This window comes from Sus scrofa, chromosome 17 (genome assembly GCF_000003025.6).
Source record: "Sus scrofa isolate TJ Tabasco breed Duroc chromosome 17, Sscrofa11.1, whole genome shotgun sequence".
NCBI classification, from domain to species: domain Eukaryota; kingdom Metazoa; phylum Chordata; class Mammalia; order Artiodactyla; family Suidae; genus Sus; species Sus scrofa.
Genome location: NC_010459.5, coordinates 54,919,802 through 55,063,980, shown reverse-complemented (window position 1 = coordinate 55,063,980; position 144,179 = coordinate 54,919,802). Strand labels below are relative to the sequence as shown.

The window sequence follows — 144,179 nt, the reverse complement described above, 5'->3', positions numbered from 1 at the left end:
TTCAGAGTTGCCCGCTCTAAATCTCCATGCTACGCTCACACACACACACACACACACACACAGAGCTGGAGAAAATGCCCACTAATTACGTTTTAGGTTAATTCACCCACACCTCCTAGAAATTCAGCACTAGAATATGCTCCAGATCCAAACTTTCCCATCCCTTTCGTTTTATAAACAGAAAACAACAACCTGGGGCACAGAGAGGTGACGTGATTTGCCTAAGGCCACACAGCAACCTGACGTCAGATCAGCGAGGACACCAGGTTCCTTCGGCCATAGCACCCTTATGGCAACACTTTCTGAGGGTCAACTGCCAGATTTCCAGCACTGAGTAGTGTCCCATGGAGAAATCAGAATTGCGAATAGGCCCCTGTTCCTGGACAATTAGGGCTTCTGATTTTACTTGGGGATGATGATTCTAGAAATAATAACTCACTAAAAACATGTATATATTTATGAAATCAAGAGTCCACCATATTCTCTCATTCTACCATTTAAAAAACTGTTTTCGAGCCATTCAAATAAGCTATTAAAATTGCTGAAGCTAGGAGTTCCCGCTGTGGTGTAACAGGATCAGTGGTGTCCTGGGGGCACTGGGACACAAGTTTGATCCCTGGCCCCGTACAGTGGGGTTAAGGATCCAGTGCTGCACCTGCAGTTTAGGTCACGATTGCAGCTCGGATCTGATCCCTGGCCCGGGAACTCCATATGCCTTGGAGCGGCCAAAAATGGAAGAAAAAAAAAATTTGCTTAAGCTACTAAAACAATTGACTTACACGACCTGAATGATTATTGACTCAATGTTTTTCTTGTAACCCATCTATGTGGTTTTCCTTTGTCCTTGTCCAAAGTAATATCTGCCAAAGATATAATGTATATGCTATTACTTGATAAATGTGCTCTTTCAGTCATTGAAAGTACACAGAATTCATTTGTGTAAAGCCTGAACGTGTCTTCCTCTCCCCCAGTGACACGCCGCCGTATCTTGGGGAGAAGTGACTGCGAATGGGTCCTGACTTCTTTTTTTGGCAACGATACCTCTAGGCAGGTTAGTAACCTCATGGTTTGTCATCTGAAAAGTTGTATTAATATCATTTCCCATCCAGTATAGTGATTGTTGGAGTTAAACGAAATAATCTAAATTTGACAAGATGCCTCACCTCAGCAAGGATCCAATCACTGCCTGCTATTACAGTCCGCTATAACTGTGGCTCTAATGAGGCATTACACTGGATCTTTTTTAAAATAAGGAACTATGAAGCTCAAGGCTACAGGTACATGTGGCACTTCATCATTCCATTTAAGAATACAGATCTTTCTTTGGAAGGGGGATTTGTTACCCGTTTAACAGCTGGACACATTGAGGCTTATGAAAATGTCATTGTCATGAAGTCCCTAAAGTCTTTCCATGACTCAGTTGGCATATAGGCATTTTCAAGTCTTGAAACTAGTAGGAGGTTGTTTGCTTGTTTGTTGTTGTTGTCTTTTTAGGGCTGTACTCATGGCTATGGAGGTTCCCAGGGTAGGGGGCAAATTGGAGCTGTAGCCACTGGCCTACACCACAGCCACAGCAATGCTGGATCCTCAACCCACTGAGCAAGGCCAGGGATCAAACCTGCGTCCTCATGGATAATAGAGTCATTTCCGCTGAGCCACACTGGGAACTCCAGTTGGAGGTTTTCATTCTTGTTTCGTTTCTAAATACGTGGCTTGGGAGTTTATGTTGTTGAAAAGGTGCATCCTTTTTTGCATATCAGGAAACAAACAAGCCGTGAATTCTTAGTGCTGCTTCCTGAGAAGGAAATGAACCCTTCTAACCGAGGAGGCCTCCTCCATGATTCATGAAGGACAGTTCTCTTGCTTTAAGAATAAATTGTTCATACGGAGAAACCACTTAGAATTCATAAATTCTTCAGTCTATTCAGGAGGAGGAAATTCCACTTGACTGTATTCTTTGGGCTTATTATGCCATAGCTATAAAAATAAAGTAGCTTTTCAATTTAGACAAGAACCTTAGGACTTGGAGCCTTTAAGTAATTAGAGACAAACAGAAAAGCCGGAATTATTAAAGCAGATTCAGATCAGGCTACAAATCCCTTTCAATGGGGTCATTGTTCTTTTCTCCTCGAGGGACGGTTGCGTGAACGTGGATGGTTTCAGTCAAAGTCAGGAAAACACACTCCATGTTTTTCTCCCCCCAGCGGGTTATGCCATGGAAGTGCCTACTTGGCAGCCAGCTGGGGCAAAAAGGGAAACGATATTTCAATGGCAAGAACACTGCATTGCACACAGGCTTGCTTTAATAATATGCTTTGTGTTTCTGCTTGTACATATTATTGGATCTTCTCCGGTTATAAATGGCCCAGCCAATTAACGGAGCTGTAACCTCAGCCCCCACCAAAGTAGGAAACAGTAAGAGCCCTTCAGGGCTCCCCTGTAAGGTGATTCTCACCCTGGACGTACGTTGAAATTACCCGAGTAGCCTTAAGATAACACAAAGAACCCCCGCCCAGGCCCGCCAAGGATCGGTGGAAACTTAACCCCTGGGAGGGGAGCTTGGATCATCCAATGCACAGCCAGGGCTGAGAACCCCCCCAATGCGTGGACCAGTGGGCGGGGCCAGACGGCACCCATCGCCAAGCACGCTGGGCTTTTCCGCCGTCGTCAAGGAGATGCGCTGTGGGAGGCATCAGGGCCTCTGGGTGGATGCTGCTCACGGTGATACCTATCAGAGGAGTCACTGGTCTAATTCCAGTCTGACTTTGATTGGCCGGGGCTTCGTCAGGCTTTTTCCGCAACCCGCCCGAACCTCCCTGAACGTCTGTGAACCGAGGAAAAGACCTCTTTCTACTAATGCTTCGTAAAATCACTACCGTGGCTCTCCAGAACTACTTTGTAAGCGGCCCGGGATAGAATGCAGTAGAATATACTTGAAATAGAGTGTACCACATAGCGTAAGGATGAGCAGTTGTTGTCAGATGTGTGTGTGTTTCTGTGAAGAGGATCCTAGTGAAAAAATGGGTGTCTTCCTTGCTGGTGACTGTCAGAGAAGTTCGAAAGCTGGTGTTTCTTGCCTACAGGGTTTTGGGGGGAGGATAAAATGAGATAATGCGGTAGTGTGTGTCGCATATGAAGTAGAGAGAGATTAAGGAGGCGGATAGATGAATAGATTAATAGGTAGACAGGCAATCTCCAGCCCAACATGCCTGGTTTGGTGCACAGATGACAGAATCAGCAGGATGACAGTGGAACCACTTCAGTATTGTTAGAATCGGAAGGTCTATGGCTCAGAGAGCGGGATTTGCGAAGGGACTCAAACCCTCGACTGCATCCCAAAGGTGATGAATGGGAATTTTCTCCATCACACTCAGATTCAAGACATGCCGAATCTTTTCCTCATCTTCAAATGAATCCAGCTGAAAACCTTCACTCCCTTGATGGCTGAGAAATTCAATCTTAGTCCTGACTATGGGGTCTTTGCTCTTTTTTGTGATCATACACAATTAGAAAATAATAATAATAACGGAATAGCTATTATTTGTGAACTTTATGATGTGCCAGCCACTGTGCTAAGCAGTGAGACACACTGTACGGTTTAATCCCACCTATGAGATGCTTACTTTCTAATCACGATTCTTCCAATGGGAAACCAGGGGTTCAGCACCTCCAGGGATTCGCTTGGAGGTTTCACTTGCTGTTTCTGCGAATTACCTCCCTTCCTGACCTGTTCTTCCATGTGCAGAACCCAGATGCTTTAAGTGCACCCTGAGATGCTTTTCTTGGCAGATCTTTCCCCCGAGCACAAGCTCAGGGTCTAATCCTCATTGCTACTGTTAGAACCTCAGCTCTGAGCAGCTGAATCCCACTGGCATCCCACGACCGCTCCCCATGAGACACGAGAGCAAGGGTAGTGCGGGTCTCAGGCCCTAATGAAAACACCAACCTCCCAAGGAGAAGCGTTGTCCCTTCCGTGGAATTGAGCATCACCCTCTGTCTACTGGTGGCTCAGTGGCTTAAGGATCTGGCGTTGTCACTGCTGTAGTGCAGGGTGGAATCACTTCCCTTTTCACCCACCAGCCCCGGCTTCCCTCCTCTGACCCTCTCTGCATCTCCATCTCCCAAGAAAAACCTAAATCTTGTCCTCTGAATGTTTAGAAACCTCTCAACCACTCTCTTTGAGCTTGAGGCATAAAAGTCATGTCTCAGCGAAGCACAAACACTAAACTCAGTTTGGCCAATTTCTTCCTCTTTTTTATTTAAATGGCTGCACCTGCAGCATATGGAATTTCCTAGGCCAGGGACTGAATCAGAGCCGCAGCTATGACCTGCACCTACACCACAGCTGCAGCAACACAAGATCCTTTAACTCACTGCGCCAAGCCAGGGATCATACCCGCACCTATGCAACAACTCCAAACTGCTGCAGTTGGATTCTTAACCCACTGTGCCACAGTGGGAACTCCCAGTGTGGCTCATGTCTTAAGGAACCTCTCATGATTTCAAAATACTTGCATTGAGTATCTCAAGGAGTTCCCGTTGTGGCGCAGTGGTTAACGAATCCGACTAGGAAACATGAGGTTGCGGGTTCGGTACCTGCCCTTGCTCAGTGGGTTAACGATCTGGCATTGCCATGAGCTGTGGTGTAGGTCACAGACGCGGCTCGGATCCTGCATTGCTGTGGCTCTGGCATAGGCTGGTGGCTACAGCTCCGATTCGACCCCTAGCCTGGGAACCTCCATATGCCGCGGGATCGGCCCAAGAAATGGCAAAAAGACAAAAAAAAAAAAAAAAAAAAAAAAAGAGTATCTCAATATTTGGAGTTCCCGTCATGGCTCAGTGGTTAATGGATCTGACTAGGAACCATGAGGTTGCAGGTTTGATCCCTGGCCTCGCTCAGTGGGTTAAGGATCTGGCCTTGCCATGAGCGGTAGTGTAGGTCAAAGACGCAGCTCAGATCCCCAGTTGCTGTGGCTCTGGCGTAAGCCTGCGGCTACAGCTCCGATTAGACTGCTAGCTGGGAATCTCCATATGCCACAGGTGGGGCCCTAAAAAGACCAAAAAAAAAAAAAGTATCTCAATATTTGAGGTGTGCCATGGTAACACATAATTTCAGCAGACACTGTTGGTTCCCAACTTCTGTGCAAACAGAACCCTGTTTATTTTTCTAGATAGCGATGCATCCAGACCTAGAGAGAGAGCCATGCTTGTTTCAAGCCAGTCGACACACATGGTAATGCATTGCAATTTGCCGGTGATTTGTCTGTGGGTGAGGGGTTTTTGGAAAATATCTTTCTCTCTCATGCCAGAGAGCCACAGAAAGAAGATGCCCCACCGTGTTTTGGAAGCCTTCGTGCCAGAGTGTGGTATTTAGATCAATACAACCATGAGATCATAGCCCAAGGACAAAAGTCAGTGTTCCAAGAACAGTTTGGAAGGTGAAAAGTTGTGCTTTTCTCAATGACATTAGTAGACCATGTATCAGCTGTGGGGCTGTAAAATCTGTGTACTTTTTTTTTCCCCCTGGTCATGTCTGCAGCATGGGAACATTCCTGGGCCAGGGACCAAACCTGTGCCGCAGCAGTGACAATGCCAGGTCCTTAACCCGCTGAGCCACCAGGGAACTCCTTCTGTGTATTTCTTAATAAATATGTATCTTACAGTTAAACCACTGTTTGCTGGACATTCTGCTACTTGTGGCTAAGATTCTTTCCTACAGCGGCATGAACCCTTCAGGGGAAGAAAACACATAAATCATTAGAAACACCTGAGCAAACTTTAAGGCACTGACTTCTTTGACGTAAAACTGTTTCCTTAGCTTAGCTTTCCAAGCTTCGCTCCCAAAGCCCCTTCCAGTTTGAAGAGTTGGGGTGATCTGTTATTACCTACAAAGGCAAAATCTTTGGATCCCTTTGTGTCTCTGATGATACTCTTCAAAACCTTTTCAGAGAATTCCACAAACGTTATATTCCGGAGGATGCTGGGGAAGGCAGCGGAGTGGGGCAGAGAGATGCCTGAGACATGAGCCCCCGATCCTCCTGGGCTCACCCTTTAGTGGAGAAATAGGCATGGGAAGGAAAAGTCCCAAGCAGAGCAGGTAAAGGTTCAAGGTTAGCCGAGAGGGGGATGCTCAAAATGTTTTCAGTGCCCTCAAGAATTTTGGTATCAAGGAGAAATGGTCAGACGTGAAGGGCATGTCCCATCCCTGGTAAGCTTAAGAGACAAATGAAGAAATTGTTCCAGGTGACTTTGAGGTTCGAGAGGGGGAGGGGAAGGAGAGACGTCCTTTCGATGAAAGGAAAGGGATGTTGGAGATTCCAGGCAATTAGCAAGGCTTTAGCAAGTGACTTCAGAGCAGAAGCGTCTGCCCTTGCAAAAATCTCTCAAGGCGATTATTAAAAGCCTGGCCATTAGCTTGAAACGAGGACCAGGCGGAAATATAAGATTGACAACCATAAATTACAAGTAGATCCTTCCGGATTCTTATTTTCCCCCGTCATTCACTGTTGCCTTATTTGAAACTAACGAGACAGCAATCTTTTCTCTTTTTTTTAAGTTCTCCTTGCCTGAGTTTATTTCCCCCAAAGGAATTTAACAAAAATTTCAAGGAAGTTAACCACTCTCTTTATTTCGATCCTAATGGTTTGCTGAATTAATGGTTATTTCAGCCATCCCTGACAGGCAGTACCGGTTGGAAGCGGGTATAGAGACATGACGGGAGACATGTGTCTACAATCTTTTCCTAGCCTCTTTGCTTCTATTTTCTATGCTGAAAACTCCATCTTGACCTGCTTTACTTGACCCCATCTTCCTGCTTGAAAAGCAGTCGCAGTGCTGGTCAATGACTTCCGCTTAAGAACAAAGACCTAAAGGCATAAGCTATTCATAGGGTCAGCTGAATGAGGACGTAATGCGTTGGTCCAGGCACGCCGGACCTGTGCACCTGTGCAGATAGGCATGCCGTTTGCACAGCATCATCTGTCCTGGTAAAATACGAGAAAGAGGAACCTCATGGCCCCAGGGGCTTTGTGAGTGGCATTAGCAGAATATGCATCAGCAAGGAGAGGAGGTGCAGGCAGCCAGGCATGCCTTTTGCGGAAGCATAGCGGTGATACATACTCTAGATGCTATGTGCAGACAGCTAACGCCAAGCTTCCTCAATGCTAATGATTGCTAAATGCCTAAAGGTCAGAATAAAAGCTTAACCATCGGAGTTCCCGTTGTGGTGCAGTGGTCAACAAATCTGACTAAGAACTATGAGGTCGAGGGTTCGATCCCTGACCTCGCTCAGTGGGTTGAGGATCTGGCGTTGCTGTGGCTGTGGTGTAGGCCGGTGGCTACAGCTCCGATTCGAACCCTCACCTGGGAACCTCCATATGCCGTGGGAGCGGCCCTAGAAAAAAGCAAAAAGCAAAAAAAAAAAAAGCTTAACCATCAACCAGCTATGTGACTTTTAAAATAATAAAAGAACTCTTAAAATACTAAAAGAACTATATCCTGCACCTACAACCCCCTCCTCACTTGCCATAATCCTAAAGAGCACAATCAAAGCAGTGTGGCTTCTTGAGGTGGCGCTCTTGGCCCCTGAGACCTTGAGTCCCCCAGTTCCCACCTTTAATTAAGATAAATGTCTCTGTGTCTGGTTTTATGTTAACTTTTTCTTACGTTTCACCGCACCGGTTCTTGAGCCCTCACCTGCTGAGCTGGTCTCACCAGGGACAAACGGAACTGACTCCTGGTCAACGTAAAATTCGACAGGTGGGAAGGAAGGGACCCAGATCATGGATTAACCAACTCCCCGCAGCCGTCAAATGCTGGGGGCATCCTCACTGTGCTTTCCAGGCTGTGTGTGTGCAAATAAAGCACCTGTTTACAGGGAGAATGGAGGAGAAGTTAACCCAGAAGTGAATAATAAGATCTATGTTCCTTTAGTCAATCATTCTGTTATCTGGGCTTTCAAATATACTCCCCTGAGGTAGAGATGGTGGTTCTTGAATTGGAATGCAGCGTGATAATCTGGTTTTAAAAGATTTACTCCTGGCGGCTCCGCAGGTTGAAAATCCCGACTAGTATCCATGAAGATGTGGGTTCGCTCCCTGGCCTGCCTCAGTGGGTTAAGGATCCCGTGTTGCCGTGAGCTGTGGTGTAGGTAGCAGATGCGACTCAGATCCTGTGTTGCTACGGCTGTGGTGTGTGCTGGCAGCTGCAGCTCTGGTTTGAGCCCTGGCCTGGGAACCTCCGTATGACGTAGGTACAGTCCTAAAAAGACAAAAAATAAAAATAAAAAAAATTTAAAAACCCACTAAACAAAACATAACAAAAACTTACCCAACTTTAACGGGAACATCAAGTTGCTAGTCCAGCAGTTGACCAGTGATACAACTGGTCTTGTAGGATCAGCTTCTCCAGTACCTTCCAGTCCAGGAAGCTGGTCACCCTCACTCTCCTGGGGTGTTTCTTCTGTTTGCTTCTTCTGTTTCCACCTCTCTCCACCCGCACTCTGCCTCCCAAGGCCAGCCTGTGTAGACAATGTCAACAAGCAATTGACATGAGGCTGTGTCCTTGGCTTCTGAGTGGGTTTGGCCAGTGGGGACACTGGACAGGAAATTCGAGTAAAGCAGAGGAGTGAGGTGACCTCAGGCTGGCCACGTCCTTCGACAGAAGGTCACTGTTCGGCTTAAAATAACCAGCTTTCTCCCACTCGCTTTCTTTCTGGGCCCTTGGCGGCCACCCCTTGGGTTTCCTCGCTGCCCTCCTCCTTTGGCAAAGCCCCACCCACACCCTGGGAATGAATCTCTCGGGAGATAAATCTCCTGTGAATGGTCCTTCTCTGAGCACACACTCTGTTTCCCCCCCGACCCTCACTGAGACACCGCTGGGGGCCTCTCTCGGATTCTAACCTTGAACTTTGGATTCCAAAGTCACAGGAGGAGAAAATCAATGGGGGAAGAGACCGTGGTGGACATAGTTGCCCTTTAGAAGGAGAAATTGTCCAGCATCAAAAGCAGCTCCTCCCAACACCAGCTTGGTGACAAGGGTGTGGGATTGTTTGAGAAGCTCCCGATATCACATGTCCTCCGAACAGCTGCTCTCGGCTTTCAAACAAGGCGGTGTCCTTTTATGAGCGTTTACACATTGTAACAGGAAAAACATGATTCTCGGAAAATCGGCAGCAGTAAATGATGACATGAGAGGGTGAGGAAATTCTTCTCTTCTTTGGAAATCCTCTTCTCTGCGTCTGGAAACTTCGAGCAGTGCGGCAAGTGTGCTGGCTCAGAGGAGCAGTAAAAATGACAGGAAATGAATTGGTGCAAACGGGGACGAAGTGCTTCCCGGGCACCAGGCGCGAGTGGCACGCTGACCGGCCCCGGCTAGTGCCCTGAGAGGAGCTGCTATTGTTCATGCATTGTTTTACAGATGAGGAATACGAGGCGGGTGGGAGTGAAATGGCACACCCTCGTCACACAGCCGGTAAACAGCAAAGACAAGATTCAAAGCCAGGCCATGGCTGCCCTGGGACAGGCCAAGTGTTGGTCCAGAGGCAAGATCTGAGTTCAAATGCTGTCTTGGCCCCTTAGTGCTTGGGTTGCCCTGGGCGTGCCACCAAGACTCAGATTCCATGTTTATACAATAAGGCTAATATCACCTGCACCCCGGGACCGTTAAGATGAATCCAGGTACCCTCTGCCCCCTGCAGAGACCCTTGTCACAGAGTGGACACTCAAGACCGTGCAGGGGAAGGGCAGGTGGTTGGAATTGCAGGGGCCTGGAGATCGATGGTGTCCCTTTGCAAATCTGCTTCCGCCATTCATGTAGCCAACTCGGTGGGGCCTTAAGTTGAGAATAATAATAAGGCTGAACAAAACAACCACCAATCATTTGTGGCCAGCCCTGTGCCAGGAGTGCTGTGTGCACCGTCTCATTTCAACCCCATACAATCCTAAGAGGGAGGAAGAGTTATCCCATGTGGGCAGTGAATAAACTGAGTACCAGAGAGATTAAGCAACTTGCCCAAGGCCACACAGCTAGGAGCTACAACTCACATGAGCACCTCCATCTGCCTAGCTCCTGCACCTTTGCTCTAACTCCCTACCCCATACTGCGCACCATTCTTTATTGCGTTTAACAAACATTTCTATGCTTACTCTAGGCCAGGAACTGTTCTGAACCCTTCAAATATTAACTTGTGTCATCCCCATAAAAACCTCACGAGGTAGGCCCTATTATCATCTCATCTTTACAGTGGAGAAAACTGAAGCCCAGAGAAGTTAAGTATTTGCCCCAGATCACAGAGTCTTTCCAATTCTAAACCCAGCTCTTCTTAAGTTTACCAATAAAACCAACGTCAAGCACTGTCTCCTTTTGCGAGTGACAAGGTCGAATTGCCTACAGACTCAGTGAGGTGTATTCCCATGCCATAAAGTGGTGTTCTTTGCAAAAGCGTGAAGGAAACCGATTTTGGTTTTCAACCCTCATTCACACCATAAAACAGCTTGGGGTGAGTCATGACCTCAGTGGAGACGCCAAGAAGACGTGAAAAAGCAAACCCTGTGCTGGTTGAAGCTCAGAGATTCAAGAGAACCTCCATCCCGTTTGCCTGCAGACCAAAATAACTCTGCATGAAATGCTACCCAGAGGCAGCCCTGGGCCAGGAGAAATGAGCTAGGGAAATGCCCATTTTTATTCAGCAGGGATAAAGTGGATACACAGGGCTGGACACTGAAGGTCAATTGCTCTGAGTAATATTGCAGCATTTAATCCTGATGCCAAACGAACTGAGACAATATTGACCATGATTCAGCCAATATCAGAAAGCAAACGCAAACGAAAATCCAAGTCCTTGGGTAGAGAGTGCAAGCAGACATCTGAATGGCCAGGAAGAGCAACTAAGGCTCGGAACCTAAAATCGGGGAGGGAGCCTATATGCCTGCACTTCACTGCTAGAAGCGCTGTGTGTGCCGGGCCTTTGCACGTGAGACTCTCTGTGCTAGAAGCGACTTTCTCCACCCCACCAGATCCCTGGCTTTCACCTGGGCAATGCCGCTTTTTGATTCAATGCTCATGTGTAAGATGCTTCCTTTAGGAAAGTTTTCTCCCCACTCAAGGCTGAAAGAGGGCATCTCCTCCTCAGTCTCTTTTATCCGTTTACTGGCTGCTGTTTGAACGCTTTTTTTTTTTTTTTTTTTTCCCCAGTTTATGCACATGTGTTTCTCCCTATGGCCCAGACAAAACTAGACTTTTTTTTTTTTCTTTTTAGGGCTGCACCCGCGGCGCATGGAAGTTCCCAGGCTAGGGGTCGAATCGGAGCTGTAGCAGCCAGCCTACACCACAGCCACAGGAACTCCAGATTCAAGCCGTGTCTGCAACCTACACCACAGCCCACAGCAATGCCGGATCCTTAACCCACTGAGCAGGGCCAGGGATCGAACCTGCAACTTCATGGTTCCTAGTCGGATTCGTTAACCACTGCGCCATGACGGGAACTCCAAAACTAGACTTTTTGTATCTTTATATCCTCCTCTAATCTTAGCACTTAGTACAAAGCCTGGCACATGATAAATGCTTAATAAATGGTGAAAGGAGAAAAGAATGGTGGATGGATGGATGGATGGATGGATGGATGATGGCTGGATGGAGGGGTGGACAACTGGGTGCATGGACAGTTGGGTATTTGGATGGATGGGTGGGTAGGTAGGTGAATGAGCATTCAAGGGGATGGTTGAATGGATGCATGAGTGGACCAATGGATAGATGCCTCTAGGAGGCAGCTGATGAAGGAATGACAAAAGCTTCTGTCTTCTAGATTTCAAAGAAATCAAGTCTTCTCCACCTATAATTGATCCATGGAATTCTGTAAATTTATTCCTATGGAAGAAGGCACAGCCCACACTTCCCCTTTCTCAGAATAAAAATTATCTTATTTTTGGACACTTAGTCTCCTTCAAGATAGCCTGGTTGCTCATTTTAAGCAGATTTCCCTTGGGTAAAAGTGTAGTTCATTGCAAATCACATCTATGATTGAACTTGAGGTCTGAAACCACACCCACCGTTGTCCCTAAGTGGGTGGAAAAACACTTCTAGGGATGTTTTCTTTTTTTTTTTTTTTTTTGTCTTTTTGCCATTTCTTGTGCGCTCCCGCGGCACATGGAGGTTCCCAAGCTAGGGGTCGAATCAGAGCTGTAGCCACTGGCCTACGCCAGAGCCACAGCAACGCGGGATCCGAGCCACGTCTGCAACCTACACCACAGCTCACAACAACGCCGGATCCTTAACCCACTGGGCAAGGGCAGGGACCAAACCCGCAACCTCATGGTTCCTAGTCAGATTCGTTAACCACTGCGCCACGACCAGAACTCCTAGGGATGTTTTCTATCCCATCTTCTGGCAGGGGAAAACCCCTGGAACATCACTGGTTTCTTAGGTTGTGGGGGCAAATCTGTAGTGACATTGGTAGTTGATCTGACAAGTAAATCATCCCAAGCTATAGTCCAAGTACAGTCAGATCTGAGTCTGAATTTCAATTCCATCACTTCCGCTTGTGAGAACACTTGGCTCAGTTTAACTTCTCTAAGTCTCCGTTTCCTCATCTGTAAAATGAGTAGCAGAGGTGATTGAATAATTATACGAAAGAATACCTCATAGAGTTATGTCGGGACTTGAAAAAAACAGTACCGTGTAGTAATTGTTTCGTCAATATATAGGTTGACATAGTAACTGATAAGTGCAAGTAATCCAAGGGGGAATGCAAATATTTTCAATTCAATTAATAAATGATTAACCATACCCTGGGATAGTGTTTCACAAGTTATGGAATACTCACAGGTGGTGATAGAGAAAAAAATTTACATTGGAGATAAAACGAGCTTTGACCAGCTTTAACTCACCAAGTCAGCAAATAGAAAAGCTATTCCCGGTGCAGCTTCCTGTCAGTTATGAATGACTGCTCCTAATTGTGTCAAGGAGCCCATCTTAGGTCGATGCTGGACTGTAACATCTTTTAACAGAGTGAGATGGACTCAGGCCTGGGTCTTAGGCAGGCAACAGCATCTAGCTAGAAGACAAGTCCTTTCTCGATACGTGTTGCAGGTTTATTTTTTTAAGGTTCCCTTTTAATCGTGGGAAATAACACTGTTTCCCTTTTATGGTCGTCATAGCCAATTTTTAACAAAATTCATTAAATCAAACAGTGAGTCAATTTAAAGGAAAAAAGTAAGTGGTAGGTGAGGTGGCCCAGGAGTTACAGCAAAACCAAAAGTGAATAAAGTTCAGAAAACCCTGCAGGAAGAGGGAGAAAACACAAATATGGCCCCTGGGGTTAAGTTTAAATCCATCTCTGACAAACTTGCCATCTTTTCCCCTAAGGGTCTGTTTTAATCTGTCAGAGCAGTGTATGTTAGGGCTCCTAAGAGATGGCTTTTCTCATTTTCTCGGCTCTAGCCTCCTTAGAGAGGCTAAGATAACCCGATGTCTAAACACTGCATGGGGGGAGCTGGGACGTCTCCTCCAGAGAGAAGGGAAAACAGTCCCTGAGCTCAACTTAAATCTTCTACCTGAACGCAACAGGAAGATGGATGGACCCCGACAGCCTTGCTGGGACTCACAGACTCAAGTGTCTACAGGTTCAGAGAGGCTCAGAGCACACAGAACACATGCTGGTGAAAGCTCTCCATCTAAAAAGAGCTTGATGCCTAGGCATGCTTTCAGAGTTCACCTCTCCCATAATAGTTATGTATTGGATGAAAAATCATACCTGCTGCTTTAAACACATGCACGTTGCATATTAAGTATATGCCACTATATTTACATATGTATATAATATATTACAGGGCTTGCATTGCATTAAATATGTAAAAGCTTAAATCACATTAAATATGGATCATATACAAAATAGATGTCATCTCCTTTTCATGGAGACTTACACATTTTCATGGAGACAGTGAGGTCTCTTGTTTTTCTTTTTGGTACCTTTTGATAGAAATTTGTGCATAAGAAATAGCTCGTGGTTCTTTTAAATTTTCCTTAAGAAAAATGGCAGCACAAGGGTGAGGATAAATGATGCACGGACTGGGGGCCAGAGAAAGAGAGAGGAGTGAGAGAGTGAGATTGGGGATGGGACTGAGCAGTGAGGGAGCTGCTAGGAAGAGGTGGGGACCCAGGTCAATCAAGGTGAATGGGAACTTGAGCAAGGAGCAAGTCTCTTTAAAAGAAACAGCCACAGATACCCAAGAATAAACCTGACCAAGGAGGTGAAAGACTCATCTGCTGAGAACTATAAAACATTAATCATGGAAATTAAAGAGGATTCAAAGAAATGGAAAGATGTTCCATGTGCCTGGGTTGGAAAAATTAATATTGCAAAAATGGCCATACTACCCAAAGCAATCTACATATTCAATACAACCCCTATCAAATTACAAATGATGTTTTTCACAGAACTAGAACAAGCAACCCAAAAATTTCAATGGAACCCTAAAAAACCCAGAATTGCCAAAGCAATCCTGAGGAACAAAAACCAAGCAGGAAGCATAGCTCTCCCAGACTTCAGGAAATATTACAAAGCCACAGTCATTAAGACAGTGTGGTACTGATACTAAAACAGACAGACAAACCAATAGAACAGAAGAGAGAACCCAGAAATAAACCCAGACACCTATGGTCAATTAACCTTCAACAAAGGAGGCAAGAATATAAAATGGGAAAAAGACAGTCTTTTCAGCAAGTGGTGCTGGGAAAACTGGACACCCACATGTAAATCAATGAAACTGGAACACCCTCTCACACCATGCCCAAAATAAACTCAAAATGGCTTCAAGACTTAAATGTAAGACACCATCAAACACCTAGAAGAGAACATAGGCAAAACATTCTCTGACATCAACCTTATAAATGTTTTCTCAGGTCAGACTTCCAAGGCAACAGAAATAAAAGCAAAAATAAACTAATGGGACCTAATCAAACTGACAAGCTTTTGCACAGGAAAGAAAACAATAAAAAAAAAAAACAAAACCCAAAAGACAACTTACAGAATGGGAGAAAATAGTTTCAAAAGATGCAACTGACAAGGGCTTGATCTCTAAAATATACAAACAGCTTAAACAACTCAACAGCAAAAAAGCCAACAACCCCATTGAAAAATGGGCAGAAGACCTGAATAGACATTTCTCCAAAGAAGATCTACAGATGGCCAACAAGCACATGAAAAAATACTCAACATCCCTGATTATTAGAGAAATGCAAATCAAAACTTACCATGAGGTACCATCTCGCACCAGTCAGAATGGGCATCATTAATGAGTCCACAAATAACAAATGCTAGAGAGGGTGTGGAGAAAAGGGAACCCTCCTGCACTGTTGGTGGGAATGTACATTGGTACAACCACGATGGAAGATAATATGGAAGCACCTCAGAAAACTAAATATAGAACTACCATATGACCCAGCAATCCCACTCTTGGGCATATATCCAGACCAAACTTTCCCTGAAAAAGACACAGTCACCTGTATGTTCATTGCAGCACTATTCACAATAGCCAAGACATGGAAACAACCTCCATGTCCATCGACAGATGGCTGGATTAAGAAGATGTGGTATATATACACAATGAAATACTACTCAGCCACAAAAAAAGAACAAAATAATGCAATTTGTAGCAACATGGACGGAACGAGAGACTCTCATACCGAGTGAAGTAAGTCAGAAAGAGAAAGACAAATACCATGTAATATCACTTATATCTGGAATCTAATGTACGGCACAAATAAACTCTTCCACAGAAAAGAAACTCATGGACTTGAAGAACAGACTTGTGGTTGCCAAGGGGGAGGGAGGGAGTGGGATGGACTGGACATCTCCAATTAATAGATGTAAACTATTGCCTTTGGAATGGATAAGCAATGAGACCCTGCTGTTTAGCACAGGGAACTATATCTAGTCAGTTATGATGGAGCAGGATGGAGGATAATGTGAGAAAAACAATGTATATATATGTGTGTGTGACTGGGTCCCCATGCTGTACAGTAGAACATTGCCAGGACACTGTAAACCAGCTATAATGGAAAAAATAAAAATGTTTAAAAAAAAAAAAAAAAAGGAACATCCAGTATCCAGGCGCAGGCAGCAGTGATGAGAAGCTGTTTCCAAGCCCTTTCAGTTAGAACCGTGTATATGCTGTGCATGCTCGTAGGAGGCTCCCTGATTTTTAAATGAATTCCTGCTTTTAAAAAATGCTCCTCCCTCTCATAAGATCAGGGGCGATTAAGCACTAAGATCATGACCCTTGTGCTACCTATTTCCAGCTCTCCTTGGCCGAGTAATGAAAGGGGATGAGGAAGGAGGCAGGTCCTGGAAGATAAACGTTGCTGGGCGTCTGTGGAGAGTCAGTTGTTTTGGCAGCCGGCAAAGAATACAGACACATGTCCAATGTGACAACATTTTCCGCCTCATGGTCGCCAAGGGGGAGAAAGACAAGATGCAATAGTGGTGAGGGATCCCTTTTTTTCATAAGCAAGTACGAAATACTTTTTTACCGGCTAATGCCCAGTTTTAATCTGGATACAACAAATCTGTCCTTCTCACACACGCACTCGCTCATTCCTCTGTGCCAACACAGACTAGCATCCCCAGTGATGGAGACCCCGCCCCTGGCCTCACAGAAGGCCATTTCGTGGAGAGGAAATTTGGCCACGTGTGTCCGATGCCTTTAAAACATGACTACCGTTTTTTTTTTGTTTTTTGTTTTTTGTTTTTTTTGTCTTTTTGCCTTTTCTAGGGCCTCTCCCGCAGCATATGGAGGTTCCCAGGCTAGGGGTCTGATCAGAGCTGTAGCCACCAGCCTCCGCTACAGCCACAGCAACACAGGATCCGAGCCGTGTCTGTGACCTACACCACAGCTCACGGCCATGCCAGATCCTTAACCCACGGAGCAAGGCCAGGGATCGAACCTGCAACCTCATGGTTCCTAGTCGGATTCGTTAACCCCTGAGCCATGACAGGAACTCTTAAACATGACTAGCCTTTGATCCCACATGAAACATCTGGGAAAGGCTTCCAAGAGAAAGATCTCTGAAATGACTTCAATAACATTGCTAGAAGGAGGACCAACTCTGTGCTTAGAACAGCAGATGTCAAACACTAAAATGTACAACAAGACCATTTACCTGGGGCACAGCCACTCAAAGAAACCCCAACCCCCTGGTACATGACATATTGACAGCATATACATGATTTAAAAAAAAATGTCAGCTTCAAAAGAGTATTTCAGAACCAGTAATGCATGATATTGATATGGAAAGAGAAAAAGACCAAAAGAGAGACTTTCTCAGTGATGGGATTATGGATTATTATTCCTTATATCTATACTTGCTTCCTGTATATTTTATAATGAGCATCTATTCTTTCTGTAATGAGAGGAAAAGCGGGGAGTTTTTGAAGTTTTGTTCTCAAGAACACTTTTAAGTCACTAAAAAGTATTGAGGCCCACAATTGCTTTTCTTTATGTGGATTAGAGCTACAGAAATTTGCCATATTAGAAATGACAACTAAGACTTTTTAAAACATTTATAAATGCATTTAAAATAATAAACCCATTCCATGTTAACAAAAATTACATTTTTATGAAAAATAACTCTTTTCAATAGCTTCCAACAAAACTATTTGGTTTATTCCAAATAGAAAACAAAAGGCAGTAATAATAGCATAGTTTTTCATTTTTGCCAATCTTTTAAATTTCTGCCTTCAGAGGAGACGGCTAGATTCCCATATCTTCTCTCTATATAATGTGTTTCCGTGTGTTGTTTTGGTTCAAATATAGGAAGAAAATTCAGCCCCACACAGTTAAGTAGTTGGAAAAGGAAGTTTTTATTTTTTTGGCTTTTTGTCTTTTTTTTAGGGCCACACCCACGGCATCTGGAGGTTCCCAGGCTAGGGGTCTAATCTGGAGCCTACACCAGAGCCACAGCAACGTGGGATCCAAGCCACGTCTTCGACCTGCACCACAGTTCACGGCAACGCCAGATCCTTAACCCACTGAGCGAGACCAAGGATCGAACCTGAAACTTCATGGTTCCTAGTCGGCTTTGTTTCCACTGCACTGAGACGGGAACTCCAGAAAGGGGAAGTATTTGAATAGCCTTTTCTAATAATTGGGGGTAGTGTGCTTTGATACCACACCAAAACTTGACAGGGGATAGTTTCTAAGGTTAGTTGTAGTGTAGAATCTGAAGCCATGCCATGAATTTCTTATTCTCTTTGTGCCTGTGAGGAGATGAGCAAGAGAAATGCAACTAGCATCTTAGTGATGTTATGAAGACAGTGTAACCTCGTGGACTGCTTGAAAGGCTCAGAGACATCCACGGCTTCCTGGACCATACTTTGAGAAGCCCTGCCTTCAATGATCCACTAGAAGGTGTGTAGCTTTAGGGCGTCAGCCTAGGAGGGTTGGAGTGACAGCTCCACATTTTTGTTTGCTTGCCTTTGTTTGAATAACCTTTTGAACTATTTATTTCACTTTTCCCCATGTGCATTTTCATGTTCAAAAGCTGACTTTCCTAAGATCCTTCTCATAGATTGGTTCTGGTTCCATGGGAAGCAGACCTTCAAATGGAGACTTGTCTGATGGGGAGTTAGTTAAAGAGGGTGTGATCTCCTAAACCCCTGGGTTGGGGGTGTGGGGTGAAGGGGGGCAGGACTGGGCAGAGAGAGAAGGTGGCCACTGCCACATGGTTTCACCAAGGGCTCAGTCCATCCGGGCAGCGACCTCTGGAGCTGAGTCCATCTTTCAAGGCTGTCCACAGGTCTTATTTATATCAGTCAGTCGTAGGATGCTGACTGCCCAGACCAGAAGGGGCTGGTCTGCAGCAGGGCAAGTTCTAGAGAGAGAGAAAGAGAGGGCCACCCACGGCCAACCCTTCCAGAAGCTGGGAGGGTCCCGAGACGGGGTCTGGGTAGACACCTGCTGCAGCCACATGGCTAGTTCAGTGCCCAAGTTGGGATTAGAAACAGTGGCCCCAGAGTCCATTGGACTCTGGAACCTCTGTAAAGAGACCCTCTGAACACTTTCTTCACCTAATGCAAATCCTATCCACCCATCCACTCGTATGACGACCATGCCAGGTCAATCTTGAGTTGATCGCATGAGAAGAAGGGGCGGGTTCTGCACACCGCCACGTCCTGCGTGAGTACAGCTGGCCCTGGGCGCTCTGCTCCTTTTGCGGGGAGGATATGCTCTCTCTTGTCTGCAAACAGGATAGGCAGGTCCATGTGCAATGTGCTCTGGGCTCTCACAGGAGGTCTTCTGGGAAAGTGGAAGACTTTCTCTGAAGAGTCCTGCCCTTTTCCCATGATGATGGGAATAAATGAGTTAATTGACCAGGAAGGGCAAGGAAACTGCCGACAGCAAACCTTGAAAACATCATCTTGAATCTGAAGTGCTCATGTTAATAAAGTGAAATCATTGGTGGCATGTAGAAGTTTCCAGGCCAGGAATTGAACCGGAGTCACAGCGCTGACCTGAGCCACAGCAGTGACAACACAAGATCCTTAACTGCCTGGCTACCAGGGAACTCCTGAAATGAAAAAAAATATTGGCATGGAAATACCCCTGTCCATCAGTTAAGACTGGAGATGGAGGTACCCAGGTATGGGAGCGACAAATGCTTCTATCCCCACACAGCCGTAATGAGCACAGTAACCGCCTGAACCTCTCTACACAGTAACCTCTTCTCTGCTCTCCAAGCCCCGACGGAAAGAAATTTCTAGTCGGCATCTGTCGCAGAGCTCATGTTTGCTCTAACAGAGAGGGAGAACGGAGGCTGTTCCCTGACACCACTGCTCAGGAAACCCCATCCACTTTCCCGAAAACAAAGAAAGAAAAGAAAACAAACCCCTGCCTGCCCGAGTCCATATTTTCTTTCTCTCATTTCATTCACTGAGAGCAGGAAGACCCCAGAAGAATTCACACGAAGAGGAGAAATTATTAGCACCTCATAAGACCCTATGGCCAACGCCATTTGCAGAAGTATTTGCAGATGCTTCTCATTTAAAACAGCTTTCTGACTCAAGTTTCTGAAGCAGAGAACACTGACAGGCAGGTGCTACCTAGTTTTATTTTACTCTCTGCTCGTGGGAGGAAATCTTGGAACAAGCTAGAAAGATGGCAGAAAACAGAGCCCCCATCTTGCCACCCCCAAGAACAGGGGTTAGCGGGGAAGCCATTCATTCCAACGATTAGAAGAAAGAACCAAAGGCTAAAATTGTGGGGATCTAACATGGTATTTGACTTCCATGCCAGTCTGTGTAGATTAGTGTACATTCTCTGTGCAGCTCCTCCTGTGGCCTTTATTTCCATATAAATTCAGAACAAGGCTAAGGGTGCGGAGACCACCGCAGAGCTGGGGTTGGAGCCTGGTCTGCAAAATCAGGTGGGCTAGACTGAGTGAGCTCCCTTACCTGTCCCCTCTCTACATCTAGTCCCCAGACCTCGCCTAGGATCCATGCGGTCAAGATCCCTCTCTCATCAGTGCTATCCTGTAGAAGCTAACGTTGTCCCTTTCTTTCCAAACCCAGAGCCATACTTTGTGCCCAGCGCCGTGTTAAGTATTTCCTGTGAATTAACTCATTTGATACCCATGACAAGTCTATGACTTGGGTGCTGCCCCAACTCCCATTTTACAGATGATAAAAGCCCAGAAAGGGCAAGCCACTTGCTCAACGTCACACAGCTAATCAGCTGCCGAAGCCAGGATTCTTTTTCTGCATGGCTCTAGAGCCGGGGTTTCTAATCAAGGCTGGGCCCAGGGTTTAGCCTTTTATTGACTCCAGTTCCTGTCCGTGGTTTGATTTGGAGGGAGACATTTGTCTTCTCTGAACCTCTGTTTCCTTCTTACCCAAGTGGCTACTTCTGATGCCATAGGATTCTACCAAGGAGCACATTGGATAATGTACAAGAAAGTGATCTGAAAAATGCCAAGTGAGGGGTGGACACAAAAAGACGGTGTGTGGAGTTCCCACTGTGACTCAGCGGTAATGAACCCAAGGATGCAGGTTCGATCCCTGGCTTCACTCAGGGGGTTAAGGATCTGGCGTTGCCGTTAGCTACGGTGTAGGTCGCAGACATGGCTCAGATCTGGTGTGGCTGTGGCTGTGGGGTAGGTCAGCAGCTGCAGCTCCTATTCGACCCCTAGCCTGGGAACTTCCATTTGTCACAGGAGCAGCCCTAAAAAGACAAAAAATAACAAGACAATGTGCATATCAGATTTACCATCTCATTCGAAGCAGGGCGAGCATGCATGACCACACTGTGATGTCTGGGTCGTGCCCCTCTCTGGCTCAGTGATCAAAAACATGGCTGAAATTGGCTCAGATTGCATGAGAGGCTTGTGTGTAGGAGGAAGGATTGTCTGCAAGGCTGGCAGGGGAGGCCTGGAAATGGTGCAGAGAGACCTCAGATTTCAGGTTCCCAGGGATTCTTCAGCACAAGGACCAGCTCCAGTCCAGATTCCAGGAAAGCGACTTGATAGCAGGAGATGAAAACTTCATGAGCTTGTCAATATTTGAAGAGGGGAGGAGATCGTAAAGCAAGAAGATTAAGAGAGAACCAGATCAGCAGGTGCAATGATGAATACCACCTCAGGTATGCATGGCCGGAGCAACGCCATTCCCACTCAGCTCCTGCCCTGGGGACAGTCGGAAATAAATTCTCCCACCAAGAGATTTCTGCTTCTGAGCTCCCTCCAGCCAGCACCCCGGGCTTGATGTAATACTCTGTGGACACCGTCTTGAAATTCTTCACAATTTTTCTCTTTGAACTTGTGTTGCAGAAGTAAAATAGGCTAATGGGACAACCTATTAGGATGGTCAGATCAGAACCCTGACACTGTCAAATGCTGGCACGAATGTGGAGCAACAGGAACTCTCATACATTGCTGGTGGGAATGCAAAATGTTTGGCAATTTCTTTTTCTTTTTTTCTTTTTGGTCTTTTTGCCTTTTCCAGGGCTGCACCCATGGCATATGGAGGTTCCCAGGCTAGGGGTCTAATCGGAACTGTAGCCACCAGCCTACGCCAGGGCCACAGCAACACGGGATCCGAGCCGCGTCTGCTACCTACACCACAGCTCACAGCAATGCTGGATCCTTAACCCATTGAGCAAGAGCAGGGATCGAACCCAAAACCTCATGGTTCCTAGTCAGATTCGTTAACCACTGAGCAACGATGGGAACTCCAAGGCAATGTCTTATAAAACTAAATCTACTTTTAACATATGATCCAGCATTCATACTCCTTGGTAATTTACCCAAAGGAATTGAAAACCTGCTCATGGATATTTAAAGCATCTTTATCCATAATTAACAAAACTTGGAAATAATCAAAATATCCTTCAGTAGGTGAACGGATAACTATACTAGTATTTCTAGGCAATGAACTATTACTCAGTGTGAAAAAGAAATGAGCTGGCAAGGGATGGAAAGAAACTGAGGAGACTTAAATACTTGTTACTGAGTGAAAGAAGCCAAGCTGAAAAGGCTACAAACTATCTAATTCCAACTATCTGACGTTCTGGAAAAAGCAAAACTAAAAAGACATTAAGCAGGAGTTCCTGTTGTCCTGGCTCAGCAGTTAACAAAACTGACTGGCATCCGTGAGAATGCAGGTTCGATCCCTGGCCTCGCTCAGTGCGTTTAGGATCCGAAGTTGCCGTGAGCTGTGGTGTAGGTTGTAGATGTGGCTCAGATCCTGTGTTGCTGTGGCCCTGACATAGGCTGGCAGCTGCAGGTCTGATTTGACCCCTAGCCTAGGAACTTCCATACGCCACAGGGGCAGCCCTAAAAAATAATAATAATAATAATAATAATAAATTAAGAAAAGATTGATGGTTCCTAGGGACGAGGGGGGAAGGAAGGGTGACTAGGCAGAGGACAAAAGATCTTTAGGACAGTGATGTTATTCTAGAAACTACAGTGGCAGGTACATGTCATTGTACATTTGTCCAAACCCACAGAATGTATAACATCACGAGTGAGCTGTAATCGCATTTTCCTCTTGCACTGGTCCTACAAATCACAGCCAGCCCTGCCTACGCTGCCACTATTCAGGTGACACTTGAGAAGAGTCTGTGATACCCCGGGCATGCTACCAAGTGCCTTGGCTGAATGATGTTCCCTTATGTCCCTCCCGGAGCCCTAAACCTAATACACCACTTCTGTAAAATGGGTGCAAAACTCCTCATTGCAGTGTGGACCTCACTGAGATGAATGGATGCCAAACGCTCTACAGAGAGTAAAACGCCCTCCATGGGGCACTTACTGTCACAGATATTGACGAGTGAACTGGTCCCATCCGGCAGTGCCTGCCGAGGACCTACTGGACGGCAGGGAGATGGCCACCCCTTCTGCAGGATGCTAGGACCCCGGGATACACAGGTGAGCGCAAAGTAAACGCAAAGGCACTCACGACCAAGAGGGGCGTCAGGGACGGAGGGAAGGAAAGCTGGACAGCTGGTCAGAGTCACGATCTGAACACAGAGTCAGGGACCCTAAGCCCTTGACCCTCCAGGCCAGCCTGCCTCTGTGTGCTTGTGTTGGCCTGCTGTGTGTGCCTGACAGCTGCTTGGCAATTGAGTTTATTGCATTCCAGATTTTAAGGTACAGCCCTGAGCTGGACTGGAGGTTATAGACCTAATTATGATGCATCCAATTGTGACTTCAATATTTATTGAAATAGTATTTTTGTCCCTTAAGCGTGGCTTTCTGAAAGGGCCCTTTTCCAGCTCTCCCTGTTCCTCTCTCTTCGCAGCCTCAGCTTTTGTTTCATGCGGACCATACTCTGACTCTATTTATTTGTAGGACTCTGTGTTTAATTATAAGGAGCCCAGGCAGGGTTTGCCTCCCTCTAAACGCAGGCCTACCGACAGCCTGGCACTCAGCAAGTATTCATCAGGGGTGCTTGGATGCACATATTCACACATAAAGCCACAGTAATGACTGGTTTGTCTTTCTCCTGAATGTTTTCTCAAGAACACTGAATAATATAACTTATCATGTTTCCCTTTTTGCACTGGCTGTTAGGAAGCTCAAAGCCACATCTATGAAGGCTTCATAGCAAGCCTGTAAATCAACCTGCACATTTATTTGGGGTCCTGGTCCCATTTGCTGTACTTACTCTTATTTTAATATCTTTTAACCTTAGTAAACATCCTTGCTGGGATTAAATAAATTAAATAGCCTGCCTTGAGGTTCTAGCCTGCAGAGAAAAGCACGCCATTTCCATTGCTATGTTGTCTCCAGAGCAATAAGCCACCCTCAGGTTACCTGCTTTCCAGCATCCAAAGCCCTTTGGGAGTGATGGTTACGTGACTGGGGGCGGTGCTGTGGCTGAGACGCTTTTTCCTCCCACTTGGGTGGTGGAGGAGGTGGTGTTGCAGAAAAAAATGAAGGTGAAAGGCAGACAGAACTGCAAAAACCTCACGGAACGTGTTTGCCCTGCTCTGCCCATGACCTGTGATTACTGGGGAAGGGAATTAGCGAGCTGGGTGAACCCCAGCAGCTATGGTGGGTGAGGGCCACCAAACAGGATACTGGTGGTGCCAGGGAGGCGTTGGGCACAGGAGAAATCGGGTCCCTGGTTTTTATTGGTGAGGGAAGGACAGCCTCGAATCCAGGAAGAGAACCTGCTTCTAGAGGGCGGTCAGGGGAGAGGAAAGCCCCACCCAGACTTGTGTTTGCCCGGCTCTGTGTATTCAGCCAGTAGGCTCCGGGTGAGGAAGCACAGGGCAGCCTGCCCGGCTCAGTTGGCAGCTGGGCACTGGGCAGCACCAGCTGGAGACACGGCACTCCGAGCAGAAGCAGCTCCAGGTGACACCAGGGGACTGAAGACACTCCCACCAGGGGCTCAGAGGTAACTGCTTGCAGATCCTTGAAGCGTGGCTGGAGGGTTTGTTGTCTGTGGTGAGCAATGACGTGCAGGAGCTGAGCTGGCGATCAGAGGGGGTTGAGTGAAACCCCAGGTGTCGGACCCCCGGCTCTGTGATTCCCCGAAGGGTGTTGGGTATGTGAAAGCCTCAGTTTCGCCATTGGTGAAGTGGATCCAAAGATAGCCTTACATAAAAGAGTTGTGCAAGGATTCTGTGGCAATGTGGGCTGTGTCCAGTACAGAGCAACAGAAAGAGCTCCTGTTTGCACGGAACCACTCAGGTGTCAAATACAGGGGAGCCGGCGGATGGAGAGGTGGCTCCCACAGTGAAGCCAACTTTGAGTCTCCACTGAGGGGCACGGGCTAGGGAAGTGAGGCAGAGAAGGAGAAAGCTTCCTCCAGCGCCCTTCGAGAATCTGGCTCTTTCCATAAATTGTCCTATTTCACCTCCAAGAGCACACCCCTTGAGGTAGTCCACCTGCAGGACTCCAGAAATTTGCACAGTCCTTGGAAACTCTGTCTTCTGCCTTGAAGAGTCGTGGTGATGGGAGGGTGAGTGGTTTGAAGCCCCACGGACTCCTAGATGCCAGTCTGGACCCCACCCCCGGCTGGCTGGCTGTCCTGGAGCAGGTGACCTCACCCTCTGGGCTTTAGTTTCCTTATCTGTACAATGGGCACAATCATGGTAGCAAGAGCCAAGTGACATCCACAAGGGCTAAGCAGACTAATGCATGAGAACACCCATGCACTTAATAAATATTAGCTGTTATTTTTGTTGTGGTCCCCATCTCCAAGTGATAATTGGGAACAGGAGGCCGGGGGAAGAGGAGGAGGTGGGAACTCATTCTAGATCTCAGAAGGGAAGCTGCGAAGCTGGGATCCAGTCAGGGCCAGGACTCCAGTGAGAAGAGTGAGGCCTCACCCCGGGCGCAGAATTTAAGAGACACCAAAGATCCCAGTCACTGAGATAAATGATAATTTGAAGCAATATTTTAAAATTCTAAAATGAATGCCAAAACACCCACGATGAACAAAATAACATGTTCATTAAAAACAGGATGAGACGCAGCATTAATTTTGGGTTTCGTAAATATTGTGTTAAAAAATACTATTAATCTTGCTGGCTGAGTGCTTGGACGCCCCCTTAAATTTTGCACCATTGGGGGGGCACCTAGCCCCCCCCTCATCGTGCACCCACTATGACCTGGGGTTATAGATCCGTGCTCTCTTCATAAATAAAAGCCCAGAGCGGGGCGTGCTATTAGAATTTTCAATTTAAGGAATCCCAAATCATGGTGGATTTTTTCCCCCCAAAGGGTTTTGAGACTTGGGAAGGATTATCTTGTTGGGGAAAGGCATGTGTTTCCGGAGAGAAACGGGTCTGGAAGAGCCCGTCCTGGCTGGTTTCGGATGACAGAGGATGCACGGGCAGAGGGTGGGAAAAGGCCTCGCAGGGTCGCTGCCACCGCTCCACGCAGGCTCACCCGTGCTGCAGGCTCACCCCTGCTGGAGGGTGGCACCGTCAGCTCTTGCTGCCCAGAGCTGGGTTGGGACACGGTTAAGAATTTGAGAGCCCGAGTCAGATGGAACCAGGTTCATCCTTGGCTCTGCCTCTCCAGAGCTTTCTTTCCGGTCGGAGTTTCTTTACACTCCTTTACCCCCTCAATCACCAAATGGGAACTGAGGGCTCCCTCTGTGCAACAGGATGAGCCAGGGTGCCTGAACCTCAGGGAGCTGACATTCTAAGGGTGAGGGGTTTGCATCTCCGAGCCTCAGTTTCTTTATCGGTGTAGTGGGGGAATAATGGGCTGCTCTAAGAGAAAGTGGAGACAGTGCATGTAAAGCTCTGGTCCCAGGGCCAGGACTAGGGTGAAGCGAGTCAGGCACCTTGGGGTCATGCAGGGAGACGCTCACTCCGAGGTGCCCATTTGCACCTGCCCAACCTTGAGAGGGGGCCCCTTTGACTTTTGCATGGACGCCTCTCCTGCCAGGCCGGCTCCGAGTCAGGCTGCAGTTAAGGTCACCTGCTATCCTGATTAGCTTAAAGGTTCGGTGCAACACTCAGAATAGGGTACTGAGCGCTGACCTTCTAGGAACAGCGGCGCGTAAGTGGACGCAAACACAATCGAGCAATCCACCAGCCACTACGCGTTCCTGAAACACTCAACTCGACTTTGATAAAGAAGCCCCTCCGCCCTTGGGCCAAGCAGGCCCATATCAGGGCGCAGGGCCCAGGGCTTGGGGAGCTCAGAGAGGGATGGATCTCAGTCCTCGCCTGCCCCTTGTGCAGGAGGCAGCCTGTACCCCTGCACATGGCAGCCCCAATGCCAGCACGGTGCTGGGGGCCACGGGGAGATGCAGGACCCTAGCACCTTGCCCGGCAGGTCTGTTCTCTTTACTCATTGACCTTAGCTTTGGAGCTGGGCAGCAGAGGGCCTGTTCTGCTGGGCGTGGCAGCCCGGCCATGTCGGCACCACCCTCATCAGGTGGTGAGAGGGGCCACGGTGTGCCCACATTCCACTGCATTGATCAAAGGTGTTTCTGTGTACTTGGTGACTAATTCTGTCACCATTCCACCCTTCGAGGACCTCCTCCTCCCATTTGACAGGCATTTAACTGCCGGCTGGCAAAGCAGCTGCTGAAATGCTCTTTCTCCAGGGCAGCTCCTACCGTATTTGGTGTTTGATCTCTTCCTAGGAGGAGAGCATACTGTTAAACTGTAACTGACGTTGGTGGCAGTAGGAGGGGCGGAAGGGGACGAGCGTGAAGGTGTGTAAGGATCTAGACTTGTAATGAGTAGTAAATAAGCCATCGAGATCTAGTGCACACTATAATGAAAATGACAATAATATCGCACTGTAATTGCATAATGTGATAAATATAATTATACTGACAATCATATTACAACATATACTTGTGTCCAAGTAACATATGCTACACCTTAAATTGACACATGACACCTCAAATTTATTCAATAAAAATCTTGAATTAATGGATTAATTAAATGAGGCCCTATGAACACCCATCACTGGGATAAATGAGGAGGGTTTTGAGGGAAACTTCCAGAATGACCAGTTGTCTCATAGATCAGAACACAGAGCTCATGAATCACATTAACAAGAGAAGTAAAAAGTATTAGTAAGAACTAGCATTTTCTCCTTTGATTAACTGCTAAGCCCTTGGGCTGAATCTTTCCAAAGATTATTGATGAGTTTTCAAGTCTTTATTCCTCACTTAGCTCTGGCTGCGTTCCTTGACTAGTTAGGATTTTCATTTCTGTTTTTTAATTGTAAAAACAAACATCCAAAAAATGTTTCATATTTTAGGTTTTACTATATGACATAAAATATAGCATAACTTGTTGGGCAGAGGCTACAATAAAAGTTAGAAAGTAAGAAGTGAAGAATTTGAACTCTGGAACAAGGTTGCTGAGGGTTAAGTCTCCCACTTACTAGCAGATGATCTGTATTAGTCAGCTCAGGCTGCATAACAAAAATACCATCGACTGGGTGGCTTAAACAACAGATATTTGTTTTCTCACAATTCTGGAGGCCAGGGGGTCCAAGATCAAGATCTTAGCCAGTTCCATTTGTGGTGAAAGTTCTCCTTCTGGCTGGCAGTCCTCATGCCTCAGCCCTCTTACTATGTCCTCACCTGGTAGAGAGAGAGAGAGAGAAAGCTCTTGGGTGTCTCCTCTTATAAGGGCGTTAATCCTACAGGATTAGGGCCCCACCCTTATAACTTCCTCTCTTCTATCTCCAAATAGAGTCACATTGGGTTAGAGTTTTGACATATGAACTTGGAGGGAGACAACATAATTCAGTCCATAGCATGATCTTAGGCAAGGAACGTAGAGTCCCTGGGCTCAGGTTCTGCATCTGTACAGTGGGGATCCTAAGAACACCTGCCCCATGAGGGTCTCAGGAGGATGCAATGAGTTCAGACAGGAAAGCATTTAGAGCAATGCCCAGCATAGAGATAGCATTGTAGAACCATCCGGTATTATTTTTATTAAGCCATGGGCCATTTAATTTACTGCTTATCATCATGGCTAATCCTCATTCCTCAACTGCTGAGCACCAGCACTGAGCTAAACACCACGTGAACTGCTTTCTTTTCACCTTCCTGGGAGTCTGGTGAGGCTGGATCGCTTACGGTCCTTTTGCCATCTCAACCTCCGCAGACCAGGAGTGCAGTTCCTGCACATGGCTGGACCTGAACCCAGGAGGGAGGGTTCACTCTGTCACCCTATGGACTAGTTCTCCACCAGCTCTTCGAAACGGGGCAATAGTGGCCATAAGCATTAAACACAAACAAACCAACCAACCAACAAACAAAAAAACACTAAACCACTAAGTCCAACCCTCAGAGCAGAGTCCCTGGACCTCCACACAAATGACACTGGAGCCAGATCATCCTTTGCTGTGGGGCTGTCCTGAGCATTGTGGGAAGTTTAGCAGCATCTCTGGTCTCTGCCCCCTGCCCCCGGCCCCCTGGATGTCAGTAGCAGCCTTCCGTCTTGAGTCATGACCATCAGACAGGCCTCTAAAAGAGTGCTCTTGTGGCACAGCAGGTTGAAGACCCGGTGTTGTCACTACTGTGGCTCGGGTTGCTGCTACAGTGCAGGTTTGATCCCTGGCCTTGGAACTTCCTCGTGCTGTGGTCAAAAAAATAAAAAAATAAAAAAATAATTTAAAGAATCTTTTATTCAGTTGGAAAGGAAAAAAAGAAAATTGAGGAAAGACGAATATATAACCCAGATGGTTGGAGGGCCAGGGCAAATCAATACACAGACATCAAAACGCGCGGCTCCTGCAAAACACTCAAAACATGTTGGGTACCTTTGTCATTACAATACTGTCATTTTCCACGAGAAAAGCGCATTTTGCCCCAAAGGCTCACAACCTTGGGCTTTGCAGAGGCATGTCTCACTCCATAGCTCTTTCTGGGGGGAGAAAGGGGGGGGTGCCCTGAATCGGAGGGGAGTGATTGCTCCCCATGAGGCTGCTCTTCTCCTCCCCCCCAGAGGCAGGGCCCCTCACTTCTCAACAGCCAATCAACAAGGGGAGGCTGTGTGGGGAGCAAGGCCTGCGCCCCACTCCCTGGAGAGGAAAGTCTGAGGCTCTGGAGGTATCTCTTGATGTGCAGGCTGATAAAACAGAGGGCTCAGAAAGGAGAGCTCTAAGGGTTGTGAATGCTTTCAGGTTCCAGGGGGGACAGTGATTTGTGGACCTTGAAGGTCAAGGCCCTCCCTCCATCTGAGAATCCCGGCCTGGTTCTGTGCCTGGTTCTGTGTGTCGGGGTGGCCAGCAGCCGGGAGAGTCCTGGCCCCAAATAACCCACAGGGCACCTGTCACCCTCAGCGGTCACGGGAATCCCCTTGAGTTGAAACTATTGCCAGGCCCGGGCCCCGTTCCGGAGCGTCTGATGGAATCGGGCTGGCTGGGGCCTGGCCTGGGGATTTAAATCTCCATCCTCATTCTCCTGTGTCACCCAGTGTGAGGACTGGCCTCAGGACGCAGCTGGGAAGTGGAGAAAGAAGGAAAGGGATTTTCTCACCTGAACGACCCCAGCCAAAGACTCGCCCTGTGTCCTCAGATGCAAAGCCTTCAAATTTGAGTCCAATTTCCAAAACAAACCCCTCTGCCATATGGAGGCTTGTGATGCATGTCTGATAAGGTCATAGAAGCAAAACAACTAACACCATCGGTTCAGGAAAGAAAGGGCATTTTGACATCACCTTGAAACTTTGTGGTTTTTTGTTTGTTTGTTTGTTTGTTTGTTTCCAAAATAAAACCTAGCTCTTTCAACAAGTAGGTTTTTCTTGATGGAAAGACTTGGCATCTGATTTATGTTTCTCCTTTGTTGGAGATTGACGAAAACTTCATCACAGACAGAAATTATCATCTGGACCCCCCAGAGCCTCAGTTTTGCCACCTGCTACATGGGGATAAAAAAAGTCCTTGGTGAAGTTCCCATTGTGGCTCAGTGGGTTAAGAACCTGACTAGTATCCATCAGGATGTGGGTTCGATCCCTGACTTGGCTCAGGGGGTTAAGGGTGCAGCGTTGCCAGGAGCTTCGGCCTAGGTCCCAGATGTGGCTTGGATCCTGCGTTGCTGTGCCTCTGGTGTAGGCCGGTAGCTGCAGCTCAGATTCGACCCCTAGCCTGGGAACCTCCATATGCTGCAGGTGTGGCCCTAAAAAGAAAGAGAAAAGAGTCCTTGCCTCCCAGAGTCCCTGACCCGGCTTCTAGAGTGATGAGCTCATGGGTTTGCTCAGGACTTTTCCTAGCCTTAACAGGGAAGCCCCGCCTCCCAGGACACCCTCATTCCTGGTCTTTCTAGGATGACCTGCACAGATGCTCCTTGTCACGGTGTCCCCACCTGCCTGATCGTGACACTCACCTCTGTGCATTTGCTAAAAATGCAGGTCCCAGACCTGCACCTGACTTTCGGTGAGAAAATCATGGGACTCATGGGCAAGGCCTTTAATTGATTGTATCAGACAAGTTTGGGGAAAGCGATATGAAAATATCAGTGACGATCCTGCTGATACTTCTAATCATGGATGTCACCTTCGGGGTACACCCATCATGTGCCAGGACCTGTTCAGGGCACCTTCCCTGTATGAACACCTTTAATTCCCCAACGACCTCTGCAGTCTGTGCTCTTATTTATCCCTACTTTACAGAGGAAACAGAGGCCCAGTAACTTGCCCAGGGTCACTCATTCAGTATGTGGCCGAGTGGGGATGCCCACATTTTTCTCCTACCTGCTACCCTGCTGTCCTAGAAGTCTCAGCACTGGGCTGACACACGGCAAGCTCTCCATACCAGTCAGATATGATCCCCACGATTGTCTTATTAGCTGTACTGTCTTTGGGGCATTAGAGGACCTGCCACTCTCTTGCCAACATTTAAAGGGCCTTTTAATAGCTAAACCTAGGTTCCTTCTACCTCCCCGGGGATTCTGACCCCGCCCTGTAGGCGGCCCACGTTCATTTCTGTGATACGGATGTTGACCGATAGGTGGCAGTAACCATTCGTTTTTGTCTCCTGGAAATCCGGCTACACCCACATTGTAACTGCAAGGAGGAAAGCAATGTTACCTGAATCCAGGTTGTTCCTGCAAAAGATGTGCAAAATGGATTTTCCTTCTTTCACTCCATTTGGGCTTGAACTTGTCAGGAGGCTACTTGAAAGTGCAATGATCAGGATAATGAAACCCAAACTCGGGGGGGTAAAAAACTTTCGCTCCTGCTGGCAGGCCTGACACTTCTAGCCCAAAGGTTTTTCATAACCTCAAATATTTTTATTTGAAAGTCGCCTCCAAATTAGACTCAATTTAAATTGAGAAATAGGTGCTTTCAAAGTGTGTAAACCTATTAGTAAATAATTTCTAATTTGGAAAAAAAGCTGGATTTAGATGGAGACATGGTACATACAGCCTGTATACATTTTTTGCAAGTGGCCTTGGTCAAGGCATTTAACCTACACATCTCAGTTTTCTCATCTGTAAACTGGAATGATGATACCACTGCCTTGTTGACTTGCTGTTAGGAGTAAATTCACTTAGAGCCAGTAAAGCTCTTAGAACACTTTCTCTACACACAGTAGGCCCTCAGCACATCGGTCCTTTTATATTATTGTTACTATTTTATCATTACTATGGTTGCTGGAGTTGTGGTTGGCATTATTTTTATATACGGTGGGTTCAAATCCTGGTCAGTCTTAGCCTGGGCAACACTTAATCTCTCTGCTGCTTCAATTTCCTTGTTTAAAAAAGGGGTAAATGTTACCTAGGGTGATCTTGACCAGAACTGATAAAGTTTCCAGACAGGGACAGAGAGTAAATAGCTTCGGCTTTGCAGGCCATATGGCCTCTGCAGCAGCTACTCAACTCTGCCTCAGTACGTGAAAGCAGCTCTATGTAGACGATGCATAAATGAAGCAGCGTGGAGTCCTCCAACAAAGTTTCATTTCTGGATACTAAAATCTCAATTTCATATCATTTTCTTGCGTCACAATCTGTGGTTCCTCTGATTTTTTTTTCCCAACTACTTACAAATGTGAAATCCATTCTTAGCTCCCTGGCCGTACTACACCAGCAGCCAGCTACATTTGTTGCACAGCTGTCTTTTGCTGCCTCTGGCCTTGAACAGTCAATAGTATATTCATAATATTCCACTTACAGTGGAAGTGATGGCCTGTGGTTAGTATGCATCTCTTGGGTTTTATAAATAGAAAATATTGGCATTTCCATTGTGGCTCAGTGGTAGTGAACTCGACTAGTATCCGTGAGGATGAAGGTTTGATCCCTGGCCTTGCTCAGGGGGTTAAGGAGGATCCAGCGTTGCCGTGAGCTGTGGCGTAGGTCGAAGATGTAGCTCAGATCCCGAGTTGCTGTGGGTGTGGTGTAGGCTGCAGCTCCGATTAGACCCCTAGCCTGGGAGCTTCCATATGCCCTAAAAAGCCAACAACCACAACCACAACCACAACAACAAAAAAGAATAGTAAATATTGCAACATAACTAGTGTCCTGTATGTTTTAGCCCCATTCAGCTTTATTACACGTTGCAGTTAGTAAACATATAAAATTCCCTCAAAGGATGCCCTTTTCTGGCCTCCATCATTTCTGATTACTTAAGTCTATTACCAGGGCATTAAAACTCATACCATGAGCCAGAGGTCAATGGGGATCCTTGGAGACGCAATGGCTGCTTTCAGCCAGAAATCCAAAGTCCTGGCTGTGATTCTCAGGGCCAGCAGGGCCAATGAGCCAGCAGCCAGGTCTTTAGAGACAGGTTATGTTGGAATCGTTTGTGTGCGAAAAAGAAGCTTTTAGGTCGTAAGGCAGCTGGGAGTGGCCGAAAGAGCCCCACTTCTGGAGCCAGATGTGCTTGGGTCAAATCCTCACTCGGTCGTTTCCTGGGTTGTGCCCTGGGAGCCTTTGGGAGTCTCAGTTCCCTCCTTTCCAAGAGGAGGTGATGAGATGCAGAACGTTCCAGCAGCTGGGACCACAGGCCACCTGCGTTTGAATCGTGCCTCTGCCACCCTTAAGTGGCTGACCTTTGGGAAGCAACGTAACCTCCACAAGGGTCAGCTTCCTCTGTCTCCAGTGAGGTGATGGTGACTCCTGCGTCCCACAGGTTGAGGGGCTAAAGCACCCAGTACAGGAAATGCTTTTGAAAACAGTGCCAGGAATGAGAACGCGCTGCACAATGATTAACTATTATCCTTATTGTTAGAACCAGCGCTTGGGAGGTTTAGTGATGATGCGGGTAGGGCCTGGTTCAGTGCCTGCAGGGCAGGGGGTTGCTCTTAATGATTATTCCCTCCCCGCAATGAATAAGTAATAATTTAGCACCTGATCAATGCCGGCACGGTGCTGAGAATAGGAGGTAAAAGGCAGACAGTCCCTGCCCTCATGGTGCTTACAATTTATTGGGGAAGGGAGACAGAAGTTAAATATTCTGATAGGCCCTCCAAGTCTGGATCAGTGGCTGCTTCCTTCCAGAACCATCCTACCTAGTGCTGCCACCGCCTGCCTTCTGTCATGACCCCGTCTTGTCACGGTACATGTTTCCTTTTTATTCATAGTATTGAACCCTATGTGTTTTGTTTCAAACACATATATATTGCTTATTAAGAGCCAGACATCATTCTAACTACCGTACAAGCATTAACTCATTGTGTCCTTATAGCTGACCTGTAAGGCCCAGAGAGGCTAATTAACTCATCCAAGGACACACAGCAGAGAGAGGGTTCAAGGGGCAGAGAGAGGGTTCAAGCCCAGGTCCTCTTGCTCCCAGTCTGTGCTCATAACCCCTGCACCACGCTGCCTTGAACTGTCAAATGGCCTCTAGCAGGTTAGGGATCTGGTGTTGTCACTGCTGTGGCTCAGCTTTGATCCCTGGCCCAGGAATTTGTGCATGCTGCAGATATGGCAACAACAACGAAAAAAAGCCCTGATTTGTAGATTTATTGTCTGTTTATCTTCTGTCCACCCAACGGATTTCAGCTCAATGAAATCAGGGGGCCTCATCTGTTTAAATTCACAGCTATAACCCTAGTGCTATGCATGACATAAGGTACAGAGCCTGTGCTCTCTACACATTTGTTGAATCAATGACCGAATGAAAATACAAGCAAGTAAATATATAATTACAAGTGGTGCCAAGCGCTATGTAAAAAAAAAAAAGTGCCAGTGCTGTGAGAGTTTTTAACAAGGGACCTAATTTAGTTTGAGGATCAGAGAATACTAAAAATTGTCAGTATTATTTTAACGACAGTTGAATAAATTCTAAAATCTCCTTAACAGCTGCGCCTGGCTAAGAGGGAAGAAAATGTTATCTACGGGGAATAAACGTTTCATAATGATGAAATGCAATGGAAAATCAGGGCTGTGTTTGCCTTTAATTCCATTGGCTGCATGAGCCCCAAATCTGCTCTTATTCCTCAAAATAAACATAAGCAATTGATCTACCTGGGGCTGGTGATAAATATACCCACAGTAATGTGGCAGGTCTCTGCACCTTAGTTTCACAGGCAGGAGTTAGACTTCTGTTTGTCTCGGGTTTTAATTTTTCTCAGCCCCTCTCTTTTTGTCTATTGCAGGAACAATGGGTAACCAAATGAGTGTCCCCCAAAGGACTGAAGATCAAGAGAATGAATCGGAAACAGATACTCACAAGGTCGTGTAGTTATGGTCCCGGGGTCACTCGCTACTGGTCGGTAGAGGCGGGGATGGCGAGAGTAAAGGCCTGCTCGGGGCTCCCCCCATAGGCGTGATGGATGCGCTGCTGTCCCCAGGGGTTGTTTGGTTGTATTCGAGAACTCCAGAACTCATCCAGGACCTTGCTCAAAGTGCAGCCCCACCCAAGGCCCGCTGAATCAGAAACCCATGGACCCTGCCTCTTTAAGGTCCTCCGTGGTGATGAATCCTATGGGGCCAATTTGATACCTGGTCCCAGGTGGGTTTGGACCAGTGCTTCCCACCAGTGGGTGAATTTTGCCTCACCATCAAGGGACACTTGGCATTATCTGGAGATGTTCCTTAGCTGTCACAGATGGGGAATTGCCCCTGGCACCTAGTGGGTAGAGGCCAGGGCTGCTGCTCCACATCCTGCAGTGCCCAGGATGGTCCCCTATGACAAAGAAGGATCCTGCCCAAACTCTTGGCAGTGCCGAGGATGGGAAACCCCATTTTTCCATCAGTAGTTTGCAGCCATGGCTGAACATTGGAATCATCTGGGAAACTTAATAAATTGGGGGAGTTCCTGCTGCGGCTTAGCGGGTTAGGAACCCGACATAGTGTCCATGAGGATGCAGGTTTCATCCCTGGCTTCGCTCAGGGGGTTCAGGATCCAGCGTTGCCACAAGCTGCAGCATAGGTAAGCAGCTATGCCGCTTGGACCCAGTGTTGCTGTGGCTATGGTGTAGGCCAGCGGCTGGAGCTCCGATTCGACCCCTAGCCTGGGGACTTCCGTATGTTGCAGGTGCAACTGTAAGAAGAAAAAGAAAAACAAACCAAGAAATAAATAAATAAGGAGACTGGCACTGTGCCCTAGACCAATGACCAGGATCTGTGTGTGGGAGCAAAGGCAGGCATCTGTGGCTTCAGAGCTCCTCAGCTGTTGCATGTCCAGCCAAGGTGGAGGAGAGCTTCTCATCCGTGACTCCCCCTTTGGAAGACCGCTCAGGAGGGCCGAGGCCAGGGACACCCCCCTGCTTGTCCATAGGTCTTATTAGATCTACAGTCAGGTAACAGAAAGCCTCCGTTCCCACCATCAGTGCTTCCATAATCAGTCTGGTCTGAGCCTTGCAGCCCAGCTCAGCCTGGGAATCCTCGGACCTGTGAACTAACACTGAAGCAGCACGAGGGATCTCCCACGCACAGAATAGAAGCTGGTTTGGAGAAATGGGCGGGAAACTCAGAGTTGGCCTCAATCGTGTGTGTTAAAATTCCCTGGGAAATTTTGAAAACTCCTGGTGGGAGTTCTCGTCGTGGCGCAGTGGTTAACGAATCCGACTAGGAACCATGAAGTTGCGGGTTCGGTCCCTGCCCTTGCTCAGTGGGTTAAGGATCCGGCGTTGCCGTGAGCTGTGGTGTAGGTTGCAGACGTGGCTCGGATCCCGTGTTGCTGTGGTTCTGGCGTAGGCTGGCAGCTATAGCTCCTATTAGACCCCTAGCCTGGGAACCTCCATATGCCGCAGGAGCGGCCCAAGAAATGGCAAAAAGACAAAAAAAAGAAAAAAAAAGAAAAAAAAAAAGAAAAGAAAACTCCTGGTGGCCAGCCCCACCTGAGAGCCATGAACACACGGCCCCCTGGGTGTGGGCCCAGCGTCAGTCACTTCCCAAGATCCACAAATGATCCCAAGTCTGGGAGCCTTTGGCCTCCAGGGACCAGGCAGCCACAAAACCCAACAAAGCGGGAGATTGAAGTCCGTTTGAAGACGGCTGGCTCTGGCGGACTACACCCTCAGCGCGTTCCCAGAGCCTTCTTTTTTGTTAGGAGCTGGAAAAGGATGTCAATGAAAGCTCCCGATTTTTTAAGTATCGGCAATTGGCAACTGATTCCAAAATATTTAAAACAAACACACAAACAGAAAAACCTCTGTGAGCCAAATGCATCAAATTTGCACACCAAGTGCCATCCCAGGAATCCCATTTGTGACCACAGAGCCAGAGTCACGTGAGTTGGATATTTAGATTTTAGGATTTCTTGGCAGGGCTCATGATAAATTCAAGAACACAGGCTTATTCTAAACAAAACTGTAAAACAAAAATATAAAGAAAGGAAAAATCTGTATCACCCCAGAAGTTTCCTGTCATTGGGAGGTCGGGAGTCTTTTAGTTTTTTTCTCTCTGTACTTATTAACATATATTATACTACTAATAGTATTTTTTTTTTTTTGTCTTTTTGCCATTTCTAGGGCCGCTTTCCACAGCATATGGAGGTTCCCAGGCTAGGGGTCTAATCGGAGCTGTAGCCGCCAGCCTACACCAGAGCCACAGCAACATGGGATCTAAGCTGCATCTGCAACCTACACCACAGCTCACGGCCATGCCAGATCCTTAACTCACTGAGCAAGGCCAGGGACCGAACCCGCAACCTCCTGGTTCCTAGTCGGATTGGTTAACCACTGAGCCCCGACGGGAACTCCTATACTACTAATAGTATTAACGCAATATGACAATATGCAAATACTTAGCATATAATCAATACTCAATTAATGCCAACTATTAGAAGTGTAATTTATGTTATTACTAAGATGACATGTAACGTACATTCTGTTTTGCAACTTTTTTGGTTTCCATATGAGTGTGTGTGTGTACATAAATGCATACACACACACACATATATATATTAAACCTTTTTTTTTAAAGGGCTGCACCTGCGGCATATGGAGGTTTCCAGACTAGGGGTTGAATCGGAGCTGCAGCTGCCCTCCACAGCCACAGTCACAGCCACAGTCACAGCAACACCTGGTCCATGCCACCTCTGTGACCTATGTTGCATTTTGCAACAAAGCTGGATCCTTTAACCCCCTGAGCGAGGCCAAGGATTGAACCCGCATCCTCATGGATACTGATCAGGTTCTTAACCTGCTAAGCCACAGCAGGAGCTCCTAAAATCTTTTTTTTTAAATATCTGCAATAAATAATAAAAGAGAAAAAAAACCTGGGCAGTCATAAAAAAGAACAAAATAAGGCCATTTGCAAAAATGTGCATAGACCTAGCAATTACCATACTAAGTGAAATAAGTCAGAGAAAGACAAATATCATGTGAGATGACTAACAGGTGGACTCTAATAAAAAAAATGATACAAAATAACTTATTCACACAACGGAAACAGACTCAACAATTTTGAAACCAAACTTACAGTTGCCAAAGGAGACACCCTGGGGGGAGGGATAGAATAGGCGGTTGGTAGGAACAGATGCTATTATACATCGAATAGGTAAGAACAAGGACCTACTGCATAGCAGCGGGACATCTACTCAATCCTGTGTAATAACCTCTACGGGAAAAGAATCTGAAAAGGAACAGGTATACGTAGAACCGATTCACTTTGCTAAAGACCTGAAACTAACACAACATTGTCAAGTCAACTATACTCTCGTAAAATTAAAAAAAAAAAAAAATCAGGGCGGTGGTCTACAATTGGAAAGTGTTTGCAGCCAGAGTGATGGAACGAGTGGGTGTGGAACAGAAAAATAGCAGCACCGCACTTCCTGTCTTTGACCGGCTTGTTGAGTAAAGGCCTGCGCTGGTGTGCAGGGCAGTGGGGTGTGGTTACAGCCTCACAGGGTTTGAAATCAGCATGTTAAGTTCTTACTCCCTGGCTGATCAGACCAGCGCCCCACCTGGTCTCCTATTCATCCTGCCTGTGCTTGTGAGGCTCAGTAAAACAAGGCATAAACCATGCAAAGCTCTTTTCCACACAGGAATCCGGTCCTTAGAGCGGGTTATTTCATTTCTTTGAGGCCTGGCAGAAAGCACAGCAGTTTCTGGAAATACAGACTTTACGCTGAGTTTTGTGCACTTATAGTTAGAATGGATAAGCAGTGAGGTCCTACTATGTAGCACAGGGAACTGTCACTATCCAGTCTCCTGGGATAGACCATGATGGAAGATAATAGGAGAAAAAGAATGCATATATGCATGACTGGGTCACTTTGCTGTACAGCAGAAATTGGCACCACCTTGTTCATTAACTATGATTTAAAAAAAAAAAAAAAAAAAAAAAAAAAAAGCTTAATTTTGTGAGGTACCCTTGTGGCCTTAAAGGTTCTTCCTTGAGTTTATCTGATTTTCCCCAAAGACGCCGCTAATACTGACTCGTGTTCTGTTCCAGGGGGCATCTGGGAGCGGGTGTGCTCAGAACGGGATGCCGGTGATTATATCAACCCACACGGTTCAACTCTACGACGAAGGTCAGTGTTTCACGGGGACTGCTCCTGGGAGGGGGCCGGGGAGGGCCGGCTGATCCTGTGGATAGTGGAACAAAGCGGAAGCGTTGAAGCCACAGGCTCATGTGGAAGACACTCGTGTTAGTTTTCTAGGGTCGCAAACACAGCATCACACATCAGGCAGCTTCGGCAACAGCCGTGTATTGTCTCACCACGGTGGGGCCAGGTCTGCAAAGACCCTACTTCCTAACGAGGTCGCAGGAACTTGGGGTCTCAGCAGCAGGGGATACGATTCAACTCAACACCCCTCCTCTCTCCTGGGAATGTGAGACTTCCAGAGAAGGCCAAGGATTTACAGCAGATCAGCTAGAAGCAACAGGGTGAAAACACTAAGCGGGGGTCTCTTTGGAGTCTGACAGATCACGGTCACAATCCCTGCCCTGCCCCTTACCAGCCGCGTGACCTGAAACAAGTCACCAGGCTTTCTAAGCCTCAGTTTTCTCATCTCTAAAATGGGGGGAAGAACCCCATACCTCAGAGAACTGCTGAGAGGACTCAAGGAGGTCATTCACAAAGCATGTGACATATTACCTAGCACTTAGGAATCCCTAAGAAATGAGTAGAAGATGACAACCGAATGTTCTCTACATGAGGGAAGTGTTAACACTGGACAATGGGCTTTCCTATTAGATTTTATTCTGGGATATAGGGCTATACATTTAAAGCCTCAAAAGTGGCTGAGTTCTACTCTGTGAAGAATATCTGTAAATCACATAAGAGGCCAGCGGAATCAGACTGTCGGTTTTGCCCCCTAGCAGCTGTGTGACCTTGAGCCACTTCCTTAACCTCTCTGAACCTCAGCCTCCTTGTCCCGCGAAGTATGATAATAATAGTACCTACCACATAGGTATCAGATATAGTATGCATGTGCTTCCGTGCCTGGCACATACTAATTCTTCCGTGCGTGTTTGCCATCACGATTGTCTGATGGTTGTGGTTGGTGTCAGTTACCTGTCAGTTTCTGGGCTTCAGATCCTCTCCTGAACCAAGAGGGGATGAATCAGAGCATCGGTTCCAGAGGCTTTAGACTTTCCTAGTGTAAGGAAAGAACAGCTCTGTTTTCCCTCTCGACAATCTGCAGCACACACACCACATCTGACACCTGATGTGTGAGCTTTCCGTACCGAGTGATGCTGTGACACCAGCTGGGTGTCCCACCATCTAATTCTGTTCCAACACCATCTACCCAGAGTTAGCATCAGTTCCCACGGGTTCAGAGACTACCTCCCACCTCGGTTACCATTTGCAAGTGGGGAGCCCCCCGTTACCCACAACTTCTGTCCTACTCAGCTACAAAGCAGAAGTTCCCATGACCTCCTCCTCGGGGTCAGTCGCTTACTAGAATGGCTCACAGAACTCAGAAAAGCAGGAGTTCCCACATGGCTCAGCGTGTTAAGGGTCTCACGTTGTGACTACAGCAGCTTGGGTGGCTACCACGGCGCAGGTTCAACCCCTGGCTTGGGAACTTCCACATGCCTTGGGTGCAGCCAAAAAAACAAAAAAGAATTCAGGAAAACAGTGTACCTGCTAGATTATCGGTTTATTATAAGAGAATACAACTCAGTGACAGACAGATGGAAGAGATGCAAAGGGGAGGTTTACTGGGATGGGGGGTCCTGGAGGCGGTGGCACGTCCATGCTCTCTGGACAGGCCACCCTCCCAGGACCTCCATGTGGTCACCCACCCGGAAGCTCTCTGCACTCTGTTCTTTAGGAATGCTGCGGAGGCTTTATTGTGGAGACTTCATTAAATCATGGTCGCTGGTGGTGGACTCATATCCAGCCACTCTCCCCTCCCTGGAGATGGGGGCTGAGGCTGAACATCCCAGCCATCGCATCACGTGGCTTGTTCCCCTAGCAACTGCCACCCCCCATCCTCAGGGGCTTTTCAAAAGTCACCTCATTAACATAAACTCAGATGTGGTTTAAAGGGGCTGGCTCCTCATGAACAACAAGAGTTATCTTCATGGCTCTCAGAGTTAAGTTTTAGGAGCCATGTGCCAGGAACAAGGATGAAGACCAAATATAGGCTGCTTCTTATATTACATCCCAATATCTTACTATGTGGCTTATTTAAAACTCACATGCCTGGGTCCATCCCTTAGCCTCTGTCTAGAATACCCTGCGGTTGAGACTTGGGGACCTGAGTTGTTAAAAGCTCTCTAGAGGACTTGGACGCACAGCCAGGATTGGCAACCACAGGATGAGATAATGTCACACATCTCTTCCTGCCTTTCAACCCCGTGAGTCAAACTTCTACTTTGATGTACACAAAATGGATTGTATTGACAGCAGCAGCCTTTGATGAGAACAGTGTAGATGCCGGCTATTGAGACGCACAGACTTTGAAATGAAAATCATATTGTTTTTATAATTTGCAAACTATAGACACGCTTGAAAAACTGACGCACCAAGAATATAATATACCCTACAGAAACAGCTTTCTTTATCATCATTTTATTATTATTGCTGTTGTTGTTGTTACATGCCTATTTTTAATATGGGGCACAAGAGCAAGGAGTGTGTAGGAAGATGTATATGGGAGAAAAATATTGGAAATTGAGAAAGCCTCTTTCTCTTTCTCCTCCATCTCCCTTCCTCTTTTTCCTCCCTCTTTCCATCCGTTCCTTCTTGCCCCCAACATTTATGTATATATAACTAGAAGGTCTTCCTGGAAGGAGGACAATAGGTGACTGAGCTATAGGACAACAGCCTGGGACAGAGTATTGCTGGGCGGATACCTACATGCAAGCAGAAGGAAGGTCTCCTTTTGGAGGGTCGCACGTGGTTTGCACCAGCTCCCTGACCCGGCAGCCCTGCTTCAGCACCTGCTGGAGAATCTGTGAAGTTTAGGCGCATCTGCTCAGGTCAAAACTCTGCCTGCATATTCATCCACCACCTGGGGTTCAGCAAGTCATGTAGGAGCGATTATCCCATTTAATGGGGAGGCAGCTTATCATCCTCGAGTTCTTTTCTCCAGGTTCTGTGTAGTTTTTAAAGGGGTACAGTAGTGGGGTTCTGGGTGACTTTTTTGTTTTGGTTTTTTTTTTTGTCCTTTGGACAGAGTTCTCCAACCATGTCCTTTGAGGCACATTCGTGTTCATCTTTCTTGGTGTCTGCATGTATGTAGAGACATAGAGAAAAGTCACCAGAAAAATAGGTCAAGGGGATCCTGGGGGACTGTATTCCTTCTTTCTCTCTATACTTTTCCCTTTTTTTCCTGTTATACTTAAAGTCATTGATTGCCACATGGCAACGTTTCCTGTCAAGATGTAGGGAGAAGCAGTGATGGCTCAGTGGCTGAGTACACAGCCTAGGGAGCCAGGATCCTAAATTTAAATCCTGGATCTGCTGTGTGACCTTAGGCAAGTTGCCGAGCCTCTCTGTCCACTCATCTGAAAAATGGAAATCCTAATAATGGCAGGACAAGGCTTCAAAGATCATTGCGAAGCTTAATGAGTTGATACGCCTACAATATTTGGAAGAGTGCCTGGCATGTGGTCAACATATGAGGAAAGTTTATTTTTCTGTGTTGGATTTAATGTTAATAATGTAACTTACTAATGTAATTTCATCTACAGTTTGAAGTTAACTGTATCTCTGCCAGCTACCATAGCGCTTGCAAATTTGAAATCGGACATTAAAACTTTTTCCCCTGGCATCCCTTATACTTTTTGAATGTTGTATTTCATGGTCTTCCAGATGCCCTGTGGGAGAGATCAATTAGGAAAAACACTTCTTTTAAGTGCGTTAAGGATCCCACGCTGCCACAAGCTGCGGCCTAGGTGGCAGACGTGGCTCAGATCCTGAATGCTGTGGCCGTGCCATAGGCAGTAGCTGCAGCTCCAATTTGACCCTTAGCCTGGGAACTTCCGTATGCTGCCTGTGTGGCCCTTAATTTAAAAAAAAAAAAAGAAAGAAAATCAACTTCTCGACCTGACTTGGGCTGAGACACTGTGTATACAGGAGGGTCGAGGTAAAAGGGAGGGATTGAGTAAGGAGAGGAAGGAATATTCATGAATATTCATGATGTGCCTGAGGACAGGGGTGTGGTATGCTCAGCATTGGGACCACACCCCTTTCAGTCCAGGTAAGTGCCTGTCTGACTGTTGCCATGGCAACTGTCAACTGTCATGGCACCCGGTAGGCCTGTGGGTTCACCTGCTAATGTTTTACAATGTGTGTATGAGGCTTGAGGTCTACTGGAGGTCAGAATTTCCACCATCTTGGCCCAAGTTGCTTCGAAACAGTCCTGGCGGGCTCTTGTTTTTCTCTTCTGATGCTTTCCAGTAAATAAGGATATCACTTCTCCGCAGCTTACATTCCCCCAAGGAAGGGGGAGGGTTAGAGCTGGAGGCTGACAGCCCTGGTAACGGGAGGGGGAGGGTCTGAGAAAGAGACCCAGTGATGGGAGGGGATGTCACCCAGCCAGAGAGAGACTAGAGATGCTGCACTGCTGGCCTTGAAGATGGAGGAAAGGGCCGTGAGGCAAGGAAGGCAGGTGGCCTCCAGAAGCTGTAAAGAGATGTTCCCAAACCAAACTTGGGGCAGCTCATCCCATGCACAGCAAAGCCAATCTGCTGATGCTGGATTGTGGTGACGGAAAGTACAGCGTTTATTACAAGGTGTCAATTGAGGAAAATGGGCATCTCAGGCTCAAAAGACCCAAACGCTCTGAGGGCTTTTGGGGAAGGGTTTCAAAGGCAAGGTGAGGGAGAGGGTTGCAGCCTACCTGAACACCTCATGGACATTCTTCGGACTGGCTGGTGGTAAAGTACCTGGAGGTATTTGGGGAACCTCAGTCATCCGCCTCTGGTTCCACCGGCCTGGGGTCTCTGTGCTGGTGGCCCTCGTGCAGTTAACCTCCTCCACCTGGTGGGGGTTTTGGTCTCTGCAAAACAACTCAAGGATATGGCTCAGGACGTTACCTATAGCCCTTGAAGAGGAATTAAAGGCCTTGACTTAGTTTGGTGGCTAAACTCTTATTCTTTTGTCTTGCTGGATGGTTTTCCTTTGTTTCTGCATTTTCTCATTTCTTTGACCAAATTTGCTCTTTGGGACTTGGGGAAGGCCTAGGAAGCTAAAGCCTTTCTACAAACAAGAAGCAGGAGACACAGGGCGACCCTGTAGGGTCCTGCTTGATTTCAGAGCAAGGAAATAGATGCTCCCCTAGAACTTCCAGGAGTTGGCCATTTTTGATGTCTGACCTTCAAAAGTGTAAGACATTGGTGTTGTTTTAAGGCACAAAAATGATGGTTATTTTTACAGCAGTAATATGAGTGTGCTGAACTTTGGAGGCTCCCAGACCTGGACTTGGGTCTTGGCTCAGCCACTCACTAGCTATGTAACCTTGGCAAGAAATGTGTACCCTCTGCGACTCACCTAGAAAATGCGAATAATATTAGCTTTGTAGGGTGGCTCTAACTAAGAACAGTGGCCAGTCCAGCATAAGTGTGATGAAATCAACAAGACAGAGAAAACTGTAAGCAGCATCCACTGTCATGAGTGTACTTTATCACTGGCTTTCCCTCTGCCATACCGTCTGACCAGATTTTCCTATCTGTGTCTTTATGCCTAAAACTTTACCGGTCTTTAGCGAAATAAAAATGCCTCATTTTTCTCTTTTGATTTCTTTCTATCAAATTTATTACATTATTTTGAGTTCCTGCTGCAGCACAATGGGACCTGTGGCATCTCTGCAACACCAGGACACAAGTTTGATCCCCAGCTTAGCCCACTGGGTTAAAGGATCCGGCATTGCTGCAGCTATGTGGTAGATAGCAACTGTGGCCTAGATCTGATCCCTGGCTCTGGGAACTCCATCACATTAATTATTTCCTTCTTTAATTTGTTCAGTTCTCACTACTAATGAATGGCAGTCACTAAGGCATGGTTTATCTGCCAGAAAACATCATTTTTTTGAACGTCAAAAAAAAATGATGTTTTCTGGCAGATAATATTAGCTTTGTAGGGTGGCTGTAAGAACAGTGGCCAGTACAGAGTAAGTGTGATGAAATCAACAAGACAGAGAAAACTGTAAGCAGAGTCCACTGTCATGAGTGTACTTTATCACTAGTTTTCTCTCTGCCATATCATCTGACCGGAAGACTATCTCTGTTTCACCTGGATAAGAAGTTTCTAAAAAATGAATCTTTTTTCTTTCTAGTCAATTTTTTTTTCTATAGAGAATTGACTAATTGTGCTTTAAAAAAGAAAGAAAGAAAGAAAGAAAGAAAGAAAGAAAGAAAGAAAGAAAGAAAGAAAGAAAGAAAGAAAGAAAGAAAGAAAGAAAAAGAAATGGGATCATTTTACTGGATTGAAAATTCTTACATGAGTAAAAAATGCTCCTGTTGATGCTGTAACATAATGAATGAGAAGAGAAGCATTTGCCAATCACGATGCCTGGGCAAAGTGTGATGGGAGACCAAGTGCCAAAAATCACTGCCACTTGATAGAGTGAAAAATGTGGGACCAGCATCATTGGTTGGGAAAGGGAGCAAATGGATGTGTCCTTTTAGCGTCCACTTTCTCCCCCCATTGGCCAGCTTTTTTAATCTGTTTCCCCTACTTGGATAAAAGTTCCTGAGAATAGAGAATTTCCTTTGTTGCTGCAATAATCTAAGAGTTTAGCACAGGCTCTGCGATACACAAACAGCTTGGAAATGACCGATGAATAAATGAACAGTGGCACATTGGACTGGCGGCAGCAGAGGCGCAAGAAAATGCAGCTGAAGAGAAAGTTCTAGATCCTGATGTATCTGCTTCAAGTAATGCAACCCAAAGTCAATAACATTTTTAATTATAACAAGAAGTCTGGGGATCAGCAGTTCCGAGTTTGTGACAGCAGCTGGACAGCATTATCAGGATACCAAAGAAGTGTGCCAATCATGTACTGCTTCTCACAGGAGGACCACCACAGACCCAAACATCATGTCTTCACATGATGGGGCCCAGGCGCAGGAAGGGAGAGGCCAAGATTTGCCACCATTTTTTTCTCCTTCTATTAGGAAAAGAAGGTCCTTCCCAGAAGCCCCTGCCCCCAGTAGGCATCTGCTTAGACCTCATTGGCTAGAAGGAGGTCACATGGCCACCACAAGCTGCATGGGATGCTGGGAAGCCAGGTACCTCTCTGGGCAGCAAGCAGAGAAAATCGATTGGCGTGGATTGGCTACTGGACAGGCAGTTCCTAGTGTCCACCAGTGTTGATTTCAGAGAATTACAATTAAGCAACCAAAAGTAGCACCTATGTTAACTCAGCCTTCTCAAAAGACATTAAAAGGATCTAGCTCATTTCCTGAGTGCCCACTTTCTCTCTCCTCCCATCATCTTGCTGTATATCTCACTCAATAAATAAGCTCCTTATCTTCAATTCTCCACCCGGCAACCCTGTAAGACGCCACCCACACAGGCACTTCCTCTACATTGCACTGCATCCGCTCTCTGCATAGTCATTACAGAGAATTCTGAAAACCGGCTCTACCAGATGGCCCAAGAGCTCCCTGGCCCTCTGTCCTTGGACGTATGCAGAAGTCCCTGTGAAATCTAATACTTCTCAACCTCTTAGTGCTTTTTCTCATAACAAAAATTCTAGTGAAGAATTTCTCCCTGTTCCACTCTTGGGGTCCACAGTCTCCAATACTGTATATCCCTATCCTCCTGCCAATAATCGAGGCTTCCCAGCATTCACACCCCTGTGTGGTCCTCTCTTGTGGAATCAGAGAAGACCTTGTAGAACCAAGTATGTGTCATGGAAGGTTTGAGCCTTAAGAAGCCTAGCCTTTATCTTTTGTAGCTCTAGCTCTGGCAAAGCTAGTGACCCTGTCAGAACTACTCTGGAGCTGTTGCTGGAAGGGAGCCCAAGCTAGTCACATGAAGAAGCCATGTGGCAAGAAAGAAATGCCCAGCTACTCCCCAAATTTTCCAACCATCTCAGCCCAGGACAAATCCTTGAAATCCACAAATATGTAGCAAATCCCTCCAACCCAGCTGGTTCCTCTTTAATTCCTTGTGTACCAGCTACAAAATATCTTAATTCATGCAACCATTACCCTGAGCCTGGGCATTTATTTTTTTCTATTTTTCTCTACTCTAAACAAAGTTGCAATAAATATTCTTTTTTTTTTTTTTCTTTTATGGCTGCTCCAGCTGGGTATGGAAGTTTCCAGGCCAGGGATTGAATCTGAGCCTCCGCTGCAACCCACGCTGCAGCTGCAGCAACACCAGACGCTTTAACCCACTATGCCAGGCCAGAGATCAAACCTGCCTCTACACAGTGACCTGAGCTGCTACAGTCAATAGCGTCAACCCACTGCACCACAGCGGGAACTCCACACTAATCATTCTTGCATTTTAGATAGCTTCTTCAAGAGGGATGCTGTGTGAGAGTCAGACCTTGTTTTATTGCGATGCACTTTATGGTGCTTTGCAGATAGTGCATTTTTTACACATTGAAGTTTTGTGGCAACCCTGTGTCAAGCAAGCCTATAGCCACCAGCTTCCCAACAGTATTTGCTCGCTCTGTGTCTTTGTATCACGTTTTAGTAATTCTCACCATGTTTCAGCCTCTTTCCTGTTATTCTATATGATGATCTGTGACCAGTGTTCTTTGATGCTACTGTTGGGATTGCTTTAGCAAGTCACAGAACTCACTCATCACGTAATCAATAAATTGATGGCTCCGCTGACCTCCCTTCCCCGGCTTCCTTCCTCCCCTCGGCCCTCCCTGTTCCCTGAGACACAACAATATGGAAATTAGGACAGTTAATAACCCTCCAGTGACCTCTAAGTGTTCAAACAAAGAGTCCTACGTCTCTCACTTTACATCAAAAACTAGAAATGATTAAACTTAGAAAGGCATGTCAAAGAGCAAGACGAACTGAAAGCTAGGTTTCTTGTGCCAAATTGTTAGCCTTTTTTTTTTTTCTTGCTTTTTAGGGCTGCACCTGCATCATATGGAAGTTCCCAGACCAGGAGCTGCTGCCGGCCAACACCACAGCCACAGCAACGCCAGATCTGAGCCACATCTGTGACCTCCACCACAGCTCCAGGCTACGCTGGATCCCCGACCCACTGAGCGAGGCCAGAGATTGAACCCACATCCTTATGGACTCTAGTCAGATTCATTTCCTCTGCACCCCAATGGGAATTCCCGTAAAGGAACAGTTCTTGAAGGAAATTAAAGCAGCTCTTCCAGTAAGCAGATAAATGGTGAGAAAGTGAAACAGTCTTATTGCTGACTTGGAGAAAGTTTCAGTGGTCTGGATAGAAGGTCAAACCAGTTACAACATTCCCTTTAGCCAAAAAAAAAAAAAAAAAGCCTAATCCAGAGGAATCCCTAATTCTTTTCAATTCTATGAAGCCTGAGAGAAGTCAGGAAACTGCAGAAGAAAACTCTGAAGCTTGTAAAGGTTGTTTCATGAAGTTTAAAGAAAGGAGCTCTCTCCATAATATAAAAGTGCTGGGTGAAGGAGCAAGTGCTGACGCAGAAGCTGCAGCAAGTTATGCAGAAGCTGCAGTAAGTTATCCAGAAGGTCCAACTCAGACAATGCATGAAGGTGGTGACACCAAACAATAGATTTTCATTGCAGATGAAACAGCCTCCTACTGGAAGAAGAGACCGTCTAGTACTTTCATAGCTAAAGAGGAGAAGTCAATGCCTGGCTTCTAAGCTTCAAAAGACAAGCTGACTCTCCTGTTAGGGGCTAATGCAGCCAGTGACTTTTTTCTTGATTTATTTTTTATTATAGTTGATTTACAATGTTCTGTCAATTTTTGCTGTACAGCAAAGAATATACATATTCTTTTTTTTCACATTGTCCTCCATCATATTCCATTACAAGAGATAGGATATAGTTCCCTGTGCTATACAGCAGCATCTCATTGCTTATCTATTCCAAAGGCAATAGTTTGCATCTACTAACCCCAAACTCCCCATCCCTCCCACTCCCTCTCCCTCCCTCTTGGCAACCTCAAGTCTGTTCTCCGTGTCCATGCATTTGTTTCTTTTCTGCAGACAGGTTCACTTGTGCCATAGCCAGTGACTTTTTAAGTTGATGCCAATTCTCCTTTCCCTTCCTGAAAATCCTGAAGAATTATACTACTCTGCCTGTGCTCTATAAATGATAGCATTTTTAGCAATAAGGTGTTTTTTAATTGAGGTATGCACATTTTGTAGACATAAGGCTATTGCACACCTGCTAGGCTACAGTATAATGTGAACATAACTTTTTCTTTTTTTTTTTGCTATTTCTTTGGGCCGCTCCCACGGCATATGGAGGTTCCCAGGCTAGGGGTCCAATCGGAGCTGTAGCCACCGGCCTACGCCAGAGCCACAGCAACACGGGATCCGAGCCGCGTCTGCAACCTACACCACAGCTCACGGCAACGCCGGATCCTTAACCCACTGAGCAAGGGCAGGGACCGAACCCACAACCTCATGGTTCCTAGTCAGATTCGTCAACCACTGCGCCACGACGGGAACTCCCTAATGTGAACATAACTTTTATTTGCACTGGGAAACGAAAACAATTTGGTGACTTGCTTTATTGCAATAGTCATTTTAATGCTGTGGTCAGGTACCAAACCTGCAATATCTCCGAGGTCTGCCTGTGCAGTGGTTAGGCAGGTGCTTTTGGACATAACACTTGAGTTTGAGGCCTCTCTCCACCTCTCTGCAGCTGTGGGAGCTTAAACAAGGGGCTTCTCAACATTAGGGGAGAAAATCAGATAATGCTTGCAAATCGCTTTCCTTGGTGCCTGACACAGTAAATGATGGTCGTTATAGTTATACAGACTCCTGAAAACAGTGCTTCCCAGTTTTGAATGTAGACTAGGATCTGCTGGGGGAATTTTTAAAATCCTGCCCCCCCCTCCCCAGAGTAATACCATCAGAAGCCCTGGAGGGTAGGGCCTGGTCATAAGTCTTTTTGAAGTTCCTCTGGGCTATGCTTTTTTTGTTTTGTTTTGTTTGTTTGTTTACCTTTTTCAAAAAAATTATTATTATTAAAGTAGAGTTGATTTATAATATTGTGCCAATTTCCGCTGTACAAAACGAATTTAGGAGTTCCCATCGTGGCACAATCCGACTAGGAACCATTAGGTTTCGGGTTTGATCCCTGGCCTCGCTTAGTGGGTTAAAGAACGGCGTTGCCGTGAGCTGTGGTGTGGGTTGCAGATGCGGCTCGGATCTGGCGTGTCTGTGGCTCTGGCGTAGGTCGGCCGCTGTAGCTCTGATTCGATCCCTAGCCTGGGAACCTGCATATGCCACCGGTGCGGCCCTACAAAGCAAAAAAAAAAAAAAAAAAAAAAAAGAAAGAAATTCCTGGAGTTCCCTTGTGGCCTAATAGTTAAGGATCTGGCCCTGTCACTGCTGTGGTGCGGGTTCCATCTCTGGCTTGGAAACTTCCCCATGCTACAGACAAAGCCAAAAAAGAAAAAAAGAAGATTCCTTATTCACACTTCTCAGAGTTAAAATAGTGGCATTTCTATTTTAATTTGCTGGAGGACTTTGTTGTTCCTGCTGTGGCTGGCACTCGGGGCCCAGCTTTCCATCCCAGGGCATGCTCTGTCTGGGCACATTAACTTCTGGATACCGCACAACCTGCTCCTTGCTTCTCTGGACCCAGAAGACAAGCCAGGCGGCACAGTCTGCTCTAGAGCCAGAAACATCCACACGGTTCTAGGAGCTTGAGCGAAATGAACCCGTCCTTGCCTTGAAGGGAAGGCCAAGAGAGCTAGGGATCGACCAAGAAAAACAATAAAAATGGCAAGAAGAGGAATAGTATTTTTCTGTGAATATTTCGCGTTATCTCATTTCCCCAGGCTGCCTTTTCACCAGATCAAAAGCCGAACCAACACTTAGCCCTGCTTACCAACACTGTTCATTCAACAAAAACAAAAATAATACATCAGTGAGACCAAAGAAATGGTATGGTGCCCTCCGCATTTCTAGAAGTTTCACAAGCAAGCAATGTATTAGTGGGTGAGACCTGATATATGCAAACATACCTCAAAGACCAAATATTTCTGGGAACAAGAGCTGGAAAATATCAGTGGAGTCTGGCTCCGTGTAGAGGTGCAAAAGCTGGGATGTGTGTTGGAAATTCTCAGAAGTGGTCCTTGAACCAGCCGCCTCCGGTCACCTCAAACGAGTGTGACTTGCAGGCCAACTCACACATCCAGAATCAAACACTGAGAGCGGGGCCCGCCATCTGTTCTCACAAGCCCCCCAAGAGATTCCGCTGCTCCCCCAGGGCTGAGGACCACTGCATCTGCGAACTAGCACTAGGCTCGGGGAGGTGTGGAGGCTGCAGGGCTCTGGAAGCTTCTCTTGTCTCAGCAACTCAGGGCTGCCCTCGGAGGATCCCTCAGCAGCTAAGGAGGTATTTCAGTGGAAGCCCAATTTTAAAATTTGCAAATTAATTCAATTCCATTAAAAAAACATGTAAACACTCTGCCAGCCCAACACCAAGTTGTCAATGGGTCTCATATTTACCAGCCTCTGATTCTATCAAGTTTTTCTCCCTAAATCACCTCTCTCAACAAAGATAGCCTTACAAACAAACAAACAAAACCATCATCATTGCCATCAAATTATCCCAGCCTGAAACAATTCAATAGTTAAAACCTACATCCCATTCTAAGCACGTTGCTTGACCTCTGGGCTCCCCGGGCACCCTGCCAAGGATGCTGTGCTCCCATGTAAGTGGCCCTCGAGGAGGGACCGAGTGGGCAGGAGGTCACCAGTGGCCCTGCCCCTTTGCAGCTCTATCGTCTTAAACCAAGAAGGTGCCTGTGGCTAATTCGTGAGTCCTTTTTATTTTTTATTTTATTTTATTTTATTTTTATTTTATTTTCTGCTTTTTAGGCCACACCTGCAGCATATGGAGGTTCCCAGGCAAGGGGTCCAATCACAGCTGTAGCTGCTGGTTTACACCACAGCCACAGCAGTGCGGGATCCGAACCACATCTCTGACCTACACCACAGCTCACGGCAACGTCGGATCCTTAACCCACTGAGTGAGGCCAGGGATCAAACCTGTGTCCTCATGGATGCCAGTCAGATTCATTAACCACTGAGCCACGATGGGAACTCCTCGTGAGTCCTTTTTAGAAGGACCCCTGGGAGGAACATCGACTCCAGGTGACCTAGAAAGTTGAGTCTCTGAGTTTGCTGAGCAGAGGGTCAGACTCTGGAATATGGGGGTGCCCCTGAGGCCATGCCATTCACTCCAGGAGGCAGGACCCACTGGGCCTGGCCAACCCTTCCCATCCGAGCTGTCCCTGTTAGTTTCCGAGCTAACACCACGGCTGCGCAAGCCCCAGGCAAACCGGAAGCGGGTCAGATATCCCTTCCGTTGGCTTCGAATCCCACCTCTCTCTTCTAGACCTCTCCTTTCCTTTTATTTTTTTTCTTTTCATGATTTTACATTTTTGAAGTGACATGGGATGGGCTGGGGCTTGGTGCATACACATGCAAACACTCTCACCAGTCTGCATAATCAAGAAGGCCAGGGAGAATTTCCACCCAACTCTCATCACTCCCCAGCCTCCATCCCCAAATTCCCTTTCTCAGAGGCAGGAGCCCTACGTTTCTTGTGGCCCAGGGATGCCAAGTCTGTGTGTCTTTAAATCCTCCCCTCCACCTCTTAACACCATTTTATTTTATTTTATTTTATTTTTCATTTTTGGCCACCCTAAAGCCTATGGCGTCCCCTGGGCCAGGAATCAGATCTGAGCTGCAGTTGTCCAAAGCTGCGGCAATCCTGGATCCTTTAACCAACTGCACCAGGCTGGGGGTCAAACCCGAATCCTGGCACTGCAGAGACACTGCCGATCCCGTGGCGGCACAGCAAGAACACCTCAACACTGTTTAAAAAAACAAACAAACTAGCACATACTGTAAATATAGTTTAGACATGGCTTCTTTCACTTAGTGTGTGTCTGGGAGAATCCGAAGGCCTGTGGAGTATTTCACAGTATGGACAAATGATAATTTATTTTAACCAGGTCCCTATTGATAAGCAGTTAGGTTGTTTCTAAAATCTTGCCATCACAGCAATAGTCCAGCAGATGGTATATATCTGTTATAAGTATCTTTGTGCCTCTGTGCTATTGTATTTTTAGGGTAACATTCTAGAAGTAGAAATTAGAGCTCACGGAGCTTGTGAATTTTTAAATATTGAAGTATATGACTGAACTATCCCCCAAAGAGCTGACCGATTTCCACTCCCATCAACAATAGATACAGCCATTCTTTCTCCTGCTCTCTCGGCTGCTTGGCACTGAATGCCTCCCTTTTTACCAATTTGATAGGAGGAAAGCTAAGTCTTGCTGTGATTGTATTTTGCTTATATTTTACTGTTGATGAGGTTGCACATCTTTTCACTGGCTTAAAAGCCAGCTGCCTCGTCTATGGACTCTGCTCATACCTGGTGTCCACCCGCTGCCCCACCAACCCCATCTCCCCACCCCACCAATGCCATCCCCCTGTGGTGGTGTTGCTATAATGCCTTCATTTTCAAAACAGATATAATTCACATATCATGAAATCCATGCTTTTAAAGTGTACAATTTAGGGCTTTGGGGTATATTCACAAGGTAGTACAACCACATCCATATCTGGTTCCTGAAGGTTTTCACCACCTCGCAAAGACGTTCCTTGAAGAGTTCATCTCTGTTTCCCCTTCCTCAGCCTCCCAGCAACCGCTTATTGCCTCCTGTCTCTGTGGATTTGCCTATTCTGGACATTTTCTACAAAGAAGATCAGGCAACATATGGCATTTGTATCTAGATTCTTTCACTTAGCGTAATGTTCTCAAGGCTCATCCGTGTGGTGGCAGGGAGCAGTGCTTCCCTGTTGTAGATGGTTAAATGTGCTCTGCCTTGTGGATATGCCACGTTTTGTTTATCCATTCATCGGGTGATGGACGTTTGCGTCATTTCCACCTTTTGGCTGTTATGAATAATGCTGCTCTGAATATTTGTGTACAACTTTTTTTATGTAAACATATGTTTTCATTCTCTTGGTTATGTACCTAGCAATGGAATTTCTGGGTCATATAGTAACGCGATGTCTAACTTTTTGAGGAACCATTAAAAGGCTTCCCAAAGCAATCGCACCTTTTTACATCCCACCTGTATCCCATATAGTAACGCGATGTCTAACTTTTTGAGGAACCATTAAAAGGCTTCCCAAAGCAATCGCACCTTTTTACATCCCACCTGTAACGTGTGAGTGTTCTGATTTCTCGGCGTCCTCAGCACCCCTGGTTATTGTCTGTCTTTTTGATAATGGCCAGCCTAGTGGGTGTGCAGTGGTATCATGTTGTGGTTTTGATTGCCTTTCCCTAATGACTGGGGATAGTGAGCATCTTTTTAGGTGCTCATTGACCATTCGTATCTCTACTCCGGAGAATATGATGTCTTCTTGATTTGGCTGCTTTTCCCCAACCTTCTCCCCTCAGTCCCTTGTCTCATGTTGCTTTCTGGCTAGTTAATCTCAGTGCCCCAGGAGTCCCAAGCTAGCTGTGGCATGTGGAAGTTCCCGGGCCAGGGGTCGAACCCACACCACAGCAGTGGCCATGCCAGAATAATTGTCACTCTTTAGCAGTGTTCTGTATAGCCTGAATTCAACCTACCCTCACCTGCCATCCCCAAGGCTTACCCTTTGTGTCCTAACAGCTGAGGGCTCTAATGGAATGCTACATGATTTTCCCTGGCAAGATTTTTTTTCTTTGTTTTAACCATTTAAAAGGTGTTTAATGTTGTATATGTGATCAGTGTTCCTACTGCTTCGCATCCCTGCCACCCTTGGGGGTGGGAGACATCACATGGCTGCCAGAAATGTGAATCTCTAGAGGTTCTTTGGGGAAAGTAATCTGGCCCTGTCTATTTTTTAAAATCAAGTGCACATTAATTGGGGTACAGCAATTCTTCTGTTCTAGAGAAATAAAGCACTCATTTGGGATTTTTGATCTTGGAGGTTTTCCCCAGTGTTGTTTGTAATGGAAGTGGAGAGAAAAATGATTTGGAAACTATCAGATTGTTCATTGATTAGGCAATGGCTTAAATGTCTTTGGGTAAGGAATATTTTGTAGCCATTCAAAACAATAAGGTAGAGTTGGATATATTTACTGCGAGGGAGAACTCTGGTTCTCTTAGTCTATCTGGGCTGCTCCAACAAAAATACCATAGACTGCATAATTTAAACAATATCCTTTATTTCTCATAGTTCTGGAGGCTGAGAAGTCCAAGATTAAGGTGCCAGCAGATTCCTTGTCTGGCAAGGACCCTCTTCCTGGCTCATGGCCATCTTTTCACTGGGTCCTCACAGGATGGAAGGGGCAAAGGAGCTCTTTGGAGCCTCCTTTATTTTTTTAATTTATTTTTTATTTTTTTTGTCTTTTTGCCATTTTGGGGGCTGCTCCCGTGGCATATGGAGGTTCCCAGGCTAGGGGTCTAATCGGAGCTGTAGCTGCCGGCCTACCCCAGAGCCACAGCAACACCAGATCCGAGCCGCATCTGCAACCTACACCACAGCTCACGGCAACGCTGGATCCTTAACCCACTAAGCAAGGCCAGGGATCGAACCCGCAACCTCATGGTTCCTAGTCAGATTCATTAACCACTGAGCCATGAGGGGAACTCCTGGAGGCTCCTCTGTAAGGACACTAATCCCATTTATGAAGGATCCACCCTCCTGACCTAATTACCCAAAGGCTTCACCTCCCAAAACCATCACAATGGATGTTAAGTTACTGCATATGAACTTGGAAGGGAACACAAATATCCAACCCATAGCAATGATACATAGTAGCAATCAAAAACTGTATCTAAAATCATCCTATTTTTATAAAACCTAACAACCTCTGTGTACACGTATGGACAAAGTTTGATAAGCCATACCGCATGGCAGATGTTCATTCTACTGCAAACAGGGTAGAGACAGGGAAAGAAAAATGTTGACAGGAGTTTCCATTGTGGCGCAGTGGAAACGAATCCGGCTGGTAACCATGAGTTTGCGAGTTCCATCCCTGGCCTCACTCAGTGGGTTGAGGACCCGGTGTTGCCATGAGCTGTGGTGTATGTAGGTTGAAGACACAGCTTGGACCCTGCATTGCTGTGGCTGTGGCTGTGGCTGTGGCTCTGAATGGACTCCTAGCCTGGGAACCTCCATGTGCCACAAGTGCAGCCCTAAAAAGCAAAAAAAAAAAAAAAAAAAAAAAAAACAGAGAGAAATTAATGCTATCTGGGGTAAACACATGTTAAATGTGTTTTATTATTAAATTCAGAGAAAAAAATCAAGCATCTCGTGTCTTTGAGTGGCAGTGTTGGCTCATATTGGAGCAAAGGCTGGTTCTGCATTTGAATTATCTTCATCTGCTGCTGATTTTGGTATAAGCATATGAATGACAGGAAATGTGTGAGTTAAGAGGAGGGAAGTAGAGAGGGTTGCTAGTGCAGCCAAGCCCCCCAGTGACTGACATTCTCTGCTGGATGCAGGGGATGCTTTCTTGAAAACGTGGGGTGAGTTACCTTTTTGCCCCACTTAACATTTGAACCCAGCATTTTCATCACCAAATGTTCAGACACGCTGTATTCAACTGAGAGTTGAGAATTCTTCCCTCTTGCCCCCCGAAACTCATTCCTTGCTTTTATTTATGCTAGACTCTCTTGGAAAAGACTTTCTGGGTTTTTAATGTTGAGAAGGAGAGCATGAAATCTGATCATTCAGGGAAATTGTCAAATCTAACATCTTCCTCCCTAAATATCAGCCACGTGAATCCTTATTTCAAAACTTTTAAAACAACACATGCATTTGCACAACACAGAAAGCCACAGTTGGCAGTGTCATTTGACTCCTGCAGCCTGACTGCGGAAGGGTCATTTTTGCAAAACTTTTTGAGGTCTTTGTCCGTTTTCCCCAGGCCTATCGTAATCCTTTGAAATTCAAATACAGTTCTCTTTTAAAGAATTCAGTGTGTCATCAACTACTTTCCCTTCCATTTTCCCTTTTTCTTTGGTGAACTATCTTAACTCTGCCAGATCCTCATCCAACAACAGCTTTGTATGCAATCTTTATAGGACTCCACAAACTTCTCTATCTGTTGCAAGATTTACGGTATCCCTTTGCAATTAGTGGGCATTCGATTTCCTCTTTATTTAGCCTGTATCCTGACTGATCACCATACTGACACATAGGAGGGGGGTGTCTGCGTGAGAAATTCTAAGAGGACACTCGGTTTGTGACTATTAAGTGTGGTGACCATTTCTGCGTCCCTCTTTAACCTTAAGAGCAAGGAGGATTTGGATAATGAATTCATAAAGGAACTCCAGGACAAATTTAGCCATTTTTTTAAAATGAATGTGGGAGTTCCTGTCGTGGCTCAGCAGAAATGAATCTGACTAGCATCCATGAGGACACAGGTTCGATCCCTGGCCTCGCTCAGTGGGTTAAGGATCCGGGATTGCCGTGAGCTGGTGGTGTAGGTTGCAGACACAGCTCAGATCCCGTGTGGCTGTGGCTGTGGTGTAGGCCTGAGAACTTCCATAGGCTATGGGTGCAGCCCTAAAAAAGCAATAAAATAAAATAAAATAAAATGAATGTGGCCGGGGGGAGGGGACAGATGGGGGTAAAGGATTCCCAGATGCAAACTACTAGGTATAAAATAGAAGAAAACAAACGCATATATCATACAGCACAGGGAAATATGGCTATTGTTTTGTAATAATTTTGAACTTAGTATACGCTACAAAAATATTGAATCACTATGCTGTACACCTGAAACTAACATTGTAAATCAATTATACTTCAATTTTTTAAAAAATACATAAAAGGTTAAAAATTAAAGAGAACCAAAAAAGTACAGAACTCTGCTGGAGGTACTGGGGATGCGGCTGTGGTCAGAAGAGGCCAAGTCTTTCCACTCAGGGCTTAAATTCTAGTGAGGAGGAAACGAGCACATGATGAATTAATGAAATTTTTTTTTTCAGAGACTGAGGAATGTTCTGCAGAATCCACAGTGACATGGGGCTGAGCGAGTGGGGATGAGAGGGGAGGGCTGCTTTAGAGAAGGTGGGGTCTCAGAAGGCCTGACCTGGGGCCTGAACCATAACCAAGTAGCCACAGAAGACGGCGGAGGAAGCGTTCCCAGGGGAAAAGACCTGAGGGTTGAAGGGCTTCGGGGAGGGACAAGGTTGGTGTGCTGAGAGGTGAGAGGAAGCACACAGGTGCGCTGAGGTTCTGATGGCTGCGGTCCATGGAACAGAACCTAGTCTAGGCTCATACTGCACAACCCAGAGACCAGGTGGGGAGCAAGGAATAGTGACTTTACTTGGGAAGCCAGCAGACTGAGAAGGGAGTGGACTAGTGTTCTCAAGAGCCGTCGGCCCACGAGTTCCCTTGTGGTGCAGTGGGTTAAGGATCCAGCATCGTCACTGCCAGTGACTTGGGGTAACTGTTGCGGTGTAGGTTTCATCCCTAGCCTAGGAACTTCTACATGCTGCAGGCATAGCCAAATTTAAAAAAAAAAAAAATCTTAGGAGTTCCTGTCTTGGCTCAGTGGTTAACAAACCCAACTAGCATCTATGAGGATGCAGGTTCGATCCCTGGCCTCGCTCAGTGGGTTAAGGATCTGGCGTTTCCGTGAGCTGTGATGTAGGTCACAGATGTGGCTCAGATCCCGCATTGCTGAGGCTCTGGCGTAGGGCAGCGGCTACAGCTCTGACTGGTCCCCTAGCCTGGGACCCTCCATATGCCGAGGGTGCGGCCCTAAAAAAACAAAAAAACAAACAACCCCCCCCCCAAAACAAAACCGTCTTCCCTGAATTAGAATTGAGGCTTCTTTTATACTAAAAGAGGGTGTGGCTGGTGGTTGCAAACTTCTTGGTGACAAATTCTTTGTTCTTGCAGCTGTCCTGGTTGGTAGATCTGTTCATAACATTGCTATAAGCCTCTAACAAGATAATTGTTATTTTCTCTTCTGCAACTTTTTGTCTCTGTTTAGATGGAAAAGGGTTCCATCTTTAAAGGTCAGAGCCTATCCTGTATCATTCAGGCTCCAGGCCACATTTTTTTGACATAGGTTCGGAGCCACCAAGACGAAGCAGAGGAGCAGAATCACAAAGGTTACATCTATAGGAACAGAACCGATATGAGGTCAAGTCTGTTCTTCTCTGTCACATTTGGACTTGACTTTAATTGCAGTGAGGCCTGCTTTGGATCGTTTCATGCAGATGAACGATATGCTCTAATTTTTATTTAAAGCAAACAAAAATCATACACAAATGTTTGACATATGAGAAAGCACAGCCTCCCCCCGTCACCCCTACCCCCATGCATAGCTTTTCTTGAAAATCCACTCATTCTCTTGTGGAATAAAAGTGCACATTTTACTTTGTTCCACTCATCTTTCCTCCTTTCCTCTTCTGTTCTTGCTGCTTCTGCAACACGTTGTTAGAAATTTGAGCTTCGGAATCAGGCAAACATGGGTTCAAATCCTGACTCCGCCATCATGCGCAGGATAAGGTTAGAAAGTGCCTTTATTCTCAAAGCTTCGGTTTCCCCACCTGTAAAGTGGGCATGAAGATGGTACCTAGCATATATTTGCTATAACACATAAATAAAACATTTCTTGTTACACACAGCATTTACCATCATGGCCGGCACCTGGGCAACAGTCAATGACTCTCAGCTATTGTGTTTATAGTTGTATCAAGTGAAAATTGTAGCTTTGGCACATTTAAAAACCAAAACAAAAGATGGCCCTTACTCAGAAGTTCTGAAGAGGAAAATGAAAACCGTGTGTGTGTGTGTGTGTGTGTGTGTGTGTGTGTGTGTGTAATAGAATTCTAATGAAGGAGTTTGTTTTAATTAAGACTTGGCGCTTGGAAAAAGCATTCTAGAAATGGCTCTGGCCAAGATCCTTAGTTTTCTCAAGATAAATTAATTCCTATCATTACTATCTTAAAAAGGGTTTCCAGAGCACCAAGTCTATAGATTAAACCATAGGAATAATTCCTTTCCTTAGGCTATTTAGGAAGTTAACTAGTAATTGTAGTAATAATATGTAAATGTAACAAAACAGCTAATATTTATTAGCTCTCCAGCACATACGAGCCTATGCCAAATCTCTTGTAGGAGGTACTTCGTTTCATCCTCCCAGTCACTCTTTGAAGAAAGCACTTATTTTCTGGTCTATTTTATAAGAAAATTAAGGCACAGAGATATAAAATAACTTGCCCAAGTCACACACACAATATTTTAAGTTAAATCCAGGTCTCTCTGATCCACTGTATAAGTTCTTGACAATTACACAAAGATGCCATCGGAAGTAAATTCTCCATCACATGGCTAGATAAAATGACTTTCTTAAAACACGTGTGGATGCGTGCGTGCATACACACACACACACACACACACACACACACAGTATCTTTTCTGAACTAAGGGCATAAACATATTCAACGCTCCTAAATACTTGGGTGCTACCATTTGCATTCTTCCTTGATTTCTTTTTATCTTCCTAAAACTCTTACACATTTTTTTTTTCACGGAAAGTAAAATCTCTTTGGCATGTCATCTGTTTGTCTGCTTTATGAGAAAGCTTTTTGTTGAAACCAGATTCCAGATGGGCTTCTCCCAAGATTTTTCATAGGAATTCTGGTCATCTAGCAGGAACTTTTTATTCTTTCCGTAATAATGTGAGGAAGGGAGGTAAATGAGCCCCATCTTTGCAAGTGTATAAAACCTGGAACTCCAGTGGGTTTTCTTCCTATTCATTCACAGATTGGGTGTGTGTGTGTGTGTGTGTGTGTGTGAGAGAGAGAGGGTTAATGTTTTACCACATAATTTGTTTTTTAACACTTACTAAGATCTCAAGTAAATCCCCAAATGTATCTTTTGTCTTCATTTTTACTAAGGAGACAAAATGTTGATGGGTGCTTCTTTGTTTCTATCCCGCTCCTTAGGATTTAACTTTCTCCCGTTTCCTCTCCTTGCCCCTCCTTCACCCCATGTTAAATGTCTCCTAGGCATATTTGAAGAGCCTGGAGACAGCTTCTCAAGGAGAAGGATTGCTATTAATTAGCAAGTGAAATCGGTACTGACCAATTCCCTGAGATTCTCTCGGAGTCACTGAGTATGTACTTAACTGAAACTGGCATAAGTGAAAAAAGAAGCGGGGGGGGAGGGAGAGAGAGAGAGTTGCTAGCTATGTAATGGTGCACCAGCTTCAGGGACAGCTGGATTCAGGCGTCCAAATGCTATCATTGGGTATCTGCTCCATGGATCTCGTGGCTCCGCTTTCACCTGTGTTGGTTCTCAGACAAGCACTCCCAAATGTGATGGCCAAGGCCACAGACTCCATATGCACCCTCTCCTGGTTTGCCAACCCAAGTACAAAGATTGTAACTCTGTTTTAGTAGGTTCGGCAAAAATCATAGGATTTATTTTTATTAGTCTATCATAGGTCATGTGCCCACCTAGGAGGTGAGCATTTTAGCAAGGGAAATAGAAGCTCCAGGAGATCGACTTGGGTAGGCACACTCCCCCAAGTATGGAGGGCAGAGCTTCATTGTTCTGGATTGTCCCATCTAAGAAGTCCTAGTTCTTCCAAGTTATCAAAAACACGTTATCCATTCTCTGATATCAAGAGCTATGGTTTGCATCTGCTGTGACTCTAAATGCACTGAAGTCTAGTCTAGAAGCCTGGATGTAAGGAATGGATCCTTTATCAGACCAATATATTGGCACTTTTTAAAATGTCTGTCCATAGGAAGCTTTGTTTTCAAGGACTTTTTCTCTGATTGTAACACTCTTACTTATCACTAGCTCCTCTGGTTTCTAGCCAGAGAATAAGGAAGAGAAGCAAAAGACTAATAAAAGACATCAGTTGGTGTTTCTGGCATTTTGAAAAGCCCTTTCTTGTTTTGAATCTTAGTCTCTCCCTTTTTGTCAACTGTCTCCTCGTCTCCTGGCATGGGGCACCCCCACAATTCATTTATATTCACTCTGACACTTCAACTGCTGACTTGCTTGGCATCCTGACCCATCTACCCATCACTTCCTTATTCTCGCTCATTCCTTTCCTCTTCCCTTCTGAGCATGGCAGTCACCACAATTTTGAAATCCAAGACTACAGAAAAAAATGGTTGAGAAGAGCTAGAAGATACATCCACTATTCATGCAAGGTGATTTTCTTGGGATCCAAGTTTATGAGGAACCCCTAGTGCTTGTCACAGGTCTGTGCCGTGTCATCTCTGCTCCTCGATGTGCAAAGAGGAGACCACCGTTCTGCACAAGAATCTATCTCTCTTTCTCTCTGTCTCTCAGTGTCTCTCCTTTTCTGTTCGTTCTTGACTCCGGACACTGAGATACTAGAGTTTGACGAAAACAATAGCTAATGGATGTGTGTGTGTTTCTCAGTACATAGAAGCAGTAAGAGAAGATCTAACGACGTCCTCGTTCTCTCCTTTCTCTATTTTCCTGCAAACAGACATTAAGAAGTTGTCACCTATAAACTACACAACCACAGTATCTGTCAATTATTGAGCACCTACTAAGGAAAAGGCAGGGTTCCTGATCCTCTGCATGAGTTTTCTCCTTTAGACATCACGACAACCCTGCAAGGAGCTTGTATTATTTCCATTTTATGTGTGCAGAAATTCAGAGATTTTCAGTGACTTGCCCAAGGTCACACAGCTTCTCAATAGAGAATCTTGATCTTTCACTGCGGTTTCAAATTTTGTAGTGTTATCTTTTTCCTGAATATTCAGCTGAATATTCTATTTCCTGAATCTGTCCCCTTATAAACTGCACCTAGAAGAAGAAGGCAGTTCAGTGAGGTCAATGCAGAGTTCAAGACAGCAGGTGGATTCTGGAAACAGCGCCCCCTCCTTGGAGGAGGCAGAACCTGCATCCACAGTCTTGCGCAGGTAACACTTCTGCCCAAAGTCCAATCCGCCTTCTTGTGTCGACATCTGCTCTTCCAGCCTTCGAAACGGAAGCCTTCTGTTATTTCTTTTTAACATCACCAGTATTCGCAACAGACTGTGGTAATGTAGGTCTATGGTAAAATAAAGAGCATGAACCTTGGAGTCAGATTTCTGTGTGCAAGCAGACTCTGCTTGCTGGGCAGCCGTGGGAAAGTGAATCAACCTCTCTGGCTGTCAGTTTTCTCACTCGTGAATAATGATAATAACCAACGCTCATGACATTTGTTGAGCACTTACTATATTCCAGGCACTGTCTGGTGTGCCTTAAGAATAGTAACTCACACAATCTTCCCAACAAAGTTATGGGGTAGGTTCTACTATTTGCCTTATTTTACCAGAAAATCGAGGCACAGACAAGTGAAGTAACTCAGATTTCAATAGACAATCTAGCGTCAGTGTGGCTCTCCGACGCGAGTTTTGCCCTCAAGGGACATTTGGCAACAGCCGGGGACATTTCTGGTGGTCATGACCAGGAGGTGCTCCAGGCACCTGGTGGGCAGAGGCCAGAGATGCTGTGAAACACCTTACAAGGACCCCGGAGCACAAGAACCATCTGGCCCCACCTGGCAACGGTCCCAAGACTGGGAAACTTGTTCTCCTAAAGCCACAACTACCGACCTGCCTCGCAGTTGGACTCGGGATAATTTGCTCCTCAGAGGATTCCTGGGGCCATAAAAGAAGATAACTCGTGTATCACTAGTACTGCTGACACAGCACCTGGTGTGTGCGTCCCGATAACAGGGCTCGCCCCCTCTAACCCTTCGCAGAAGAGCAGGTTCAGAAGGCATCTTGCTAACTGACTGCAGCTCTGCAGGGGGACGGAGCACAGCACAGTCCCCGTGTGCACGGTGGCCTCTGTGCTGGGAAGGCTTGGAGTCCATTAGCAATCCCTGAATTTCCCCGCTGGGTTGAATGACCGCTGTTTCTGTTTGTGTTTGCAGTTGATCTGGGAATAAGTGTCCAGGAGGATAATGTGGCCACTTCTTCTCCCAAGACAATGGAGATCAGCGCTGTTGCGGATGCCAGCGGAAAGAATCTTGGGAAGGAGGCCAAAGCCGAGGCACCAGCTGCTAAATCTCGTTTTTTCTTGACACTCTCTCGGCCTGTACCAGGACGTACCGGAGACCAAGCCACGGATTCATCCCCTGGGTCAGTGAAGCTTGATGTCAGCTCCAGTAAAGCGCTAGGGAACAAAGACCCGAGTGAGCCCATGGCACTTCCGGTGGCAGCTGCATCGGGGCGAGACCCAGATAAAACCCCCGGGCAGACCCCGGCCCCGTGGGGACCAGCGCCGAGTCCACCTGAGGCCGGGGGAGCAGCCCCCTCCAAGCCGAAGGACTCCGGCTTCTTTGACAAACTCTTCAAACTGGACAAGGGACGGGAAAAGGCACCGGGGGCCGGCCAGCAGGAAGCCCGGAGCGCGGAGCATCACGACCAGGCCGTCGAAAGTCCTGCATCATCCCCACAGGCAGACGATGTCCCTGCAGAGACGGTAAGTGCTGAAAGGGAGGATCCACTTGCTCCTAATGCCAGCCTGGGCGGGGCGGGGCGGTGGGGGGGGGCAAGGTGATTGCTCCTGTGTTGCTCTGCCATCACCGAGGGATCCTGACCAGGTATGAAGCCCTGGATCCCTCTAGAACAAACAGCACATTGCAGCGCTGCGACTGCCCATGCTGCGTGGGCAGGAACATCTGCTGGGAGAACAATAACAGCTGTGGCATCTGGTTGATGTCAAAGAAACAAGGAGGTGGGTTAGATACAGATGAATTCGTCCTTCCATTTATCAAAGGCAGAGGTGGACAGGTCGCACGTGTGATCCACGGAGTCTGCAGGGAAAGGCTTTAGCAGAATAAAAACGGTCCCTAAAAGATTTCAAATACCTTCCCCCCCCCCCCCCCCCCCCCGCCTCCGTCGCGGCAGCTCATTCGGAACGTAGTATGTTTATCATCTTTTGTTGGAATGCATTTCATTTCTTGCTTTTAATCGCCTGGACTGATCTTTAACTATCTTTTGCACTCAAGTGTGCATTTGAGTAAAGAACTCTTACAGCTCTGGGCAGACTCTTTTATGTATTAGTTACTAGTTACAAAGCTGGAGTAATACCTTTGTTTGAAAATGGGATTTTTTTTTTTTTTTTTTTTTTTTTTTAAGGAGGCATCTGAACTGGTTGCTTTCTTTCCTGCCCCAAGAAAGGCAAGTTCTTTTGATCTTCAAAAGAGCATTTGCTTTCAACCTTGAGAGTTTGTTTGTACTGGGGGGGCCCAAGAAAAGAACTCCTTGAATAAAGAAGGAAATAAAAGTAGATACATTGTATTTTAAGACACTTATTTCCTTAGTTAATGGACTTTGAAACAACAGTGTTTTTCAAAATTTGGGAATAAAGTGCTTCTAGTTGAGGTTAGACCCCGGGGGAAAAAATTAGATGGACTGTTTTTTATTCCATGGTGGAGTCAATATATTTGTCTTGACTAGCATTCTGCCAAGTTCTAATAATAACACTGGCTCTCATTTATTTAGCATTTACACTGTGCCAGGCTCTGGTCTAAGGACTTCCAGATATTATTTTCCTTCAGGAAAATGAGTACCACATTCATCTGTGGTTTTACTGCACCCAGGGTGGTGTCAAGAATTATACTGTACCTATTAGACACCAGCTGAAAACTCTGGACAATTAGACTAGGGGAAAAGATAGTAGGCACATGTGTTTAGACCCACGCACTCAGCATTCTTGTTGTTTCTGGACATTTTAACCCCCGGGACTGATTTTTACGTTTTCTTAAAAAAGGTAGAAAAGTTGCCCTTTAAATGCCCCCCTTCCCCAAATGCACCAGTTCAGGAGCCAATCGAATACCTATCTGTATAATTCGAAGTGAGCCTTCAGATGTACCCAGCCATCAGGTCTTTACCGAGTGGGACACTGCCAGGCACAAGTGAGGCAGTGCCACAGTGGTGGACAGGACAGAGTCCCCGTCCTCAGGGAGGGTGTGGTCTAGCGAGAGAAGAAGTACAAAGAACTCAGTTATGATGCAAGGTGCCCAGGGCTCTGAGGGAGGAGACTGAGTTTTGAAGAGGATGTCTAGACTCCTCGGGAGAATTAGCCTCACTGGCCCAGGGGGCATCTTCCATCACGTGAGTAAACCTGGAGCCCGTGAGGTTGTCTTGGCGCTGTAAACTGCTCATCAATATTCATGAATATTTGAGAAGCTTTTAACTGCTTTACTTTGCGTGGGAAGCCCTTGTTCATGGTCATTATTGGTCACCGCGCCTAAGACCATTCTGAGGGTCCGAGTTTTTGAGTAGTCACGTGTCTCATGTACGCAGGCATCCCAAGCCAGCCCATTGCCCGAGTTCGGAAAAGACTGAGTTATTTACAGGAAAAGAAGGAAGGACTGAGCTTTACTCACCTTTGGGCAGGTGTCTCAGGATGTATCCAAATCCCCATCGCAATTAAGTAAAACCGGCTCAGCCTCTGATAACCAACCTTTGAACCATAAGACCTTAATGTGATCAATCCATTCGTATTTTAAGAAAAGTGGGAAAAGGTTTTAGAATTGTGCTTTATCGGCTTAGATTTTTTTTTTTTTTTTTTGGAACACTCTTAAGGACAGCAACCTCAGTTGGAGTGGAATAAGTTCCAAAATGAAATTTGATTCAGAAGACGGGGTCTGTGCTGGGAACTGGCTGGAAGTTAATGTAGCAAAAGCCCTGTGGGTGACATTTGGAAGTTACAGGAACCTCCTGGGAGATCCAAATATTGTAACTTACCTTCCTTTTGGAATCAGGGAATTTGTTTCCTTAGAGTCACCCATGAAATTTGCCTCCGTAACACTACCGATTTCTATTTTGGGTTGGCAGTATCATTTTTGGTTGGCAGCCCGCTCTGCACTCTGTGCTAATAAAACATGGAGAAGTTATGAACCAGCCACTCATTTCTCCTTCAGCCCGTGACCTTAATGGATCCCCCAATACACACATCTGCAAAGCCTTTTAACAACAACAGCCACGAAAGCAGCCTTCTGATTGATAGGATTTCTGATTCCATCCCTGGCTGTGGAGCTGTATTTGGGTGGGGGTGGGGAGTCGATTGTTCCAGAAGTGTAATGAAAGGCTCTAGCTAGCCCTCCGAAAGTAACAGGGATAAAACTTCTCAATCAATGGCTTGCTTGGTGGGAGTGCCACATTATGCGTATGTGCCCATTGATGTATTGATTCAGAATTCCTAGGGTAAATTATGCCTTGGGCTCAGCCTGTCAGCTGTCCCTCCCCCTCCCCCAACGCCCCCCCACACCCTTCCCCCTAGTTTTACTGCATGCCCCTTATTGGATTGGAATTCCAACCACAGACCCACAGAGCTGTGAATTGGGAGAAAGATGCCACCATTTCATTCTGAGGGAAACACACAAATCTTCTGTGTTTTCCAAACGACAATCTTATTTTTGTGCCTTATAAAACTACATTCAGAGCATAGCATAATTAAAACAAGGCCAGAATTCATGAACAAATAAACCATTTACTACATAGGCCAAAGAAAAGATAAATTATATGCCTGAAAGGTTTCACTGAGCTGTGATTCACACAAACCAATGTGTTGGCAGGGGTAAGGTTTTGTTTTGTTTTTTTTAATTTTCCCTCCCCCCAATAATTGAACCAGAACTATAAGATACGCATTTAAGAAATTAATTCCTCCCCCCAACTGATCGCATAATGAAAATCTGACCTTTATTGGTTAAAAAAACCAAACACTGAATTTCTGTTGTTACTGGTGATTCTAGAAGGGTCTTTGTTTTAGAGTAGGGGGAGGTGCTTGAAGTGTTGCCAAGCACAGATTCAGGAGATTTAAACAAGAAGATTCCTTTTCTTTTAGAAGTTTAGTTACATTCTGCAGTTGTTGTTTATGCAATTGCGCAAAGCATTTGAAAGATAAATCATGGTCCTAAACCATGAAAATTCATGGAATCTAGTAAGAGACATGCGTTTTTTAAGGGGGGTTATGATACGTGCATCCATCCTCAGATTCATTCAGGCTACAGATATTAAGAGAAATACTCAGGGTTTTTCCTCCTCCTCTCCTTGTCTCTTTTGAACACACGCCGTTCAGGCTTCTGTCCTCTGTCACCCCTGCTCTTGGTAAAGCGACCACGGCGTTGCCCCTCCCGCTACCCCTCACCTCAGCTGCCAAATAGGATGCATTTCCATCCTTATCCTCGGACCCAGCCTGCCACCCCTTCCTTCTCAAAACATCATCTTCACTTGATTTGCAGGTTCTCCCACCTCCCTGGCCTCTCTGCTTTCATCTTTTGTGCTGAGTCTTGTCTCCTCTAAACGTTGGAGTTGCCCAGAGTTCAATTCTTGGATGTCTTCTTTCACTACACTCACTTCCTTAGAGCTCTCCCCTAGTCCCGAGGGTTTACATACAGCCATCTGCTGACAAGTCGCAAAGTGATGTCTCTAGCTTAGATCTACCCCTGAACTCCTGACTTCAGTATCTAGCTGCCCGGATCGCTCCATCTCCATTCAAATGTACACTGAGCATCTCAGCTTCCGCATGTGCAAAGCTGAACTCTTCACTGACACCCAGCAGCAACAACCAAATATCTAGTTCTTCATTCCACAGGCTTCTCATTTTAGTCAATGGAAACTCCATTCTACTACTGCTCTTCAGTGGTAGAATTCAAATGAAAAGAGTCAAGATCTCTGGAATCTTTTTCTATGGGATATAAAGTAGTGAATTAAAACATAAGCATTGCAATCAAGTAGTCTAGGTTTCAACGGTGCCTCTGTCACCTGCTGGCTCTGTGACCTTGGGCAAGTTACTTAACCTCTCTGGGCCTCAGTTTCTTCATCTGTAAAATGGGGATGATAATAGCATCAAGCACATTTCCCCATTATTCAAATTTGTGAAAATTAAATACGGTAAGTCATGTAAAGGATTTAACAGAGAAATATTGCATTCTGAGAAAAAAAAAAGTTAGCTATTATCAGTATCGTGGTTTTCTTCCCTATTGCTACACATTTTAGTCTTTTTACTTCCCTTCTATAGTCCCCAACCCAAGCTCACAGAGATAGCACAATTGAATCTACTTGGAAAGCCACATAACCAAAGGCATAAGTCCTAAATTGGGTTTAAAAAAAAAAAAAAAAAAAGGTGCAGAAGTTGTAAAGTTATCTTAGAAATAGTAGAACTTAAATGCTTCTACCCACAAGCCCCAGTGTCTTTGTCTGATGTTCAAGGGTCTCTACAAGCTTCCCTACCTGTGTTTCTAATTGTATTCCCCCCCACCCCCCCGTTCCCTTAAATTTATCTGGTCAGAATGGCCAACACATGAGCTGTGCGCCTACCATTGACTTCCTGGTGTTTTCTCTGCCTGTATATCCTTCTCTCTCTGTTTATCAAACATTTCCGGAGTTCCCGTCGTGGCTCAGTGGTTAACGAATCCAACTAGGAACCATGAGGTTCGATCCCTGCCCTTGCTCAGTGCGTTAACGATCCAGCGTTGCCGTGAGCTGTGGTGTAGGTTGCAGACGTGGCTCGGATCCCGTGTTGCTGTGGCTCTGGCGTAGGCCGACAGCTACAGCTCCGATTAGACCCCTAGCCTGGGAACCTCCATATGCCGCAGGAGCGGCCCAAGAAATGGCAAAAAACAAACAAACAAACAAACAAACAAACAAAAAAACATTTCCTTCACCTTCAAGTGTCAAGTTCTCCATGAAGCTGATCAGAGGTCCCCCCTCCTGGGTGGTTTCTGATGACATGAACCCCCCCTGGTATATTTTTGTGACAGCCTGTGTGTTAAGGGAAATTCTGAGATAAAATCACTTCGAATCGTCTCATTGAGACATCAGAACTTACAAGGGAATTTTTAATATTTTTGCCATTTTCCAGATGAAGAAATCCAAGCTTTAGAGAAACCAAGCAACGTACTCCAAGTTACACAGCTAAAAAAGAAGGGTCCGTCTCCAAAGCTCATACTTTGCATGCTCAGTATTATGTTTTTACCAGTGATTTGAAATGGCACTGAGACGGCTGCTCTGGAAAATTGAATAACAATAATGTAAGGAAGTGCTCTTCAAAAATGTGAGCGCGTGCAAAATTGGAAATACCAAGTTAATCGCAAAAAGAAAAATAAAAAGCATCACCTAATTCCAGCATTAGAAAGACAAGCAAATTGTAAGGTGTGTTTTTTACTTACTTCTGTTTCCTTCCTCTGACCAGAGCCGTGACATTTCAACAGGGAAAGAGAACTATCCCCTCAAAAGATTTTGTCATTACAGAGGGAAAACGCATCTCAAATTATGCAAGTTATAAACTAAGCAAGGTTTTCAGCTCCAGCACTACAATTTTCATGAACTTTATAAATTAACACTAAGAAACGTTTGATATGCAACATTTATAGTAGCGGAGCTGACATGCAAGTGTTAGGAGCCTGAATGGTTTGGGAAGGAGTTTAAATTCTACCACTTACTAGCTGTGTGGCAGAGTCTGATTATAACAGCTGCCCCTGCTTTTAATAATTTGTTATTCCTAGGCTGTGTAGTAGGCATTTCACATACCTTATCTGCTATAACAACAGGGTAGATATTTTTAGGGCCATGTAACCAATGAGGAAACAGGTGCTCAGAGAAGTTAAGTTACTTGCTCAAGGCCACACAGCTAAATGAATGGCAGAACTGGAATCGAGATCTAGCAGTCACCCAAGCCTGTTACACTTAGTTCAAAACCTTGTGTTTCCCTCCAGAAAAGGAAGATGCCTACCTAGAGGCTATAGCAAGGATGGAGATGATACGGAAAGTCAATAGTAATGATCTAAACAAAAGAGTGTATGTTTTAAATTGTCAGAAAATTAGAAAATAAAGAATTACGAAATAGGTCAAATGGTCTTCCAGCATGACGGAGTGCATATAGTATACCATCTAGGGTGCCTTTGGCTGCAAATTAAAAAAAAAAAAAAGCTTCTCAATCAATAGTGGCTTCCTTAATGAGGAGAACATACTATTTCTTGTGAAGAATAAGAATTCTAGATTCAGTGGTTTAATCTGGTTCAGCATATTCATGGCCCCCGCATATATCTGTCTCCAGTACCCTCTGTGTTTCATCTTGGTTCACAGGCTTGTGGTTTTTCTTTTCTTTTATTTCTTTGTGTGTGTGTGTGGGGGGGGTATAGTTGGTGTACAATATTATGTAAGTTGTAGGTGTACAGCCGTGATTCACAAGTTTTGAAGGTTATATTCCATTTACAGTTACTATAAAATATTGGCTTAGTGGTTTTAAAAAGGTTGCTGTACTCCAAGCAGTGCATATAGTCATAATGTCCTATTAAATGAAATAGGAGTTTCCTAAAATTTACTCATTGGTGAAACTGAGTCACATGTCTGGGTAGGGGTACAAGGGGGAAGAGGGGTTGGAAAGTTCTGCCAGCAAAGATGATAAGGCACAGGTAGAAACCAGATACATTATTTCCTATCCAACTTTATGTTAGGAAATCATTAAGTGAGTGGCTAGTAAAGGCTACTATGATATCCCCTTATGGTAATTTATTTAAATACATTCATGGCACTAGCTCTTAAACTTAACTATGACACACAGTAAGAAATATATTTTACAGCTTGACCTGATCTGTAGGCATATACATGAGACAAAGTATCCACAAGATGATGCTATTCTTACAGCATGTAACATAGGCTGGTATTTTCTATTCTTTCTAGTCTATTTTGTTTGATGGCTTTTATTTTTATTTTGTTTTTGTTTTTTTTCGGCTGCACCCACGGCATCTAGAAGTTCCAGGGCTAGGGACTGAATACAAAGCCACAGCTGCAACCTACGCCACAGCTGTGGAAATGGCAGATCCTTAACCCACTGCAGGGGGCCAGGGATTGAACCCAAGCTGCCGCAGAGACAATGCCAGATCCTTAACCTGCTGCACTACAGCAGGAACTCCTGTTGGATGGTCTTAAATGCTAGTTTTGCCCCAGGAATTATGTTCCAATCCATTCATAGTCATAATCTGAAGTTTGAAAAATTCTTTTCTGCCGTCATCACGCTTTTCAGATTTGCAACAGTGATCTTGAGGGATGTGACTGTTTCTTATGAAAGTGGGCATTCCCAGGGCACACTGCCCGTCACACCTTGGCATGCGGTAATGTTTGTCAGATAAACCTAACAAGAATAAAGATGGTACACTTCATGTTACAATTTTTCAAAGAATGTTAGAATATATCGTTGCAATTTCATTATCAGCTCTGCCTGATGCAACTTTAAAAAAATGATCTTAAAAAATATATACACTATAGATGCCTTCACTTAGATAAACTACGTACAACCATGTATCTCTACTATTTATTTGGTATTTTTCAGTCTTTAACATATCATAGTGTTAAACATCATGGTTGAATATCAAGTGAATTGTGTTTTGCAATGAATTTGCAAAATATATTTTGGGTTTATTTCCCTTTGGTGACATCCACTCTGATTCTCTCCTTCCAAGATGATAATAATAGCCCTGATTTATTGAGTGTTTACTAACCCACAGAGAGATGAAGTAATTTGCCTGAGATCACCTGGGGAGAAAGTAGCCGAGCTGGTATTTATTGCCTACACACTTAGCCACTGAGCCTATGAATTCAAAAAAGAGGGAACACTCAGTGCCTTTTGAAACATATCTTTTTAAAATTCCTGAAGCTAGAAGTTTAAATTTCCCAAACTGATGTTCTGTGGACTCATCAGAACAAGAAGATCATCCTTGTAACAGGGCTTCACCATCAAAAGCTTTGGAAAATAGTGCTTGCTTTATACGCTCTCCTAAAGATTCACGGTGGTCATTAAAGGCTCTGAGAAGTCCTGTTTCTCAGACTTATTTATTCACACAACTATCAGCCATCTAACCAATTGGGTGTATCTTCCAAGGAATTGTTCTTCTAGGAAATGCCAAGCTGGGCATGTAAACCAAAATTGGACCATGGCATTTTGTAAGATGCAGAAGGCCACCGACAGGTTTTATTTGACCTGCACAGTGTTTTAAATAATATTTGAATTAACTGATAACGTTTTGAAATTGACACATTTGACAGTATTTTTTAATTAGGAGATTTCAGTAGAATCCCATGTTTCAAACATTTCTGAAAACATGGGAAATTTCACCCTGTATTCCCAGCTGGGAGTGAGCTGTGACTGCCCTCGAGGTGGGGCTTTCGCTCCCCAGTTTACCCAAGTCCCCACCCCTCCTTATTGTTTCCAATAGTACAGCATGTGAGTTGTCCTTCATTATAACACTTGCCTTGTTATTTTCTTGCGGCAGAGTTGACAGTAAAATAAAAATTTCTATCAGAAACCACTTTTCATCCTTCATAACATGTAAGACAGTTTGAAGTAGTTTAGGTGACCATGTGGTTAATACACTGTAAATCTAGCCTGAGAGTCCAATTTGATGCCAAGTGTTGAACAATGAATAGGAGGCGTCCATGCTTTTATTTATTCATTCAACAAACATCTGAATGCTTTCTTTGGGCCAGGAATGATTGTAGGATGGCTACAATGATGTACCTCACAGGTCCCATCATGGAAAGTACGTGATGTACTTTCATTCTATGGAGACAGCAGCAATAAACCAGAAAATAAATAAAAAAGCAAATAGTTCCAGGGTATAAAAAGGGCTACAAGTGAAATAAACAAAGTTCAGAGATGGAAAGGAGAGGAGAGAGGAGGGTGATAATGAGGATTGGATAGAGGGTAGGGTCAGAAAGGAGTTTGGGCTCATCTAACAATTCAGGGGAAAGCATGTGGCTTTTTTCTTTTTCTGCACAAGGCCAAAGGATTCTTAGAAAATCTGCAACCTAATTTTGGCAGCATTCAAAACAGTTTTCTCACTGTTGGGAAGTGTTTGTTAAACAGATGACAAACTTGTTCTAGGCTATGGGTTATTTGCTTTTGTATTTTGAAGTAGGTTTTTGGTTTTTGTTTGTTTGTTTGTTTAGGTTGGATATTTTTTCCTCTAATAAATGTAACATGTCATTATCAGTCTGGAGGTTGTACATGTTGGAACTAATCATAGGACAGAAGAATCTATCACAAATAGATTCCTTTTTTTGTCCTGTGTGACCTGGGACCCACTCCTTGCCCACAGCAAATGTGTTTTTCTGTTTTATATCATATGTAGTGAACTTTATTTAAGAAGGTGCCAACTCTTGTGCCCTCAGGAATATCCCCAAAGTAATTACTGCTGCCAAAAAAAGAAGCAAGAAAAGAACATTTTATTGCTTAATTCTCTCCCCACATTGCACTTGCCACTGGAAATCAAGTTGACAAATTCACTTACCCCTCAAGTGGAGGAGTTGCTGAGAGAGAAAATGGAAAACCTTTATTTATAGGAAGAAGGTGTGAATTGCTTTCTCTGATAGATTTCTTACCACCCTCCCTGTATGACTCCAATGAACAACTGGTTTATTTAATCTTGTAAAGATAACATCTCTGCATCAGTCAATATCATGGGTTAATCAGGCTGTACCGTATAAAGGTGCTACGTTACACTTCTGCTGCCAAGATAGGAAAGGAGTTTTTAATGCCCTGAGGTTATGTCTACAGAGTATTGAAATAGGTGGGGAACTTATGATTTATAATAAAGAGCATCATGCTGGATTATTGGTCCAACCTAGCTTGAGTCAATTAGCATAAGCAGCTATAGGTTGAAAGATGTTGCCTCTCTCTTCCCTAAAAGAGTGGAGTATTTTTAGCCCTGAGTCCTGCAGATTTCCCCTCTTAGAAAAGATGCCAGAGGACAGTGAAAATCTAGATTTCTCCTGTCTATATTTGATGTTATTTTTACTGCCCTCTGAAGTGCCTGATAATTTCTTAATCAACTACCTGAATCACTAGGAAGTTTATTTCTCCTGTGGCACTTTGGCAGTACACACATTCAAAGTCTTCAAGCAAGTAATTTGAGCAATTTGACATCTAGGAATTTATTGAGAAAATGAGCAACATTTTCTCTATAATTTGTTTTTTTTTTTTTTTAAAGCCCAGCAATGTCTGTAAGAGAAAAGTTGGGAAGGTCTGAAAGATCCACTTGGAGGATTTTGGTACTGATTCTGATTTCTATATTCTCCATCATAAATAAGGAAACAGAATTATTGACATGTGGGGACAGTTGCAATACAATGTTAAATGAGAAAAGCGGGTTTCAAAATGGTGTATACAGGGAGTTCCCTGGTAGCTCTGTGGATTAAGGATCCAGTGTTGTCACTGCTCTGACTCTGGTTACGGCCATGGTGTGGATTCCATCCCTGGCCTGGGAACTTCTTCGTGTGGTGGATGTGGAAAAAAAAAACAACCAGAAAACCTGTATACAGAAAGATCCCTTTTGGGTAAAAATCATGTTTTCCTTGCCTGCCCACTCATGTTCCTTCTTCCCCCTAAAGAGGGGTGTGGATTGAAAAACTGCAAATTGTTAGTGGTAGTTCTTTTCCATAATAGGATAATGAGTGCGTTTTATGTTTTTACTCTTTGCTTATCCAAATTGTCTCTTTTTTATAAATGAGGCAAATACGGTGTGCTGCCCAGGTAAAAGGAAAATACTACCAACGAAGTAATTTCCAGATTTCTCCACTAGATAGCGCTATAAAGCTTGCGGCTGCCTGGGTTGTTTTAGAAACCACAATCCCTAATAAGAGGTTTTCACTTGCGATAATTCTGGCACTGTGCAATACAGAGCTTGCGTGGCAATTTCTTGTTCAGCTCTAACACTGACTTTTAACACGTATAGCTAGTGTGTATTTTGGAAAGAGCAATTTTGTCGTGGATGGCCCATTTCCAACGTCCTTTCATAATTGGCGTTTCTTACAGTTGTGCTGCTTGAGTTCTTTCCCTGTTTTTGTCATGGGCTTACAAGATGTGAATGCGTTTTTCTCCATTGATGTGAATTGGGCAGCAATAGTGAGAAAAAATAAAAATACAAAATTAGCTATGGGAATAGAACCTCCCTTTGGTGGCTCTGAGCTTTGTAATAAAAGTTAAGAAAAAAAAAAAAAAAATCCCAGAGTGCTTTGGAAGTGTTCAAGTCCCACAAAACATGTTTAGTGGACTTTTCGTCTTAGATTCTCTCCTGCTTGTTTAATTAATTTGCCTTCCCGTCTAGGAAAACTGGAGGATAAATTTTTACCTTTTGGAATTAACCATACCCCATTTTTCATTCTGAATCTGACCATGGGTGCATGCAGGTGACCGTTTCTTTAGAAGAAGAGGAAAAGTAAAGGCTTGATGTTTGTCTGGAGACCATTGTTGCTGAGCAAATGATGCCCTTGGCGCTGCTGGGGCAACTAGGTGGGAGAGGAAACTGAGTGCTTGCTTTTATCCCAGACAGCATGTGGCTCAAATTTCTAACAGATGGAAAAGCCTGGAGGAATGGGTTTCTGTAGCAGTCACCTTTTTTTCAGACAAATTTTCCAGTGTTAAGCTGCACATTAGGCACTGATTCTTGGTACGAAGATTCCAAATGAAACCAGTGAAGTCCAATCGACGGGGGCATCTGGGTGTGGTGATATTCATCATGGTTCCAGACAAGGCTTTTTTAAAGCCTTGATCCTTCTGCCTTGGCTTCTGTTTTTACTTAGACAACGTAGACCCTGCTTCAAGGAGGACAAAATCCAATCAACAATTTACAGTGGTAGGAAGGTGCCAGAAATTCCATGCAGGTTTTATTATAAATTATCAAATGATGGTAAGGTGGCACAATTTTTTCGACATGACAAATTGTGATCACTTAACTAGTGTTCCTGCCTGTTTGCCCCTTGAAGCCAACAGAAAGGAAAAGTGGAGCTTTCTTCCTCCGTACAGATGAAAAGCAAGCTGACACCACAGACTCCTGTTTGCTTAAAGTTTCCAGATATTTCCTGGAGAACATCTGTGTTTCTGTCTAAAATTTCTGCTGGCTGAAAATGATCTGGAGGCCTGATGAGAATAGCAAAGATGTATTTGTAGTTAAGGGCAAAGATCCTACAAACAACCCAGTGTTGAAGGCACCGGCCACAAACTCGTAGCCGGGGGCTGGATCACGTTCCCAACCGGGTTGAGTTTGACCCTCTGGATGTTTTTTAAAATTCGGAAGTTTTGCCCACATTTTTGTCTTCATTTTAAATTTTAATAGGAAATACGTTCACATGGCTCGAAATAAGAACGTATAAAATGGTTACTTATCTACCAACACCACGCCCATAAATAATCACTGTTTGTATTTTGAAATGAATCTTTCTATGCTTTCTTTAAGCATACACGAGCAAAAGACAAGCATAAATGCACATTTCTTCTTTCTTCGGCAAATGGTAACATAATATACACTCTGTTCTATTCCATACTTTTTTTTTTCAGTTAACAGTATTTACTGTAGCTATCTGTACAGCTTCTGCATTTATAACACTTGCATAGTTTTCCATCAAATGGATGTACCATGCTTTATTTAACCAAGACCTGATTAATGACATTTGGCTGATTTCCAGACATTGGCTATGACTTCATTGCAATGAGTAAACTCGTATTTGTTATTTCACACTTATGTCAATTGAGGTTTAGAATCAACTCTTCAAAGTGGAATTGCTGGGTAAAAGAATATATCCTTTAATTTGGTAATGCCAACATTTCAGGCTACCATCAAGACTGAAGTCATTTACACTGCAACCAGTAGCATGTGCAGGTGCCTACTTCTCACTCCAGCCTCCCTACTGAATGTTTTCAAACATTTGGATGGTTTGACTTTCAATCTTTCGTGACTTCTGGATTTTTATTTTTGATTTGTTGGTTCTTACTTTTTTTATTTAATAATGATTTTTATTTTTTCCATTATAGCTTATTTACAGTGTTCTGTCGATTTTCTACTATAGAGCAGAGTGACCCAGTCACACATACATGTATACATTCTTTTTTCTCACATTATCATGCTCTATCATAAGTGACTAGATATAGTTCTCAGTGCTATACAGCAGGATCTCATTGCTTATCCATTTCAAAGGCAATAGTTTGCATCTATGAACCCCAAATTCCCAATCCATCCCACTCCCTCCCCCTCCCCCTTGGCAACCACAAGTCTGTTCTCCAAGTTCATGAATTTCTTTTCTGTGGAAAGGTTCATTTGTGCTGTATATTAGATTCCAGATATAAGCGATATCGTATGGTGTTTGTCTTTCTCTTTCTGTCTTACTTCACTTAGTGTGAGAATCTCTAGCTCCATCCATGTTGCTGCAAATTGCTATTTTGTTCTTTTTATGGTATTCCATTGTGTATATATAACCACATCTTCTTAATCCATTCATCTGTTGATGGACATCAACGTTGTTTCCATGTCTTGGTTATTGTGAATAGTGCTGCAATGAACATACAGGTGCCTGTGTCTTTTTCAGGGAAAGTTTGGTCTGGATATATGCCCAAGAGTGGGATTGCTGGGTCATATGGTAGTTCTATGTATGGTTTTCTAAGGTACCCCCATACCATAGTGGCTGTACCAATTTACATTCCCACCAACAGTGCAGGAGGGTTCCCTTTTCTCCACACCCTCTCTAGCATTTGTTGTTTGTGGAGTTATTAATGATGGTCATTTTGACTGGTGTGAGGTGGTACCTCATAGTAGTTTGATTTGCATTTCTCTAATAATCAGGGATGTTGAGCATGTTTTCATGTTGAGCATTTTTCAAATGGCTTGTTGGCCATCTGTATATCTTCTTTGGAGAAATGTCTAATCAGGTCTTTTGCCCATTTTTAAATTGGGTTGCTGGTTTTTTTTTTTTTTTTTTTTTTTTTTTTTTGCTGTTGAGTTGTTTAAGTTGTTTGTGCATTTTACAGATTAAACCCTTGTCAGTTGCATCATTTGAAACTATTTTCTCCATTCTCTAAGCTGTCTTTTTTTTTATGGTTTCCTTTGCTTTGCAAAAACTTGTCAGTTTGATTAGGTCCCATTGGTTTATTTTTGTTTTTATTTCTGTTGCCTTGGGAGTCTAACCTGAGAAAACATTTATAAGGTTGATGTCAGAGAATGTTTTGCCTATGTTCTCTTCTAGGCATTTGATGGTGTCTTATCTTATGTTTAAGTCTCGAAGCCATTTTGAGTTTATTTTTGTGCATGGTATGAGGGTGTGTTCCAGTTTCATTGATTTACATGTGGGTGTCCAGTTTCCCCAGCACCCCTTGCTGAAAAGACTGTCTTTTTCCCATTTTATATTCTTGCCTCCTTTGTCAAAGATTAATTGACCATAAGTGTCTGGGTTTGACTTTTGGATTTTAATTCAAAATTACAAAAGCCCTCTCAATCCAAAATTATAAAGCTTTTTTTTCCCCATGTGTTCTTCTTGTATATTTATCCACTTAGATTTTTTTCCTGACATAAGTATGTCACTAAGTTTATTTTTTTTCAAATGGTCATCCAGTTGTCCCTACATCTGTATTTAAAAAAATCCTTCTTGATGGCACAGCAAGTTAAGGATCCTGCATTGTCACTGCAGCAGCCCAAGTCGCTGATGTGGCATGGGTTTGATCCTTGGGCCAGGAACTTCTATGTGCCACAGGTGTGGCCCCCAAAAAAATAATAGAAATATTTTTAATTAAAAAAAAATCTAAGGAGGGGGAGGGAGTGGGAAGGACTGGGAATTTGGGGTTAATAGATGCAAACTATTGCCTTTGGAATGGATAAGCAATGGGATCCTGCTGTATAGCACTGGGAACTATGTATGGCCACTTGTGGTGGAGCATGATAATGTGAGAAAAAAGAATGTATACATGTATGTGTGACTGGGTCACTTTGCTCTACAGTAGAAAGTTGACAGAACACTGTAAATCAGCTATAATGGAAAAAACAAAAATCATTATAAAAAATAAAATTAAAAAAAATCCTTCCTTTTGATAGGTGTCATCTTTACCATACACTAAATTCTCATATGTCTTTGGTTCAAATATATTGTATGTGGATGATGACCAAAATGAGGGGAAAAGCTATTGCAGGGAAGAAGAGTTGAGACAAGGGAAATTAAAATAGGAAAACTCTTGAGTAAACACCCGAAGAAAGGGAGATAATTGAGGCAGTGCAGCCTGGTGCTTAGACATTTTTTGCCTCTGAAATCATTTGGGCCTGGGGTCAAATCCCAGTTTTATTCTGTGACCAAAGGCAAGTTATTTATTCTTTTCATGCATCAATTCATTTATTGGTAAAAACAGAAATTATAAATAGTACACACTTCATGGGATCATTTTAAAAATTCAACAAGATTTACTTAACTAGCTTAGCATTGGGCCTGTCATATAAATGGTCATTTTTATCATTATCTTGCCCATTTTCCCTTCTCATTACACATTCCTCCAAGGCTTTATGGCTACAAAATATCCAATCACATGGTGTTAGGTAAATTTCACATGTTAATACCACATGCTGCTTTATTTACCTATTCCAGAATTATAAAGACTTTGATGGTTCTTCACTCTTACTGTTTTTTTTTTTTTTTAAGATCTACCCTATAATGCTCTTATAATGCTTTTTTTATAATCTTGGCGTTCCCATGGTGGCTCAGTGGAAACAAATCTGACTAGCATCCATGAGGACGCAGGTTCAATCCCTGGCCTCGACCAGTGGGTTAAGGATCTGGCGTTGCCATGAGTTGTGGCGTAGGTCGCAGACTAGGCTTGGATCCCACATTGCCGTGGCTGTGGTATAGGCCAGGAGCTGTAGCCTGGGAACCTCCATATGCCACAGGTGTGGCCCTAAAAACAAACAAACAAATATAATGCTTTTATAAACTTTTTAATCTTGTAATTATTGTAGATTCACATGCAGTTGTAGGAAATAGTATGAAGAAGTCCCTTTTTCTTGCAAAACTGCAGTATAACATCATAGCCAGGAGACTGATATGGAGACAATCTCATACAGAGCCTTTCCACGATGACACAACCTCAGGTGGCCCTTTTATCAGCACCTCCATTTCCCTTCCACCTTCACCCCTTTCTTAACTTCTGACTTCTATTCTCCATTTCCATTGGTAGGTCATTTCAAAGCTGTTATATAAATGTAGTCATATGGTATAGGTGCTTTTTTCCTTCAGCATAATTCTCTGGAAACTTGTCTGGGTATTTAAGTATATCAGTAGATATTGTTCCTCTCATTCCTTTTTTATTGCTGAATAGTATTTCATGCGATGGATATAGCACATTTAGTTTAAACATTCATCCTTTGAGAAACATTTGGTTGTTTCCAGTTGTTGACTATTGCAAATAAAATTTTTATAAACATGAATGTGTAGCTTTAAAAAACAAAAAACGGAAGTGCAATTGCTAAGTTATATTGGAGTTACATATTTAGTTCAAGAAACTACTAAACTTTTCCAGATTGGCTGTACCATTTTTGCATTCCCACCAGCAGAGTATGACTAATCTAGTTTCTTTGCACCCTTGCTAGCATTTGAAACTGCCACTATTTTTATTTTACCCATTCTTATGGGTGTTTGGCCATATCTTACTGTGGTTTTACTTTGCATTTCCCTAATGGTTAATGCAATTGGACATCATTCATGTGCTTATTTGCCATCTAGCTTCTCTCAGTAAAATGTCTCTTCATGTCTTTGCCATTCTCCAGTTGGATTGCTTGAGGGTTTTTATAATTTTTAAAAACTTTTTACCTGTTGAGCTTTGAGAGTTCTTTATATATTCTAGATTCTAGTCCTTTGTCAGATAAGTGCTTTGTAAATACTTTCTTCCCTTTTTTAGCTTTTTTTTTTTTCATTCTTTTAACAGGATCTTTCTCAAAACAAAATCTTTTAATTTGGATGAAGACTAATTTATCATTATTTTCCTTTTCTGGATTATGTTTTTGATGTCATGTCTAAGATCTCTTTGCCATATAGATCCCGGATATTTTTCTCTTATTTTTTTTAAAGTTTTATACTTTACATTTTGTATTTAAGTCTTTGATCTGTTTTGAGTTAACTTTTTTTTTTTTTTTTTTTGCTTTTTCAGGCCACATCCTGAAGTTCCCAGGCTAGGGGTCAAATTGGAGCTGCAGCTGCTGCCCTAGCCACAATCACAGCAACACAGGATCAGAGCCGCATCTGTGACCTACACCACAGCTCACAGCAATGCCAGATCCTTATTAGCTCTCTGAGTGAGGCCAGTGATCAAACCCAAATCTTCATTGATACTAGTCAAATTCATTTTTGCTAAGCCCCAACAGGAACTCCTTGAGTTAACTTTTGTGTAAGGTGCAAGACTTAGATCGAAGTTCTTTTTTTTTCTCCCATGGATGTCAGATTTTTCCAGAGATGCTCTTTCCTCTATTGAGTTACTTTGTGCTTTTGTCAAAAATCTGTTGAGTGAAGTTGTGTGGGTCTAATTCTGAGTCTTCTATTCTCTCCCATTCAGCTATGTGTCTATGCTTTCACCCACAAATATCACACAGCCTTGCTCACTATAGCTAAACAACAAGACTTGAAATCAGGGAGCCTGCCTCCTTCTACTTTGTTCTTTCTTTTCAAAGTTGTTTCGATTGGAGTTCTCATGTGGCACAGTGGGTTAAGGATCTGCTGTTGTCACTTCAGTGGCCTGGGTCACTGCTGAAGCTCAGGCTTGATCCCTGGCCCAGAACGTCCCCATGCAGTGGGCAGCACCCCCCCCCCAATTTGTTTTAGATATTCTAATTCCTTTGGCTTATACATTTTAGAATAATTTCACCCATCTCTATGAACCATCTTGCTGGGATTTTGATGGAATTGCATTAAACCTATACATAAACTTGGGAGGATTGACGTCTTTTTGAAGGTTTCCAGTTCATTCAGTTGAAGGTTGTCAGCATTTGGTTGTAATGCTGTTGTTTTTATGAGAGAAGGTGAGCGCCAGTCCTTCCATTCCCCCACCTTAATCCCGTCTCCAGGATTGACACCGATATTGTGTTGAGTCTTCCAATCCATGAACATTGTATGCCTATTTATTTCTTCATTAATTCCTTCATCAGTATTGTATAGTATTCTGCATAAAAGTCCTATACATGTTTTGTATTTCATTTTTGTACAATTATAAATGGTATTGTTTCTTTTCTAGCTTTATTGGGCTATAATTGAAATACAATATTGTGTAAATTCAAAGTGTACAACTTGATGATTTGATACATATATACTGCAAAATGATTACCATCGTATGCTGGTTAACGACTCCATCATCTCATATAATTTCCATTTCTCTCTTCGGATGAAGACGTTTAAGACCTACTCTCTCAGAAACTTACAAGTGTACAATACAGTGTTGTGAACTATAGTCACCATGCCGTGTGTTAGATTCCCCACAACTTATTTATCTAATTGCCGGAAGTGTGTACCCTTTGACCAACATCTCCTATTTCCCTCACCTTCCAACCCCGCAGCCACTTTTGTACTCTCTACTTCTGTGACCTCAGCTCTTTAAAAGGCTGTATGTAAATGATCTCATATGTTTGTCTTTCTCTGACATGTATCCCTTAGCAGGATGCTCCAAGGACCATTCATGATGTCACAAATGGCAGGGTTATCTTCTTTTTCATGGTTGAATAATATACATTGTATAAAGCCTTCTTTATCCATTTATCTGTAGACAGACAGACTTAAGTTGTTTCCATATCTTGGCTATTGTGAATAATGCAGCGATGAACAAGGGATTTTAGATATTTCTTCAAGATTCTTCTTTCATTTTCTTTCTCCATGAGGGGGATTGTGGGATCATAGTGTGGTTTATTTTTAATTTTTTGAGGAACGTCCATACTGTTCCCCATAGCGGCTGCACCAATTTACATTCCCACCAGCAGTGCTCAGGGGCTCTCTTCTCCATATCCTTGCAAACATGTGTTATCTCTTTTCTGTTTTTTATTATTTATTTTATTTTATTTTTAGCTTTTTAGAGGCACATCCACTGTATATGGAATTTCCCAGGCTAGGGATCAAATCAGAGCTGTAGTTGCTGGCCTACAACCACAGTTACAGCAAGGCCAGACCTGAGCCAAGTCTGCAGCCTACGCTGCAGCTCACGGCAACACCAGATCCTTAACCCACTGAGAGAGGCCAGGGATCAATCCTGTGTCCTCATGGATACTAGTTGGATTTGTTACCACTGAGCCACAGCGGGAACTCCTTGTCTTTTTGATAACAGCCATTCTGACAGGTGTGAGGTGATATCTCATGTTTTTTATTTGCATTTCTGTGATGTTTGGCTAGTGTCTAGAAATTTTCGGTCACGCTAAATTGGCCCTTTTCCAGCCCTTTGGTTCTAGCAGTTGTTTTGAGAGGATTTTTTTTTTTTTTTTTTTTTTTTTTTTGGTCAGTGCCCATTTGTGTTTCCAGGTTGCTGGCTTCCTCAACTCCAAGTCCAGGACATCTGTGGCAAAAAGAAACCCAGGGAATCACCCCCGTGGTGCTGTTCAGGACCCTAGCTGCCCGCCTTCTCCTCTCCACCACTCTGAGACCTTTTTCTACATAATGTCCAGGATTTTCCACGGTGCTTCATGGCTGAGTGAGGGAAAGTCTATTTCCTCCTCCTTCCTGAAAGCAGAATCTTATGTGGGTTTTTTTTCCTTCCTTTTTCTTCCTTTTTAGGGCCAACCTGCAGCATATGGAATTTCCCACGCTAGGAGTCAAATCAGAGCTGCAGAAGCCAGCCTACACCACAGCCCCAGCAACGTGGAATCCTTAACCCACTGAGTGAGGCTAGGGATAGAGCGCACATCCTCATGGGAACAATGTGGGTTCGTAACATTCTGAGCCTCAAGGAGAACTCCTTATGTTCTTTTTAAAAACCAGTTCTAAGAAGAAAAACGTATTTTGAGAAAAGAGCTCAGGTTCAGTTTGAAAGACCATAAACGCTCACTTGGACCCACAAACCAGCTCCCTGCACTGAGCTAGCTGGCCCGCCTGCCCTGAGCTTCTGTCCGAGTCTTGAGACACTGTTGCACCCCAGGAGTCAGGGTGATGGGAGGCATCATCTTCGGAGGTGCCTGGACGAGATGCCACAGAGCCAAGCAAATAGCTGGGGGGCTCCTCTGTCCCTGGGGTCGTGTTGCACTGTGACTTCTCCTGCCCGGGTTCTCTGTCTTGGGGGAGGAAGGGCTGGTTCTCTGCCTTGCTCAGGAGAGCAAGCTCCTCATGGCAGAGTCTCCCTGATGGCAGCTGGACCCGTGGGCACTGCCCTGTGTTCTACCAATTCGTCTCCTCTTCAGTTGACTTCCCTGGGGTCCATTTTATCTCCAGGAAGTTCAAGCTTGTTCCCTGGGATCGCAGAGAGGAATCAATGCCCCTGGCTCCCCATGGGAAGTTCCCAGTCTGGAAGCTGGGGGAGACCACAGACCATTCCCTTCACTGTAATGAGCACTGGGGAGCCCGAGGGTGGTGAGCCTGGAGAGTCAGGGTCCCCCCAGAATAGATGCCTCCCCCGCTCCATGCACTCATTTTGGAGGACACCACCAGCTTTCAGAAGGATCAGCCTCCTGGTCACCATCCGTTCCCCTGGTCTTCGTTTTCTCCCTTGCAGTCTTCACCGCCCGAGTCATTCACCTTTATTGGCTTCTCTGAATTTTTGTTAGTTTTCTTTTTCTCCCCTTCAGGAATGCAGCTCCCCAAGGACAGGGACTGTCTCTGTCTTACTTGGCTCTCTGGTCCCAGTGCCTCGATCGGTGTAAGGCACTTGGGAGGCAGTTGATCAGTAGCTCCCGCCCTGATCCTTCATGGTGTCATAGGCAGATCCCAAGCCTAGAAAAAGTGATTCGAAAGTCCAGCTCAGTCCAGTTTAAAAACTTCAGTCTCAGCGGTAATGAACCCAACTAGTACCCGTGAGAATGAGGCTTCGATCCCTGACCCCACTCAATGGGTTAAGCATCCGGCATTGCCGTGAGCTGTGGTGTAGGTCACAGACGTGGCTCGAATCCCATGTTGCTGTGGCTGTGGTGTAGGCCGGCAGCTGCAGCTCCAATTCGACCCCTAGCCTGGGAACTACCATATGCAGCAGGTGTGGCCCTAAAAAGCAAAAACAAAGAAATAAATCAATTAAATGGGCAAAAGACTGAATAGACATTTCTCCAAGGAAAATATACAAATGGTTGATAAACACATGGAAAGTTTCTTTTAAAAAATAAAAACTTCAGGAGTTCCTGTTGTAGCGCAGTGGTTAACGAATCCGACTAGGAACCATGAGGTTGCGGGTTTGATCCCTGGCCTTGCTCAGTGGGTTGAGGATCCAGCGTTGCTATGAGCTGTGGTGTAGGTCGCAGACACGGCTCCGATCCAGTGTTGCTGCGGCTCTGGTGTAGACCAGTGGCTACAGCTCTGATTGGACCCCTAGCCTGGGAACCTCCATATGCCGCGGGAGCCACCCTAGAAAAGGTAAAAAGACAAAAGTAAATAAATAAATAAAAACTTCAGTCTCACATCCCTTTTAGCATTTGTCCCCATTCCTTCTGGAAGCGGACTCTGACATGCCCACAGGCTGAGGTCCGCGCAGTCTGGGGGGAGCAGGCTTTGCTCTTTCATCTCTCCTCCTCCTCCCGCAGGTGGGTGATGCAGGGAGGAGGGACTGAGGAAAACACGCTGGTGACACTGGCCCCCCTACTGTCTGGATCTTTTCTGTCGCCGACACTCCAGTGAGGTCTCTGCTGGTCTAGCGGGGGACGTCTCCACCTGGCAGTTCCCTAACGGAACGCTCCGGGGCCTCTGCTGCCGTGGGGGGCGCTTTGCCCTGCCTCGCCCCTTGTCTGCTTTTTAAGCTGGAACTCGGCAGATAGAGAGGATGCTGAAACCGCGGCGGGCGCCGTCGGTTTTTTCTGCCCGTCGCGCCTCTCATGTCCCCTGTGTCTCAGTCACACTGCATAAACAACCCCCTAAGCCCTTCTCATCTCATCCTTCTCTACATTTTTTTCATGCTCTCCACCACCCCATCCCTCCCCACCTCGTGTGTGTGTGTGTGTGTGTGTGTGCTCAGCATCTAAAGCAAAATCACCACCCCTGTAGGTGCACTGCGCTCGTGTGCCACAAAGATGATGTTCAACCATCCTCATCAACGTCCTCAACAACCCAGATCTGGATTATATCTGGGAGTTATAAATAGGTCAACTCACTAGGAACCATGAGGTTGCGGGTTCGGTCCCTGCTCTTGCTCAGTGGGTTAACGATCCGGCGTTGCCGTGAGCTGTGGTGTAGGTTGCAGACGTGGCTCGGATCCTGCGTTGCTGTGGCTCTGGCGTAGGCCAGTGGCTATAGCTCCGATTCAACCCCTAGCCTGGGAACCTCCATATGCCGCGGGAGCAGCCCAATAAATAGCAACAACAACAACAACAAAAGACAAAAAAGACAAAAGACAAAAAAATAATAATAATAATAAAAAAATAAAAAAAAATAAATAGGTCAACTCATAGCGGACGTCTTCTTTTTTTTTCTTTTTTTCTTTTTGGCTTTTTATGGCCACACCCGTGCCATATGGAAGTTCCCAGGCTAGGGGTCGAATTGGAGCTGCAGCTGCCAGCCTACACCACAGCCATGGCAACTTGGGGTCTGAGCCACATCTGTGACCGACACCATAGCTCACAGCAACGCCAGATCCTTAACTCACTGATACCTAACCCATCCTTAACCCCGTAATCCATCCTTAGCAATGAGGCCAGGGATCAAACCCGCATCCTCATGGATACTAGTCGGGTACATTACCTCTGAACCACAGTGGGAACTCCACAGACTTCTAGTGTGAACAATAAGTTATATTAGAATCTGTTTCGAAGTGTGTCTCTTCCCAGGTAAAACACGTTTTGCCCAGAATTAACCGGACGAGCAGAGAGAGGCTTGGTGAAGCCATGGCTTTTATTTGCTTTGGGTTTTATGAAGTTCTAGCTCTTTATACGAATTTCACAAGAAGCATTTGTTAAAGGGCAGAGAGAACCCTGTGAAATACAGGCATTAACTATTACCTTTTAAAATAGTTACCAGAAAGTGTTTATATATTTTTATCTCTGTTCTACCAAAGCCTCATTTTTAACGCAGACGCTTCTGGCCCCATCACTGGCCTTAGGGTAACGCATGCACCCTAATGAGTGAGTGTGCAGGAGGTGGTCTGGAAGCTCAGAGGAGGGAATAGGTTCTCCGGGTGCTGTGACCCAGAAAGACTTCCGTGGAGGAAGTCAGCTCAAACCCAAGCCTGAAGGATGGCTGGATTTGAGGTACCCTGGCTTGGCCCAGGGTCATGGGAGTGGAGATGAAACAAGGACACTCAAATGCATCCTACCGTCCTGGATGAGCCGAAGAAGAAAACTGGTCCCCATGTCACATCCCCTTTGCACCGATAAACTCCCAGATCCTGAAAGTGGAATTATTATTTGAAAACATCCGTCATTTTTTATGCGCTGATACGATTCACCCCTGTGGGGATGGTAGGAAGTCAAATGGAGATACCTCTGGGGCTGATATACCAAAGATTAGACTGGAAAACCACAAAATACTGGCATCATGCACAACCTCTTTGCAGCATCGGGAGAAAGGGGGTTTTGTTTGGAATTCAGCGTGCACTGCTGTGTTGGTTAGCCTCTGGCTCCCAACAAAACGTCCCTCCAACTGCACAGGCTAAATGTGTTAGAAAGAGGGGGAGGGGAAGGAAGAGCGCCTCTCATAAGCTCCTGATTGTTCTGCACACCCGTGGGCAGAAAAGTATGGCTGGAATGAGGGGGTAGAGGAGAAAGGGGCACGAAGCAAAAATATGACTTTGAGAGTCTACATTCAACACGTTGCAACTGTGAAAACTCCGTCTTGCTCCTAGGACCTAGTGGACGGCAAGGGAAACGCAGGACAGGAAATCCCAGCTGAGAGCTGCTCTGTCCCCAGGGACCCTGCAGAGCTGGAGATTGCAAAGGAGGAGCCCCCGACAGAGAATAATAACTCCATCATGAGCTTCTTTAAAACTCTGGTAAGTAGTCTCATCTCCTCTTCTGTTCTCTTCCTCACTCTTCGGTGGCTGTTGTTCAGATGTTTTGTTAGTTCTAAGAACCATGGCTGCTTGAATGTTACTGTTCTAAGTGGGATAACATCATGATGCAGCTGGGACCTTCCAGAACAGGGGCAAGATGTGCTTTGGAAGGGAACTGGCGTTCCACTAGGGAGTCTTTAGTCCTGGGAACTGAGCTACGGACCCCAGGTGCCCAGAGTCTTTGCCAGGAGCTGCGTGGTGATGGAACTCTACAGCAATAGGATGTCCTATGGCCGTTGATCATGAAAATGATTGAAAAGACTTCCTGGCGTTGCTGACCCGTCAGAGCATTTTTGCCACTCAAACAGCACATACAGCGGTAGAGCTCCCTTTCTGTCCTGTTGGAGCCAAAGCTTCCTTTTTGATTGGGTGGCGGCCAGCACTCATGTCTTCTTGCCTTGCTTGCTCATCTCTGACTGTTCAGAGCCCACGGCTTGGCACGTGCCTGACACATCAGAAAGGGCTGAATGGGTGCATGCATAATTAAGCAGACAGCTCCAAGTGTTTGGGCTATTTCCAAAGACCAAGACAACGTCAAAAGCTAAGACAGAAAAAGCAGAATGTGCCACAAACGCCAAAGGGTCGGACGTCTATTTGGATTAGTGAGAAAATTGTTGGAAACTCTGTGGCCTTCTAGGAGGCAGCTCTGAAGGTGCTCAAGCTCTTGGTGAATGTCTAAGATCTGATGCATTTCATTATAGCATCTTAATTTTGTTAACTTATGAATACTTAAGTATTACCCAGAAGTCTATGGGCTTGCACTAACCTAAATGGACTTTTCATTACATTTCTTAGTAGAGTGACTGGACCAGCCTTTAAAATGATGTATTTATGAAATAAAATCATCCTAATGAGATGTGGTTTTTAACACTTTTTTCCCCCCCAAACTTTTAAGGTTTCGCCTAACAAAGCTGAAACAAAAAAAGATCTGGAAGACACGGTAGGTAGTTTGAATTGTGTTTGCGCATAGAATTGGGTTTGGATTTATGTATGTCTCTTTGGTTTTTGAATTTTAGGTGTGCGTGCATATCTGTACACATATATGCATATTTAGCAATTTAATAGTGCTGTTAAATTGTCTTTAAAATGTTCCAGTTACGTTAATAGTATTTTAATGAAAATTTTGATGGGAGGCTTGAAATATGTACCAATTCTGGCGAAATAATGTCACCAAAACCAAATTTTTTATCTAGAATAAGAACAGAATGTTAATAATTATACATCATTTTAGTCTTTTTAATTCTGTGTAGAGAGATCCAGGGAATATAATAAAAACTAGCCACTGGAAATGAGAAGGTGGTGAGACTCAATTTAAAGTAGATGTGGAGTTCCCACTGCGGTGCAGTGAGCTCGGTGGCTGGCGGCCTTTCTGGAGCAATGGGATGCAAGTTCGATCCCCGGCTAAGCCTCGTGGGTTAAGGATCCAGCCTTGCACCGACTTCATAGGTCACAGTCGAGGCTCAGATCTGATCCCTGGCCTGGGAACTCCATATGCTACGGGGCAGCCAAGACAGGAAAAAAAAAAAAAAAAAGTAGAGATCAGCTGCTAGACCTTTGGTTTTTTGAAAATAGGTCTTAGAGTTCCCTCGTGGTGCAGTGGGTTAAGGATCTGACGTTGTCACTGCAGAGGCTTGGGTCACTGCTGTGGCATGGGTTTGAGCCCTAGCCCAAGGAACTTCCACAGGCCCTGGATGCAGCCAAAAAAAAAAAAAACAAAAAAAAAAACAAAAAAAAAACCTATGTCTTGCTTTGTTTTTCGTGAAGTTTGAAAAAAATCTATCTCCAGTGCAACAGCAATTGTGTGGTGACATGAAACGGTCGCCAGTCAACACTTGCCAAGTGAAGGAACGTGCAGAGGAGTTAGGAGGCCCCAGAGAATGTGCACTTTTCCACTGTCAGCCTAGAAACTCAGCCAGTTCCCCTCAAAATAAATTTTGTTTGGAATGACTGCTTTCTAGAGAGGTTTTCCCTTTCCACTTGACAGAACCAGTTATCTCTAGAAGAACACATGGTTTAAATTTCACAGGAATGATGAGGAAAGTTTAACCTGGTGACAGATACGTGTCTCGTGCCCTTCTTTTGATGACCGAACGTGCTGAAAGACACTGAGACCAAACAAATATCTTGACCAGCATGGTCCCCCTATTTGAAGGACCCCCATATTTGAAGGGGCTAAGCGATGAAAAGGACCCTAGAATCTGTCCCAGAAGACCTGTGTCCCTGCTACCTGATAGCTGTGTCATCCTAACCTCTAAGAACCCAAATTTTCACATCTGTAAAGGCGGGACAATAAAAATTCGACCTTCCCAACCCCAGCGATAATGCCTGGGAAACCACAGAGCTCTATCCAAACACAGGCAATCCCTATTTCCCTGAGCCCCGCAGGACAGACGGAGCACTAGGTTATATTTGTATTGTATTGATTGGCCTCTCTGAAATTTTCTTCTTCCACATGGGAGGGGAAAAGATATAGCTGAGGCGTCTTCATGCATTTCCCTATGAAATTATGTCCTTGCTGCACGGCAGCTAGGGTCAAGTTCAATGAATGATTGGTTTCACATGTTTCCATTTGTGTTCTATGTCTTGCATTGTTTGGAGTCACAAGGTCAGCACCATAGGCTGTCCACAGGGGGGGTATGTGGGTGTGTTGTGTGGCTTCCCTGGTGACCCGATGCCTTCACTCTTCTGCGGCTCGCACACCAAGACTCTTCCCCCACCCACCGTGAGGTCCCAGCTGAATGCCGCTAGTGATAAAATCTCATGGCCTTGCCCGCTGAGCTGTGGGGTCCCTGCTCATGGAGCTGGATCGCCAAAGAGTTTTGTGAATGGGGGCTGTTTGTGACACCCACATACCTACACCCACCTCCTTCTGTCAACCTGGCTCTCATATTTGCCTTCTTGGATTCATGTTTTTGAAACATCCACACTTTTGTCCATATTCTCATTTGGCCTTGGGCTTTTTTTTTTTTTTTAGTGCCACACCCATGGCCCATGAAAGCTCCCAGGCCAGGGGTCAAATTGGAGCTGCAGCCACCGGCCCACCCCACAGCCACAGCAATGCAGGATCCGAGCCACATCCATGATCCACACCGCAGGTCACGGCAACACTGGATCCCCAACCCACTGAGCAAGGCTGGGGACTGAACTCACGCCTTCATGGACACCAGTCCGGTTGGCTACTGCTGAGCCACTCCGGGAACTCCCAGACCTGGGCTATGTTTAGAATACTCTACCCCCCCGCCCCAAAAAATCCCCTGACATTTGTAACTTGAGTCAACAATTCTGGATGGTTGTAGCTGGGCTATTTTAGTTCCAATCTCCCCACCACTTTGGCTCAGTGGACTGGCTCACACTAGAAACATCTTTCACCTGGAAGATCTGCTCATCTAAAAATCCATGGAAATTTTTGTGGGTGACACTGCTTCCCTGAAGTTTCTAATACTGAAAAAGAAGAGATCAGCCTGAGAATGAAAGCCCTGCAGCGGCAGCGTGTGTGTGTGTGTGTGTGTGTGTGTGTGTGTGTGTATCTTGACTCATATATCTTGACTCTAGGATCCAAAAAAAAAAAAAATTTTCTTTTCTTCAGGTGTTTTGTGTGTGTGTGTGTGTGTGTGACAATAGCATTTAGATATTTAAAACTATCAGATTGTGTCTGCATCATCTTTTTTATTTTTTATTCAAAAATTTTGCTCCTGAATATTTTATCCCCTATAGACAAAGCCTAAGTATCTAGGTCTTTCTTAAGCGAAGTTGCATGAATCTGGGTCATTTAAACAGGTTACTATGTTCCAAATCAGTGTGTATCTGAAATACGTTGTGAATATGCTCTTTGACAAATCATCTTTGAGAATTTGAAAAAATAAGCATTCACGGGATGTCTCGTGTTTGGGAGAGGGGGCTGATGTACCAGCAGCTAATTGTCAAAGTGTTTTATAGCACTTACAAAGGGCAGAAAAAATGGATTTTGTTTAAAAACGAAGTTCTAAGCTGTGACCACTATTGCCCAAAAGGCATCCAAAGCAGAAAATGTCTGTGATGGACCAGCGGGGCAGAAGACATCCGAGATCCAGGCTAAAGGCGCCAAGAAAAAGCACCTGCATAGCCCCAGGCTAGGACTTGCCTTTAGAAAAGTCTTTAGGCATAAGGTCTGTATCTTGGTAAACTCGGAGCTAAAAAAGAACCCTGGTCTTCAGCACGTGACACACATGTCCATCCTGCATATCCACCCAGCTCCACTTCAGTGGAGACTGAGGGGTGGATGGTTGGGATTATTAGAGGGGAATTAAATGTTATATGAATCAAATTTCAGTGATGTGTGAAGTTGTAAACATCTCCTACTTGCAAACATCTCAGACTACTTTCTGAGTGTGGACCAGGGTTCTAAACTGACTCTTCTAACCCAGTGTTTCCCAGTTGTTGAAACGTGCATACCACTTACATCATTTTTGGCAGATATGCTGCTGACTTGAGATGTGCATGTTGAAATCGACTCACTTCCCATTTCAAGGTGTCTTTAAAGAAAAAAAAAAAGACCCTTATGTTACATCACACTTGGAAAACCAGAATTGCTTTTCATAAGAGGAAGCTACCATTACGTGGGTAATGAAAAAAAGACACTGCTTTCTAGCTACCTCGTTTGTGTTAAGCTCTGAAACTATTGCCCTTTCCAGCTTTATGAAAAGGCAGCTAGCCACTGGTAGAGAAACGTTAAAGATTTCTCTACCAGCCCCAGACAGAGAGTTTTCTCCCAAATGGTTTTATAAGGATGAGAATTGAAAAAGGAAAAGTATTATTTTCATGCCTTTAATGTGATTTAACATCCCCTCTCGGCACCACCAAAAACCATCTCTGATTCCACCAGTGGTATGCTTTCTACAGTTTGGGAAATACTCTTCTAACCTCAAGATAATAGTTTTATCTTTCTGCGGTCTGTTCCATCTCTTCCCTGTATTAACTAAGCTTATACTGAATCCAAATGGAAGCCCAGAGAGAGGGAAAAAAAAACAATGAATGAAGGCAGAGCAAGTTCTATCTCCGTGTTCTTGGGGAGTAAACATATTAAGAGTGGTCAGTTTGGGAGAGTTCGCTCTTCTTTCTCTAAGAAAACGCCAGTGTTTGTCTGAAACCATCATTTAAAAGGACCCCTGCACTGAACCAGCATGCGTCTAAACTTGTTGACCATAGCCACCATTCTCCACTAAGTTGAAAGAACTTATTAAAAAAGAACTTCCCCAGCTGGATGTTATAGTCCCAGGATTATGTATGCAAATGAAAGCACCACAGAAATCTCTCTTGGCCGAATCGAAATTTGCATAAACAAACAATGTTATGAAGCCACCTTTCAATCTCCATACAGGGATTTTTGGTTCTATAAAGAGAAAAGCGGGTGGAGGAGAGATCCTGCAGTGGGGGCGGGAACATTAGAAAGAGGTACTGTTATACCTGGGAGACAGTTTGGTAACTGCTAGTGAGACGTGTCATCGGTCTGGTACGAAGGAATCTAGCTGAATTCCCACGTGGAGATTCTGTGCGTCGGGGGCCTTGGAAGTTGAAGGCATGTATGACTTTTCCCCTGTCAGATCTGCAAAAGGACATTGGTTTTATGCCCCACAAAGTTTCCCTGTCTCCAGAATCCCGTCCCCTCCCACGGTGGAGCATCCAAGTTCAGTATTCCCGGGACTTCCCCGCATTGAATCATTGGTCTCACATCCTGCCTCTGAGTAGCATTGTGGGGTAAGAGAGGATTCTAGAACTCCTGGGAAGATGTAAAAGAAGTGACCCTTTCTGGGATTCAGAAAAACAGACCTAAGGTTTTGCCTTGAGTTACATTTGGTCTTTGCTTTTTTTTTTTTTTTTAACGTCAAAGTAAGGGGATGATTCCCAGATGTTCTTAATTCTCATTTATATGGACATTTGGGAGATCTCGTTGGCTTTTCCCTTCCTGCCTAGGGCAGTGTTTTTCTTTTTCCTCAATGGATTGTTCTGTCATCCAAAAAGATAGGAAAAGAGGACCCTTAAAACGGACCAGCCAGATTCTTCCAGTGATGCTTGTCGCATGACTGTGGGAGGGGGGGTGCTCATCTGCCTTGACTGCAGCGTAGCCCAGGACAGAGAAGACGACATCTGAGCAAACTCACGGAGGAAACATTATCTTCTAGTTTTGCTCTAAAAAAAAAAAAAAAAAAAAAAAATACTGCTTCACTCCCATCCTGATTAACACCTAGGTTCACTTCTCTCCGTGTCAATTTTACTTCCTATAAAAAGAACATCCTTAGTTTATAAGACTGGAGAAGCCTGGAATTAAGAAGTTCATTTTTATTGATAATGAGGGGGTCAGTATTTCTTTGCGGACTCTGAATCCTTTTTTTTTCCCCCCTTGGCTTAATCACCTGCGATGCCTCAGAATAAAAGTTTTTCACACATCCTCCAACATGCTGGACATGTCCCCGGGCACACAAGGCAGGACATTGTTTTAGGATGTCTGTGCCATGCCCAGAAATGTTCCTCTCCCCACTCAGGTTCGCACCATGCCAACCCTCTGTGGAAGGCAGCTAGGCTATGAGCAGCTGCCTTGTGTGATTCACAAGCTTCTGCGACACATTCATTGCTTTTTTGGTTCTTGGTACAACATAGTGCGTCTTACTAATGCCTCCCCTCTCCCAAATGTGCAAACGAGATGGAAAGTTATTGGGGGAAGAAGGTAAGGTCATCCCATCTGCAGTTTCCAGAGCCAACACACTGGGATTTCATGGGGAGGGTTGCCAGATACATAACAGGTAGCCATTTAAATTCAAATCTCAGATAAACAGCAGGTAACTTTTTAGTATAAATGTAAGTATGTCGCAGGCAATATTTGGGACATAGATGTGCAAAAAAAAATTATTCTTTGTTGATCGGAAATTCAGATTGAATAGGATGTGCTCTAGTCTCACGGTTATTTGCTAAACCCGGCAACCCTGCTCAGGAGATGGTCTCCAAAAAAACACAAAACTTTTGTAGTCTCCTCCACAATGCAGACAGTTGATGCTGGCAGAACACCCTTTGGGGCCCTTCTTTGGAAAGTGAGGAGATGAGTGGGCAGGGCGAGAGATGACGCATGGCGACAACCACTCCACAGCCCAGCAAGGCGGGGCGGGGGTGGGGGTGGGGCGGTGGAGGTGGAGGAAGCCTGACCCGGCAGGATGCTGTGTGGGGATCTCCCTGGGGTCCCTTCCACAGCATTGATTTGTTATTTGTTTAATGCCTCTTTTGTGCCTGACCCTGGGTCTGGTGGGAGGTAGGAATATAGTGGTAACCAAGACATAACAGCTCTTACCGTCACAGAGCGCATGGTCTGGCCAGGGAGAAGCATTTTTCAACAGTTACACAAATGTATTAGTGTTACATCACTATTCATCTGATGGAGTTGTGACCTTGTTCTGTTTCTCAAGGATCTCGGGGTATCTTTCCAGGGCAAAGGGACTTGGCTATTTCCCAAAGAAACTGATCAGTATGGATGCATTTCTTCTTCTTTTTCTTTTTTTTTTAATTTAATTTTATTTTATTGTATTTTTTGTCCTTTTGGGGGCCGCATCCACGGCATATGGAGGTTCCCAGGCTAGGGGTCGAATCAGAGCTGTAGCCGCCAGCCTACGCCAGAACCACAGCAATGCCAGATCCAAGCCGGCGTCTGCAACCTACACCACAGCTCACGTCAACGCCAGAACCTCAACCCCCTGAGCGAGGCCAGGGATCGAACCCGCAACCTCAGGGTTCCTAGTTGGATTCGTTTCCGCTGCGCCACAGTGGGAACTCCTGGATGCCTTTCTTAACCTTGTTCTCCCTGTCATTCCCCACCGGGAAGCATCTTTAGATGTTTTCTCCCTAGTTGCCCTTTTCCCCATGGAATTTTAGTACCACAGATGTTCTGTTTATCCGTTTATGTACTGTGGCCCTTCATAGAGTCATAGGCAATATCAATATCTAAAAATGTTTCATAACGCCCCCCCCAGAAAACAAGGGGTGTATCACTTTCAGCTCTCCCCCCACTTGGAGTTAAGGTTGCTGTGGTTGGACTCGCATGGCGTAGGCGGTTCTATCTCCTGATGCGCACACGGAGTGGGGGTACCTCTGTTTGTTGGAAGCAGTATAGAGTAGCTCTGAGAGTCTGGGTTTGAGTAGCAGACTCCCTGGATTGTGACGTCAATTCTGTCCCCTTCTTAGTGCAGCCAATCACAGGTAAATTATTTCACCACCTGGGGCCAGAATTTCCCTAACAATAAAATGGACATAATTAGTTCCCTCTTCATAGGGCTATTGTTGGAATATTCAATTGCTTAGAGCAGTGCCTGGCACTGGTACCTTTTATTGTTATTATTAAATCAGAGTTAAATGCTGGAAATCTCTGTGCCTTGGCCTCTGGGACCTTTGTCCCCTCTTTGAGGGACTGAGAGAGAGAAGAGTCTGAGGAGAACAAAAGGAAGAGCAAAGCCGGCCAACCCAGAGGGGTGTGATGGATTAAGAAAGCTGCACCCGTGCTGGGAGAATTCTAGAACTCCAGAACCAGTCCGTTTTCTGTAACTCCTGAGTGGCGTTGGCTGAGTCAGCTGAGCATGTATAAGGGGCCGGCATGATAACAGAGCATCTAAAGTGTAGAAAGCAAAGCAACAGAATTTAAATCAAAACAGCGTGGGGTCGTGAAGCCATGGAGCATCTCCTGTAATGACATTGGAGGGATTGATGATTTACATAAGACAAGGAGAACACCTTCTGAGAGAGGCATCGGAGCCCAGCCCCAACCTCCCCAGGTTCTTGACCTAGAGTGGACCCCTGGGCCCACGGGGATTCTCCCAGGAACACAGAAGGGACGTTGATGTTGGGACCCAAGCCTGGCTACCCCTGCTCTTCCTGCCCCGGTCACATCCCTCTGATGCTTGCCAAGGGCTCTGAGAGCATGCTGTCCCTGGGTGCTCTTCCTCCTTCTCCAGTTAATTTCTGGTCACCCTTCAGGTCATGGCATGGTATCCTTTTCTCTGTCAAGCCTTTCCTGATTGTCACGATGGAGCGAATTCCTATTTAGCCTTTTTTTTTTTTTTTTTTTTAGCACCAAATCCTTCCCTCCATCCCACCCCGTGGCACTTAGTATTGCTGATTTTTTTTTTTTTTTTTGTCTTTTTGCCATTTCTAGGACCACTCCCACGGCATATTGAGGTTCCCAGGCTAAGGGTTGAATAGGAGCTGTAGCCACCAGCCTACACCACAGCCACAGCAACACGGGATCCAAGCCGCGTCTGCGACCTACACCACAGCTCACGGCAACACCAGATCCTTAACCCACTGAGCAAGGCCAGGGATTGAACCCGCAACCTCATGGTTCCTAGTCGGATTCGTTAACCTCTGCGCCCCAACGGGAACTCCGCATGGCTGAAATTTTGCATTCCTCTGTGTAACTATTTGTACAGTTTCTCTCTCTGTGAGGACTTCTAACTCCAGCACTGAGTACACACCACAGGTCATAGGAGGCACTCGATGCGTTTTTGATGAGCAAATGAACAAGTAATGCTTTCCTTATGTCTTCTGAGAAAGGGAGTTCCCGTCGTGGTGCAGTGGTTAACAAATCCAACTAGGAACCATGAGGTGGCGGGTTCGGTCCCTGCCCTTGCTCAGTGGGTTAACGATCCGGCATTGCCGTGAGCTGTGGTGTAGGTTGCAGACGCGGCTCGGATCCTGTGTTGCTGTGGCTCTGGCGTAGGCCGGTGGCTACAGCTCCGATTCGACCCCTAGCCTGGGAACCTCCATATGCCGCGGGAGCGGCCCAAGAAATAGCAAAAAGACAAAAAAAAAAGAAAAAAGAAAAAGAAAAAATGTCTTCTGAGAAAGCAGGGAAGCTAGCTGGGGAAGGGCACTTCCCCTTCAACCAGCCCTCGTTAATTTCATTACCACTTAGCGCTCAAGCAGCACCAGGTGTCCGAGAACATTTGGAACATGCATAAATGCAGAACCGTCTGAGCTCAACCGTTTCGATTTCACTGTTGATACAAGCCAGAGGGTATTTTAAACCCCGGCATTATGTGGTTTTTTTACATTAAAAAAAAAAAAATATGGAACTGGGATTATTCCGGGATCACCTTTCACAAAAGTAATTTCTAGACATTGACGTCTAGACATTGACCCTTTATCTCCTGATTCAAACGTAGCATCTGCTCGATAAATGACTCCCTGCTTGTATCAAAAATGTCAGCCCAGAAGATATTGTCTTGCATCAGCTGGTAAAATTCACAGTATTTGTGAACTTCCCTTGGACAGGCAACGTGCTGTGTGTGGCAAGAACACCCACCAGGTAGGAGCCGCAAGTTCAGCTCTGAGCCCAGACTGATTAGTGTCCGGGGTGGGGGTTGGGGGTCTCGGTTTCCCCATCCGAGAAAAATCCGGCATGGAGCTAGCTGGGCTCCAAGACTCTTTCCAGCATCAAAAGTACTAGGGAACGTCCTGAATTTGTCTGTACCCTCTTATTTTTGCTAGATTTTTTTCTTTTCTTTTTTCTTTTAATCAGGGAATGTAGTCAGAGATCCGACACCCCTGGGAATATAAAATGTTTCTGTCACCAGTCCCTTCACCCAGAATCATTACAATGTAGATACTTCGGATGACAAGGTTAAGTCAGATGAGCCCAGTGTTAACCCTTTTCATGCAACGTTCACACGTGTCGAGATAAATGGAGATTGTAATTCTTCTAACGCTTCCTCTGTGCCATGACTCAGGAAGTGACAGAGCACAGGGAGTCACAGCCTAGTCCCTGAGGAGGTCAGATGTCCGGGAATTGGGCCTCGGCGTGACCTCTCCGAGGGGAGAGGGATGAGGGATGAGGTAGGAGGAAGTGTGGGAGAGAGAAAAGCAGAAAGAGCGACGGCTGCATGGGGTTCTATGTCAGGTGCCATCCATTCAATCATGTTTAACTTTGATGTGGAGGCTGAATCTAAAAGTGAAGAAAAGTGTCACACGAAACGAGAGAAGGTCAGTGCTCCCTTTGGCAAGGATGGAAGAGGCCCTCGGGCCAGGCCACACAAGGTCCTACCATACAGCACAGGGAACTATATCCAGGCTCTTGGGACAGACGAAGATGCAAGATAATATAAGAAGGGGATAGATGTGTGTCTGACCGGGTCCCTTTGCTATATAGCAGAAATTGGCACAACATTGTAAATCAACTGCATTTTCTTTTTAAAAAAGAAAATTTGAAAAAAGTGAAGAAATGGGGCTTATGGATGCTCCTGGGACTCAAACCTCATCCCTGGATCCCACTGTACCTGCCTGCCATGTATTTTATAGACTAGACCAGTAATCTCCAAACCAGAGGGTGGGAGGAAAACGTGACATCTTTTAAAGTGTACTTATTGTAAAAGCCATCTTTAGTTTCACATGTGGACTAATAAAATGTCCTTATCATATAAACAAACATGCATGTTCAGATTGCTTTTATTGCCATCAGCGTGGTCACCACCGCTTGAAGACGGATGGCCTCAACCTAACTCCCCTTCTAACAACCGCTTTGATACCTAACCCGTTACTTCCACCACCATGATGCGTAATGGTTCAATATGTATGTTTTGCGAAAGGGCACTATCTTGACTTTTCCAAGATTTTATAACACAAGTCCACATCCACGTAGAATATCTGGGAAAGACAGAAAATTACGAAGAAGAAACTGTCCACGGATAGCCCCAGCCCAGCTCTTTTCTAGAAAAAGAGATCTTTGGCTTTTGAAATCCCGAGATCCATATAGCAATGCTTTTTAAACTCTTGCAGGGCGCTGAAAAGTCACCCTCCGCTTCAGCCGACCTCAAGTCGGACAGAGCCAACGTTACGGCCCAGGAGCCTCAGGGGGCCGCCAAGACTTCTGCATCCACCGAAACAACAAAGGAAGGCACCAAGGAAAAGGGGGGCCCCGCCTCTCTGCCTCTGAGCAAACTGTTCTGGAAAAAGGTAAGTCCTGTTTTCAAATGCAGAGGTTTGGGGTTAGGATGGCGTGAGAAGGGGCTTCTATGGGGCCAACCGAGCTACGAAACAATGCATGGATTTTCTTCTCATCTAAGATGACTCCACTCGCCCTTGAGTGGAAGACTTGTAACTCACTCCCCGGAAAAAATGACACGCCTGTTGTGTTACACGCATGTGTTCTGTGGGAAAGGAAAGGAAATGAACACGTCGAATTTTTCATTCTGGGAATGACTCCGGCTCATGACAGAGGGTTGTGGTATTTCGTGATTTCATTTTTCTTTTAAGAATGGTGGATTCTTCTGGTTTTCTCTGAGCTCTCTCTCACCCTGGGAGATGAGCCACCTCTGGGCTGGCTCTCCCTCTCCTTCCCCAGCCCGATGGAATCCGTCAGTAAGAGCCACTTGCTGCTCCCTTTAGAAAACCAAGGTGTCAACCCATTGCTTTTCCAGGGCAGGCACACAATGTGCTCGTGACAGGAAGCTTCAAACCACTGTCTGAATTGCTGTCCTCTGTAGAAATGAGGACAGGCCACCCAAGGAAATGTGGCAGGCGGGGCTGAGCAATATTCCCGGAGCTCTGCCTTGCTCATCATTGCTGAGCAAACCCCAGCTGCCACACATGTTCAGAATTCTTGCCGGTTTCAAATGTGGCCAAGAGATGAGCAAGAAGTCAGGGATGGGGTTGGGGGGCTATAAAATAGAGCTGGAAAAACCTAATTTAGCAATTTTAACCAAACATCTGTGCCACTTGGCACACAATGCAAGGACGGTGACAGATACAGATGCCGCAGTGGTGTTAGCTGTTCTCTTGTCCAGAATCCAGCTGGATTTCTGAAACTTTTTCCTGTCAGTTTTATATTGCATAGAAATCTTCCTTCTGGGTTCTGCCCAGAACACAAATTCCAAAACTTAATGAAAACTTTGCATGATGTCATTTGGCATTCTAATCCTCCTTCCTCATCAATCTCTATTTTAAAAAATATGTTATCAGCAATATAATGAAGGGAACAATTTCCAAGTAGGTTCTATCCATGGCATGTAACTAGAGACTTCGAGTGACTCATAGTCAAACATTTTACTTAAATTAGCATGCATTAGGAAAAAAATAACATCAGCACATTACACTCAAGATTTAATACATATTTTGCCCAAAGGGAGACTGTGTTATTTAGTTTAAAAAGTAACACAGGAGTTCCCTGGTGGCCTAGTGGTTAAGGATCTGGCATTGTCACTGTTGTGGCGAGGGTTCAGTCCCTGGCCTGGGAACTTCCACATGCCGTGGCTGTGGCCAAAAAGAAAAAGAAAAGTAATCCAATTAGAAGTTCCCCTTGTGGCTCAACGGTCATGAACCCAACTAGCATCCATGAGGATTCGGGTTCAATCCCTGGACCTGCTCAGTGGGTTCAGGACCTGGCGTTGCCATGAGCTGGAGTGTAGCTTGCAGATGCGGCTCAGACCCTGAGTTGCTGTGAGCTGTTGTGTAGGCTGGCAGCTGCAGCTCCGATTCGATGCCTAGCCTGGGAACCTCCATATGCCTCAGGTTCGGCCCTAAAAACAAAACAAAACACAAACAAACAAATCAAAAAGGTAATTCAATTAAAAGGAAATGTTATGTAATTACAATGGTACTGATAATAAGTAATCAGGGTCCTCCAAGATGACAGAACAGATGTGCAGGTTTATTGCAGGAAAACAGCAGTAGCAGATAAAGGGGAGGGGGCAGGAATAGGTGGAGAGAGGCTGCAGACCACAGTGAGGGTCTGACGCCTGTGAAGGGAGAGAGGGAAGGAGCCAGACTGAAGGTGGTGCTGAGCCAGTGGGGATCCCAGAGCAGAGCCTGCCCCCTGGGGTGGGGGGCGGTCCTGCGTTGGGCAGAAATAGCCCAGCACCCTCTGTGCTCAGTCACTTCCTGGCCACAGCCGGGGGAAGCTCCGTGGCAGTGGATGCCGAAGGCGTGAGTGTCAGGCTGTCCTTCTTGCAGGGACGTCTGAGCAGCACAGGTCCGCGGCTGTCACAGACGATGGATACGGTGTGGCAACACCTACACAGGAGGTCGGAAAAGAACTGATGTTTGGGGAACACTGGTGTAAGGGTGAAAAGCCTGGGGTCAGACTGATTCAACTTTGAGTCCCAGTCCGCCTCTGTGAGCCTCAGTTTCCACATTTGTGAAATGCAAATAATAGTCGTGCCTAAGTTATTGAAATGAAGTGAGGATTAAATTAAATCATGCCGCTAAAAGCCCCCACACCAAGACTCACACAACAGCAGCCAAAGAGCCGTCACTCCTACCTCCGTCACTTACTTCCTCTGGGCTCAGGAGGCTGAGGCAGGAACCGTGCCCCCTCTTCATCTTTCTGCACTGTCCAGCTTGGGGAAGTTTCTAAGCTTCTAAACCTTATGTATTTTATCTTTGATTCCTTATGGGATCTGTAAGGGATATGTTAGTTCCCCTTTGAAAGTCTAGCGCTTCCCATTGAACGTGAAAATCAGGACCACTTGGCATTCGTCTGCTCATTTATTTCAGTCTCATTGGGTTTTGGTTTTGGCTTTGGTTTTTTGTTTGTTTGTTTGACCGCTATTTGGCTTTATTTGTTTAGTCGACCAAATGAAGTTAAGAGAAACTAAAAACCAAATCACCTGTGAATCTTGTCTTGCCTTCTTTCACCCATTCAGAAAGAACAGATTTACATGGACGTGAAATGGGGGTGATGCAGTCATCCAGCAGTAGTTTTATTCACTGTCTTTGTGCCAAGTTTTTGTTTGTTTGTGTGTATGCGAAGTACTGGACATTGAAGAAACCTCAGGGACTCGCTTTGCTGTACACCTAAAAGTAACACAACATTGTAAGCCAACTATACTCCGATAAAATTTTAAAGTAAAATAAAATAAAAACAGTCCCCAAGTAAAACACCAAAGAAGAAGGAGAAAAATCAGGGAATAAATAGATTGCTTACATTCTCATAGAGGAACTTATTTCTAGTAGGAAACAGAACGAAAGTCTTCTTTTTTCTTTAAATTAGAATAAGCTTTGGTTATAAAACCATCCTTGGGAGTTCCTGTTGTGGTGCAGCGGAGGCGAATCCGACTAGTATTCACGAGGATGCAGGTTCAATCCCCGGCCTCGCTCAGTGGGTTGGGGAATCCAACGTTGCCACGAGCTGTGTGGCGTAGGTCACGGATGCCGCTTGGATCCCCCGTTGCTGTGGCTGTGGCGTAGGCTGGCAGCCTAGCCTGGGAACTTCCATATGCTGGAGGTGCAGCCCTAAAAAGCAAAAGAAAGAAAGAAAGAAAGAAAACCATTCTTGTAAAAATTTTCAGAACAAGGACATATAATAGAAAATTCTGATATTTCCACTAACCCTAACCTCTCTTTCTTCTCTTTTAATTGAGACGCTTTTAAGCAAATGTTGTAGCTTTCTAAGTCTGTAATTATGAATATCAGAAATGAATTTTTCCCCCAACAGGCTGTCAGTGTGAAGTTATACATTGTTTTGATGTATATTCTTGATTCCTAAAGTAATTCTTATTATAAGCAAAAACACCCTCTGAGAATATTAAGTTCAAGTCATGCTGTAGTTGCCCCCCAAATGTCTAAATCCGGTTATGTGGAAAACTGTGTCCCTTATTACTCAGAGTTCACTGGAATACCATTTGCCTTGGGACCTCACAAAGGTTATTGTCTCTGTTTGGGTTTCTTTTTCCTCGTCTGCTGAGTGAAAAGATTGGAACAGATGATCCTTAAAAATCTTGGGTAGGGCAAGTTCGCACAGCAGCCAGAATCGGAAGGATGGGACTGTGTGACTGTGGGCAAATGATTTGAACACGCAGAGCCTCTATTTTCTTACCTGTGAAATCGGGACCTTGTGAGTCTCTCGTGTTGTCATGAGAACCAGTCATTGACACTGAGAGCATCCGAGACACAGCTCCGTGGACAGTGTTACCCTCCTCGAGTGTGACATCGCTGGCCGTGATCTAAACATCATGTGTGGTGTTCCCACTGTGTCGCCACGGGATCGGTGGTGTCTCTGGAGCACCAGGACACACGTTCGATCCCTGGCCCACCACTGTAAAGGATCCGGTATTGTTGCAGCATAGATTGTAACTGCGGCTCGGATCTGATCCCTGGCCTGGGAACTCTATGTGCCACAAATGCGGCCAAAAAAGGAACAAAAAAAAAAATCTGTGTGTGGCTCCTGGTGCCAACAGCACCCGATGCACAAAACAATGAGGTTTATATGCTACCATCGAACGACTTAAAGTCCACTTGGAGGAAGGAGATACATACGCGAGCATGCACCTGCGGGTGTGTACGTGTGTGTGTCTGCACACAATTCGTAAATGATATATTTGGAATATCTTCAAAGTGGCTCTTTTCCTCCTTTCCTCTGGAGGAGACAAATGAGGAGGCAGAAAAATAATGTGAGCTCTGAAGCCAAAGAGACACATAATCAAGTCTCAGCCCTGACAGTTCCTGGCCCATGACTTAGTCCCTCCAGGTCTTGCTTTCCTCTGCTCTCAGAGTAAGTGGTGATACCTACCTTTCATGATTTGGGGGAGAACCTAGTCAGAAAATGAGGGTAAAGTGCCTGGTTCTCAGCGAGTGATAGTTCCACCCCCTAAACAGTCAAATTGGGGATCCAGCGTTCATTAATCCGAGGAGGACAAGTAAAAAATGCTGCAGGTGATTAGACAAGGCAGTGGTCAGTGTAGGTCAGAAGCAACCAAGAGAACTTAAGAGCGCCTCTGGCTCATCTGGGTTATTGGTTTCAAATGCAGAAGTCTGTGTGTGACCCCAGAATCCACAGGGATTCTGGTTAAGAAAGCCTGGCATAGGGTGGACACTTACGGGGCACTTGAAAGTGGGCTGAAACACCTAGCCTGGTAGAAACGGTCGTGGGCATGAAGAACGCCCTTGTGGTTGCCAAGGGGGATGGGGAGGGAGGGGGATGGGCTGGGAGGTCGGGGTTCGTGATGCAAACTAGTACACTTAGAAGGGGAGCAACGAGGACCTGCCTTAGAGCTCAGGGAACTCTACCCCATCTGACTGTGATAACACGTGACAGAAGATAATATGAGAAAAAGCATCTCTATGTATGTTGAACTGGGTCACTTTGCTGTACAGCAGAACTTGGCAGAACCTTGTAAATCAACGGTGATAAAATGTTTAAAATTTAAAAAGAAAAGAAAAGGTGTTGGGAACACCGTGAAATCAATGAACGTGGATCAAACTGGTGCTTTGGAAGACCTGCTAGCAAGAGGCTGTCTGCTGGTTTAAGGGCGATGGGCTGCATTTTAAGGAAACGTTCCTTTAAGAACTGAACGTGCTCTTCACAGGAGAGGAGCACGTGTTCATGAAAGTTACATGATATGTACATGTGCCCTGTAGATCCTTATTCTCAGCAATTAAATGTCCGCCCAAGATCCTTTAGATTTCAAACTGGGCTTTTGTGGTGGTTAAGGAGGCTGGACAATTTTGACCCACCCGATTACAGCCAGAGGTGCAGTTCATGGAGAAAGATTGAAGTGTTTCTGGTTTTGAGACTGGAATGAGAATCCCACGCTCTCGTGTTTGCTGACCAGCCTCACACCTTGTGGTGTTCTTCTGGCGGAGGGATTCGAGACCCCCAGACACGCCTTCCGGTCTGCAGAGGTCGACTGCGTGCTTTAGCCTCCTTCCCTCTCATTCGCTGTGATGTGAGCGGCAGCACCATCCTTCCTGTCTCTGGAATTCCCTTCCTGAATACATCCCCCGTGTGGGAGAGCCTGTCAGCTGTCCCCTTCCTCATCCATCAGGGATCACCCATCACAGCATCCTTGCCGGCCGTGGACGTGAGGTTGGGAATCTGGTCCTGCTGGGTCCTCAGCTCCCAGGCTTTCCACTGTGTGGAGAAGATGAGGAGAAAAGGAATTCGTTCTCCAAGGCCTTCATCTACAATTATGTGTTGAACATGGAATCCAGGCTGGTTGCAGATATGCCATGAAATGTGAGAAAGGAAAATAAAGACACACCTCATTTTCAAAGGCTTCAGAGCAAGAGCAAAAGTGTCATAGATGTTTCCTAGAAAGGGGGACATCTGGCTCCATTGTGACCTGGAATACTGGTGAAAAAAACTAACCTCACACAGAGCCCAGTAATATGGGTTGTTATTGTTATTATTATCTGTGTTAGTATTACCATTTTTTTTTTTCAGTGCTGTAGAGTTGCCTCTAAGGCATGTTCACAAGATGGAGAGATGCAAGCCAACAAAGAGTATTTATTAGAGGATCAAAACCACATGCAGGAAGCTGTCTCTGGGGCAGCCTCTGGCACTTGGCCTCAGGCCTGTTTATTCAAGCATGTTCTTTTGTAACTTGGTCAAGGACCAAGCTGGGTGGGCTCATTAACGGAAGCCAAAATATAAACAATAAGGATTTCGGAATACTAGCATGTCCTAGGGCTTTTGTTTCACAAAGGTCTGTGTGCCATCAGCCTTCGGGGGGCAGGTCATCACGCTTTTATCTGAGATCCGTATCGTCCTGTTCCTCGGTCCAGTTTTGGAGCCTAATACAACCTAAGAGCAGTGTGAAACAATGTCTGCTCTTGGAGTTTCCGTCGTGGCTCAGTGGTTAACGGATCCGACCATGAGGTTGAGGGTTCGATCCCTGGCCTTGCTCAGTGGGTTGAGGATCCGGCGTGGCTGTGAGCTGTGGTGTAGGTTGCAGACACAGCTCAGATCCCGAGTTGCTGTGGCTCTGGTGTAGGCCGGCCTGTATGGCTCCGATTTGACCCCTAGCCTGGGAACCTCCACATGCCGTGGGTGCGGCCCAAGAAATGGCAAAAAGACAAAAAAAATAAAAAATAAAAAAAAGTCTGCTCGTACAGGATTCAGGAGCAAACATATCTCTGGGCTGGATATAAGGACATTTCTAAAGCAACATGGAATTAATCAAGAGACGTCTTCAACAGGCCACGGAAACCTGGCTTGGGCCGCTTCTCCCCAGCATTCACGACATCGCTTCCATTGGAGTTCCCGGCGAGGCACAGCAGAAATGAATCTGAGGTTCAATCCCTGGCCTCGCTCAGTGGGCTAAGGATCCAGGGTTGCCGTGAGCTGTGCTGTAGGTTGCAGACGTGGCTCAGATCGGGCGTTGCTGTGGCTGTGGTGTAAGCCAGCAGCTGTAGCTCTGATGAGACCCCTAGCCTGGGAACCTCCATATGCTGTGGGGTAGGGCCAAAAAAAAAAAAAAAAAAAAATCGCTTCCATTAATTGAGTACACACTATGTGCAGGCCCTGTGCTAGGTGCTTTATATAAGACTAACATCGGCGATTTTCATAGACTGATGGACATAAATCCACATCCCTACTCATCTCGTTCACATAGTTCTAGGAGTCTAGGAAAGGCGACCACCGATGAGGTCCAGGCCCCCGCATGTCCCTACCGGGTGCTCAGTCCCAAACCTCACCACCGCCACTGGAGCCACCCACGAGATCCTTGCCCACTCACCTGATGCCTCACTGACATCCTCACTAGCCGAAGTCACTGCCACTTGCAAAGTAGGAGGAGACACTCTGTGCTGTGCTTCGCTCTGGAGCAGCCTGTTGGGACACAGAGTGACACCGTTTAACAAGGCTCACCTCGGCATCCACACAGCCCCCTTCTCCCCAATGCACACCTAGCTCAAGGGTAGCTGAGCTGGGCTGAGTTTCGCTGTCAACCACAAGCACCCTCCCCAGCACCGACCTGCAGGTGGCAGGTTAGCCTGGAGTCCTTCCTTCTGGGGTGTGGGGCAGGGGGTTCTCTTTCTAACATCCATTTCCTAAAATCTTTATTTCTGCTCCTCTGAGACACCCTGACTTCTAGAAAAGACTAGAGACAACTGAACCCTCATTCCAAACATGGTCCATGTTGTTCCTCCCCCCACACACACACCTCCAGAGTCTCGGATGCCCATGGAAAGGAAGGTCCTTACATACCTGGAGGAGTGGGGTGGCCTGACCCCCAGATGTCAGACATGGGTGAGTTTCAGCTCTGCCTCAGCCGTGACTTTCCCGTCTCAGGATTTCTCATCTTTATTCCTCAGACCAACCCTCTGATCTACTAACCTACCTTTGAGTAGGTGAACTGAGGCTCAGAGTGGTGTGGTTGGCTTGCCAAGGTTGCACAGCTAAAACAGAGAATTGGAACCTGACTCCACAGTCCAAGATGCTCGATCTTGGGTTCTGAGCAGGTTGGTTTGTGTGCTGAACACTATAGAGAACCAAGAACCTGGGGTCTCATTATCCATTTTAGGGTTCTTCTTTTAACTGGATATTTCAGCCACCCCAACATGAAGGCTACATCCGTGGGCTGCTGTGCAAACATACACAAATATGCAAAATGATCTTGAGTGGTTCTTGGAGACAGCCCCAAACATTTAAATGGTCACATAAGACAAAGTGATTTTCCTCCCATTCTACTTTGTTTCCTTTGGTGACGTTAATTATGAAATCTCTTCTTGATATTAATAGGCTTTTTTTTTTTACTGTGTTAACGCTTGCTGATCTCTTTTCAACAAGAACTTAAAAATGATTCGAATTTAATGAGCATTTTTGTTTTATATTACATTCATAATAATAATAAGATGTTGTCTTTCTTTTTCTTTTTCTTTTTTTTTTTTTTTTTTGTGCTTTTGAGAGCCATACCCTCGGCACATGGAAGTTCCCAGGCAAGAGGTCGAATCGGAGCTACAGCTGCCGGCCTCTGCCACAGCCACAGCCATGCAGGATCTGAGCTGCATCTGTGACCCACACCACAGCTCTCGGCAATGCTGGATCCATAACCCACTGATTGAGGCCAGGGATCGAACCCACATCCTTATGGATCCTAGTCGGTTTTGTTACCACTGAGCCATGACGGGAACTCCAAGATGTTTTCTTTTAAAATATTTTTTCAGTAAAAAGCTAGTCAACAAAGAAAAATATTCAAGTAAATACAGGTTTTACACGAGCAGGTTAAGCATCGTGAAAATGCTATGCAAGTTACTGACAGTTTAAGAACTGCTCCACTGGACTAATTCCCCAAATAAAGAGTGTTTTGCTGAGTAGTCTAATGTTTAAAACAGGAAACGGCAATTTCTTGGGGAACAGGCAGTACTTCTAAGGCCAACTTTTGAAACCTCAGGAAGATCTGGATGGAGATGAAGCTGGCGGAAGCATCACTGCTCTGAGTAGCTCCTCCCCCACCTCACCGTCGTCTACCCCAAGTTCTGTGTCCTCTGGAATACAGCGAGCAGTCAACGCCAGGAACTTTCCAGACACAGGAAACCAAAAGCACTATCTAGTCTCCTTACAACCAACTGGGGCAGGAAAGCGCGCTCGAAAAACTAAAAGGGCTGATTTCCACCGTGGGAGGGTTTTCTCAGCCTCAGGGAGACAGTATCTTGACTCTTGAAACGTTTGTGGGTGAGGTTTCAGCAGGTCTTTTAAAATATCATTCAATTCTTTGCTGTTTCGTGAAAGGTTAAAGAGCAGCGAAGTGGTCTGGGGGAGAAGGGGTGTCGTTCCAGGAAAACTATACCGCTTGTAATTCTTTCTCAGTGCTCTATAATTTCCTGACAATCCAGAAGCTTCCAGAAAACCCACAATCCACTTTAGGGATATTTTTGGGGTGTGTCCAGGTAAGCATCCGTATGAGACGATAAGTGGTCCGTGTTGAAGAGCTTATCTAGACAGAAAGCAAATCTGGAAGCAGAAAAAGCAGCCGCAACAATCACCCTCCCCCCCAAAAAAAATTCTTATCCTTCAAATCATCGTGGTCAGTGGGGAAATTCAGGTCTTTGAACCATTTCCCCCTCTCTCTGAGTGTGCCCTTCTGAACACGTGTCTTTACGTCTCCGTACTTCCAGTTCTTGCTGTGTAAGTGAAAATCATCCCACTCCCGGCTCAGGGGTAGTTAAGTGAGATGATGCAAAGCACTGAAGGAAGGAGATACATTTGTAAATGTCAGTGTCAGTTCCCCTGTCCCTCTCCTACTGCCAGTTTTAAAGGTAAACACAAAGGCAGGACTTGGAACAAAATCAACATGGGTGAGAGTTCTTACCTCGGAGTCCAAGAGACGAAATGCAAGGGTCCATGGACACCCTGATATTTTTTGCAAAATATCTTGTGTATGCTTGCTTTTCTGGAAAGAGAGTCCGGCTCCGTCAAGTGAGTCTCAAGGGGTCTGTAAACACTACCACCCTCCCCAGCCGGAAAAAGGCTTCGGAACAAATGCAAAATATATGCAAAGATGACCTCCCACGTTGGAGCTTGGCAAGCCGATAGAATGATTGTGACATTGATAGCATTTGGACAACTCCTCTCCTGTTGGGGCAGGACTGCAGATGCCAGAATTACTGCAGAGAATAACAGGGCTTGAAGTCATAGGCATTGGATCCCAGCCACGTGGCCTTCCGTGGAAGTATTTTAACCAGATTTTACTTTGGCAAAAAGACACTGGCCTACACTGAAGGCTGATGCAAGAAACAGCCTGGGATGCTGGCCCTGCCCCACCATCAGGATACGGCGGATACTTTACATCAGTGCCTCTTCCCTCTATGGCGACTATGGGCTGAATTTCTCTGGACTTAGGACCAGAATTTTCCTGAGTAGCTCAAGTATCTTACCTGTGTGACTGATCAGAGGTGCCTCTTTTCATCAGCTACCAGAAGCTGTCCAGTCAAACACATCACTTGCCCACAGCCAAGACAGGGGTTGGTGTTTTCCGTAGCAACCCCACTCCCCGCTCCTTTTGTATTCTGGCTGCATCTGTATGTTTCTTTTTCCTTTGTTGCATTTTAAAATACATCGCTTAATTTGTATTTATCCTGCCGCACTGTTTATATTTATGTAAACCTCCTTGAAGTTCTCAGAACCAGGTGTACATAAGCAGCATCCAAGAATTGCACCAGCAAGCTGTTGGCTCTGGTTTTGGTAACATCCTGACTCTTCCTTTTGTTTTTATCTCCCCTTTAGTCAGCTAAAGAGGATTCAGTTCCCACAGGTGCAGAGGAGAATGTAAGTTACGTGTTAAATGACAGAAAATCATTCCATGCTCATCTCTGGCGTGAGGGACCCCTGGGCATCTCAGCTCTGGGGTCCTGGGTCCTTGCATGCTCCAAGTATGATTCATTGCCTGTAGACTCTTTCACCCTTTCACGTGGTTGGGGACCATCGGGAATAACTTTGGATGGATATCCATAATGCTCATGGAATCAATGCAAACGAAACACAAAATCAGAGCACGCGTTTTAGCATTTGTTATCATGTAGGGGCTGAAAGAGTCTACTAAGCATACCAACATCTTTCCACCACCTTAAGGGACAATGGTGCTGCACCCTCTGCTTCATTCTACTTTGATTGCTCTTTTGCCTTTATTTCCATGGCAACCAAGGTTTTCTACTAACTGCGGGTGGTACCCAGGACATGTAGGCAGCAGGTATGAGAGCATACTGCTGCAGTAGATGCTGGGAACCTGGGTCTCGGGCCGGAGAGCAGTCTGTGTGGGTCTGTACTTGACAAACATAGGTTGAGCCTCCCTCTCTTTTGGGCCTCTAATTTCCAAAAGTGATGCTCAAAAGTTTCAAGACAGTGTATTCATGTCTGAAGGAGGTGGCTCTGTGTGAGACACCACAAAAATTTATCTTGCCGCAACATCTTCCAGGGAGATGAATAAATTGGTCTCATATGTTTCAGACCCCAAACAGCAGCTTTCTGCTCTGAAACAGTGCCGTCTTTGGGAAATATTTTAAGTGGGATAAGTAGGTTCACAGCTCCTTAAGACAGACACTGATCGTTATCATTTTGCCAAAGCCAAGTATGTTTGGACCTTTCTAGGTGTCTCTTGTCTGCTTGCCATGGGATAGGGCTTGTGTTTTCACTTTTACTTCATTGCGGGGACTGAGCAGAAGTTGAAAATCCAAACATGTTTCAGATATGTCTGTGATGTGGAATAAAAGTTGGAATGGCTGTGTTGTAATTCTTGTTGGGTGAAAGAGCTTTGAAGTCTGCTTTGTTGTTGTTGTTGTTTCTTTTTCCTTCTCTCCCTCCCTCTTTTTCTTTCCCTCCCTCTCTTTCTCCCTCTCCTTCTTTCTTTCACCCTGCCTTTCTTCCCTCCTTCCTCCTTTCCTTCCTCCTTCTTCCCACCTCTCCACCTTTCTCTCTTTCTTTCTTTTTGAAGCCAAACTTAGCTCCTAAAGCTCAGGTCTCATGAATGTATCGGCTATTTTCTAGAGCATTTAAGTCTGTATTTCAGCAACCTGAAAGGAGGAACTCCGTGAGTCTTCTTCCCATGAACTTGAAAAAGCTATAGGTTAAATCCAGAGCATCTGTTAGCTTCGAGGTTGCAAGTGTTTTGAAGAGAAAATTCTTTTTTGGATATGTGTGTGCTGATCCGAAAAACCCTGTGTCTCTTGCAGCTCACAGGCGGAAATGCAGAGTTGATCTCTAACAGGCAAACAGAAAGTAGTTTATTTCTAGTGTGAAATTTGAAACAGAATAATACCATCAATTAGAGTTAAATGATTGATACCAAAAGATAACACAACATCAGATCGAGATACAAATGAAAGCAAAACATTTTGTTAAGAATGAAACATTTAAAAATTGCTTTAGGAGTTCCCGTCGTGGCGCAGTGGTTAATGAATCCGACTAGGAACCATGAGGTTGCGGGTTCGGTCCCTGCCCTTGCTCAGTGGGTTAAGGGTCCGGCGTTGCCGTGAGCTGTGGTGTAGGTCTCAGACGCGGCTCGGATCCCTCGTTGCTGTGGGTCTGGCGTAGGCCGGTGGCTACAGCTCCGATTCGACCCCTAGCCTGGGAACCTCCATATGCCACGGGAGCGGCCCAAGAAATAGCAAAAAGACACAAAAAAAAAAAAAAAAAAAAAAGCACTGTTAAAAAAAAAATTGCTTTAAATTTAAATTGCTATGAATAATGTTTCTGTTTTTAAACTGCCACATTTCATCTCCTTACTGACTATTAGTTGGCTAAAACATTGTGATCTTGGACCCATCACCCCAAGCTGTGCCACCACTTGGACTTAGTTTTACTCATTTCTTAAATAGCCATAGTAAGATTACCTACCCCTTAGGATTCTTGTGAGAATTAAGTGAATGATGCATGTCATGTGCATACTTTAGTGCCTGACACACAGGAAGAACTCAGGAATTCAGGGGTTGGCAGACTCTGGTCCACGGGCCACATCCAGGCATCGGCTGTGCTTTTATGGCCCATGTGCTAAGAATGGTTCTTAGATTTTGAATGGTTGGAAAAAAAAAAAAAAAAAGAAGAAGACTATTTTGATATGTGGAAATGATACAAAATTCAAATGTCAGTGTGTATAAATAAAGTTTTATTAGAACACAGACAGCCTTCTTCTTTTATACCCTCTCTGGGGGAGCTTTCACGCCACAGGGGCAGAGGTGAGTAATTGCAGGGCCCTTTGCAGGAAAGGTTGGCCGCCCCCGGCGGTGATGTCAGGTCGAGGTGTGACTTCAGGAAATGGGTGCTTCCTGTAACCAGCGATTATATGTCCTCCTGAAATGACACCTCGCAGCTGACTCCGTGTCCACGTGGAGTGAAGGTATATGTAAAACAACTAATTCACTTTCCTTTTCCCAAGTAAGAGAGATGCTTTTAGTCCAAACAAGGGATAGGACTCTAAACCTTCAGAACAGGACAATTCGGTGTCATTAACCTTATTACCAGAGTCCTTTCACTTTCTGGCTGAAATTTTTCAAAAGTTCTCTACCGCAAGTTTCCACAACAGATCTAACCACCAGTGCAGAGCAAAGAGCAGGGTGATTTCAACCCCTTTCAAAATTTTTCATGAAAAGAAAAATAAGATTTGGGGGGGCCCAGAGAGTTTAACACTTTTCTTAGAATGAGCCACTGGTCCCCATCAGAAATAAAATCTATCCATCCTGACTACAGAAAATATTGAATCTTTCATTGTAATCTGAAAATGTTTTGACCCCTGGTTAACTGAGGTAATAGTCTAACTAATGGGAGGGAAAGGCTTTCCTTCCCGATGACCTATAAGCAAGGTAACAGTTATTTCTGTTGTTTCTCTTAGTGAGGAATTTCTCAGTTGTACGTGAGAGAAAACTCAGCTTAACCTGGACTAAAAAGAAAGTGGAATTTATTGGCTCGCGTGATGAGGAGGTAGAATTGCTTTCCAGGGAAGCTTGATTCAGGCTCTCCCTTGGCTCGGCCTTCAGAGCCTACCTACATCCTCTGCTTTTCCATAGCACATCCCCCAGTGCCGAGTAGAGGAGAGACTGGTCCAGAGCAACCCTTCATGTCCCAGAACTTGCTCTTTTTCATTGACTTCAACAGGCTCGTGTGCTCTGTGAGTCAGCATTGCCCGCTGGTGTTGCAGTGACAAGCACGCCCCAAATTCCAGCACTTTTCAACAGCAAAGATTCTTCTTTTTTCCTCACTCATGCTGCCTGTCAGCTGTCAGTTGCCTTGTGGGCAATCCTTATGGCCTCTTCTCCTAAAATCTCGATGCAAAAAGCAGCTCCTTCAACAAGGACATGCAGGTGGAGTGGCAGCGAGAAAATAGCGCCATGGGTGAGCTCATGGAATAGCTCTGAAAACCTTCACTCAGTCTAGATTTACATCCTGTCCACTCACCTCCCGTTCTCCAAAGCAAGTCACACAGCAGTGGGCATGGGTGTACAGTTCTTTTAGGGGAAGGCAGAATGAATAATTGGGAAAAATAACACTTCCTGCCACATGCTCCTGTCGCTGAACTCATATGGCCAAGCAGCTAGACCACGTTGACTGGCTTAGACCTGCTCAACCAGCTCCGTCCAAATTATGTAGTCTTAAAGTTAGACATTGTCACTGCCATGGCTTGGGTTCGATCCCTGGCCTGGGAACTTCTGCATGCCAGGAGTGCAGCAAAAATAAATAAAGTTAGAAATGATTGTTCCCTCAAAGAAAAACCTGGGGGAGAGGGGAGGTTGTGAATGAGAGAGAATGCGAAGGAGTTACTGGGTAGAAAAATAAAATCTCAGAGTTCCCCGGTGGCCTGGTAGTTAAGGACACAGTGTTGTCACGACTGTGGCTCAAGCTGGATTCCTGGCCTGGGAAGTTCCCTTTGGTGTAGGTGTAGTCTTCCTGCAAAAAATGATAAAAATTTTAAAAATGAAATAAAATCTCTGTAATGTATTTGCCCTCAAATAATCCTGTTACAAGTCCAATCGGATAGAATCAAAAAAGGATTCTGAAATTAAAAATTTCAGTATCAATATTATCCCGTCATGGGTGAAGTTTGAATGGAGGAGATCTGTTTTGCTCTAAAGCTGTTTCCCAAACTCACAGCTCTAGTAAAAACTATATAAACCAAATTTCAAGAGTAAATATGGTAGTACAGTAGGGGCAAAAAGTGAAACCTTTTGCTGAAATGCATATCATCTGTGTTAATCCCACTGGCCACCTTCATGCAACATATAATATCCCCTACCGAAATCAAACAAGGGAGATTTAATGTGAAAATATAGCATGCCTCTGATTTTTATCATGTCCATCGTACCTCACATTCAGATGTACAGATGCAGTCATGTAGTCTGAATAAGGAACAACTTTCTCCAAAGCTCTGGCCTGGAAAGAAATCAGAAAGCTATCCAAATAAAAATCAGATGCTTATGTCTGTATATGCAGATTAGATCCTCACTTAGCTCAACTCCTTCTAGATTTTCCACACTGGATGTCAGTGGATTTGTTCCTTGGCTGCTAAAAGCTAACTTCTTGGCCTGACTTCAAAGCTAATGAGAGTCTCTAGAAGTTTCCCCCCTTTTTCACCCCTACTGAAAAAGTCGTGTTTTGAAAAATGGACTCTGGGCTAGGATGTATAAGGTGACACCTCTTGACACTTGGAAAGGCCCAGCAAGAAAACTATTGGCACGCAAGTAAAATTGATTTACAAAGTTATTGCCATGCAGTTGTTTTATCATGTGAGTAATTGTCCCTCCAAGGCCTCTGCACACAAAAAAGTACTTGCTGCCTCAACCACAGAATAATTCTGAATCCAGAGTCAGTGAGTCAGACTCTGTTCACTACTTTCCCAAGGGCCATTTCCTATTTCTCCACCCTTTTCCCCTTGATCTCAGTTAAAGTTGGCAACTACTACATGCCCAAAGTATTTTATTATGATTTCTCTACCAACAATCCCATTTTCTTGCCCAATAATTAATCTAAGGGTGACCTGCTTTTAGCCGATGAAATGTACTCGGAGGTAGAGGATCAAAATACAGAAGTTCATGTGGAGCAAATTTTTTTGCTGTGACCTTTCTTCCTTAGGACATTGGGTTGAGGATGTGATGCCTGGAGCTGTGGCAGCTCCTTTATATCCATGGGGTAGCAAATAAAAGGATGAAAATCTAGCATGGCAAGCATGGCAGAGCCAAAGGAGAGAAAGAGCCCAGGTTTTAAAAATATTGTGGAGCCCCTGAACCAACCCGATAACTTCTACTTTCAAACATCTTGTTCCATATTGTTACTGGTTAAGTCACTATTAGATATTAAGTTACTGGTAAACAACTCCATCCTCATTGAAATGACTGCTTACTTGTGGTTGACTTTGGCTAAGTCATTCACTCATTAAGATTCTTCATCTGTAGGACAGGGATAATGTTATCTACGCTGGGCTGTCTTGAGTAATTCAGTAACTCTTTACGGCTGTAATATGTTAAAAATACCTTATACAATGTCTGACATAGTAAGAGATAGTTATTAATATCATCTCTAAATAGTGGACATGTGCATGGTGGATGATTCCAGATAAGTCGTGCCCATGGAATAAATTGCTCTCATGTGGCCTAAGTAATAACCACTAGAATTAATTGAGTGCTTATTGTATGTCAGGCACTGTTCTAAGAATTGTACATGCATTGCCTGATTTAATTCTCAAAACAACTTTCTGATGAGTGTACTATCCCCATTGAGAAATGAAAAAACAAAGGCACAGAGATGTTGTAGGAATGTTGGATTAGAGCCCCTGGAAGGAGCAGAGTCAAGATTTAGGTCAGCGGGTTAAGGTTCTGGCACTGTCACTGCAGCCACTTGGGTTGCTGCTCTGGTGTGGGTTCGCTTCCTGGCCTGGGAACTTCCACATGCTGGGAGTGTGGCCACCAAACCAACCAACCAACCAACCAACAACAAAAGATTTAGGCCCAGGCAGGCTGGCACTAAAAGCTGTGCTCGCAATGACTATGTCAGGCTGCCTGTATTTCAGACATAAACCCCAGCGCACTTGTGGCTGAAGCTTGTTTTTCAGACATGCAATTGAATTAAACCAGGCCCGGATGTGGAACTCAATATCACATCCAGTCTCTTATTTGGCTTCATTCTCTACCAAGTTTCCTAAAGACGGGCCTGAGTCAAAGACGGCCGCCCAGCAGCAGACGCCTCCTCACAGATGTGTTTTGTTGGCCAGTCCAGGGCTTTTGATTCTCTGAGTGTCTTTTGATGGGACAGCTTAATGTTTACTTGTCATAGTCCCCACGACTCCTTTTGGTCAGTCCATGCGAACTTCACCTGCCTTGCATCCTGGGGACCTTTGCATTTGTAGCTCCCCAAACTAGATCTTTGACTGCAAAGGGAAAATGCTGGGACTTGTGTCCATATCTTAAGAAATCAAAGGTGAGCAGGGAAGGCTATGATTCCATTGCCATGTTTGGGGATGCTTCTCTGTGTTGGTTTCTTGACCGGCCCCTTCCTGCTTCAGCTGACAATATAAGGATTAAGGGTCATTCTCAACTCAGATCATTTCGGTTCTTTGCAAATCAATGGAAGATCCTGCATGAAGGAAAGGAAAATGATTTTTCCACGATCACTCTGTGTTTTCTGAAACTGCTGTTTCCCTTCCCCTGCTCCCTAACAGCAGGAACAAGTTCAGGGGAGCTGAGGGTCTGACAGCAGCCAAAACCAATGTAAAAATGTCTTTGGCTCTAGGGTGCTTCACCCTGAGGCAAGGATATAGCCAACATTCAGGTAAAGGGCCAGACAGCGTTTTAAGCTGTGCTGGCCACCTACAGGCTCTGTTGCCAATTTTTCAACTTTTGAAAAAAAATTGTACAAGCCTTTGAAAATGTAGAATCTATTCTTAGCTCAGGGGCCATCCTCCAACAGGCCCAGGGATGAATTTGGAAGGAGTCTGCCAACCCTTGCTTGCCAGAGAAAACAAAAAGGAAATTCTGAAACTCTCTCCGGGCCAATTTAACACTGTCGTGTTGCAGGGGCCAATGCAAATACAGAAACTGACCGGGGCCCAGCGCAAGTGGCATGAGGCAACACAAATGCACAAAATTTAGCATCAGAGCACAGGTGAATCAGACCTGCCACCCCAGCGTGGGCCATCTCTTCAGACCTTCAAGGGGTGCTGAGCTCACTAGGTGCCTTGCTGAGTGCCATACGGAACTCAGCCAGAGTTCTTTGGCCAAGGTCATTTTGCTTCTGAAAGCGGGAACCTCAGTTAAGTAACAAGAACAGACGGCTGGTCTGGGGAGAAGTGAGAAATAAGTTAACGAGGAAGTCGAGTCCTTTCAATTGAGAGGCTTTCCCACTAGCCTTTCTGCAAAGAGGACAATTTCACCAGTCTCGGGGGAGCTAGGATGGAGTGGACTCCATCTGGCCACCGTCCTAAGGTTGGACTCTTAAGGAAATCATTACGCCCGATTTTTACCCAGGCCAGGTGTGATTCACCTTTAGCGCAGACTGAACAGGTGGCTTAATGGCGAGGAAGAGGTACTGCGCATGCTCCGAAGGGCGGTCCTTAAAGGGCCTCCGAGTGAGGCGGGAGTTTTGCCTCTTTGGAGGTGATGTGAGCGTAACTTACTGAAGACCTGCCTGTGTAGAAACAGCCCTAGACACCAACCCGTAGCTACTGCTGTGTGGTCGCAGAGGCAACCAGGACCCCCCCCTTTAGGAAACATGTTTGGGGGATGATTTTTTTTTTTTCCCCACTGTCTTTTTACCTGGCAAATCAATCCAGGTGGTGTGTGAATCACCCGTAGAGGTTGTAAAGTCCGAGGAGGTAGAATCCGCCCTACAAACCGTGGATCTCAACGAAGACGATCACACCCCCGAACCCGCAGAAGCGACGCCCAAGAGGGAAGATCGCAAAGCACCCAGACCCTCCCTGATGGCGTTTCTCAGGCAGATGGTAAGCCCTTGCGTCCAGGACGGGGCAGCTGAAACCCCTCGGTCAGCTTCCGGGACCAGAGAACCCCTGTCACAGGTGGCGAGATATGATGCTAGGTGGGACAGTTGGAAGAGGAATGGAATAAGAGTTATGCAGTGAGAACCTTGCTTTGTGTGCTTCTGATTCAATCACAGAGGCTGTCTCTGTTTGTGCTAATGTTCCTTAATCTTTCTTTAAGTCCTGCTAACTCCCATTTTAACAGTGGAAGAGCTGGCCTTGGCTTCTGAGCCGTGAAAGCCAACAGTACCCACCTGGAAGTTAATATATTATTGTTTACTTTTAATTTTATTTATTTGTGAAAGTTTCCTTCTGTTTATGGCAAATGAGGCTGCTTTTCTCGTTATGGTAATGATATGCAGTTTCCTTTGAAAAGGCGTTTATTTACATAAAGAACATAAGGCATTTTTAAAAAAGGATTAAGGAATAAATAGTTCAAGTTGTATATTGATGTTGGAAAAATTCTGAAGGGGATGTATGAGTGGCAGAAATTTGGGCAAAGCTGGTTTGTAGATAATTCCAAAAAGGAAACTGTAATTTTCTGATAGTGAGTGTGTACAATTTAGTTGGTGAATTCGCCCATGCTTTTAATTTCCGTAGAACAGAAAGAATGGGGGCAGACATCTTTTGGAGTCAATGAAGAGTCATGTGCGTTAAATATCTAAACATCCTGGACCTTAAATAATATAATGCAATCAAGCCCAAATTGGTTAGAAGACCAAAAAACAAAAGCCCATAAAAGAGGTCATTGGTTTAATTCTCTTTTAATGAAAAACAAGAATTTCATTATAGTGTGCCTTTATTTTCAGGAGTATTTGGGAATTTAATCCCTTGAGAAAGCAACTTTCTCATTTCACAAGCTCAACCTGTTAAGGAATTCTTTCTCATCCACAAAACAAAACAGAATAAAACCCTTGCCAGCGGGAGATGCGGCATATTAGAAATCACTCCGTTGGAAATAGTTGACAGGAATCATTTTCTTTTATCGTTTGATTCTCAGTGGGCAGCCTGTATGGCTGGAACCCTGTCTGTAGTCCTGGCCATTTACTCTGCAGTTTGGCGCTGAAAACGGGCATCAAGATTTTGAGATTTTTAAATCAATTTTTACACGACATCAGGAAAGAAAAGAACATTTGGCCTCTTTCTGGCAACCCATCTAAATTACAAATGGGATCCCCAAATAACTCATCGTAACACTGAGGATGAGCCAGCTTTCTCGTTTCTGGATAGAGTTGAGAGATCGGAAAAAAAAAAACAAAAAACAAAAAACCAGCAAATAGAATGATGTTCTCTTCCAAACCATCAACATGAAACTTCTCATTTAAAAGAGAAGAAAAGGAGTTCCCATCGTGGCGCAGTGGTTAAGGAATCCAACTAGGAACCATGAGGTTGCGGGTTCGGTCCCTGCCCTTGCTCAGTGGGTTAACGATCTGGCGTTGCCGTGAGCTGTGGTGTAGGTTGCAGATGCGGCTCGGATCCCGCGTTGCTGTGGCTCTGGCGTAGGCCTGTGGCTACAGCTCCGATTCAACCCCTAGCCTGGGAACCTCCATATGCCGCGGGAGCGGCCCAAGAAATAGCAACAACAACAGCAACAACAAAAAAAGACAAAAAAATAAATAAATAAAAAATAAAAGAGAAGAAAAGATGAGACTCCAGATAAAGCAAGAAAGACTTATAAACCACCTCCTGCCTCCATTCAGACACATCCTTAAATTCGAATGAGGTTCCGCATTCACATTTATCCTCCAGAGTTATCCATTAGATACTGTTTGGGATTATTTTCTCGAGCGGTAGAAACTATAAATCTGAACTGTTGGGGTGAAGTGGAAACAGGGGACCTTTGGAAGTGGTTCTCCCCTGGACTGGGGGAGAAGCAAAGGTCCGTTCGCAGTGTCAGGTCTTGATGTCCATTGTTCTTATTTCGTCTTGCCCATTGAAAGGGTAGTACCTGGGAGCTTGAATATTATTGCTTCCTTTTAATGTTTAAACCCCCATGCTTCCAGAATTGTTGTGATTTCCCCTAAAATTCCAGATATCCTCACTATTCGTGTCTTGCCTTCTGTTTTGCTTTCATTAGAACATTATATTACCCTGGTGATTAATTCAAATACACAAAAGACAGGGGTTTTCCAGCTCACCCCAATCCCCACCCATCCCTATTGTCACACCCAGCCCAGCTCCCTCGTTTACGTTACTGGCCCATTCCCTCTGAGGATGTGAGTTTGTAGCCCCAGATCTAGAGCTGCCTCACTCTTTATAATGACTTCATTGAATCCCATCTGGATTTATCTTGTTTTGATTAACCCCTGCTCTATGGATGGACATTTGGTTTGTTTCCAGCGGTTCGCATGCCATTCACTTATTCAACAAATGATTGTTAAGGGCCCACTCTATTCCAGGCACTGGAGATATACCAGTGCGCATAGATGTGCTCCCTGGCCCCAGGGAGAGTGAAGCCTAGTAAGGAAAACAGAGATTTCTTTTTTTTTTTTTTTGTCTTTTTTTTGTTGCTATTTCTTGGGCTGCTCCCGCGGCATATGGAGGTTCCCAGGCTAGGGGTTGAATCGGAGCTGTAGCCTCCGGCCTACGCCAGAGCCACAGCAACGCGGGATCCGAGCCGCGTCTGCAACCTACACCACAGCTCACAGCAACGCCAGATCGTTAACCCACTGAGCAAGGGCAGGGACCGAACCCGCAACCTCATGGTTCCTAGTCGGATTCGTTAACCACTGCGCCACGATGGGAACTCCCAGAGATTTCTTTTTAACCCGACGCCATATGCAGTGAGTTGGTACCATGCCTTCCACACGTGATCACCATTTCCTCATGAACCTGTAAGAACATCCTTACAGACCCACTTTTTGCACACGTGTTACTATCCTCATATTATAGACTCCTGGAAGTCAGCTTCAGCCCTTATTTTTTGCCAAACAGTTCGTGGCTTCCAAACTAAAGCCTTGGAATTTATGCAGGAAAAACAAACCCGCTCTAACGCCTTGAAGACAGAGACAGTATCTGGCCCATCACTGTGGAATTTTTCTTTCTCTCTCTCTCTCTCTCTTTTTTTTTTTTTTAGTATGTGCCTGAGCATTATTATTGAATAAGCGGAGGCTTGAAACTGATTTTAGATATTTTTAGCAAAACATAGTTTTAAAAAATAATTGATTTAATAGAAAACAACGGCAAATGCATCACCCTTGTTTTATAATCAGTGTTTCCCTTTATCTGATCGTTGACTTTCTACTTTCTAGCCTTCCCTTCCCTTAAGTTTCTTTTAGATACTATATTTTACTCTCCCATAGTACTTCTTTGTTGAATTTTTTTTAAAATAAATGCATTGCCCAGTTCATTTCTAAAGAGAGCTTGGTCTTTCCAGAAGTTAATCTTTCATACAAATAAAAATAGAATATCATTTTTTCAAATGATTGTATTTCAGGGAAGAGAAAGCAGAGATGTCCTAATATTGCATTGGATACAGATACAGCACTTCACAAAAATCCTGTGAGCTCCCACAGGCTTTCAGAGTAATTGCAAGGAATAATTAAGACATCTGTCACACCCTAAAGAGAAAAGGATGCGTATGTGTAATAACTCAACGATTCGCCAGGAAATTGGCTATTCGAAGCACTGGTATAATTTTACAGAGTGAGTGTGTGGAGAACTCTGGTTGTATTCACACAAACCAGGCAGGCAGGTGAAACCAGAAAGATGGGAGATGGAGGTTTGGAAATACAGATTTATACTTTGTCAATCTTAGTAACACCTTACACTTGAAAAGTGCTTTTCTTCCTCCAGACGATTGTGTGTTTCCCACCCGCTGTTTCTTTTGTCTCTTTCTTTAGACCATCCGTTTTGTAAGAAACTCTTTGGGGGAATAACCTTCTCAGGCTCACCTAAGAAAGACTGAGTGTCAGTATTAGGCAAATTAAAGACCAAAGGAGGCAGCCAGGAAAGGAGAGGGGTTTTCTGGATCACATTCCATCAGATAACCTGCTGAAAGGTACTGTCTAAAGGAGAAAGAGAGTGGTTTGGAAGGATAACTGTAAAACCAAAAAAACAGGAGTCTTCTAGCCAAAGTTTTTGATTTCAGATTCTTCCCTGAGTATTCAAATATGAAGACTGAGTTGGTTTTTAAGGAAAAGTTGCTGAAAGTAGCATTTGTTTGGGCAATTCCTGTCTCCACCCGCGACTTGCATTCCTTCCTACCCTAAAAGGGGGCTCTGTAGTCATTTGGCGGGTGTCAGCTATTAATAGTAATAATAATAATAGCTACCACTTGTTTATTGCATGCAAATGATCTGGCCAGGCCTGTGCAAAGCGCAGTGCATGCATCAACTCCTTTATTAATATAAATCCCCTGGGAAGCATTCTTACTGCTCTCCTGTGCAAATGACCTGCCCAAGGTCACGGAGCTGGTGGGGGCAGAGCCCACATTCAGACGTGGGCTTTTCTAAAGCTCACCCTTGTGCTCCTGTGTTATTGCTGCTTCCTGTGCTTCTGGGAGCCATTTTCTTTGAGAGTAAGTAGAACAACTATAGCTCCATTTTGGTGACTCTGTTATTAATGTTTTCTGTGGAAACATCATTTTTATGTGTTGGGCTTACCCGAAATTCTGCTTACCTGAAATGACAACAAAGTGAAAGAAAGGAGAATCCATACATGACTTAAGCGAAGCTTGGACGTGAGTTTTCTGAATATGCTTGTCACAAAAATGAGCTTTGCCTTGGCTGTGTAATTTTGTCTGAGTTGTCCAGTTCGATTTCAGGGGAGTAGCTTGGTAAACCACAGAGGCTGGACTCAAAACCTCTGTTTATCCTGGAAGTTTCTAGCAGGTCTCGTTGCCTGGATTTATTGTCATGAGGGAGCTCTGGTAGACAGGTGGGCTACTGTACTCACATCCATTAAAATGTCATTCCACTTCTCCTTTTAAATCTCAACATCAGTTGGAATAAATCTCTATCAAAATACATTTGCATTCCTTGCAAAGAAATGTCAACTGACCACCAAACATTTCCGCTAGGATTTTGAACATCTAAGTGATATATTTTGGAGATGGTTCAGACATTCTTCAGTGTATCAAGCTGTAGGAATGCATGACGCAGTGAAAGAAATTAAAAATGATTTCATTCAGAGGCAAGGCTTAGATTTGCCACTAGATCCCAGCTCAGCGCTGCAGGCTAGACAGCCCTGAGGTGCTTCAACTTTGATTCTTATGAATAAAAATCAACTCTGTAAAGAAAGTTGCTCCATATCACACTGGGGAATCTCTGAAATTACTTAATAGTCTTCAGACTGCTCTTTAAAGTGCTAAATAGACTCTGAAAGGATTTTAACCTCTTTAAACAGAAACTCTGTTATTTTTGACAGCTGGAAAAAATAAGCTTCTGTGGTTATGGTCCTTTGACTGTAAAGGCCAGCATGAACTATTTTCATTTGTCCCTGAAAGAGGGCTCTGCCCAGAGGAAGGGGGGCGGGGATAGAAAGCAAGCAAAAGAGAGGGAGGAAGAGAGGACCGGAGGAGGGAAGGAGGGAGAGAGTCGTCAGTGACCGCAGTGATGGAAGAGACCTCAGATGAACTAGTCTAAACTCAGCAGTCGCCTTTGCATAAAGACAGTTTCTATGCCTCAAAATGAACAGCAGAGGAAAATCACAGCAAAGCTTGAGGTCGTCTCCTTTCTTTTTTTTAAAGGGTTTGAACCTCTTTGCCGTAATTTCTCTGGCAGCACGAGGGTCTGTTTTCAGGACGGTAGACTAGATCCACTGCTAATAAGAGAGCCTTCTGATTTGATCCCAATTCTCCTCCAAGGACTAGAAAGGAGAGGAAGAAGGAAGCTTATTTAAACCTTAAATCAACAGAGTACCTAATGATACCAAATAGACACAGTCAGAAGGAAGTTGAAAATCTCTCTCTCCGAGGGTGTAATGGGACTCCTGAGAGCCATTCAGGTTTTACTTAAAAACCATTTTGGTTTGTTGGTTGGTTGGTTTTTGCCATTGGACATTCATTCCCTAAAGACCAACTGCTGAGGACAGGACCCTGTCTGCTAAAGGACGCCGGGGAGCAAGTTTGAGCAGGAGAGACAGTTCAACACAGCCTGAATTCTGGAGACTGATGCAGGTCCCAAGTGGTAAGACTTTGGGGGTGAGAGCTGAAAGAGCTGGCGGTAGGGAGGAAAATGATAACGGAGAGAGTCCATTTCTCTTCCTAAATGTGCTCAGATGAGATGGGTCCTTGTCGAAGAATGCAGAAGACCTAGAGGAAGGAAAAAACTACCTTCCATCCGGATGGAATCACAACTGCACGTAGAGAACAGATCCCTTTGCCTTTGGGTTGAGCACCTTGGCGCCATTCACGGCAGTGACATCCTGAAGGAAAGTGCATGGAACTGCCAGACACCAAGAAGTCAAGCTAAAGAAAGACGTCTCCCATCCCTAACCAGTGGAGGAGTATGGCCCTGATAAGCATGTCCCACAGGCATCCCTCCTTGAGGTTTTCAGCCTCCACCTTATCCAAGTCCTTGTCATTTTTCCTAATTAGGTAGCTTCATAGTCGATGCTCAATAAATACTTGTTCAGCGAGTGGTACCTCCTCCCTCTAGGGGCAGTATGGGGAGGTGGTTAAGAGTATAGAACATGGACTCGTTGCCATAGTGTCCAGCATGGCTCCCCATCCTGCTACTTCCATGACCCGTGTTAGTTTCTTGGAGCTTCTATTTTCTTGCCATAAAATGAGAAAAAGAAAATTGCCCCTCTATCTTAAGGTTCTAGCATGATACATAAACGAACCAACGCATGTTATTTTCTCATTTAGCACAATTCCTGGCACTTAGCCCTCCACGAAAAGCCTTCATGCATAATAATTTTTGCTCTCTCTGCTAATATAAGTACCTGATCTCGGATTAGAGAGGCACATAATATTAATCAGTCAAAAAAGTATTAAGTGGCCTTTAATGTGTGTATTCTTAGTGCAGGTGTTCTAGCAGAACAGCCAAGATAAGAACAGTGGAAGCTGAAGTCTCCTCTTTGCCCCACAGAATTTAACCCCTGCTTCCTACAATCCCTTCCTCCATTGCTGGGAGGAGGAGGCCGTAACCATTGACTGACCATGTGAGGGTTAGACCTGAGTTCAAATTGTTAAGAATTCATCGGCAGATTTCTTAGGTCTTTTATCAGGCATCAAGCATAAAGCATTACTAAATCCGTGGCGAAAACTATAGATCTCAGTATTTGGGCTGCATTTGTCCATGGCCAGGTAGCTTAAAGCACTGATGCTCACTCTCTTGTGCCTCAGAATTCCCTGGAGGGCTTGTTAAAACACAGATTGGCTGGGTCCCACCCCCAGAGTTTTCAACTCAATAGATCTGGTGTAGCTCTCAAGAGTTTGTATTTCTATCCAGTACCCTAAGGATGCTGAAGCTGCTGGACCCCATACCACACTTTTAGAACCATTAGCTTAGATTACTGGTTTAAGGAGCCAAAGCTGTGACTTCAACCCCATTCAGCCCTGTCCCATTATTGGAAAATGTTCAGCTTAACCCATCTCTACTAGGGGGTAAAACCAACTACCACAAAAACACCTACCACTTAAGTGTTATAAATAGATAACTCCCAATGGTTTAAGTGTTCATTTATTTATTCATTCCTTCTATATGTTCAGCTACCTTCTGGTTCCAACATTAGTATTCATCATTTATTTATTCCCAAATTACTTAATCCTGGGATTTAAGGTTTTAATTGTTGGGAGACCAACCCTTGGATATGATCAGACTGTGGTTACAGACCCCATGGACATCATATGTCTCACGAGTAATGCGTTTCTAGCTGGTCTTTCATTTGTCTGGACCTTGAACCTCAACTGTGCATGGCTGAGGTCATCCATTCCCGAACTTGCCTCGCGGTCTCCACGTTGCTGTGCTTGTGGCAGCTGAAAGGCCCTTGTCTGTTTGTTATTTTAGTCAGTGAAAGGGGATGGAGGGATCACGCCCTCGGAAGACATAAATGGGACGGACGCCCGCTACCAAGTAAGTGACGTGTAAACGTGGTTTGGTGGTGGGTTTGGCTGGCATGTTCGTGGTTCTTTCCAACCTTGTTTCCAGTGCAATTCTCAACCACTCCTTTGCCCACTCCTTTGCCATCTCCAGGTTGGGCGCCTGCTGTATACCAGGCACCATCTTGAGCAAGCAGGGGCTCCTCCGCTGCTTCTTAGTGCCCAGCTTTCAGGCACGTCCTTCCTTGCTCCGCGTGGACAGTTCCTTCCCATCCTCCATGTCTTGTTCCTTCCTGTCCTCCTGTCCTCATGCACATCCTTCCTTTCTCCACATGGACAGTTCCTTCCTCTCCTCCTAATGGTCACCTCCCCTCAAAGAGCCGTTCCCTGTTCACCCACCGTCACTGCATCCTATTCTTCTGCTTCATCACTTATCACGCATTGGAATAAGTCATCTATCTGTCTCTCAGTTATCTGTCTCTCCTACCCATTTTCAGCCCTGTCCGGAGCATCTGTGGAGCAAGGAAGGGTCCTCTTCTATTTTTTATCAGATTTCATGGTGCCTGGTACAGAGTAGGAGCTATTTCTGGCATAGATGAATGAAAGAGACAGGATCATATGGTTTGTTTGTTATTCTCTCTATCCTAAAGAAGTAGCTATGATATTTTTATCACTATAGGTCTTTTTCCCCCCAGTGGGATCATCTCATCCTCAACAGCCTATTTTATAACCTGCACTCTTTCTTAACTTAATAATATATCTCCACCAATGTCATGAAATAGTCTTCTAATTTTGGCAACATAGAGAAGGGGTTAAGGATATGGGTTGCAGACTCAAACTGCCTGGCTTTGAACCCTGGCTCAGCTATCGTTGAGCAGTGTGACTAAAGGGAAATTTCTTATCAGTTTCCTCTCTGTATAAGGAAGCTAGAAAAAGTACTGCCTCCTGGGGCTGTCGTATGTGGATGGATCTGTACACGTAAAGCACTTAGAACATTCCTGGTAGAGCAGGCTCGATAAATGTTAGTTTCTGTGTTAATCAGCATGTGCTGCCACAACAAAATACCATGCAGAGGAAAGAGAATGAGCTCTTTGGCGTCTCTTCTTACAAAGACACGAATCCCTGTTACATCACAGCCCCATCCTATGACCTCAGTTAACCAATTTAATTACTTCCATACTCCAGATCCTTTCACAGCGGCAGGAAGCTTCAACATATAAAGCCATCGCTGTTGCTGTTGTTTTATTACTACTACTGTTATGCTTCTGATAAGCAATTACCATCCTATAATATACACACGCACAGATGCCACCCGTAACACCTAAATAGTTTATGATACTTCGATTTCCATAACTAGCTTATCCTATATATTTCAACCTGGAATATATTGCTTTTTATTACATTCAAATTATTTTCACTTTTCTTTTTTAACTCTCTACTATGGTTGCCCCTCCAAACCCGTATTCTAGAGCACTTTGGAACCAAAAAAAATCCCAAAGATTACTATCTCGGAAACATGATAAATTTACTTTATTCACCATGAAACATTTAAATATGTTTGTACCATTTCGTCTGGAATCTGACAGTGAAACAGTTATGCCCATCAGTTTGATGATTCTAAAATCTGAGTGCAGCCTGTGGAAATCCGAATGAGCTGGAAATGTCATTCTATTTACACTCATCCAGGAATGTTTTGAGAATGCTGCTTCATGGGGCCTTGGATCCAGATCTGGGAAGATTGGTGTCTACTGCTGGATGATGGGAAAATGCTTGGTTTAATTTGGGAAATAGGATAGACATTCTCCGCTCCATGTATTTGTTCATTTTCTTTTTCGGCCACCTGGCAGCATATGGAGTTCCCTGGCCAGGGATCAGAGCTGAGCCACAGTTATGATGTGGGCAGCAGCTGCAGCAATGCTGGATCTTTAACCCAGTGCTGGGCCAGGGAGCGAACCTGTGTCCCAGTGCTTCAGAGTGGCCGCCAGTCCTGTCGCTGTCTTCTAGAACCTACAGACCCAGGCAGGAATTACTCTCTGCTCCCTTTAAATTTGCCCTCTCAGAGTTATAAGAGCCTTACTTGCTATTTCAATGAAAGGAAAAAAAAAAAAAAAAAAAAAAAAAAAAAAAGCCCAAGGAATTCTCAGCCAAGGTCACAGTATCTGCATCAAACGAAACATTCTAGTGACCTTGTCCATCAGCTCCCTGCCAGTGTCCGTGGGTTCTAGAAGAGGATACCCTCAGATGATTCAGATGTGAATAATTTTTGTTGTAAATTTTGAGACAGCATCAAACTCCTAGCAAGGGTTGCAAATCTTCAGCATTTAATGATAAACAGTCATGCATGGGTTAGATTCTTACCTTACTCTGAAGGTAAGGAAGGGGCTATGAATTGTTTCCAGAAGTTAGTTTCTAAACCAGTAAAAAGGAAACAAACAAGGAGTTCCCTGGTGGCTCTGTGGCTTAAGGGCCTGGCATTGTCACTGCTGTGGCTCTGGTTACTGCTGTGGTGTGGGTTTGATCCCTGGCCCAGGAACTTTTGTATGCAGCAGGCGTGGCCAAACGGACAAATGAAAGAAAACAAATGAAGCCTCCTGGGAAGGGAGTTACCATGTGGTAAATGGATATGATCATTGAAAGTTCCCCTCTTGAAATAAGTCAGCCCAGGGAGTGTTGTTGGTTTGTGGGGACTTCCCATTTCACACGCGAGTGACAAGCCAAGGGAAATATTTTGGAAACATTTGGAAAGTGAATTGCTGGCCATTCATTCCCCGTGCTGTGACAGGGCCTCACTGAGTGCCGGGTGAGGTGCCGAGGATAAAGCAGGTGGAAGAGACAGAGGAGTTTTGTTCTCTGGAGCTTCCTTCCCATGCGCTTCTAATGAGCAAAGAAATCCCCAGATGACTGCAAATATAAGGGCTAGTCAGCACTTCCACAGGAGGGGCTCAGGCTTCTTTAGATCATCTCACTGGGGACCGTGTCTCCAAGGAGGCGACACTGAAGCTGAGACTTGATGGGAACAAGCTGTCATCCAAAGCCCTGAGACGTGCCGGACAGACGGGCAGTAAACAGGAGGCTCTGGCTTGAGAAGAAGCTTCTTCGAGGAGGAAGGGGACTGTGTGGCTGGAGCAGGATGCTGAGGGGACGAGGACAGGAGATGAGGTTGCAGGGGGACTGGGGACACCACCGAACAAGCATTTCTCGAGAGCCTCATCTGTCCCTTCATGGGGTTATTTTGTTTTGTTTTGTTTTGTCTTTTTAGGGCCGCACCCACAGCATATGGAAGTTCCCAGGCTAGGGGTTGAGTTGGAGGTGCAGCTGCCGGTCTACACCTCAGCCACAGCAATGCCAGATCTGAGCCGAGTCTGCAACCTACACTGCAGCTCACGGCAATGCCAAATCCCCAACCCACTGAGCGAGGCCAGGGATTGAACCCAGGTCCTCATGGAGACCACGTTGGGCTATTAGCCCGCTGAGCCATGACAGGAAACTGCTGGTTTGTTGTTGGCATCACCTGCCTACAGCAGAGGAAGCTGAGAGATGGTTTTGTTTCAGGTTGCACAGCAAGGTTGTGGTGAAACCAGACCACACCGTGTTCTTTTGACTTTAGACACCAAGCCCTGAGCTCTTCCCTGTATCTTAAAATCTTCTCCACAACAAAAGCAGTTAATGGGGTGTTTGAACAGGAGTCACTGGTTTCTGGCCTTTCTGCAGAGCAGTATAGCGGGAGCTTCTGTCTCCTTCTAAGGCAGGCGTCTGCTCTGGGCTGTCTGTTGTACTTGATCTGCAGCTTAGCGTTTGCTGCGGCTTTGGCACCTGGGGTCTGATGGAAAGATTCAGGATGAGTGCTTGTAAAACAGCTCCTTGGCATGGGCACTGGGCATCTGATGCTTTGTTCTCCAAGGAATCCTGCTCTCCAGGGGGCTGCAACCTGGGGCTGCCTGCAGGACTTGGGGGTTGCCTCTGCCTTCTTGCTCATTTCTAAGGGGTGTGTTCAATCCACTGACGTGACATGACGGGTCTCTGCTTACTGCCCTCTCAATCAAAACTGCCACTTTGTCAGAGGACTTGGTGACCTGGGGACAACACATAACTTTCACGAATCACACGTGATAAACAGATAGCCAGTGGGCCAACTGCAGCTCACAGAGAGATACTCGGATCGTGTGTGTTTGCTGTGAACAGGGTCTTAAAACCATTTTTTAAAATGGATGTATTTTACATTTAAAATAATTCAGTTTCCATTGGGAAAAAATAGACCTGACAGCACTGGGGCTGTGATCCTACCTCCTGCAGTCTGGTGGATCGGAGCAGCTGTTGGCCCTTTAAACAGGGCACGTGACGTTCATCTCACCAGGGTCCCCTATATGTCACATTGTCTCGCCAGCCGCAAAGCCAGCATTGCCTGAACTGGTTTTTCTTACATTAGAGGAATATTTCTCTGGTCTCCTGTTGCTTTTACAACCTGGCAAGTATGGTCACCACGTGATTGGTCTTACCTCTAGGCTCCTTCGTGTTTTTATTTTATCTTTCTGAACCCCTAGTCATTTCTGTTCAATTATGAGGGGAAAAAAAAAAAGGCTTTTACTTCCTAACAGATTTTTGGTTGTCTGTAATTTACCTAGCATTTTCGATTTGACGGCCTTATTTCTCCAAATTATAAGAACGGAGTAGGACTGCAGACATTTCAGTTTACCGTGAAAAGATGTACATTCAAAACTAAAGAAAACAAGCATCTTCTTGGGCCACCGTTTCATGAAATGAGAGGACAGTTTCATACCAGACATATTAATATAGACATAATCATGAAGAAAAGAATAGGCATCCCCAAGAAGAATCACATTGCGAGTGGGAGGAATCCTCTCAAAGTCAGCTCATGCAAAAATGGGCTTCAGGAACAGCTAGATCTAGGGGCATATGTGATGCCACCCCTATGTGGACTTTTTCTTCCTTTCTCCAGCTTCATCTCCCAGCTCTGCTTTCCTCTGTGTCACGTGGTTTCTTTTTTTAAGCAGATTTTTCCTGGAAATGGTGGTGGTTCTGGAAGCTTCTAGGTTTTCATCTTCTCAGCATCAAATTCAAAGGAGAGGGAGCAGACCACACTCTCGATGGTTCTAGCAAAGCTGTTACTGCGATTAGCGCAGTGTTAGCTGCGTCTGGCCAGCCTCAACCAACCCCATCAGCTCAGTCACATGCAGTGCTCTGACTGGCAGGAGTGAGACACGTGCTTTTATTCCCAAACCACAGGGAATAAACAAGAGAGAAGGGAAGACCCAGGTTCTAGTTAGTTCCAGAAGGAGGAAAGATTGTGTGCTGGGAAAGCATTCATGAATGAATGAATGACCAGATCAATAAATGTCCCCTACTGTGACCTTGTACCATAAAAAGTCTTTACACATTTTTCCTATTATTTTTTCCCATCTCACCCAGGACTCATGAACGCATAGATAACCTCTGTTTTAACATATTGACTCACTTGCTAGTGAGCGTTGTCTTGCAGCTGCTAAAACTGCGTTTTGTTTGAACTTGCCGTAGACATCGGACGCCACGGAGAAGGCCGTCCCGCCGCCGCCAGAGCCGGACCCAGCAGCTGCCGCCCCAAAGGGCAAAGAGCCCTCCTCCAAGGACAAGAAGGCGGCCACCGAGCCCAACAAGCAGAAGAGCAACAAGCAGGAAGCCAAAGAGCCGGCCCCAAGTGCGGAGCCCGCCTCGGTGGAGGCCAACTCGCTGCCGAATGGGGACAAGTCCCAGAAGAGACCCGAGAAGCGGCGGCAGTCCCTCGGGGGCTTCTTCAAGGGCCTGGTGGGTGCACGGTTCACCTCGTCGTCCTGGGCTCTGGGGCCAGGGGTGTGGGTCCTGACAGCAAAGGGGACCGACTGGCCAGGGGCTGGCCGGACCTTTGCCACAGAGAGAGAGAGCAAGCGCCTGCTGTGTGCCAGGCGCGTGCCAGGTGCAGAGGGCGAGGTGGGCGCAGGCGTGGCTGCTGTGCAGCCTCAGGCAGGTGTGTATGGATGGGGGCGGTGAGGGCGGGCGTCGCGTCGGGGAGGAGCTGGAGGCAGAGGCGGCACATGGAGGGAGCCTGGGCGGGAGGACGTGGCCTGGCCTTGGGGTTGAGAGGAGGGCCCGGGAAGGCTTCTCAGAGGTTCTGTGTGACGCCTCCCATTACCCTGCAGAGGGAGGAGGCCAGGGGAGGTCTGAAGGCAGGTGTGGTCCAGGCAGGGGGTAACAGGAGCAAAGAGGTGCTGGAGAGACAGCAGGGATCTGAGGCTCAGTCTGGCTGGAGGAGAGAACCCAAGGAGAGGAGGCTGGCAGGAACAGGTGCGACGTGCCCCCATGTGCATCTGTGGCCAGAAGTGGCCTTGTGGAGTTCACATCCAGGGAACCCCTCGGAGCCTGACCCGGGTGCTGGTGGACAGACCAGGCTGAAACTTGGTTCCTTTCCCCCAGGGGCGGCCGGTGGGAGTGAGTAGAGGCCAGGCATTAAATAATGAATTAAGCTTGGGTTCTTTTTTTTTTTTTTTTTAATGATTTTTATTTTTTCCATTCTGGCTGGTTTACAGTGTTCTGTCAATTTTCTGCGGTACAGAAAGAGACCCAGTCTCACACACACACACACACACACACACACACACACACACACACACACACACATTCTTTTTCTCACATGATCCTCCGTCATGCTCCATCATAAGTGACTAGATGTAGTTCCCAGTGCCACACAGCAGGCTTGAGGTCTTTATTTGTGTCAGTCTGGTTCTTTCCTATCTCCTCCCCATGAATATCCATAGGCTTTGGTGACCTCTAATAGGTAGAGGTAGGTGAGGGCTCTGGTTCCTCTGGCCCAAGCTTGGTCTCTAGAAGCATCTCTGGGAGCTTATTAGAAATGCAGAATCTGGAGTTCCTGTCCTGGCTCCGTGGTTAACGAATCCGACTAGGAACCATGAGGTTGTGGGTTTGATCCCTGGCCTTGCTCAGTGGGTTGAGGATCCGGCGTGGCTGTGAGCCGTGGTGTAGGTTGCAGACGTGGCTCGGATCCCGAGTTGCTGTGGCTCTGGTGAAGACCAGCAGCTCCAGCTCCAATTTGACCCCTAGCTTGGGAACCTCCATATGCCGCAGGAACAGCCTGAGAAATGGCAAAAAAAAGAAATGCAGAATCTCAGGCCCCAAGTTTAAAGTTTTATGATAAACGGTCATTTCTAGGCCTTGGGTCCTTGGCAGTGTGTGTAGAACCTCAGTGTGAGGCCCACCTTCTAGGAGGAAAGCATGGAGCTATAACATAGATAAGTTTAAAAAGAAAAATGTAAGTGGGGGAAGTCGCAGAGGGGAAATAAACATGGTAACGCCATAGTTACCCTGGGGACCGAGGAGGGGCGTGTGTGCTGCTTGGAGGTGATGGATCCAGAAAATGTTTCTGAGGAGACCATATTTGAGATGAGCCAGGAACAATTATTGGTTCCAGACAGGAAGAGAGCAAGGCTCTTCATTCCAGGAGGAGGGGACGGCATGTGCAAAGGCCCTGGGGTGGGAATGAGGAAGAGAAGGGCGGCCCTAGTTGCTGGGAGGAGGTGAGCTAGGTGGGTAACAAAAGTAGGTAAGGCTGGGGCAGTGGGCAGCTCAGGCAGGCTGTACAGGCTGTGCAAAGAATGTTGATGAAATCCTACTTCAGCTGGGAAGCTTTTAAAAGGGGTCAAGCGAGGAAGTGTTGCACCCTTGTTTACAGCCTTTAAAGACTCTCCTTGCTGCTGTGCTGGAGAAATGGCCATAGATGGACAAGAGCAGAAATAGAGGCCCAGGTAACACGCTTCTGGGGTCACCTGGGAGAGCCATGGCGGTTGGCATCGGGACGCCTGCAGAGATGACAAGCGGTGGGCAGATTCTGGATAATAATTACAGCTCACGTCTCTGAGCCCCTCTTCTGAGGCCCTGCTCCCTTATACGCTTCTGTCCTTAATTCTGGCAACGTCCCTTTGAGCCCGAAATGCTCATTCCTCACAGTCCGCATCTTCCCATTGTCGCGAGGCTTCCAATAGTGGTGGCGGAGGGAGGGCTTTCCTGCCCCTTTGCAGGGATCCAGTCAAGCCTGGAGGACTTCCAGGCTGGACACGTTTCCCCGGGTTGCCTGACCCCCTTCCTGAGAGGGTCAGGGAACTGTCACAGCCCCAGCACCTGCAGGGCAGCCAGTCCCTGTGTGACCTTTGCCCTCCTAGTGACATCCTCCTGGCTCGTCCCTTTTCTCTCCCCCTCCATATGTGGCTTGGATTCTAACATAGAGCAGCCTCCTTGGTCTTACGTGACGAGCTCGCAAAGCCCTGGAAGGAAGCCTCGAGAAATCAAGTGCAACTGTTTGCAAACATTTTGGTTTGGAGCAGAGGGACTTCTTTGACAAAGAAATGGGCACAGAACCTCTGCAGGAGTATGTGTGTGTGCCTGTGTGTGCACACACACATGCATGTGTATATGCACACGTACACACAAACACACGTAATCGCTGATCAAGGGGGAGCTCCCTGATTGGAGCAGGAGTAGGTGCCCCACCGCCACCCACCCAGGTACCACCTGCTGGATAGATTCCTCGTCTTTCTCATGTTCACGGGCCCTGAGGCAGCTCTGTGAGGTTCCGGGATTCTGTGTGAGCCGACCTGCAGGAGGCTTTGCGAGAAGGCAGGGCCAGTTCCTTATTCGGAGTGAACCCCCAGAGTCCCCTGCCTGTCCTCGTTGCCTCTCTATGCTGGGAACAGGCTGAGCCGAGGCTGGTGACCATTGGCTCAGTTTTTCTACCGGGGGGAGTGAGACAGAGCAGACCAGATGGGGGCCTGGGAGGGCAGGTGAGCTGGGGGCCAGATGCCACGTCACGGTGGCCAGGCCGTCACTACACACGCTAGTCTCAGGTCACCTGGAGCCTCAGTTTCCACATCTGTAAAACTGGGTCAGTAATCACTTCCCAGCTTATGGGGTCCATCAGGAGAGGACCCGATGAGGGAATAGATTCATCGGGCATCGCACACTGTGAAGTGCGGTGCTGTGGACAGGGCAGGACCGAGGCGTGTCTGTGTGTCCCCTCTCCAGAGTCCAGGCCTAATGGGGTCCGGGGAGATGGTCTGTGGCCTGCAGGGCTGGGCTGGAAGCAAGGGCCCTTCCCAAGGCGGCACTGCCACCCGCCCCCGTGGCCTTGCAGGACGGTGACCTCCATGTGGCAGGGTCTTGACATTTTTCAAGAGAAAAGAGCAAATATGCAAATTTGAATGTGAAGGTATTTTTAAATGTCAGCGTTTAATTTAAAAATTAAAAGATGAGTTCCAGTCATGGCTCAGAGGTTAACGAACCCAACTAGTTTCCATGAGGACACAGGTTCTGTCCCTGGCCTCGCTCAGTGGGTTAAGGACCCGGCATTGCCATGAGCTGTGGTGTAGATGGCAGATGTGGCTTGGATCCCGAGTAGCTGTGGCTGTGGTGTAGGCTGGCAGCTACAGCTCTGATTCGACTCCTAGCCTGGGAACCTCCATAGACCCAGGCTCTCAATGATCAAAAAAATAAGTAAATTAATTAATTAAAAGAGGAATTCCTGTCGTGGCGCAGTGGTTAACGAATCCGACTAGGAACCTTGAGGTTGCGGGTTCGATCCCTACCCTTGCTCAGTGGGTTAACGATTCAGCGTTGCTGTGAGCTGTGGTGTAGGTCGCAGACGTGGCTTGGATCCTGCGTTGCTGTGGCTCTGGCGTAGGCTGAAGACTACAGCTCTGATTGGACCCCTAGCCCGGGAACCTCCATATGCCGCAGGAAGCGGCCCTGGAAAAGGAAAAAAGACAAAAAAAAAAAAAAAAAGAAAAAGAAAAAAATTGCCTGTCAAATGAAGCCCATCCACAAGCCAGATTCAGCTCATGGCTGCCACTTGGTGACCTGAGTTTGATGGGTGGGCCAGGCAGGCCCCAGGTCAGGACACTCAAAGGAGTGGACCTGTCCACTGGTAGCGCTGTAGAGGCCAGTGACATGGGGAGGGGGGCTTTGTGAACCAGGACAGCAGGCAGGGGCGCTGGGAGCAGAAGGGCGGGAAGGAAAACTCCCCCTGAGCCAGCCTCAGTCCAGGCCCTGCAAACCTAGAGTGGTTCCTGCACTTGAACCCAGCTCCGCCACACAGCAGCTGTGTGACCTTGGACACGTCACTTTCCTGAGTTGCTGGAACCGTATCAGTGGGGTTGATAATGCTGACATCACAGCGTTAGCAAGAGGCTGAAATGAAATTGTGTACAGAGTCCTTAGAACGATGCCTGGCACATTTTAATTTGTCAGGAAGGAATCCCTGCTTTTGTGATGATTGTTTAGGCAGCTCCTGACAGGTTGGAAAGGCGCAGAGGTGACTAAGATGCTGCTGCTGTGTCCTGAGGAGTCTGTGGTCTCAACAAGCAGCCAGTGTTTATAATGCAGCGCGCAGGAGCTGCTGGAATTGCCTCGCGCTTCGTGGGCAGGCCATTGGCCAAAGCCGGGTCCCCTCTTACTAACAGAGGACTTGACTTAAGTGACTTACACGCACTGAGCTTCCTCCTTTTTTGGTGTGAGTGATCATGGGGTCACCTTCATAGGGCGTGGTGAGGACCAGGTGTGACCTAGCTGTCACCAGGGCAGAACACACTCACAGGATGAGGAGTTGACTGGAGGTCACACGACCTGAGAAGGGGGCGGTCACCCAAATCTGGGTGACTCTGGAGCCCATGCTTCCCATCATCTGTGGGGACCTTTACGTGGTCTTTACGTTCCCAAAGACTCACACGTGCGTCACGCATCACAGACGCTCCACATACGGTGTCGAATGAATGAATGATCCAGCTGCTGCCATTAGTGGTAATAACAACTCTTCTTGCACCTGCTATGACAAATACCATCCTAACCCCTTTACAGAGACTGACATGTAATCTTCGCAACTGCCCTGTGGATTCCATTTTATCAGCGGTTGTACTGAGTGCAGAAGGTTATGCATCTGGACCAAAGTTACACAGCTTGGAGGTGGCAGATCTGGGATTCAAAAGCCAGCAATCTGGCCCCAGTGGTAAACTCCACTTGTAGAGTATATACTGTGTAGCACCCTCTATAGAGCACTGTTTATGTGTGATATATACACCCTCTATATGTTATCTATACTATGCTACACTGTGCTATACCTAGTATATTTCAGTATATATAGTATACTCTATATAATATACTTAGTATACCATACGCTACATAGTATACTTACTATAGTATACAGAATATACTATATATCGTATACTTGGTATACAGTATATATACTATATACATTGCTATGCTGTGCTGTGCTATACTTAGTATACTGTAGTATGTATAGTATACTATATATCATATACTTGGTATACTGTAGTATAAATATACTATATACATTGCATATACCAAGTATTGTATTACACCATCCTATACTATGTCTACAGTACTATACTGCATTGTACCACATGGCACCTTGCATATATGCTATATATATATATATTCTTCAATAGTATATTACCCTCCCTGTACTATGTCGTGCTATATATATATATATTAGAGACTCCTATGCGCTATCTACTGTATGCACTATCCTGTATTGCACTATCCTTATGCCGCCTTGTACCACACTGTCTGCATATGCTATACCATATATTAGACTACTTATACTATGCTGCTCTATTTACTATATTTTACTATGCTGTCGTGTGCTGCTCTCTACTGTATTACAGTTGACCCTTGAACAACACAGGTTTGACCTGCAAAGGGTCACAAACGTGCAGCTTTATTTTCAGTAAATACTGCAGTCGTACACAACCCAGGGTTGGCTGAATCCAGGGATGCAGCACTGTGGACATAGGGCCCCAAATGTAAAGTTTATTTGGGGTTATTCTTTGGTCCACACCTGCAGCATGTGGAAGTTCCAGGGCCAGGGATTGAACCTGTGCCATAGCAGTGACCTGAGCCACTGCAATGACAACGCCAGATCCCTAACCTGCTGCACCACAAGGAAACTTCCCAACTGAAAGCTTTAGTCAGATGTTTGACCTTCCAGGGGTCAGTGCCCCTAACTCCTGCATTGTTCAAGGGATAGCTGTATATTAATTTACTGCTCTGTACTATATGACTATAAATACTGTATTATAATACTGTATACTATGCGTGTGTGTGTATATGCATATATGTATATGCTTCATCATACTATATATACTATCCCATCTCTTTCTATACTACACACAAGGCTACATACGCTTTGAGTCCATTGATAAGACATCCTGGAAGAGGCAGAACTCTAGGGATGAAGGCGAGAACAGCGATTTCCAGGGTCTGGGGGTTGGGGAGGAGCTGACTACAGAGGAACACAAGAGGGACCTTGGAGATGATTGAACTGTTCTGTACCTTGATTTGGGAGATGGTTATGTGACTGTGTTGGGCAAAGCTCATAGCACTGTACTCAAAAAAGTGTTGATTCTACTGTATGTAAATTATACTTAACAGAAAGGTAAATAACAATAATAACAGCAATCGCAATAATAGTACTTGACCCAGGGAGTTTATTCAGCTGCAGTCCATTAATAGGAAGGTGCACCTACTATGTTCCAGGCACTCGTTAGGCACTGAGAATACAGCAGACAGAATCCACGGAGCTTTCGTTCTGGTGGAGACGGATGTTAGTCAGACATAGATAAAAAGGTCATGTCGGCGAGTGATATGATTTGTAGGAAGATTAAACAGGGCAGTGTGATGAGAACGTGATTAGAGATGGTGACTGAAATGAGCTAAAACTGGACGGTTTTCGACAGTCCAGGTACCATTCTAAGCGCATCCCAAGTAAGAACTCACTTTACCTTGGAACAACCCTCTGAGGTCAGTTTTATCACCTCCATTCTAAAGATGAAGAAACTGAAGCACAAAGAATCAGTCATTTATCCAAGATTTCACAAAGCTAGAAGGTAAGCTACCTGGACATTGAACGTGGGCATCTGGTTGGAGTCCATTCTCTCATCCACCACCCAGGAACAAGGGATATTTACTTAGCCCAGCACCTGGCCCCGAGTAAGTGCTAATAAATAAGTGGCAATTGTTGCTATTGCTATTACAGATCTTCACAAAGATGCAACTCCTTTTATATGTTTCTCCAGGGACCAAAGCGGATGTTGGATGCTCAAGTGCAAACTGACCCCGTATCCATCGGACCAGTTGGCAAATCCAAGTAAACAAATCACCTTGGTTCCCAAGTTCTGCCACCAAGATGTCTTCTTCCTACTCCCCAAATCCACTCCGTGTACATATCTTTTCTTCTGATGGCCATCATATGAAATTCTGCCTACACATTAGGTCTGAGCTGTTGTATATTGAGGTGTATTATTTACGTCTCTGGTCCAGTCTTTCCTGGTAAATAGTTGTAAAGATGGTTTAGCAGGTTAACTAGCCAGGTCAGAAGGGTTGATGGGTGCCAAGCAGGGTGGGAGAGGGGTGGAGGGCTGCATTCTGGTTAGGTCATGAAAAATGACAGTGACAAGTCAGTTACAGAAGGAACAATGCCTGCTGGAAGGAATGAAGCTTGGTAGTAAATACATGCTCATCCTTTAAGCTTGAGGAGAGAAGTAAGTTCACGTTTCAAGGAGGGAGAACGTTGTTGTGGGCTCTGTGTTGGGAGGTGGCCAATTTTCTGGAATGGAATGTGTGGGGAATGAAAAAAGAATGAATAAGAATTGTTTTTCAAATAGGATCCTTGAACGTTATTGACAAGAGGGAAAAGATTGACTGGAGAGGGCTTGAAATGATTTGGGAAAACAATTGCTTTTTGAGGCTCAGTGACCAAGGCGAGGATTCCAACTTGAAAAACAAAACAAAACAAAATAAATGAAGTTGCAGATTTATTTTGCAACACTAGGGGGCGCCAAGGTCTCCGTTTTAATCCTGCATCCTGTATCCCTAACAAAGATTTGGTCTCTGCAATCTTACATTATTAATGTTTCTCAGATGGCTGAGGGGCTTGCTTCATCTGTTCTGTCTGACACTTATCTCAAGTCTGTCTGTAATTTCCTAATGTTCTCAGGATGTGCTCTGATAAAACCCTCCCCCTAACCCCAGTTAATAATAAAAATTTACAGATTATTCAAATACCTGAGTTTTTTTTAATACGTGTGCAGAGGAGTAAATAGGACCACGAGTCTATTAAAATGTAATTCAGAGTAGCCAGATGATGGACTGATATCATGTATACTGTACCTTTTTCTGATTTAATAAAAAAAAATACATTTATATCTAAAGGATCTTTTAATTTTCACCTTTTAAAGCAGGTCTCTCGTACTCCATGTCCGAGATGCCTTTTGCTTCCACAGCATAAACTCAATGCTCTTCCTCCATCGTGTCTTCTCTCCCAGATGCTCCCAGGTATCCTTGTCCGTGGGCACATGCACACAGCAGTGGGTTCACGTGTGTATTTTCATACACAAGCGCACACGTGTGTAAATACTGTCATGGTGATGCTGCCTAGAGCAGAGCCTGAGACAGGCATTCAGATGCACCTGATGGGCTGAAGGAGGGGTCCTGGGGAAAGGGGGACAAAAAGGACAGGGCAGGGATTGGTCTCAGCTGGAATTTCATCCCGATCTCCCAGGGGCATGAATTGCGCCATAACGCTGTTCTACCTACAGGCGAGCTGGCTGGCTTTGGACGCTTGTGGGTGATTCCTGGGCCGCCCTGGGAGGTGGAGGGACAGGCCAGCTGCTCCCATTGAGCTGAGAAGCTGGGATCCCTTAGCAGCTGGAAGATGAGGCACTCAGCAGGGTCCACTCCAGACACACACATAGAGACCCAGACATGCGTTTATGCCCACATAGGCACATATTCATCCTTGTATATTTACCTCCATACAGGAGTAGGGAGATGCAGGCACACGCTGCTAGTCATACACATACAAATAGACATGTGTAACTGGCACAGACCCACACACGCACACTGGCTCAGATGAATCCATCACGTGTGCAGTCCATCACGCACTGAGGAGAAATGACACTGACAAATCGGTACCCTAGGTCACTCACACCATGGCTTAGGCAAAAAGGCCTTTGGAAAATACGTTCAGGACAAAAATGATCTCTTTCTAAAAACAGATTGGGGAGGGGAGGCTCTCTGCTCCCGGGACCCACCAGCTCCCAGCGTGGACTGGCTGA

General features: G+C 45.4%; 1 protein-coding gene and 1 long non-coding RNA gene across 20 annotated transcripts; one reads left to right on the top strand and one right to left on the bottom strand.

Moving 5' to 3' along the window:
- On the top strand, window positions 24,511-143,267 carry BCAS1 (breast carcinoma amplified sequence 1). 18 transcript variants are annotated; one of them, XM_021077179.1, is made up of 13 exons: window positions 24,555-24,889; window positions 35,520-35,600; window positions 39,770-39,848; window positions 64,820-65,370; window positions 89,641-89,787; window positions 90,743-90,787; window positions 93,858-93,992; window positions 101,632-101,808; window positions 112,796-112,837; window positions 120,819-120,989; window positions 128,981-129,046; window positions 134,545-134,811; window positions 142,140-143,265. In XM_021077179.1, exons 2-13 carry the CDS (start codon window positions 35,529-35,531, stop codon window positions 142,212-142,214), a joined length of 1,827 nt encoding a protein of 608 aa, XP_020932838.1. In that variant the 5' UTR covers window positions 24,555-24,889; window positions 35,520-35,528; the 3' UTR covers window positions 142,215-143,265. The 18 variants fall into 18 exon arrangements, with proteins under 18 accessions (XP_020932846.1, XP_020932845.1, XP_020932847.1 ...); XM_021077178.1 differs by having other exon boundaries at window positions 24,562-24,892; window positions 35,524-35,600; XM_021077183.1 differs by lacking the exon at window positions 93,858-93,992 and having other exon boundaries at window positions 24,521-24,892; window positions 35,524-35,600.
- LOC110257494 lies at window positions 107,465-112,184 on the bottom strand. 2 transcript variants are annotated; one of them, XR_002340134.1, is made up of 4 exons: window positions 111,882-112,184; window positions 109,778-109,968; window positions 109,308-109,399; window positions 107,465-107,782 (listed from the first exon to the last, which is right to left on the bottom strand). It is a non-coding gene; the product is annotated as an uncharacterized LOC110257494 (long non-coding RNA). The 2 variants fall into 2 exon arrangements; XR_002340133.1 differs by lacking the exon at window positions 111,882-112,184 and having other exon boundaries at window positions 109,778-110,456.

What these genes read in the sequence shown, in the direction of transcription:
- BCAS1 (XM_021077179.1), top strand. Translation starts at nt 35,529, where the DNA reads ATGGGTAACCAAATGAGTGTCCCCCAAAGGACTGAAGATCAAGAGAAT. An exon ending in CGGAAACAGATACTCACAAG is followed by an intron (nt 35,601 to 39,769) that starts GTCGTGTAGTTA and finishes GTTCTGTTCCAG; the next exon opens with GGGGCATCTGGGAGCGGGTG. An exon ending in AAAAAGATCTGGAAGACACG is followed by an intron (nt 90,788 to 93,857) that starts GTAGGTAGTTTG and finishes ATTGCCCAAAAG; the next exon opens with GCATCCAAAGCAGAAAATGT.